The following is a 144,179-nucleotide window of genomic DNA, read 5'->3' on the forward strand; positions in this document are numbered from 1 at the left end:
GTTGATCCCCCCCCACCTCCACCGACTGCCCGTTGCCGCTAACCCAGCCACACTCACCATATTGGTCAGTGCTGTTGGAGACACATCGCCGCAGGGTGACATCCAGGATGAGGGGAGAGGGACAGGAACAGTAATACGAACCCACTGTGTTAACACAAACACCGTTATCACACGCCGTTTCATCCTCACACTCATCATTATCTGTCAGAGAGAGAGAGAGATAAACCGTGAACACTGGACAACATTCCTTTTGGTAAAACAACTGAACTAAAATAAACGGATTGAGGGACAAAGTGGGAGGGGCAGCCTCAGAAAGCTGCTCAAATCAAACGGGAAGGAAATGTGAAAGATTACAATGTGAAGGAGGAGCTGGATAATGAACCCAGGCCCTGTGACACTCACTGAGTACAGAAAGCAAATGTTAGACAACCTCAACCTGGAACATAGAGACAGAGTGGATAGGAGCAGGGAGAGGCCATTCAGCCCTTCGAGCCTGCTCCACCATCACAACAATTCACTACATCGCTGATCATCCAACTCAATAGCCCAATCCTGCTTTCTCCCCATAACCTTTGATCCCATTTGCCCCAAGTGCTATATCCAGCTGCCTCTTGAATACATTCAATGTTTTGGCATCAACTACTTCCTGTGGTAATGAATTCCACAGGCTCACCAGGTGAAGAAATGTCTCCTCATCTCCGTCCTAAATGATCTACCCTGAATCCCCAGACTGTGACCCCTGGTTCTGGACTCCCCGCACCATCAGGAACATCCTCCCTGCATCTACCCTGTCCAGTCCTGTTAGAATTTTATAAATCTCTACGAGATCCCCCCTCATTCATCTGAACTCCAGTGAAAACAATCCTAACCCAGTCAATCTCTCCTCATACATCAGTCCCACCATCCCCGGAATCAGCCTGGTAAACCCTCACTGCTCTCCCTCGAGAGCAAGAACATCCTTCCTCAGAAAAGGAGACCAAAACTCCAACCCCTTCGCCAGTTCAGTAATGTGGATAAGTGAGATATGGGACAACACATGGGACAGCAGCATCTAGTCCAGTTATTACCAGCACACAGGCCCATAGTAATTCTCACTGTCCAACAATCTGGGAAGAATGATTCCGGAATCATCTCTGGAAGCTTTGCCTGGCTCGGCAATGCAAAGGAGGAGAATGCAGATTGCAACAAGCAGTTTTAGCAGCCCACACCCCCTGGAAGCCCATCTGACCAAAAACAGGCCTCAACTGGACACCGTAGGGGCCTTGAGGGGCTCCAGGCCAATGCAGGATGCTGCAGCTGACTCACTCAGTAACTCCTTCACTCCAAAATTCTCCCTTGAATTCCCGCACTCCCAGTACAGCTAATCAGCCATGATCATAGAATTGTAGAAACCCGACAGTGCAGAAGGTGGTCATTCAGCCCACCAAATAGTGTACGGTGGCACAATGGTTAACACTGCTGTCTCACAGCGCCAGGGACCTGGGTTCGATTCTGGCCTCAGGTCATTGTCTGTGCGGAGTCTGCACGCTCTCCCCATGTTTGTGTGGGTTTCCTCCCACACTCCAGGGATGTGCGAGTTAGGTGTGTTGGCCATGGTAAATTGTCCCTTTGTGTTAGGGGAAATTAGCAAGGTAAATATGTGGAGTTATTGGGTTGAATTGTGGTCAGTGCAGGCTTGATGGGCCGAATAGCCTCCTTCTGCATTGCAGTGATTCTGAGAGTCTGCACAGACCACAATCCCACCCGGACCCTAACCCCATAACCCCACATATTTACTCCACTAATCTCTAAGCTGCACATCCCAGGGCACTAAGGAACAATTTAGCACAGCCAATCCACCAAACCTGCACGTCTTTGGAGTGTTGGGGGAAATCGGAGCACCCGGAGGAAACCCACATAGATACGGGGAGAACGTGCAGACTCCACAGAGACAGTGACCTGAGCCAGGAATCGAACCCGGGTCCCTGGAGCTCTGAGGCTGCAGTGCTAACCCACCGTGCCATCAGTGATCTGATTGAATGATGAAGTAGGCTAGAAGGACTGAGTGGCCTACCCCTGCTCCTTCCAACCCTCACATTCACTCCCAGACTGAATGTCTGACGGACACACTGTATTCAAATCCAGGATTAGATTGGAGAGGGGAAAAAAGGGAAGTGGGGGGAGAGAACAAGAACAAGCTTGGTAAAAATGTGACTTGAATTATAGTTTTGCATTCAGGATTAGAACATAGAACATAGAACACTACAGCACAAACAGGCCCTTCGGCCCACGAGTTGCACCGATCACATCAACACCTATCTATAACCCCCAATCCCATAAAACCCCATATACTCATCCAGAAGTCTTTTAAAAGACCCCAGCGAGTTCACCTCCACCACCACTGACGGCAGCCGATTCCATTCACTCACCACCCTCTGAGTGAAAAACTTACCCCTAACATCACTTCTGTACTTTCCTCCCCGCACCTTAAACCTGTGTCCTCTCGTGGCGACCATTTCAACCCGGGGAAATAGCCTCTGAGAATCCACCCTATCTATTCCTCTCAACATTTTATAAACCTCTATCAGGTCGCCTCTCAACCTTCGTCTCTCCAGGGAAAAGAGTCCCAGTTCCCTCAACCTAACTTCATAAGGCATGCCTCCCAGTCCAGGCAACATCCTTGTAAATCTCCTCTGTACCCTTTCAATAGCTTCTACATCTTTCCTATAGTGAGGCGACCAGAACTGCGCACAGTACTCCAAATGAGGCCTGACAAGGGTCTTATAAAGTTGCAGCATTACCTCCCGACTCCTAAACTCAATCCCTCGATTAATGAAGGCCAGTACACCATACGCCTTCTTGACCACCTCTTCCACCTGCGAGGCCGATTTAAGAGTCCTGTGGACCCGGACCCCAAGATCCTTCTGCTCTTCAACACTACCAAGACTCCTGCCCTTGATAGTGTACTCGTTCATCCCGTTGGTTCTGCCAAAATGGACGACTACGCATTTATCCGCGTTGAAGTCCATCTGCCACTTCTCCGCCCAGTCCTGCATCCTATTTATGTCCTGCTGCAACTTTTGCCATCCTTCCAGACCATCCACAACACCACCGACCTTCGTGTCATCAGCGAACTTACTTACCCATCCTTCCACTTCGTCATCCAGGTCATTTATGAAAATGACAAACAGCAAGGGTCCTAGAACAGATCCCTGGGGCACTCCACTGGTGACTGACCTCCATTCAGAAAAAGACCCATCCACAACCACTCTCTGCCTTCTGCAGGCAAGCCAGTTCTTGATCCACAAGGCCAAAGGCCCTTGGATCCCATGCCCTCTCACCTTCTCAAGAAGTCTTGCATGGGGGACCTTATCAAACGCCTTGCTGAAGTCCATGTACACCACGTCCACGGCACTTCCTTCGTCAATGTGTTAATAATAACCATCCTCATAAGGCCAGGTTAGGAATGAGACTCCAGCTTAACAACGTCTAAACACACTCAGCGATGCTGGCCACTCTGAATCTCACTCTCCCACAGCCTGGCTCTCTCCGTCACTGCCCCAACACTCACCCAGAGCCCACTCTCACTCACCCGGCTTGGCCCACTCACCGATACACTCCAGGCGGATGGAGTGGTAATAATAACCAGCTGGACAATAACAGGAATAGCCAGGGACAGTGTTCACACAGACACCGTTCTTACACACTTCAGATCCAAACAGTGAACATTCATCAGCATCTGTAAGGAAAAATAATCACATAAAGACACATGTCCCTGATTACATCAAAACTGCATCTTTTTATTCAGCAGGGTAAGGATCACTCACTGTGTAACTGTACAGAGTCACTGTTTATTCAGCAGGGTAAGGATCACTCACTGTGTAACTGTACAGAGTCACTGTTTATTCAGCAGGGTAAGGATCACTCACTGTGTAACTGTACAGAGTCACTGTTTATTCAGCAGGGTAAGGATCACTCACTGTGTAACTGTACAGAGTCACCGTTTATTCAGCGGGGTAAGGATCGCTCACTGTGTAACTGTACAGAGTCACTGTTTATTCAGCAGGGTAAGGGTCGCTCACTGTGTAACTGTACAGAGTCACTGTTTATTCAGCAGGCTAAGGATCACTCACTGTGTAACTGTACAGAGTCACTGTTTATTCAGGGTAAGGATCACTCACTGTGTAACTGTACAGAGTCACTGTTTATTCAGGGTAAGGATCGCTCACTGTGTAACTGTACAGAGTCACTGTTTATTCAGCAGGGTATGGATCGCTCACTGTGTAACTGTACAGAGTCACTGTTTATTCAGGGTAAGGATCACTCACTGTGTAACTGTACAGAGTCACTGTTTATTCAGCAGGGTAAGGGTCGCTCACTGTGTAACTGTACAGAGTCACTGTTTATTCAGCAGGGTAAGGATTGCTCACTGTGTAACTGTACAGAGTCACTGTTTATTCAGGGTAAGGATCACTCACTGTGTAACTGTACAGAGTCACTGTTTATTCAGCAGGGTAAGGATCACTCACTGTGTAACTGTACAGAGTCACTGTTTATTCAGGGTAAGGATCACTCACTGTGTAACTGTACAGAGTCACTGTTTATTCAGCAGGGTAAGGATCATTCACTGTGTAACTGTACAGAGTCACTGTTTATTCAGGGTAAGGAACGCTCACTGTGTAACTGTACAGAGTCACTGTTTATTCAGCAGGGTAAGGATCGCTCACTGTGTAACTGTACAGAGTCACTGTTTATTCAGGGTAAGGATCGCTCACTGTGTAACTGTACAGAGATACTGTTTATTCTGGGACAGAATCTCTGGTTTTAGAGCTGCAGAGAATCAGCTCGATCAGATTTCTGCTGCATTGCTGCCATCCTGTGGTCAGAACCAGGTGTTGCAAATGTGAAACTTTATTGTGACTGATTTCTGCTTGGATATCCTTCCTTTGGGTGGAGAGAGAGAAAGAGAGAGCAGCAGATGACAAGAAAGCCGTTTTGTCCAAGGGAATTGAGAGCAATGTAATTGCAGTTATTGGATACAACATTCATCCAAGGCTGGATGAAAAGGGAAGGTCTGATAGTTCTCAAACATCTGTTTTGAGGAGATGTTGAGGATGGACAGATGAAGGAATGACACAGGGACTGGACTTCACTGGAAGCTTGAGGCCTTACTGCTGGAGACTGAACCACATGTGCAGCTCTTTGACCACAGAATTTCTGAAATAACAAACTCACCTTTATAATTCCTTCCAAATGATGACTGTGGGATGGAAAGGAATCCTTGTCCTTGGGGACACAAAGACTGATAATCATCTGGAATAGAGACAGAAACATTCAGTTCCAATGGACACTGAGCAGTGGGACAATAACTCAGGATGCTAGCTGAATCATTGGGATTCTCTGTTCCACTCGCTATCCCAATCTCTTATCCTCATTTTCCTGGACCGTTCCGATGAAGCTCAACTTATTCCCAAGGTACAACCACTTGATCTGACCCTTTATCAGCTCCCAGACTCAGTACTGAGTTTAACAAGTTTCAGAGCCTGGCCTTTGCCCCCATTTTGATGTTTATTTATTAGTGTCACAAGTAGACACTTAGGGTGGCATGGTGCCACAGTGGTTGGCACTGTTGCCTCACAGCACCAGGGACCTGGGTTTGATTCTGGCCTTGGGTCACTGTCTGTGTGGAGTTTGCATGTTCTCTCTGTGTCTGCGTGGGTTTCCTGGGGGTGCTCCGGTTTCCTCCCACATTCTGAAAGATGTGCTGGTTAGGCTGCACTGACCTGACTGGGCGCTGGAACGTGGCCTCTAGGGGAATTTCACAGTGACTTCATTGCTGTGTTAATGCAAACCTTACTTGTGATTAATAAATAAACATTCCTTTCCTTTCCCTTTACATCTATGTTCTATTAATGGTGGCACAGTGGGTTAGCATTGCTGCCTCACAGCTCCAGGGACCAGGGTTCGATTCCTGGCTCGCATCTCTGTCTGTGTGGAGCCGGCACATTCTCCCTGTGGGTTTCCTTCGGGTGTTCTGATTTCCTCCCACAGTCCAAAGATGTGGGGGTTAGGTGCATTGGCCATGCTGTATTGCCCCTTTAATGTCCTGGGATGCATAGGTTAGAAGAATTAGTGGGGTAAATATATGTGGGGTTATGGGGATAGGGCCTCAATGGGATTCTGGTTGGTGCAGACGTGACGGGCTGAATGGCCTCCTACTGCACTGAAGGAATTCTATTGTTCATTGCAATAAAGTTACTGTGAAAATCCCCTAATTGCTACACTCCGGCGCCTGTTCGGGTACACTGAGGGAGGATTTAGCACGGCCAATCCAATGCTCCTTCAGGGGTGGTTACTGTTGGTGATGTTTTTCTGTAGCCAATCAGAAACATCTTTCATTTCTCCACTGACCCCATTACCATCAGCCATCTTGTTATTGAATCTTTCCAGAGCTCCATCCTATCACACAGCTTCTCTCCTCCCCCTTCCCCTTTCCTCTTCTGTACTTGCTGGTTCCAGTGACAGAGTGACAGCCTGAAACATTGGCTCTATTCCCTCTCCAGACGCTGCCAGACCTGCTGAAATTTTCCAGCATTTCCTGTTTTTATTTCAGATTTCCAGCACCTGCAGGATTTTACTTTTGTTAGTTAAGGCGCCACCCACAGGCAAACAGAGTTACTGCAGAACAGAAACAAAGTTCTGGAAAGATCTGGAAGGTCTGGCGACTCAAACAGTCAAAGTTTCAGGTTGATGACTTTCTGTCTGAGGATATTAGGGATCTTTGTTCACCCACTGAGATAAAGTCTCATGACCTGTTATCTGGGGTGAAGAGGGGTCTCCGGGGTGGGTGGGTCTCCGGGGTCGGGGGGGGGGGTGGTGGGTGAGGGTTTGAGCAAACTAGCTCAGTATTCTCCGGAGAATGGAAGAATGAGGGGTGATCTGACTGGAAGCTGCAGAAGACTGAGGGGGTTTGACAGGGCAGACACTGAGAGATTGTCCCTGAGGCTCCGGGAATCTAAAACTGAGGGGAAAAATCTCAGGACAAGGGGCTGATTCTTTAGGACTGAGCTGAGGAGAAACTTCTTCACTCAATCTTTGTGAATCTATTGAACTCTCTCCCCCCAAGAGAGACATGTTCAACGATGGGGTGTCCATGTTCAAGGCTGAGACAGACATCTCTGAAGGAATGGAGGGAGATGGAGTTACGGGGAAAGATTAAAGCTGCTATTGGCTGGCGGAGCAGGCCATGGGGATCCGAGTCCTTATGTTAATATTGTTAACTATCTCACACCTTTCAGAAGAGCTCTTTACAAAGAAATGCTAACTTTAACTTTCCTGATAAACTTTCTTTGTTTTAAACAAACCCCTTCTGTAGAATAAAAGAGCGGATTTCATTTGTCAAAAAATTGTAATGAAGGATTCTAATAATTGGGAATGTGTTCTGGTGAGTAGATAATTAAAATCATTTTTGAAATGGAATTGGTTATTGAGACTGTGATACGTGGATTAGTTTAGCAACCCTGTAAACATACTTACCCAAGAGAAGGGCTTAGAATTTCAGGAGATAAAGCACAGAGTGTAAAAATTCAAAAGAGGTGAGGGTGAATTTCACGCTTACATTTTAATAGGATGAGCCTGTTTAAGAGATATTCAGTGAGACCCCTCAGGCAAGTAGTTCAGATCAGATAAAATGGAAAGAAAGAGTTGTGTATTAGTGACAGGCTTCATCTTCTCGCTGAAACAGAGCTCAGCTGCTCCAAGATCATAGCCACACACAGCAGGAAGCTGTGCTCACGCCAATCAGGCCAATGGATGGTGAATCCTGTCTGAATCATCGCTTGTTTTGATTCAAAGCCAGAAACAATCCCAAAAAGAGATCGAGGTGCCAAGTGCAGTAACCATTGCTGAATTTTGCTGATGGTTTTAATAAGAACTTCACAAATAGGAGCAGGAGTAGGCCATCTGGCCCCTCGAGCCTGCCCCGCCATTCAACAAGATTTTGGCTGATTTGATAGTGGTTCAGTTCCACTTTCCAGCTTTCTCCCCATAACCCTTAATTCCCTTATTGGTCAAAAATCTGTGACTCAAACACATTTAACAAGGTAGCCTCCACTGCTCCAACGGGCAGAGAATTCACTACCCTCTGGGTGAAGAATTTCCTCCTCAACTCTGTTCTAAATTGACTCCCCGTTATTTTGAGGCTGTGCCCTCTAGTTCTTGTTTCCTTTCTAAGTGGAAATAATCTCTTTGCTTCTACCCTGTCTAGCCCCTTCATTATCTCATATGTCTCTATAAGATCTCCCCTCAGTCTTCTAAACTCCAACGAGTACAGGTCCAGTCTACTCAGACTCTCCTCATAAGCTAACCCCCTCATCTCCAGAATCAACCTGGTGAACCTTCTCTGCACTCCCTCCAAAGCCAATATATCCTTTCTCAAATGAGGGGACCAAAACTGCACACAGTACTCTAGGTGTGGCCTCGCCAGTGCCCTGTACAGTTGCAGCAAGACCTCCCTGTTTTTATACTGAATCCCCCTCGCTATAAAGGCCAATATTCCATTTGCCTTCTTGATCACCTGCTGCACCTGCAGACTGGGTTTTTGTGATTCATGTACAAGGACCCCCAGGTCCCTCTCTGCACCGTAGCATGTTGTGATTTTTCACTATTTAAATAATAGTTAATTTTACTATTATTCCTTCCAAAGTGGATAACCTCACACTTGCCAATGTTATACTCCATCTGCCAGATCCTTGCCCACTCACTCAGCCTATCCAGATCCCTCTGCAGACTTCCCGCGTCCTCCACACAATCTGCTTTCCCACTCAACTTCGTGTCATCCATAAGTTTTATAATTAAAAGAAAGCAAATCATTTTAAAAGGTTTTAAAACCTATGGGATGTTGTTTGGGGAGGTTTGAAACTGGGTTGATTTATTGATACTATTTTTAGTTGCCTTTCTTGTGTGTTTTACTGTTCAATAAATATTCACTTTGTTTAATTATTCAAACAAGACACAGACCTTCCTCATCAGTCTTCCCATCTTTCCTCACATTATATCAAATTGCAAAAGAATGCAGTTAGGAATTGACATTCCCAGTTTTCCTGTTGGGATCTGGAACACCGTAGCATTTAACATCAGCTGGGTTCTTAAACATCTGCTCTTGTTTGATAGGCTCTAAACCGGGAAGTGACAAAACGGGTTCATTCGAGTTTTCTCTTACCTGAGCCAGACACGGGGCATTGGTAGATTTTGCACTCTTTTCCCCAGCCTTCTCCAACAGTACAACAACACTCCTGCCGTGTGACATTCCGTGCCAGAATGTTCTCACACAGTTGAACATCATTTAGATTGTAGTAACACTCGTTCTCCTCCCTGCCGGATTCTCCCAGAAACACTGGCCCTGCTAAAAAAAGACAGCACGTCAACAATAACTAACAGCAACTCACCCTTTAGCCTGAGGGTAGTCACTGACTCTGTCCCATCCACACATACACAGAGATACACATCAACATGGCCAGTCACTTTGCCGTTTATCCTCCACACATGGAAATAACTCAAATCATATTAACTTTCTCTGCTCTCTATCCTTCCATCCATCCTTTCATTATCCACCCAGCCAAAGTGCAAAGATGTGCGGGTTAGATGGAACGGCCACGCTAAATTTCCCCTTAGTGTCAGAGAACTGGAAGGGTGAATGCGTGGGATTAAGGGGCTGGGACTGAGTGAGATAGTTGTCAGCGTGGGCTTGATGGACTGAATGGCCTCCTTCTGCACTATAGGGATTCTATTACAGAATCTTAAAATGCTGTCAGAGGCCATTTGGCCCATCAAGTCCACACCGACCACAATTACACTCAGGCCCTATCCCCGTATCCCCATGCATTTACCCTAGCTAGTCCCTCTGATGGGGAGGTATTACCGCTAGAATATTAATCCAGAAACTCAGCTAATATAATGGGAGCTCGGGTTCGAATCCCACCACGGCAGATGACGGAATTTGAACTCAATCAAAAAAAAGTCTGGAATTAAGAATCTACTGATGTCAATGAAATCAGTGTCAATTGTCGGAGAAACCCATCTGGTTCACTAATGTCCTTAGGACATCTATCCTATCCATGGGGAAGGAAATCTGCCGTCCTTACCCGGTCTGGCCTACGTGTGAATCCAGAGCCACAGCAATGTGGTTGACCCTCAACTGCCCTCCAAGGGCAACTAGGGATGGGCAATAAATGCTGGCCAGCCAGCGATGCCTGTCCCCCACAAATGAATTTTAAAAAACCCACACATCTTTGGACTGTGGGAGGAAACCCATGAAGACACGGAGAGAATATGCAGATTCCACACAGACAGTGACCCAATCTGGGAATTGAACCTGGGTCCCTGGCACTGTGAGACAGCAGTGCTAACCACTGTGCCACCATTACATGGTGATGTAATCCTCAATGTTCAAATCATCTCAAATCACACCCCCTCCTCCCCATTTCTAATAGAAGATTTAGAACATAGAACACGGTGCAGTTTCTACGACGCACACATCCGTCCAGCATTCCTGAGGGAGTGCGACACTATTCTGGGGAGATATAGAGGGGAAGGGGAAGCAGGGGAATCAACAGGCAGTAAATGTACCGTGGACAACTCTCCGATTGCACCGGCCCGTCCGTGGTTCAAACTCTTCGTTTTCATTTGGGCAAAGACAGAAGAATGAGCCGCCAACATTCTCACAGATGGCGGAGCCACAGACACCCTCGATCACCTCACACTCATTCACATCTGAAAAGAAAACATTTTAGGAGTTTGGTGAACTTGGAGCAGCCACATGGAACACACCATCATGTAAGTTCATAAGATATAGGTGTCGAATTAGGCCATTCGGCCCATCGAGTCCGCTCTGCCATTTCATCATGGCGGATATGATCCTCATCCCCATAACCCTTCAACCCATTCCCAATTAAAAATCTAACTCCTCCTTAAATTTACTCACTGTCCCAGCACTTACTGCACTTTGGGGGAGTGAATTCCAGAGATTCACAACCCTTTGGGAGAAGTAGTTTCTCCTCAACTCTGTTTTAAATTTGCTGCCCCTTATCCTCAGACCGTGACCTCTCATCCCAGAATGTCCCACAAGAGGAAGTATCTGCTCCACGTCTACTTTATCCAGATCTTTTATCATCTTGTATACCTCAATTTGATCTCCCCTCATTCTTCTAAATTCCAGCAAGTATCGGCCTAAACTGTTCAATCTCTCTTCATACAACAACCCCCTCGTCTCTGGAATCAATCGAGTGAACCTCCTCTGAACTGCCTCCAATGTCACTACATCTTTTCTCAAATAAGGGGATCAAAACTATGCAGAATACTCCAGGTGCGGCCTCACCAATGCCTTGTATAGATGCAACAACACTTCCTTTCTTTTATATTCTATTCCTTTAGCTATCAATGGCAATATTCCATTCACTTTCTTTATTATCTGCTGTACTGCATGATAGTTTTCTGTGATTCATGAACGAGGACACCCAGATCCCTCTGCACCAGAACACCCCAAAGTCTCTCCCCATTTAGATAATAAATCGCCTTCCCATTTTTCTGGCGGAAATACACAACCTCACACTTATCGACGTTAAACTCCATCTGCCACATTTTGGCCCACTCTCCTAACCTATCTATAACCATTTGTAAGGTTCTTCTTTCCTCATTGCAACGTACTGTCCTGCCTATTTTTGTGTCAGCTGCAGATTTGGCTACAGGGCCTTCGCTCCCTGTATCCAAGTCATTAATATAGACTGGAAATAGCCAGGGCCCAAGGACCGAGCCCTGTAGTTCCCCACTAGTTACTTCTTACCATCCAGAAAAAAACCCAATTATCCTGACTCTCTGTCTCCTGTCCATCAGCCAGTCACCTATCCAAGCTAATAAATTACCCCTAATCCCATATGATCTAACCTTGTGAATTAACCTTTTGTGCGGCACCTTATCAAACTCCTTCCAGAGTCCAGATATACGACATCTACAGGATCCCCATTATCCACTTTGCTTGTTAAATTCTCAAAGAACTCTAGCAAATTAGTCAAACATGATTTGCCTTTCATAAAACCATGCCGACTCTGATGGATAGCATTTTAGTCACATGCTGAACTTGTCCTCTGGGTCTTTACGCAAAAAACATCTGACTTACTTCAGTTTCAGTTTAATAATCCTCAGAAAATCCTGTGAGGAAATACATTGCGTGGAAAAATAGAAACTAAAGCAGGAGAACTGTCCGTCGCTGCAGCGCTGCCCCGCCTCCTCCGTCGCCACCCTGCCCCCTCCCTTGCCGCCCCACCCCAATGCGCATTGTCAGATCCATGTGACTTACCCACACACAATGAGCCAGCAGACACCATCTGGTAACCTTGGTCACAGAGACATCGGAAGGATCCTGCCATGTTCTGACAGTATGCATTCGGTCCACAAATCGTAGCATTAACACATTCATCGATATCTGTGAGGGAGGCAGAGAGCAGGAAGGGGCCATTCAGGCTCTGATACAGAGATCACACTCACCAGGTTACACTCGCGCTGCCATAGCGACATTCACAACCGGCCAGAACTACAGTGTGCACCATCACACACACATCATCCCGTTCACACCCTCACACTCAACACCGTCACTCCCCGCGTCACTCTCAGCATCGTAGAATCTACAGTGCAGGAGGCGGCCACTTGGCCCATCGAGCCTGCACCGACAACAATGCCACCCAGATCCTATCCTATCCTATCCCAGTAACCCCACATATTTACCTAGCTAGTCCCCCTGACGCTAAGGGGCAAGTTAGCTTGGCCAATCAACCTAACCTGCATATCTTTGGACTGTGGGAGAAACTAGAGCACCCAGAGGAAACCCACGCAGACATGGGGAGAACATGCAGATTCCAGACAGTGACCTGAGGCTGGGATTGAACTCAGGTCCCTGGCGCTGTGAGGCAGCTGTGCTAACCAGTGTGTCACCATGCCTCCACCATGTCACGTCAGTCTCAATCAGAAAGTGGAAGCTATCAGCCCTAATTCAGGGCTGTGAAGCCAGTGACATCCGGAGGGAAGGGGGGTCGGGACTTGCCTCCAATGGGTGTGGAGGCCCCTCAGACATTGTAAAGAGGATCTGAATGTTCAGATATTCCATACGGAGGGACAACAGGAACTTTGATCATTGACTGAGATCCAGGCCTCAGACACATGGGTTAAACTGACCCTACACTGGGACACTGGGACAGTGGGAATGATGTTTGGTTTATTTTACCCCAGAACTCATGAGCAAAACTCATCTACTCTCCACTCACTCTCCCCCTCTCCCCTCCTCACCCTGCCCCTCCTCACCCTGCCCCTCCTCACCCTGCCCCTCCTCACCCCATGCCATTCTCCACATCTGTTCTTTTCTCCTCATCAATTCCTCTATTCTTCACTCTCCACAGCCTCCTCATGTCGGGGGCAGCACGGTGACACAGTGCTTAGCACCGCTGTCTCACAGCGCCAGGGACCTGGGTTTGATTCCTTGGGTCACTGTCTGTGCAGAATTTGCACGTTCTCCCCGTGTCTGCGTGGGTTTCCTCCGGTTTCCTCCCACAGCCTGAAGGATGTGCAGGTTAGGGTGCATTGACCTGAACAGGTGCCAGAGTGTGGTAACTAGAGGAATTTCACAGCAACTTCATTGCAGTGTTAATGTAAGCCTCACTTGTGACTAATTAAAAAGAACTTTATCGTCACCTCTGCACATTCCTCCAATTGCTACAAACTGTCTTGCTGCTTTGCTGTGTTGCAGGCTGCATTCTCCACACACTGCCTGGACGGCTCCTGTTGTGAATAATGCAGCAGCATCCGTTACAGCTGCAGGAATCCATGCAGATGGAGCCGGGGTTTCCCCTGTGAGTTTATCACAGAGTCCCCTTCCCCCTCACCCTCCCCTTCCCCGCCCCCCCCTCACCCTCCCCCTTCCCCCTCACCAGCATTCGTCTCTTCCACTCAATCCACAATGCCCAGTTTTCTCAGTTAGTTTACAACCCGGGGTGATGGACACAGTCTAAATAGAACAACTGGAGGAAAAGGGCCCCAGTTAGTAAAAGTTTAAATGGAAACTCTGCCCCTTAAATGAAAAACTCCAGCAGTTACAGAACTCTTGAGATGAGAATCGGGAATCAGCTGAACTTTGATCCTCATGAATGAGAAGATCATCCCACAGGGTACCCAATAGACTCTGCAAGTATTGAATTATCAAAGTCAGTGGGTTAGGAATGACCAGAGACACTAAATTAAACTTGAATACAGCAGGCGAGCTCCCAAACCTGGCATCACGCCCTGACATCATCACACTGGCAGCACGGCTATTATTCAATCTGTGGTCATTAAAACTGCTCTTCATTTTCTCCAATAAAACCCCCTGTCCCAGTCAGTGCTGACAATAAGGTCAGTTAATCTCCTACTCCGTAATCTACGGACTGCAGAGAAACCCCAACAGGATATTCCCGCAGCCGAGGATTGGGAATTGTAGAACAGGCGGAACCTGGTGGCTGGGCAGAGAGACATCGTTAACATCCCGAGGGATTTGAACAACTCACCAATACAATCCTGAGCAGGACTGAGCTGGAAGCCTGCAGTACAATCGGTGATACACTGGAATGATCCGGCAGTATTCTCACAACGCTTGCTGCCACAGATGGTCGGATATTCGACACACTCATCAACATCTGTTTACCAAGAAAACCACACACACAGCCCGTAAATCCAAAATCCATTCTGTGTGGAGTCAGTGTTGGACTTTCACTGCCCGGGTTTATCACTCAGGTCAGGATGGAGTGGGACACGAGCTTTAATCAGAGCCTAATGCCTGGTTCATACCAAATCCAACTGCCAGTGCCTAACGGATCCAGTCACGTGAGATCCAGTCTCTAATGGTTTGGGAATGGGTTGTGGGGGATCCAGTGGTGCGGGATCCCATGAGGATGGGTCCAAGTGCATTGAGATCAAGTGAGATTGAAATGTAGTGGGATCTACTGAAGATGGAGCCAGTAAGAATAGATCTAGTGAGAGTGGATTCAGCAAGGTAGTGATCCAGTGTGATCCAGTGGAATCTAGTTAGACTGAATCCAGTGAAAATCGACTGAGTGAAGAAGAGTTTTAGTGAGCATGGGATCCAGTGACTCAAGAACTATATTGAGAGCATTTATAGGAGAGTAAACAGGACCATTAGCAAAGGGCTGCTCTGATAAGGCACAGCGAGGGGGGGAAGGGTCACGGTGAGAGGGGGGGAAGGGTCACAGCGAGTGGGGGGGGAAGGGTCACAGCGAGTGGGGGGGGAAGGGTCACAGCGAGTGGGGGGGAAGGGTCACAGCGAGGGGGGGCAGGGGTCACAGCGAGGGGGGGCAGGGGTCACAGCGAGGGGGGGCAGGGGTCACAGCGAGGGGGGGCAGGGGTCACAGCGAGGGGGGGCAGGGGTCACAGCGAGGGGGGGCAGGGGTGACAGCGAGGGGGGGCAGGGGTGACAGCGAGGGGGGGCAGGGGTGACAGCGAGGGGGGGCAGGGGTGACAGCGAGGGGGGGCAGGGGTGACAGCGAGGGGGGGCAGGGGTGACAGCGAGGGGGGGCAGGGGTGACAGCGAGGGGGGGCAGGGGTGACAGCGAGGGGGGGCAGGGGTGACAGCGAGGGGGGGCAGGGGTGACAGCGAGGGGGGGCAGGGGTGACAGCGAGGGGGGGCAGGGGTGACAGCGAGGGGGGCAGGGGTGACAGCGAGGGGGGGCAGGGGTGACAGCGAGGGGGGGCAGGGGTGACAGCGAGGGGGGCAGGGGTGACAGCGAGGGGGGGCAGGGGTCACAGCGAGGGGGGCAGGGGTCACAGCGAGGGGGGGCAGGGGTCACAGCGAGGGGGGGCAGGGGTCACAGCGAGGGGGGGCAGGGGTCACAGCGAGGGGGGGCAGGGGTCACAGCGAGGGGGGGCAGGGGTCACAGCGAGGGGGGGCAGGGGTCACAGCGAGGGGGGGCAGGGGTCACAGCGAGGGGGGGCAGGGGTCACAGCGAGGGGGGGCAGGGGTCACAGCGAGGGGGGGCAGGGGTCACAGCGAGGGGGGGCAGGGGTCACAGCGAGGGGGGGCAGGGGTCACAGCGAGGGGGGGCAGGGGTCACAGCGAGGGGGGGCAGGGGTCACAGCGAGGGGGGGCAGGGGTCACAGCGAGGGGGGCAGGGGTCACAGCGAGGGGGGGCAGGGGTCACAGCGAGGGGGGGCAGGGGTCACAGCGAGGGGGGGCAGGGGTCACAGCGAGGGGGGGCAGGGGTCACAGCGAGGGGGGGCAGGGGTCACAGCGAGGGGGGGCAGGGGTCACAGCGAGGGGGGGCAGGGGTCACAGCGAGGGGGGGCAGGGGTCACAGCGAGGGGGGGCAGGGGTCACAGCGAGGGGGGGCAGGGGTCACAGCGAGGGGGGGCAGGGGTCACAGCGAGGGGGGGCAGGGGTCACAGCGAGGGGGGGCAGGGGTCACAGCGAGGGGGGGCAGGGGTCACAGCGAGGGGGGGCAGGGGTCACAGCGAGGGGGGGCAGGGGTCACAGCGAGGGGGGGCAGGGGTCACAGCGAGGGGGGGCAGGGGTCACAGCGAGGGGGGGCAGGGGTCACAGCGAGGGGGGGCAGGGGTCACAGCGAGGGGGGGCAGGGGTCACAGCGAGGGGGGGCAGGGGTCACAGCGAGGGGGGGCAGGGGTCACAGCGAGGGGGGGCAGGGGTCACAGCGAGGGGGGGCAGGGGTCACAGCGAGGGGGGGCAGGGGTCACAGCGAGGGGGGGCAGGGGTCACAGCGAGGGGGGGCAGGGGTCACAGCGAGGGGGGGCAGGGGTCACAGCGAGGGGGGGCAGGGGTCACAGCGAGGGGGGGCAGGGGTCACAGCGAGGGGGGGCAGGGGTCACAGCGAGGGGGGCAGGGGTCACAGCGAGGGGGGGCAGGGGTCACAGCGAGGGGGGGCAGGGGTCACAGCGAGGGGGGCAGGGGTCACAGCGAGGGGGGGCAGGGGTCACAGCGAGGGGGGGCAGGGGTCACAGCGAGGGGGGGCAGGGGTCACAGCGAGGGGGGGCAGGGGTCACAGCGAGGGGGGCAGGGGTCACAGCGAGGGGGGGCAGGGGTCACAGCGAGGGGGGGCAGGGGTCACAGCGAGGGGGGGCAGGGGTCACAGTGAGGGGGGGCAGGGGTCACAGCGAGGGGGGGCAGGGGTCACAGTGAGGGGGGGCAAGGGTCACAGTGAGGGGGGGCAAGGGTCACAGTGAGGGGGGGCAAGGGTCACAGTGAGGGGGGGCAAGGGTCACAGTGAGGGGGGGCAAGGGTCACAGTGAGGGGAGGCAGGGGTCACAGTGAGGGGGGGCAGGGGTCACAGTGAGAGGCACTTACCGAAACATTGGGATCGATCATCATCGACTCGGAATCCAGGCTCACACGAACACTCAAACGACCCGACTGTATTGGTGCAGCGACCCCGATCACAGATACCCCGCCTGGTGCATTCGTCAACATCTGAGAGAGAGAGACAGACAGACAGAGTGAAACAGACAGAGAGAGAGAGACACAGACAGACAGAGTGAAACAGACAGAGAGAGAGAGACACAGACAGACAGAGTGAAACAGACAGAGAGAGAGAGAGAGAGACAGACAGAGTGAAACAGACAGAGAGAGAGACAGACAGAGTGAAACAGACAGAGAGAGAGACACATACACACAGAAAAAGAGTGAGACAGAGAAACAGAAAGAGATAAACAAAAAGAGAGAGGCAGAGAGAGAGAGAGAACGACAGAGAGGAAACAGAGAGTGTGAGAAAAAAGACGGAGACAAACAGAGAGAGAGAAAGTAACAGCAAGAGAAAGAGAGAGAGAGGAAAAAATAGAGGGAGAAAAGGAGAGAATTATACACAGGGTTGAGAGAGAGACAGAGATAGATAGGTAGGAGGGAGAAAGAAAAGATAGAGAGAAAAGGAAAGAGTGAAAGAGAGGCGAGGAAAGGATAAAAAGAGAAAGATAGGGAGAGAAAGAGCAAGAAAGGGTGAAATGGAGAGATGGAAAAGGAGAAAGGCAGCAAGACAGAGAGTGGGAGATAGGAAGACAGGGAGGAAGAGAGATAAAATGATGATTTTTTTCACACTGCGATCCACAGTTTTCCTTTTGTAAATCCAGGCACCCAGGCCAAGGGTCAGGAGTCAAAGTGCAGGAACCCAGCAAGGGTGAAGCTCAGTTGAATAGTGAGTGTGGAGGGAGTGTGGGAAGTGTGAGACAGAGGGGGAGAGCATTGAGTGGAAGAGTGTAGAATAGGTTGGATGGTGGGATAGAGAAAGATGTTGGATGGAGAGAGAGTATAAGAGGAGGTGGGAGAGCAGAAGGAGCGATAGAGTGAGGGGTGAATATAAAACAAATTCACATTAAGGTATCAATACTGCACATTGCAGGAAATCTTACCAAGACAGGTGGAGAGATCGGGTGAAGTGGTGAATCCTTCAGCGCACAGACAGGTGTAGGACCCCACACTGTTCAAACACTCCCCATACGGAGCACAAAAATCTCCTTCAAAACATTCGTTGATATCTGAAAAGGTGTGAATAAAATCTGAGTCCTGTAAACTCGTGCATTTAATCTCAGTGGAAAAGCTGATAGAAATGATCATTTCTAATCAAATTCACAGTCAATTGCTGATTAATTAAGGAGAGGCAGTGTGAATCTGTGAAGGGCAATTTATCTAACTAATTTGCAAGGGTTTCCAGTGAGGTAACAGAAAGGGTTAATGAGGGTAGCGTTGTTCCTGGATTCCTAAAAGACATTTGAGAAAGTGCCACATAACAGGTTCGTTAGCAAACTGGAGCTCAGAGACAATGCAGCATGAATACCAAAATTGGCTGTGGGACATGAATGAATGGTGATACAAACATGGAAACATAGAAGACAGGAGCAGGAGGAGGCCATTCGGCCCTTCGAGCCTGCTCCCCCATTCATCACCATCATGTCTGATCATCCAACTCAATAGCCCAATCCTGCTTTCTCCCCATAACCTTTGATCCCATTCGCCCCAAGTGCTGTATCCAGCCGCCTCTTGAATACATTCAATGTTTTGGCATCAACTACTTCCTGTGGGAATGAATTCCACAGGCTCACTGGGTGAAGAAATGTCTCCTCATCTCCGTCCTAATGATCTACCCTGAATCCCCAGACTGTGACCCCTGGTTCTGGACTCCCCCACCATCGGGAACATCCTCCCTGCATCGACCCTGTCCAGTCCTGTTAGAATTTTATAAATCTCTACGAGATCCCCCCTCATTCATCTGAACTCCAGTGAAAACAATCCTAACCCAGTCAATCTCTCCTCATACATCAGTCCCACCATCCCCGGAATCAGCCTGGTAAACCTTCACTGCTCTCCCTCGAGAGCAAGAACATCCTTCCTCAGAAAAGGGTGGTGAACAGTTGTTATCTGGACGAGGAAAGGTTATATATCCCAGGGGTCAGTGTTAGGGCCCTTATTTTCCTTGATGTGTATTGGTGATCTAGGCTTGGGTTTCCTGGGGATAACTTCACAATCTGAGAATGGCGCAAAACTGCTCTGTGAACAAGTGTTAAACTTCAAGAGGACATTGCCAGGTTGGTGAAACAGGTGGACAAGTGGCAAGTGAAGTTTAATACTGAGAAGTGCGGTGATTCATTTTGATGCTCAGTTTTATAGAACCTTAGTGAGGCCACACTTGGAATATAGTGTTCAATTCTGGTCACCACACTACCAGAAGGATGTAGAGGCTTTGGAGAGGGAACAGAAAAGATTTACCAGGATGTTGCCTGGTATGGAGGGCATTAGCTATGAGGAGAAGTTGGAGAAACTTGAATTTTTTCTCACTGGAATGATGGAGGTTGAGGGGCGACCTGATAGAAGTCTACAAGATTATGGGGGGCATGGACAGAGCGGATAATTAGAAGCTTTTTCCCAGGGTGGAAGAATCAATTACTAGGGGGGCACAGGTTTAAGGTGTGAGAGGGAAGGTTTAAAGAAGATGTATGAGGCAGATTTTTACACAGAGGGTGGTGGGTGCCTAGAACTTGTAGTGGAAGCGGATACGGTAGTGAGTTTTAAGGGGCGTAGTGATAAATCCATGAATAGGATGGGAATAGAGGGATATGGTCCCTGGAAGGGTAGGGGCTTTTAGTTCAGTCGGGCAGCATGGTCGGTGCAGGCTTGGAGGGCCGAAGGGCCTGTTCCTGTGCTGGAATTTTCTTTGTTCTTTGATAGGACAAAAGCAGAAAGACAATTTAAACTAAAGGAGGCAGTTTCAGAAGGGGACCTGGTGTACACACACAAATATGTGCCACTTACCATCCTGACTTGGAAATACATCGCTGTTCCTTCACTGTCGCTGGGTCAAAGTCCTGGAATTCCCCCCTAACAGCACTGCGGGTGTACCTACACCTCAAGGACTGCACCGATTCAAGAGGCAGCTCACTATCACCTTCCCCAGGGCATCTCGCGGTGGGCAATAAATACTGGCCACATCCCATGAACGAATAAATAAAAGAAACATTCAGGGTGGCAGGAAGATTGAGAAAACGGTTAACAAAATCTAAAGAATTGTGAGCTTCTTAAACAGGGGCAAAGATTGGAAATACAAACAAAATACCAGAAAACTGAATAATGCATCAGTGTGGCCTCAATTAAAATACTGCGGCCAATTCTGCACTCATTGTGGAATTTATATCTCCTATTATTCTGTGCTGACAAAAACTCACAATCACGGAGATGTAATCTCACTGCCTCTCAGACTGATAGACATTAAGGAGCGCTACAGAAGTAGTTTTGAACAGTCACCTTGCAATCCCCCCCTCCCCAGTCTCCACCCCCAGACCTGCCTAAATCAAATACAATCCTTATTTCTTTTTAAAAAACTTGTGTGTGTATATGCGTGCGTACGTGCAGTGTGTGCACATGTGCATGTGTGCGCATACATTTGCATGCATGCATACGTGGGATGTGTGCGCATGTATGTGTGTGCATGTGCACGTGTGCAGGCACATGTGCATGCATGTGGTGTGTGTTCACGTGTGTGTGTGAATGTGTGTAGGTATGTGGGTACACACGTGTGTGTGCGAATGTGTGTAGGTATGTGGGTACACACGTGTGTGTGTGTTTGTGTGTGTGTGTGTATGCGCATGTGTGTATAGTGTAAAGGCAAACCTGCACATCGATTGCCATCAGCACTCAGACGGTATCCAGGGTTACAGACACACTGGTATGAGCCCTCTGTGTTCACACATGTTCCTTTGTCACCACATGTCGTCCCATTCAAACATTCATCAATATCTGTAACAACACAGAAACAAATAGGATGTGATCTGTTATAAAATTATGAAGGGCATAGATAGGGTGAAGAGTGGGAAGCTTTCTCCCAGGTTGGAGGTGACGATCACGAGGGGTCACAGGTTCAAGGTGAGGGGGCAAGGTTCAACACAGATATCAGAGGGACGTATTTTACACAGAGGGTGGTGGGGGCCTGGAGTGCACTGCCAGGTAGGGTGGTGGAGGCGGACACACTGGGATTGTTTAAGACTTATCTGGATAGCCACATGAACAGACTGGGAATGGAGGGATACAAACGAATGGTCTAGTTGGACGCACGAGTGGTACAGGCTTGGAGGGCCGAAGGGTCTGTTCCTGTGCTGTTCTTTATTAAGAACAAAGCTCCACCTTAGTAATTCAAACCAATCGGTTTCTCTCAGGAGGACCAGATCGCGGTGAGAGCCAGATTCCCGGGAGGCCTGTTGGCTAAATAATTTCATGATCGATTATTCACTGTCAATGTCACAGATAATCTTTAGAATAGTTTTGGATATTTTTCCATGATGTATTCATAACTCTTTAAATGAATGTTGGTATAATGGTGTAGAGGGAGCTTTACTCTGTATCTAACCCCGTGCTGTACCTGTCCTGGGAGTGTTTGATGAGGACAGTGTAGAGGGAGCTTTACTCTGTATCTAACCCTGTGCTGTACCTGTCCTGGGAGTGTTTGATGAGGGGACAGTGTAGAGGGAGCTTTACTCTGTATCTAACCCCGTGCTGTACCTGTCCTGGGAGTGTTTGATGGGGGGACAGTGTAGAGGGAGCTTTACTCTGTATCTAACCCCGTGCTGTACCTGTCCTGGGAGTGTTTGATGGGGGACAGTGTAGAGGGAGCTTTACTCTGTATCTAACCCCGTGCTGTACCTGTCCTGGGAGTGTTTGATGGGGGGACAGTGTAGAGGGAGCTTTACTCTGTATCTAACCCCGTGCTGTACCTGTCCTGGGAGTGTTTGATGGGGGACAGTGTAGAGGGAGCTTTACTCTGTATCTAACCCCGTGCTGTACCTGTCCTGGGAGTGTTTGATGGGGGGACAGTGTAGAGGGAGCTTTACTCTGTATCTAACCCCGTGCTGTACCTGTCCTGGGAGTGTTTGATGAGGGGACAGTGTAGAGGGAGCTTTACTCTGTATCTAACCCCGTGCTGTACCTGTCCTGGGAGTGTTTGATGGGGGGACAGTGTAGAGGGAGCTTTACTCTGTATCTAACCCCGTGCTGTACCTGTCCTGGGAGTGTTTGATGTTGTTCCTTCCCTCTCGCCCCCTGGCACAGTCAGTTTTTTGGAGGGTTGTAGCTGAGGCTGGATCTTTGGTTACCTGAACATTTCCGATTCTGGATTTGGTAGCCTTTGGGGCAGGGCAGACATCGAAATGATCCCACAGAGTTCACACACTCTGAGTTTGGGCAGTTGGAAACATCCTGACACTCGTCGATATCTGAAAAGATGCAAAAAAGGCTGAGAAGAAACTGGATTTTGGAAATTCCAAACGGAATCATTGTGAGAATCACTGACAATGCCGCTGGCTCGGAGCTGGGAGCTGAGTACAAGTAGTCCCACTGCATCCACTATCCCTGAATCTCAGCCCAGTGTTTCACTACAACACTGATGTTCCCTCTCTTCTCAGTATTCCCATCAACTGACCATCCCATTCTCTCAAACTTTCCCTCAACTTAAACTCCAGACCCACAAACCGCGACAGTCCCTAAAACTCAGCTTCCTCACATAATCACCATTTCCTGTTGAACATCCTTTCCCTATATTCCTTCCAACCTCCCACACACTGCTCCCATATTCCCGGCTCCGGCACTCTGGGCTCCGGCACTCCGCGCTCCGGGTTCTCTCAGTCGGATGGCAGCGAGTTTCCTGCATGAAAATATCCATTTTTCCGACAATTGTGAAGGACAAGATGACCCCAGTCTAACCTCCAGCCGAAACCCCAGTCTAGATGTCGGGTTAGACGGCCCAGCTGGATTCACTCGGCTGTCACACTCTCTGTTGTCTAGCAGACATTCTGTGGCCCCAGTTTTTCAGATGTTAAAGTTCTCTGGTGTGACAGAGATTCCAGTATCTCCCGGATAAATTAGTGATTTACCAACACAATCCGTCCGGTGAGAATTTGCGGAAAATCCTCTGGAACAGGCACAGTGGAAACTGCCGACTGAATTCACACACCGACCATTGGAGCATGGCGGGGGTCTCAGTTCACACTCATCAGTATCTATGACAGACACAAAATCTATTAGATACCCATCCAAAATCAAACTGTCCAATATTCCCAAACCCCAGCCCGTCCGATATTCCCAAACCCCAAACTGTCCAAAATTCCCAAATCCCCAAACTGTTCGATATTCCCAAATCTCCAAACTGCCTGATATTCTCAATTCCCCAAATTACCCAATATTCCTAAATCCACAAACTGTCTGATATTCCCAAATCATTGTTTCCAGAGGGGCGGTAGAAGTGGTGATTCACTGAAGAGAGTTTGTCGCTAAGAGGGATTTTTACCTGACTTTTTTGGAGTTTTTTTTCTAAGCCAGGAGTGTAAAACCGGAAGTAGGTCCCTCTAAAGTGAAAATATTCCCAACATCCCATCCTTTCCGGACCTCTTTCCCCTCATTGTCCCCCTCCTTACTGACACCCCCACCCCTCCCCTCCTGATCCCACACCCTCGCTGACGTCCCACCCTGCCCCCCACTCCCCTACATGCTGGGTGCCGGGCCTTCTGGGTAACTTGTCCTCAGCACCACTCCAGCCTCACAGCAACGGGATCGTAATCATTTCCAGCAGGCCTCTATCTCCGTGACAACAGCACCGGCCCTCCCTCAGCTTTGTGGATCTGAGTTCCGGTTCACTCACCAACACAGCGTGTGCGCTGGGCGTTGAGCTGGAAGCCTGTGTTACACGCACAGGTATAACCCTGCAGCCGGATCACACAGCGACCTGGACCGCATATCTGCGGCACTCGATGGCAGATATGAACCTCAGGAACTGCAGATACAACAGAACACAGCAACAGTTAGAACCATCAGAGAGAGAAAACAGGAGAATACACAGGCGGAGGATTAAAGCCTGCAAGATGGAGAGAGTGTGTGAGACAGAGACACATCCCATTTAAACACCTCATCAAGGAGCAGGTGGGAGAACCCTGAAGGGAAACGGAAACCCGGCGCGCGCGCAGAAACGGAAACCCGGCGCGCGCGCAGAAACGGAAACCCGGCGCGCGCGCAGAAACGGAAACCCGGCGCGCGCGCAGAAACGGAAACCCGGCGCGCGCGCAGAAACGGAAACCCGGCGCGCGCGCAGAAACGGAAATCCGGCATGTGTAGAGTCAATGTCTGTAAAATCAGAGGCCTTTTATTTTTAGTGTTTAATTTCCTGATCTGAATCTATCCCCTTATTTAGGAGTCATGAATTTGACAACTGGATCCTAGACTTCTTAACCCACAGGCTGCAGTCAGTAAGGATGGGCAACAACATCTACATAAGAAATAGGAGCAGGAGTAGGCCATCTAGCCCTTCGAGCCTGCCCCGCCATTCAATAAGATCATGGCTGATCTGTCGTGGCTCAGTTCCACTTTCCCGCCCTCTCCCCATAACCCTTAATCCCCTCTCTTATCAAGAACCCATCAACCCGCTTCTTAAAAATACCCTCCACAATCATCCTCAACACCGGTGCCTCACAAGGCTGTGTTCTCAGCCCTGTAATATATACTCCTTATACACCTGCGACTGTGCGGCCAAATTCCCCCCAACTCAATTTTCAAGTTTGTTGACAACACCACTATTGTGGGTCGGATCTCAAACAATGACGAGGCAGAGTACAGGAATGAGATAGAGAATCGGGTGAATTGGTGCAGTGACAATAATCTCTCCCTCAACGTTAACAAAACAAAGGGGACTGACATCGACATCAGGAAGCGCAGTGGAGGACATGTCCCTGTCTACATCAATGGAAAGGAAGTGGAAATGGTCGGGAGCTTCAGGTTTCAAGGTGCCCAGATCACCAACAACCTGTCCTGGTCCCTCCACATGGATTCTATAGTTAAGAAAGCTCATCATCGTCACTATTATTTCAGAAGACTAAGGAAATCTGCATGTCCGCTATGACTTTCACCAACTTTTACAGGCGCACCATAGAAATATTCTTTCTGGTTGTATCACAGCTTGGTATGGGCTCCTGCTCTGACCATGACTGCAAGAAACTACATAGAACATTACAGCGCAGTACAGGCCCTTCGGCCCTCGATGTTGTGCTGACCAATGGAACCAATCTAATGACCCTCTAACCTAAACTATTCCAATCTTATCCATATGCCTATCCACTGACCATTTGAACACCCTTAAAGTTGGCGAGTCCACAACTGCTGCAGGCAGGGCATTCCACGCCCTTACTACCCTCTGAGTAAAGAACCTACCTCTGACATCCATCCTATATTTATCACCCCTCAATTTAAAGCTATTTCCCCTCGTGTTAGCCATCACCATCCGAGGTAAAAGGCTCTCACTGTCCACCCTATCTAACCCTCTGATCATCTTGTAGGCCTCAATTAGGTCACTTCTTAACCACCTTCTCTGTAACAAAAACAACCTCAAGTCCCTCAGCCTTTCCTCTTAAGGCCTTCCCACCATACCAGGCAACATCCTGGTAAACCTCCTCTGCACCCTTTCCAATGCTTCCACATCCTTCTGTACGCAATACTCCAAGTGCGGCCGCACCAGAGTTTTGTACAGTTGCAACATGATCTCACGGCTCCGAATTCAGTCCCTCTACCAATAAAAGCTAACACATCGTATGCCTTCTTAACAACCTTATCAGCCTGGGTGCCAACTTTCAGGGATCTATGCACATGTACACCGGGATATCTCTGCTCGTCGACACTGCTAAGAGTCCTTCCATTAGCCCTATATTCTGTACTCCTGTTATTCTTACCAATGTGAATCACCTCACACTTTTCCGTATTAAACTCCATTTGCCACCTCTCAGCCCAGCTCTGCAGCTTATCTATGTCCCTCTGCAAACTGTAACATCCATCCTCATTGTCTACAACTCCTCCAACTTTAGTGTCATCAGCAAATTTACTAACCCATCCTTCTACACCCTCATCTAGGTCATTTATAAAAATGACAAACAGCAGTGACCCCAAAACAGATCCCTGAGGTACACCACTAGTAACTGAACTCCAGGTTGAATATTTACCATCTACCACCACCCTCTGTCTTCTATCAGCTAGCCAATTCCTGATCCAAACTGCGAAATCACCCTCAATCCCATGCATCCGTCGTGAATTGTCATGAATGTAGCCCAATCCATCACCAGCCCCCCATCCACTGACTCTGTCTACACTTCCCACTGCCTTGGAAAAGCAGCCAGTATAATTAAGGATCTCACGTACGCTGGACATTCTCTCGTCCACCTTCCCTCGGGGTAAAAAATTCAAAAGCCTGAGGTCATGTACCTCAAGAACAGCTTCTTCCCTGCTGCCATCAGACTTTTGAATGGATTAACCTGACATTAAGTTGATCTTTCTCTACACCCTAGCTATGACTGTAACAATACATTCTGCACTCTCTCATTTTCTTCTCTATGAATGGTATGTTTTGTCTGTATAGTGCGTAAGAAACAATAATTTTCACTGTGTGTTAATATATATGACAATAATAAATCAAATCCAATCCGGTACAAGCTGCTTCCAGGAGAGGAGAGAATTAGTGATGAGTGGAAAGGTGTACCTGGGCGGAGAGTCCTGGGAGCGGCTGTGGAAGTCGGGGTTGTCCTGACTGAAGTTGTTGTCTCCTTCAATCTCGGAGCTTTCCCAGAAACCAGAGAAATCAGAGCATTATATTCCGGTCTCAAGCACGCCCGATACATTCCCAACCTCCCCCCGAGCATGCCCCACCCTCCCTCACTCTCCTTTCCACTCCCTCCATCCAATCCCCTCCCTCAATCACCCTCCCGCTCCCTCCAACCCCTTCCCCCCTCCTTCTCCTCCCTCCCCCCGATTCCATCCCCCCCACTCCATCCTCCTCCCTCCCCCTGGATCCAACCCGTTCTTCAATCACTGCCCCCTCCTTCCAACACCTCCCTCGCTCCGTGCCCCTCCCTCCATCACCCTCTATTCCTGTCCTCTCCATCCTCCTCCCCCTCCCTCTCCATAGCTCCATCCCTCTCCCTCAATCCAACACCCTCCCCCTACTTCTCCCTCACTCCCTCCCTTCCTCCCTTCCCTCTAACCCTCCAACCCTCTCCCTCTGTTCCCCTTCCTCCACCCTCCTCCCTCTATCCTCTCCATCCTTCTCCCCAGCATTCTCTCTGTCCATTCCCCTCACTCCACTCCCAAATCCTTCCCCTCCCTCCCTCGCCCCTCCCTCACTCCCCCCTTCCCCTCTCCGTCCCTCAGGCTCAGTCTCTCTGAGGTTCTGGACATACCCTCTGTATACTGAATGCGAGGTGCCGGAGTGCTGGTGCGAAATCCTCGGTTAACATTGGTGATCCCTCGGCCCCTCTCCCCCGTTATCCGGTTGTTGTAACGGAGATCCGACCGGATGTAATGGTAACCAGATCCAGCAGGGCATATCTCCCGGAATCCCTCTGAGGAGACAGTGTGAAATTCAGAATCTTTAAGCAGTCACTACACCGTGCAGAGGCAAACCTGGGAAACTGTGATAATGCATTCGCCACTGAGTGAGGGTAAACTGAGAGAGGAAAGAAAAGCACTCAGGAGGAGGATGACCTGAGTGGGCCTGGAGGGCTGGAGTGCATCTGCTTCAATGCGAGGAGCGTAACGGGTAAGACAGACGAACTTCGGGCCTTAATGGTTGCGTGGAACTTGGATGTGTCGCAGTGACGATAGCTGAATATTCCGGGGTACAAGTGTTTTAGGCGAGACAGAGGAGGGGCTAAAAGAGGTGGGGGAGTAGCAGTACTGGTTAGGGGGCATATTACAGCGGTACAGAGGGGGGACAATTTAGAGGGGTGATGTAATGAGTCACTGTGGGTGGAGCTCAGAAACAGGAAGGTTGTGATCACTACGCTGGGGGTGTACTACAGGCCTCCCAACAGTCCACGGGAAGTTGAGGAACGGATACGTAAGGAGATCCTGGACAGGAGCAGAAAACATAGGGTTGTTATAGTGGGAGACTTTAATTTCCCTGGTATAGACTGGAAATCGCTTAGAGCTGGGGTTCTGGACAGTGAGGAATTTATAAAATGCGTACAGGGAGGTTCTTTGAAACAATATGTTGATAGTCCAATTAGAGAGGGGGGCTATACTGGACCTAGTTCTGGGGAATGAGCCTGGTCAGGTCATCAAAGTTTCAGTGAGGGAGCATGCGGCAAATAGTGACCACAATACTGTCATCTTTCGGATAGTAATGGGCAAGGATGAGTGCTATCCTATGGATAGGGTGCTGAATTAGGAAAAGGCTAACTATAGCCGGGTTAGGTAGGAATTGGTGGCTGTTGATTGGGAGAGGCTGTTCGAGGGTAAATCCACATCTGGCATGTGGAAGTCTTTTAAGGAGCAGTTAATGGGGCTGCAGGACAGGCATGTGCCTATAAAAAGGAAGGATAGGAAAGGTAGGATTTGAGAGCCATGGATAACCAGGGAAATTGTGGGTCTAATCAAAAAGTAAAAAACAGGCATATGTAAGGTCCGGGCAACTAAAAACAGATGGAGCACTGGAGGAATACAGAGAGAGTAGAAAGGAACTCAAACAGGGAATTAGAAAGGCAAAAAGGGGTCACGAAATATGCTTGGCAAACAGGCTTAAGGAGAATCCTAAGGCATTTTATACACACATTAGGAACAAGAAGATTGTCAGGGCAGGGATTGGATCCCTCAGGGACAAAGGAGGGGAATTATGCTTAGAACCCAAGCAAGTAGGTGAGATCCTAAATGAATACTTTGCATCAGTATTCACAAAGGAGAGGGACATGTTGACTGGGAGTGTCTCAGAGAGATGTGTTGACCCGTTAGAAAAAATCTCAATTACAAGGGAGGAAGTGTAAGGTTTTTTTAAGGAAACACTAAGACAGACAAATCCCCAGGGCCTGATGGCATCTATCCTAGACTGCTCAGGGAGACAAGAGATGAAATTGCTGGGCCTCTAACAGAAATCTTTGTCTCTTCACTGGACACAGGTGAGGTCCCAGAGGGTTGGAGGATAGCAAATGTAGGACCGTTATTTCAGAAGGGAAGCAAGGATAACCCAGGTAATTATAGGCCAGTGAGCTTGACGTCCGTAGTAGGGAAATTGTTGGAGAAGATTCTTAGAGTTAGGATATATGCACATTTAGAACGGAACCATCTCATTAGCGATAAACAGCATGGTTTTGTAAGAGGGAGATCATACCTCACAAACTTGGTTGAGTTTTTTGAGGAGGTGAAAAAAACCATTGATGGGGGAAGGGCCGTGAATGTCGTCTATCTGGATTTTAGTAAAGCATTTGACAAGGTCTCTCATGGCAGGCTGGTGCAAAAGGTTAAATCTCACAGGATAAAAGGGGAGCTAGCTAGATGGGTGGAGAACTGGCTTGGCCATAGAAGACAGAGGGTAGCAGTGGAGGGGTCTTTTTCCGGTTGGAGGTCTGTAACTAGTGGTGTTCCGTAGGGTTCTGTACTGGGACCTCTGCTGTTTGTGATATATATAAATGATTTGGAAGAATATGTAGCTGGGGTGGTCAGTAAGTTTGCGGACAACACAAAGATTGCTGGAGTTGCAGATAGTGATGAACATTGTCAGAGAATATAGCAGGGTATAGATAGGCTGGAAAATTGGGCGGAGAAATGGCAGATGGAATTTAATCCAGATAAATGTGAAGTGATGCATTTCGGTAGATCTAATGTAGGGGGAGATATACAATAAATGGCAGAACCATCAGGAGTATAGACACACAGAGGGACCTGGGTGTGCAAGTCCACAGATCCTTGAAGGTGGCTGCACAGGTGGAGAAGGTGGTGAAGAAGGCATATGGCATGCTTGCCTTTATTGGACGGGGCATAGAGTATAAAAGTTGATGGATGATGTTGCAGCTGTATAGAACATTGGTTAGGCCACATTTGGAACACTGCAGTTCTGTTCTGGTCACCACACTACCAGAAGGATGTGGAGGCTTTGGAGAGAGTACAGAGAAGGTTTCCCAGGATGTTGCCTGGTACTTAGCTATGGGGAGAGATTGGGTAAACTGGGGTTGGAAAGATGGAGGATGAGGGGAGACCTAATAGAGGTGTATAAAATTATGAAGGGTGTAGATAGGATGAAGAGTGGGAAGCTTTTTCCCAGGTTGGAGGTGATGATCACAAGGAGTCACAGGTTCAAGGCGAGGGGAGCAAGGTTTAACACAGATATCAGGGGGACTTATTTTACACAGAGGGTGATGGGGGCCTGGAATGCGCTGCCAAGTAGGGTGGTGGAGGCGGACACGCTGGGATCGTTTAAGACTTACCTGGATAGTCACATGAACAGACAGGGAACGGAGGGATACAAATGAATGGTCTAGTTGGGCGCATGAACAATGCAGCATAGGAACAGGCTCTTTAGCCTATCAAGCCTGTGCCGATCATGATGCCTACTTAAACTAAAACTGTATGCACTTAGAGTCCATATCCTTCCATTCCCATCCTATTCATGTATTTTTCTAGTTGCCCCTTAAATGCTGCTATCGTACCTGCTCCCCCGGGCAGTGTATTCCAGATATTCATCACCCTCTGTGAAAAACTTGCCTTACTCATCTCCTTTAAGAGTATAGGGATAGGGATGTTTTGCTGTAATTGTACACGGTGTTGGTGAGGCCACATCTGGAGTATTGTGTACAGTTTTGGTCTCCTTATCTGAGGAAGGATGTCCTTGCTATAGAGGGAGCACAGCGAAGGTTTACCAGGCTGATTCCTGGGATGGCAGGTCTGTCATATGAGGAGAGACTGAGTCAGTTAGGATTATATTCACTGGAGTTTAGAAGAGTGAGAGGGGATCTCATAGAAACTTATAAAATTCTAACAGGGTTAAACAGGGTAGGTTTATTTGATAGTAAACCCACAAGCTTTCAGGGTTCGTATATGCTGTGTGTGAGACCAGAACTCTCCAGCTACCTAACGAAGGGGCAAACCCTGAAAGCTTGTGATGTTTACTACCAAATAAACCTGTTGGACTTTAACCTGGTGTTGTGAGACTCCTTACTGTATTTGCCTCGCTGCCAGGGTGTCGGCTCAAACATAAACAGGAGAAATTGTAAATTTGGAATCAACAAATTTAATTTTTTTGATTGTTCTCAGAAATGTGAGGATGATAAAACTGCAGTGTAACTTTATCACTCAGGGAAGGGAGTTCTGTCCAGCCCCACTGACCAGCCAGTGCGGAACCCTTAAGCTAACCGTCACCATTGAGCTCACTCAGTCCCGGGGATCTCTTTGGGGTCCAAGTCCTCGAGGCAAGAAGGATTGGTGCTATGGAGCAGCAGCCAGAGTGAGAGAGGTTCACCAACCTCACACCAGCTCCCTCGGCCCGAAGGTAACAATGGACTATTTCTATTTTCAAACCCTGCCCTAACTCTCTCTCTCTCTGAGATCAGGAAATGAAAGTCCCTGAAACCGCGGAATGTTTTCACTCTCCCAGGCGTTCCCTTAGCCGCTGCCTCTCCAGTTATTCACCCTAACGGCACAAACAGGGTCAATTCAGTTCATATTCCGAGGGAGACCTCAGTATTGCACAGAATGCACTCACTAAATACATTCATCACAGCTCCCCCCTCCCCCTCACTCCAACTCTTCTCTCCCTCATCTTCTCTGCTCCTCCCTTACCCCCAATCCCCTTTAATTATCTTCTTTCCCCCCTCTCTGCCTTCCTTCCACTCTTCTTCACCCAGTTATCCTCCCCTTTACTCACCTCTTCTCCAATATCACCTCCCTCTCCTCTCTCCATTACCCCTTCCCTCGCTCCCTTCCCCATTTTCCCCTCCCTCTCTTCTTTCCCCCTCTCTCTTCCTCTCTCCCTGCTCCATTTCACTCTTCTTCTGTCCCCTCCCTCTGTCCCCTCTCCCTCCATCTCTCCCCTCCCATTTCACCCTCCCTCTATCCCCTCTCCCCTCCCCATTTCCCCCTCCCTCTATCCTTTTGCGCTCGCTCTTCTTTCCTCTTCAGACCACACTTTTTCCCTTTGTCTCTCTCTCTCTGTCTATCCAACACTCCTTCCTATTCCCACTCCTTCCCTCTATCTCCTGTCCTCCCTCCTCTCTCCTTCCCACCGCCCTGGTGTTGGATGGAGTTGCCTGGGTTTTGATGAGTACCTGTGAAGGGAGCTGGACATTTTTGGCAGTCTGTCCCCCAGGCTTTCCCCACCCGGCTGCAGCAGCAGATCTGTTTGGTGATGTTTTGGACCACGGGCAGCGAGCAGGTTCCACCTCTCCAAATCCGGTAGCAGAGTCCTTTGGTTAACGATATCACTTGCTGTGCTGAAAGATTGGAACCACAGCATGTTTCTCAGTAAAAGCAATGGAACTACAAACCGCCCCCAGCTTTCAGGCTATGGAGGTACGTGGGGAATGTCCTCGGACTGATACCATCCCCACAACAAGCTGGCTGCACGCTGATCCATCAACTCTGGCTGATTTCCATTTTCCTCTATCACACTGCTAGCCCCTGAGGGACAGAATGGACTCAGGGATCCTTCCCTCAATCACCAAGATTGGAAACATTGAAAATGGTCCCATTCAAACCAGTGAAGAGAACACTGACACTCGATCAGTCTGAACACATCAACGCAACGCAGGAAACAGGAGCGAGAGTGGCCATCAGCCCCTTCATGCCTGTTCCACCATTCCATATGATCCCGGCTGAACAACGGGAATAACAGAGCAACAACAATTCTTCCTGCTTCACATTACACAACCGGCAAAAACAAATGACCGCAACCGCAACCCCACCCACCCCTCCACCCACACAGCCTCCCCCCTTCCCAGGTATCACACAATCATAATCTCTCTCTCTCTCTCTCTCTCTCACACACACACACACACACTTCTCCGACAGACAAAGAAATTGCAGCATGCTGCTGTGCAGAGGGACCTGGGTGTCCTTGTGCATGATCACAAGAAGTTGGTTTGTAGGTGCAGCAGGTAATTAAATTTTGTCCTTCATTACTCAAGGGATGGAGTTTAAGAACAGCGAGGTTATGTTGCAGCTGTATAAGGCGCTGGTGAGGCCACACCTGGAGTACTGTGTACAGTTTTGGTCTCCTTACTTGGGAAAGGCATTGGCACTGGAGGGGGTGTGGAGGAGATTCACTAGGTTGATTCGGAGTTGAGAGGGTTGGCTTGAGGAGAGACTGAGTAGACTGGGGTTATACTCATTGGAATTCAGAAGAATGAGGGGAGATCTTATAGAAACATATAAGATGATGAAGGGAATAGATAAGATAGAAGCAGGGAAGTTGTTTCCACTGGCGGGTGAAACTAGAACTAGGGGGTATGGCTTCAAAATAAGGGGGAGCAGAGTTAGGACTGAGTTGAGGAGGAACTTCTTCACACAAAGGGTTGTGAATCTGTGGAATTCCCTGCCCAGTTGAGGCTCCCTCATTGAATGTTTTTAAGGCAAGGATAGATACATTTTTGAACAGTAAAGGAATTAAGGGTTATGGTGAGCAGGTGGGTAAGTGGAGCTGAGTCCATGAAAAGATCAGCCACGATCTTATTGAATGGTGGAGCAGGCTCGAGGGGCCAGGTGGCCGACTCCTGCTCCTAGTTCCTATGTTCTGATGATATCAAATCATTTTTTCAGCTTTCTCCTATCTTTCTGTTTTTATGCAACTTGGAGATTGGGAAACTGTGGAGTGACTGAGGCCCCGGAAGATTTAGTTAAGAATTAAAAAATCATAACAGCTTTAGACAGTCCATGATGACGTGCTTCAACATAAACAGTCACAGAAATTGTTGGGGGATCTTGTTTACTTGGAGCGTGGAATGGTTTAACACAGTGAATTCAAGACAAAGAATACCTGCTTTAAGGGAAAACATTTAAGAGAAAATAAGATAAACATTTAAAAAGCTGTCAGACAGGGCTATGGAGAGTGAGTGGGGCAGTGGGGTTAGTTTGGGATTGATACAGGGCTATGGGGAGAGAGCGGAGACAGTGGGATTAGTTTGGGGATTGATACAGGGCTATGGGGAGAGAGCGGGGCAGTGGGATTAGTTTGGGACTGATACAGGGCTATGGGGAGAGAGCGGGGCAGTGGGATTAGTTTGGGGATTGATACAGGGCTATGGGGAGAGAGCGAGGCAGTGGGATTAGTTTTGGGACTGATACAGGGCTATGGGGAGAGAGCGGGGCAGTGGGATTAGTTTGGGATTGATACAAGGCTATGGGGAGAGAGCGAGGCAGTGGGATTAGTTTTGGGATTGATACAGGGCTATGGGGAGAGAGCGGGGCACTGGGATTAGTTTGGGGATTGATACGGGGCTATGGGGAGAGAGCGAGGCAGTGGGATTAGTTTGGGGATTGATACAGGGCTATGGGGAGAGGGCGAGGCAGTGGGATTAGTTTGGGATTGATACAGGGCTATGGGGAGAGAGCAGGACACTGGGATTAGTTTGGGATTGATACAGGGCTATGGGGAGAGAGCGGGGGCAGTGGGATTAGTTTTGGGATTGGTACAGGGCTATGAGGAGAGAGCGGGACAGTGGGATTAGTTTTGGGACTGATACAGGGCTATGGGGAGAGAGCGGGACAGTGGGATTAGTTTTGGGACTGATACAGGGCTATGGGGAGAGAGTGGGGGCAGTGGGATTAGTTTGGGGATTGATACAGGGCTATGGGGAGAGAGCGGGGCAGTGGGATTAGTTTTGGGACTGATACAGGGCTATGGGGAGAGAGCAGGGGCAGTGGGATTAGTTTGGGATTGATACAGGGCTATGGGGAGAGAGCGGGACAGTGGGATTAGTTTTGGGACTGATACAGGGCTATGGGGAGAGAGTGGGGGCAGTGGGATTAGTTTGGGGATTGATACAGGGCTATGGGGAGAGAGTGGGGCAGTGAGATTAGTTTGGGATTGATACCAGGCTATGGGGAGAGAGCGGGGGGCAGTGGGATTAGTTTTGGGATTGATACAGGGCTATGAGGAGAGAGCGGGGCAGTGGGATTAGTTTGGGATTGATACCAGGCTATGGGGAGAGAGCGGGGGGCAGTGGGATTAGTTTTGGGATTGATACAGGGCTATGAGGAGAGAGCGGGGCAGTGGGATTAGTTTGGGGATTGATACAGGGCTATGGGGAGAGAGCGGGGGCAGTGGGATTAGTTTGGGATTGACACCAGGCTATGGGGAGAGAGCGGGGTTATCTAGTTATTTCCTCTGAGTGACCTCATGGATCATTTGGCCTCCTTCTGGAATAAAAGCAGAAAATGCTGGACAAACTCAGCAGGTCTGGCAGCGTCTGTGGAGAGAGAGAGAGTTATGTTAGGAGTCTCTGTGACTCTTCCTCAGAAATCTCAACATCTTCTGTTACCATGTGACCTTAAATTCCTGATGATGTTGACAGTCTATTTGCATATTTTCATTGCATTGCTGGGTGCCGTGTCTTTTTATCTCTTTCTGGAACGATATATGTGAAGCTGGAAGTGTATATAATCTTTAACCTTCTCTCTGCTGCTAACGCTCTGGGGGCTGGGACAGCCACTGCCTCATCTCTGTGTTACAAACAGGGTCACCTCGCTGGGATTTGGGGTGATTTGTTGAGGGGGCTGGGCAGGTTTGCTGACTGTGCACGCAGTTAACGATTCTGCCTGAGTTGCTGCAGGTTAGATCACTTACAGATGCAGCGGTTCTTCGAGGTGTCCTGTACAAAACCTCGGCTGCACACACAGCTGTAGCTGCCTCTCACATTCAAGCACTTGCCGTTCTGACAGATCCCCGGCAGGGAGCACTCGTTGATATCTGGAACAAGCAGAGTAAGAGACTTCTTGACCATACTGGTCGTAAAGTTAAGGTCTGCGTTGGGGACGGCACTGGGTCAAAAGCTTCTTTCTAGTTTCATGTTTTATGAGCTCTACAACGCTGACAGTCGTGATCTCTGGGTGATGATTCCCTGCTAAATTTTCACGCCTGGATTATTTTTATAGGAGAATTCATTTTTTGGGAAAGGCTGACAGCGAGGTGGCGTCTGGTTTATCGATTTATGCATTTAATATGTTTCACCTACAATCCCCATCTACCAGTTAATATAAGAAGAAACATCCTTGCCAGTAACGGTGTCTATCAAACTCCCCTGTAGTGGGAAAAGTATCTAACAACAGCGGGGTTACTCACGTTTACTGGGATGTGGGTAAATTGGCAATTACGGCCTATTCCCAGACACCCCCCGAGGATCGTGGGCTTTCTTAGACATAGAGGTATCCGGCACAGAGAAAGGCCCTTCGGCCCATTGCATCTGGCCTGGTCAAAGACAAACCACCCAACTATTTCAATTCCATTTCTCAGTACTTGGTCCATATGCCTTTTTAAAAAGTTTTATTAGTATCACAAGTAGGCTTACATTAACCCTGCAATGAAGTTATTGTGGAAATCCTCCAGTTGTCATACTCCTGCGTCTATTCGGCTACACTGGGGGAGAATTTAGCATGGCGAATGCATCTAACCATCTTTCGGACTGTGGGAGGAAACAAGAGTACCCAGAGGAAACCCACGTAGACACGGGGAGAACGTGCAGAATCCATACAGACAGTGACCCAAGCCAGGAATCGAACTCAGATCCCTGGTGCTGTGAGGCAGCAGTTTAACCCACTATGCTAACCATTGTGCTGCCTTGGCATTGCAAGTTCTCACCTAAATACTTCTTCGATGTTATGAGGATCTCTGCCTCCATCACTCTTTCAGGCAGTGAGTTCCAGACTCCCTCCATCCTCTGGGTGGGACGTTTTCCTCACATCTCCTCGAAATCTCCTGCTCCTTATCTCAAACCTGTGTCCCCTGCTCATTCATCCTTCCACCAATGGGAAACGTTTCTTCCTGTCTATCTATGTCCCTCATAATTTTATACATCTCAATCACATCCCCATCAGTTTCCTTTGCTCTGAATCCAGTCTATCCAATCTCTCTTTATAACTCAAACACTCTAGCCCAGGGAACACCCCGGTAAATCTCCACTGTGCCCTTTCCAGTGCTATCGCATCCCCACTGTAACGTGGATTCCAGAACTACACACAATACTCTAGCTGTGGCCTAACCAATGTTTGATACAATCCCAGCATATCCAACCTACTCTGAAACTCCAGGTAAAAACAGGGTAAGTATACTGAATGCCTTCTTAACCACTTGATCTGCCTGTCCTGCTACCTTAAGGGACTGGTGTACATGCTTACCAAGGTTCCTCTGATCCTCAGAGCTTCCCAGGGTCCCTTGCCCTGCTGAGTGCAGGAATGGCGGCTGAGGTGGGGAACCCCTGTGAACAGTACTTTCTGTCCACACCTCAGGGGACTGAGAAGCAATGATGGCGTGGGGATTTGCTGGTTTAGAGAAGCAGCTAGTTGAATCTCACTAACACCACAAGAATGGTCAGTGCGTGTGAAATCGGGTCTGTTTAATCGGGAATAGTACTTCATGAAAAGATAACAACATTCCTTCTTCAAAATCAGACCAGGTTTCCTGTTTGAGACATCACCTTGATATCAAACATTTCTTAAAGATAGAATACGTCAAGGTTGGAATGTGATCTGTTCATTCCAGGGTTAAGATTAATCAGGAGGAATGTGTAGAATGCTTGGCAGGGGGAGGGAGCAGAATGCATTAACGCAGACAGAGCTCAGACCAAGCGTTTCCCCCCTGTGACTCTGCCAGCCCAGAGAGGGGGATTGACATTTTCGGAATACCAAGGCACCAATCCCAGGTCCCAGTTAATCCAAACCTTCCTAAATCAGCTTAATGACTAAAACAGCATTTCATTTGATTCAACTCCCCAGTCTCTCATCGGAAGGAGGGGGTATAACTGGAATCCACTTTGCACTAATCAATTGCGGAAAGAGGTTCTGAATCTTTTCCCTCATCTCCACCAACAGGGTGCAGCATGAATGGATAACGTACTGACACAGCTTTCAGGCAATCCACAGAAACTCCCACACTGACCCAGAGAGACAAACACAGCAGCAACGGACCCGGCACTGACCCAGAGAGACAAACACAGCAGCAATGGACCCGGCACTGACCCAGAGACACAAACACAGCAGCAACGGACCCGGCACTGACCCAGAGAGAGAAACACAGCAGCAACGGACCCGGCACTGACCCAGAGACACAAACACAGCAGCAACGGACCCAGAACCGACCCAGAGAGAGAAACACAGCAGCAATGGACCCAGAACTGACCCAGAGAGAGAAACACAGCAGCAACGGACCCAGAACTGACCCAGAGAGAGAAACACAGCAGCAACGGACCCGGCACTGACCCAGAGAGAGAAACACAGCAGCAACGGACCCGGAACCGACCCAGAGAGAGAAACACAGCAGCAACGGACCCGGAACCGACCCAGAGAGAGAAACACAGCAGCAATGGACCCAGAACTGACCCAGAGAGAGAAACACAGCAGCAACGGACCCGGAACCGACCCAGAGAGAGAAACACAGCAGCAACGGACCCGACACTGACCCAGAGAGAGAAACACAGCAGCAACGGACCCGACACTGACCCAGAGAGGGAAACACAGCAGCAACGGACCCGGAACCGACCCAGAGAGAGAAACACAGCAGCAATGGACCCAGAACTGACCCAGAGAGAGAAACACAGCAGCAACGGACCCGGAACCGACCCAGAGAGAGAAACACAGCAGCAACGGACCCGACACTGACCCAGAGAGAGAAACACAGCAGCAACGGACCCGGCACTGACCCAGAGAGAGAAACACAGCAGCAACGGACCCGGCACTGACCCAGAGAGAGAAACACAGCAGCAACGGACCCGGCACTGACCCAGAGAGGGAAACACAGCAGCAACGGACCCGACACTGACCCAGAGAGAGAAACACAGCAGCAACGGACCCGACACTGACCCAGAGAGAGAAACACAGCAGCAACGGACCCGGCACTGACCCAGAGAGGGAAAGACAGCAGCAACGGACCCAGAACTGACCCAGAGAGAGAAACACAGCAGCAACGGACCCGGCACTGACCCAGAGAGACAAACACAGCAGCAACGGACCCGACACTGACCCAGAGAGACAAACACAGCAGCAACGGACCCGACACTGACCCAGAGAGACAAACACAGCAGCAACGGACCCGACACTGACCCAGAGAGACAAACACAGCAGCAACGGACCCGGCACTGACCCAGAGAGAGAAACACAGCAGCAACGGACCCGGCACTGACCCAGAGAGAGAAACACAGCAGCAACGGACCCGGCACTGACCCAGAGAGACAAACACAGCAGCAACGGACCCGGCACTGACCCAGAGAGAGAAACACAGCAGCAACGGACCCGGCACCGACCCAGAGAGGGAAACACAGCAGCAACGGACCCGGCACTGACCCAGAGAGAGAAACACAGCAGCAACGGACCCGGCACTGACCCAGAGAGACAAACACAGCAGCAACGGACCCGGCACTGACCCAGAGAGAGAAACACAGCAGCAACGGACCCGGCACCGACCCAGAGAGGGAAACACAGCAGCAACGGACCCGGCACTGACCCAGAGACAGAAACACAGCAGCAACGGACCCGGCACCGACCCAGAGAGAGAAACACAGCAGCAACGGACCCAGAACTGACCCAGAGAGGGAAACACAGCAGCAACGGACCCAGAACTGACCCAGAGAGAGAAACACAGCAGCAACGGACCCGGCACCGACCCAGAGAGAGAAACACAGCAGCAACGGACCCGGCACCGACCCAGAGAGAGAAACACAGCAGCAACGGACCCGGCACTGACCCAGAGACACAAACACAGCAGCAACGGACCCGACACTGACCCAGAGAGGGAAACACAGCAGCAACGGACCCAGAACTGACCCAGAGAGACAAACACAGCAGCAACGGACCCGACACTGACCCAGAGAGAGAAACACAGCAGCAACGGACCCAGAACTGACCCAGAGAGACAAACACAGCAGCAACGGACCCGGCACTGACCCAGAGAGAGAAACACAGCAGCAACGGACCCGGCACCGACCCAGAGAGAGAAACACAGCAGCAACGGACCCAGAACTGACCCAGAGAGGGAAACACAGCAGCAACGGACCCAGAACTGACCCAGAGAGAGAAACACAGCAGCAACGGACCCGGCACTGACCCAGAGAGAGAAACACAGCAGCAACGGACCCAGAGAGAGAAACACAGCAGCAATGGACCCAGAACTGACCCAGAGAGACAAACACAGCAGCAACGGACCCGGCACTGACCCAGAGAGAGAAACACAGCAGCAACGGACCCAGAACTGACCCAGAGAGACAAACACAGCAGCAACGGACCCGGCACTGACCCAGAGAGAGAAACACAGCAGCAACGGACCCGGCACCGACCCAGAGAGAGAAACACAGCAGCAACGGACCCAGAACTGACCCAGAGAGAGAAACACAGCAGCAACGGACCCGGCACTGACCCAGAGAGACAAACACAGCAGCAACGGACCCGACACTGACCCAGAGAGACAAACACAGCAGCAACGGACCCGGCACTGACCCAGAGAGAGAAACACAGCAGCAACGGACCCGGCACTGACCCAGAGAGACAAACACAGCAGCAACGGACCCAGAACTGACCCAGAGAGAGAAACACAGCAGCAACGGACCCGGCACCGACCCAGAGAGAGAAACACAGCAGCAACGGACCCGGCACTGACCCAGAGAGACAAACACAGCAGCAACGGACCCGGCACTGACCCAGAGAGAGAAACACAGCAGCAACGGACCCGGCACTGACCCAGAGAGAGAAACACAGCAGCAACGGACCCGGCACCGACCCAGAGAGGGAAACACAGCAGCAACGGACCCGACACTGACCCAGAGAGAGAAACACAGCAGCAACGGACCCGGCACTGACCCAGAGAGAGAAACACAGCAGCAACGGACCCGGCACTGACCCAGAGAGAGAAACACAGCAGCAACGGACCCGGCACTGACCCAGAGAGAGAAACACAGCAGCAACGGACCCGGCACCGACCCAGAGAGAGAAACACAGCAGCAACGGACCCAGAACTGACCCAGAGAGGGAAACACAGCAGCAACGGACCCAGAACTGACCCAGAGAGAGAAACACAGCAGCAACGGACCCGACACTGACCCAGAGAGAGAAACACAGCAGCAACGGACCCGGCACCGACCCAGAGAGAGAAACACAGCAGCAACGGACCCGGCACTGACCCAGAGACAGAAACACAGCAGCAACGGACCCGGCACCGACCCAGAGAGAGAAACACAGCAGCAACGGACCCAGAACTGACCCAGAGAGGGAAACACAGCAGCAACGGACCCAGAACTGACCCAGAGAGACAAACACAGCAGCAACGGACCCGGCACTGACCCAGAGAGAGAAACACAGCAGCAACGGACCCGGCACCGACCCAGAGAGAGAAACACAGCAGCAACGGACCCAGAACTGACCCAGAGAGGGAAACACAGCAGCAACGGACCCAGAACTGACCCAGAGAGAGAAACACAGCAGCAACGGACCCGGCACCGACCCAGAGAGAGAAACACAGCAGCAACGGACCCGACACTGACCCAGAGAGACAAACACAGCAGCAACGGACCCAGAACTGACCCAGAGAGAGAAACACAGCAGCAACGGACCCGGCACCAACCCAGAGAGAGAAACACAGCAGCAACGGACCCGGCACCGACCCAGAGAGAGAAACACAGCAGCAACGGACCCAGAACTGACCCAGAGAGGGAAACACAGCAGCAACGGACCCAGAACTGACCCAGAGAGGGAAACACAGCAGCAACGGACCCGGCACTGACCCAGAGAGAGAAACACAGCAGCAACGGACCCAGAACTGACCCAGAGAGGGAAACACAGCAGCAACGGACCCAGAACTGACCCAGAGAGGGAAACACAGCAGCAACGGACCCGACACTGACCCAGAGAGAGAAACACAGCAGCAACGGACCCGACACTGACCCAGAGAGAGAAACACAGCAGCAACGGACCCGACACTGACCCAGAGAGAGAAACACAGCAGCAACGGACCCGGCACTGACCCAGAGAGGGAAACACAGCAGCAACGGACCCGGCACTGACCCAGAGAGAGAAACACAGCAGCAACGGACCCGACACTGACCCAGAGAGGGAAACACAGCAGCAACGGACCCAGAACTGACCCAGAGAGAGAAACACAGCAGCAACGGACCCGGCACTGACCCAGAGAGAGAAACACAGCAGCAACGGACCCAGAACTGACCCAGAGAGAGAAACACAGCAGCAACAGACCCGGCACTGACCCAGAGAGAGAAACACAGCAGCAACGGACCCGGCACTGACCCAGAGAGAGAAACACAGCAGCAACGGACCCAGAACTGACCCAGAGAGGGAAACACAGCAGCAACGGACCCAGAACTGACCCAGAGAGGGAAACACAGCAGCAACGGACCCGACACTGACCCAGAGAGAGAAACACAGCAGCAACGGACCCGACACTGACCCAGAGAGAGAAACACAGCAGCAACGGACCCGACACTGACCCAGAGAGAGAAACACAGCAGCAACGGACCCGACACTGACCCAGAGAGAGAAACACAGCAGCAACGGACCCAGAACTGACCCAGAGAGGGAAACACAGCAGCAACGGACCCGACACTGACCCAGAGAGAGAAACACAGCAGCAACGGACCCGGCACTGACCCAGAGAGAGAAACACAGCAGCAACGGACCCGGCACCGACCCAGAGAGGGAAACACAGCAGCAACGGACCCAGAACTGACCCAGAGAGAGAAACACAGCAGCAACGGACCCGGCACTGACCCAGAGAGGGAAACACAGCAGCAACGGACCCGGCACTGACCCAGAGACAGAAACACAGCAGCAACGGACCCGACACTGACCCAGAGAGAGAAACACAGCAGCAACGGACCCGACACTGACCCAGAGACAGAAACACAGCAGCAACGGACCCGGCACTGACCCAGAGAGGGAAACACAGCAGCAACGGACCCGGCACTGACCCAGAGAGAGAAACACAGCAGCAACGGACCCGGCACTGACCCAGAGACAGAAACACAGCAGCAACGGACCCGGCACTGACCCAGAGAGGGAAACACAGCAGCAACGGACCCGGCACTGACCCAGAGAGACAAACACAGCAGCAACGGACCCGGCACTGACCCAGAGACACAAACACAGCAGCAACGGACCCGACACTGACCCAGAGAGAGAAACACAGCAGCAACGGACCCGGCACTGACCCAGAGAGAGAAACACAGCAGCAACGGACCCGACACTGACCCAGAGAGACAAACACAGCAGCAACGGACCCGGCACTGACCCAGAGAGAGAAACACAGCAGCAACGGACCCGGAACCGACCCAGAGAGAGAAACACAGCAGCAACGGACCCGGAACCGACCCAGAGAGAGAAACACAGCAGCAACGGACCCAGAACCGACCCAGAGAGAGAAACACAGCAGCAATGGACCCAGAACTGACCCAGAGAGAGAAACACAGCAGCAACGGACCCGGAACCGACCCAGAGAGAGAAACACAGCAGCAACGGACCCGGAACCGACCCAGAGAGAGAAACACAGCAGCAATGGACCCAGAACTGACCCAGAGAGAGAAACACAGCAGCAACGGACCCGACACTGACCCAGAGAGACAAACACAGCAGCAACGGACCCGACACTGACCCAGAGAGGGAAACACAGCAGCAACGGACCCCGAACGGACCCAGAGAGGGAAACACAGCAGCAACGGACCCGGCACTGACCCAGAGAGGGAAACACAGCAGCAACGGACCCGGAACCGACCCAGAGAGAGAAACACAGCAGCAACGGACCCGACACTGACCCAGAGAGAGAAACACAGCAGCAACGGACCCGACACTGACCCAGAGAGGGAAACACAGCAGCAACGGACCCGGAACCGACCCAGAGAGAGAAACACAGCAGCAATGGACCCAGAACTGACCCAGAGAGAGAAACACAGCAGCAACGGACCCGGAACCGACCCAGAGAGAGAAACACAGCAGCAACGGACCCGGAACTGACCCAGAGAGAGAAACACAGCAGCAACGGACCCGGCACTGACCCAGAGAGAGAAACACAGCAGCAACGGACCCGGCACTGACCCAGAGAGAGAAACACAGCAGCAACGGACCCGGCACTGACCCAGAGAGGGAAAGACAGCAGCAACGGACCCAGAACTGACCCAGAGAGAGAAACACAGCAGCAACGGACCCAGAACTGACCCAGAGAGAGAAACACAGCAGCAACGGACCCGGCACTGACCCAGAGAGACAAACACAGCAGCAACGGACCCGACACTGACCCAGAGAGAGAAACACAGCAGCAACGGACCCGGCACTGACCCAGAGAGAGAAACACAGCAGCAACGGACCCGACACTGACCCAGAGAGACAAACACAGCAGCAACGGACCCGACACTGACCCAGAGAGACAAACACAGCAGCAACGGACCCGGCACTGACCCAGAGAGAGAAACACAGCAGCAACGGACCCGGCACTGACCCAGAGAGAGAAACACAGCAGCAACGGACCCGGCACTGACCCAGAGAGAGAAACACAGCAGCAACGGACCCGGCACTGACCCAGAGAGAGAAACACAGCAGCAACAGACCCGGCACTGACCCAGAGAGACAAACACAGCAGCAACGGACCCGGCACTGACCCAGAGAGAGAAACACAGCAGCAACGGACCCGGCACTGACCCAGAGAGAGAAACACAGCAGCAACGGACCCGGCACTGACCCAGAGAGACAAACACAGCAGCAACGGACCCGACACTGACCCAGAGAGAGAAACACAGCAGCAACAGACCCGGCACTGACCCAGAGAGGGAAACACAGCAGCAACGGACCCGGCACTGACCCAGAGAGAGAAACACAGCAGCAACGGACCCGGCACTGACCCAGAGAGAGAAACACAGCAGCAACGGACCCGACACTGACCCAGAGAGACAAACACAGCAGCAACGGACCCGGCACTGACCCAGAGAGAGAAACACAGCAGCAACGGACCCGGCACTGACCCAGAGAGAGAAACACAGCAGCAACGGACCCGGCACTGACCCAGAGAGAGAAACACAGCAGCAACGGACCCGGCACTGACCCAGAGAGAGAAACACAGCAGCAACAGACCCGGCACTGACCCAGAGAGACAAACACAGCAGCAACGGACCCGGCACTGACCCAGAGAGAGAAACACAGCAGCAACGGACCCGGCACTGACCCAGAGAGAGAAACACAGCAGCAACGGACCCGGCACCGACCCAGAGAGGGAAACACAGCAGCAACGGACCCGGCACTGACCCAGAGAGGGAAACACAGCAGCAACGGACCCGGCACTGACCCAGAGAGAGAAACACAGCAGCAACGGACCCGGCACCGACCCAGAGAGAGAAACACAGCAGCAACGGACCCAGAACTGACCCAGAGAGGGAAACACAGCAGCAACGGACCCAGAACTGACCCAGAGAGAGAAACACAGCAGCAACGGACCCGGCACCGACCCAGAGAGAGAAACACAGCAGCAACGGACCCGGCACCGACCCAGAGAGAGAAACACAGCAGCAACGGACCCAGAACTGACCCAGAGAGACAAACACAGCAGCAACGGACCCGACACTGACCCAGAGAGAGAAACACAGCAGCAACGGACCCGATACTGACCCAGAGAGACAAACACAGCAGCAACGGACCCGACACTGACCCAGAGAGAGAAACACAGCAGCAACGGACCCAGAACTGACCCAGAGAGGGAAACACAGCAGCAACGGACCCAGAACTGACCCAGAGAGAGAAACACAGCAGCAACGGACCCGGCACCGACCCAGAGAGAGAAACACAGCAGCAACGGACCCGACACTGACCCAGAGAGACAAACACAGCAGCAACGGACCCAGAACTGACCCAGAGAGGGAAACACAGCAGCAACGGACCCGGCACCGACCCAGAGAGAGAAACACAGCAGCAACGGACCCGGCACTGACCCAGAGAGAGAAACACAGCAGCAACGGACCCAGAACTGACCCAGAGAGGGAAACACAGCAGCAACGGACCCAGAACTGACCCAGAGAGGGAAACACAGCAGCAACGGACCCGACACTGACCCAGAGAGAGAAACACAGCAGCAACGGACCCGACACTGACCCAGAGAGAGAAACACAGCAGCAACGGACCCGACACTGACCCAGAGAGAGAAACACAGCAGCAACGGACCCAGAACTGACCCAGAGAGGGAAACACAGCAGCAACGGACCCGACACTGACCCAGAGAGAGAAACACAGCAGCAACGGACCCGGCACTGACCCAGAGAGGGAAACACAGCAGCAACGGACCCGACACTGACCCAGAGAGAGAAACACAGCAGCAACGGACCCAGAACTGACCCAGAGAGAGAAACACAGCAGCAACAGACCCGGCACTGACCCAGAGAGAGAAACACAGCAGCAACAGACCCGGCACTGACCCAGAGAGAGAAACACAGCAGCAACGGACCCGGCACCGACCCAGAGAGAGAAACACAGCAGCAACGGACCCAGAACTGACCCAGAGAGGGAAACACAGCAGCAACGGACCCGACACTGACCCAGAGAGAGAAACACAGCAGCAACGGACCCGACACTGACCCAGAGAGAGAAACACAGCAGCAACGGACCCGACACTGACCCAGAGAGAGAAACACAGCAGCAACGGACCCGGCACTGACCCAGAGAGAGAAACACAGCAGCAACGGACCCAGAACTGACCCAGAGAGGGAAACACAGCAGCAACGGACCCAGAACTGACCCAGAGAGGGAAACACAGCAGCAACGGACCCGACACTGACCCAGAGAGAGAAACACAGCAGCAACGGACCCGACACTGACCCAGAGAGAGAAACACAGCAGCAACGGACCCGACACTGACCCAGAGAGAGAAACACAGCAGCAACGGACCCGGCACTGACCCAGAGAGAGAAACACAGCAGCAACGGACCCGGCACCGACCCAGAGAGGGAAACACAGCAGCAACGGACCCAGAACTGACCCAGAGAGAGAAACACAGCAGCAACGGACCCGGCACTGACCCAGAGAGGGAAACACAGCAGCAACGGACCCGGCACCGACCCAGAGAGGGAAACACAGCAGCAACGGACCCAGAACTGACCCAGAGAGAGAAACACAGCAGCAACGGACCCGGCACTGACCCAGAGAGACAAACACAGCAGCAACGGACCCGACACTGACCCAGAGAGACAAACACAGCAGCAACGGACCCGACACTGACCCAGAGAGACAAACACAGCAGCAACGGACCCGACACTGACCCAGAGAGACAAACACAGCAGCAACGGACCCGGCACTGACCCAGAGAGAGAAACACAGCAGCAACGGACCCGGCACTGACCCAGAGAGAGAAACACAGCAGCAACGGACCCGGCACTGACCCAGAGAGACAAACACAGCAGCAACGGACCCGGCACTGACCCAGAGAGAGAAACACAGCAGCAACGGACCCGGCACCGACCCAGAGAGGGAAACACAGCAGCAACGGACCCGGCACTGACCCAGAGAGAGAAACACAGCAGCAACGGACCCGGCACCGACCCAGAGAGAGAAACACAGCAGCAACGGACCCAGAACTGACCCAGAGAGGGAAACACAGCAGCAACGGACCCAGAACTGACCCAGAGAGAGAAACACAGCAGCAACGGACCCGGCACCGACCCAGAGAGAGAAACACAGCAGCAACGGACCCGGCACCGACCCAGAGAGAGAAACACAGCAGCAACGGACCCGGCACTGACCCAGAGACACAAACACAGCAGCAACGGACCCGACACTGACCCAGAGAGGGAAACACAGCAGCAACGGACCCAGAACTGACCCAGAGAGACAAACACAGCAGCAACGGACCCGACACTGACCCAGAGAGAGAAACACAGCAGCAACGGACCCAGAACTGACCCAGAGAGACAAACACAGCAGCAACGGACCCGGCACTGACCCAGAGAGAGAAACACAGCAGCAACGGACCCGGCACCGACCCAGAGAGAGAAACACAGCAGCAACGGACCCGGCACCGACCCAGAGAGAGAAACACAGCAGCAACGGACCCAGAACTGACCCAGAGAGGGAAACACAGCAGCAACGGACCCAGAACTGACCCAGAGAGAGAAACACAGCAGCAACGGACCCGGCACTGACCCAGAGAGAGAAACACAGCAGCAACGGACCCAGAGAGAGAAACACAGCAGCAACGGACCCAGAACTGACCCAGAGAGACAAACACAGCAGCAACGGACCCGGCACTGACCCAGAGAGAGAAACACAGCAGCAACGGACCCGACACTGACCCAGAGAGACAAACACAGCAGCAACGGACCCGGCACTGACCCAGAGAGAGAAACACAGCAGCAACGGACCCGGCACTGACCCAGAGAGACAAACACAGCAGCAACGGACCCAGAACTGACCCAGAGAGAGAAACACAGCAGCAACGGACCCGGCACCGACCCAGAGAGAGAAACACAGCAGCAACGGACCCGGCACTGACCCAGAGAGACAAACACAGCAGCAACGGACCCGGCACTGACCCAGAGAGAGAAACACAGCAGCAACGGACCCGGCACTGACCCAGAGAGAGAAACACAGCAGCAACGGACCCGGCACCGACCCAGAGAGGGAAACACAGCAGCAACGGACCCGACACTGACCCAGAGAGAGAAACACAGCAGCAACGGACCCGGCACTGACCCAGAGAGAGAAACACAGCAGCAACGGACCCGGCACTGACCCAGAGAGAGAAACACAGCAGCAACGGACCCGGCACTGACCCAGAGAGAGAAACACAGCAGCAACGGACCCGGCACCGACCCAGAGAGAGAAACACAGCAGCAACGGACCCAGAACTGACCCAGAGAGGGAAACACAGCAGCAACGGACCCAGAACTGACCCAGAGAGAGAAACACAGCAGCAACGGACCCGACACTGACCCAGAGAGAGAAACACAGCAGCAACGGACCCGGCACCGACCCAGAGAGAGAAACACAGCAGCAACGGACCCGGCACTGACCCAGAGACAGAAACACAGCAGCAACGGACCCGGCACCGACCCAGAGAGAGAAACACAGCAGCAACGGACCCAGAACTGACCCAGAGAGGGAAACACAGCAGCAACGGACCCAGAACTGACCCAGAGAGACAAACACAGCAGCAACGGACCCGGCACTGACCCAGAGAGAGAAACACAGCAGCAACGGACCCGGCACCGACCCAGAGAGAGAAACACAGCAGCAACGGACCCAGAACTGACCCAGAGAGGGAAACACAGCAGCAACGGACCCAGAACTGACCCAGAGAGAGAAACACAGCAGCAACGGACCCGGCACCGACCCAGAGAGAGAAACACAGCAGCAACGGACCCGACACTGACCCAGAGAGACAAACACAGCAGCAACGGACCCAGAACTGACCCAGAGAGGGAAACACAGCAGCAACGGACCCGGCACCAACCCAGAGAGAGAAACACAGCAGCAACGGACCCGGCACCGACCCAGAGAGAGAAACACAGCAGCAACGGACCCAGAACTGACCCAGAGAGGGAAACACAGCAGCAACGGACCCAGAACTGACCCAGAGAGGGAAACACAGCAGCAACGGACCCGGCACTGACCCAGAGAGAGAAACACAGCAGCAACGGACCCAGAACTGACCCAGAGAGGGAAACACAGCAGCAACGGACCCAGAACTGACCCAGAGAGGGAAACACAGCAGCAACGGACCCGACACTGACCCAGAGAGAGAAACACAGCAGCAACGGACCCGACACTGACCCAGAGAGAGAAACACAGCAGCAACGGACCCGACACTGACCCAGAGAGAGAAACACAGCAGCAACGGACCCGGCACTGACCCAGAGAGGGAAACACAGCAGCAACGGACCCGGCACTGACCCAGAGAGAGAAACACAGCAGCAACGGACCCGACACTGACCCAGAGAGGGAAACACAGCAGCAACGGACCCAGAACTGACCCAGAGAGAGAAACACAGCAGCAACGGACCCGGCACTGACCCAGAGAGAGAAACACAGCAGCAACGGACCCAGAACTGACCCAGAGAGAGAAACACAGCAGCAACAGACCCGGCACTGACCCAGAGAGAGAAACACAGCAGCAACGGACCCGGCACTGACCCAGAGAGAGAAACACAGCAGCAACGGACCCAGAACTGACCCAGAGAGGGAAACACAGCAGCAACGGACCCAGAACTGACCCAGAGAGGGAAACACAGCAGCAACGGACCCGACACTGACCCAGAGAGAGAAACACAGCAGCAACGGACCCGACACTGACCCAGAGAGAGAAACACAGCAGCAACGGACCCGACACTGACCCAGAGAGAGAAACACAGCAGCAACGGACCCGACACTGACCCAGAGAGAGAAACACAGCAGCAACGGACCCAGAACTGACCCAGAGAGGGAAACACAGCAGCAACGGACCCGACACTGACCCAGAGAGAGAAACACAGCAGCAACGGACCCGGCACCGACCCAGAGAGGGAAACACAGCAGCAACGGACCCAGAACTGACCCAGAGAGAGAAACACAGCAGCAACGGACCCGGCACTGACCCAGAGAGGGAAACACAGCAGCAACGGACCCGGCACTGACCCAGAGACAGAAACACAGCAGCAACGGACCCGACACTGACCCAGAGAGAGAAACACAGCAGCAACGGACCCGACACTGACCCAGAGACAGAAACACAGCAGCAACGGACCCGGCACTGACCCAGAGAGGGAAACACAGCAGCAACGGACCCGGCACTGACCCAGAGAGAGAAACACAGCAGCAACGGACCCGGCACTGACCCAGAGACAGAAACACAGCAGCAACGGACCCGGCACTGACCCAGAGAGGGAAACACAGCAGCAACGGACCCGGCACTGACCCAGAGAGACAAACACAGCAGCAACGGACCCGGCACTGACCCAGAGACACAAACACAGCAGCAACGGACCCGACACTGACCCAGAGAGAGAAACACAGCAGCAACGGACCCGGCACTGACCCAGAGAGAGAAACACAGCAGCAACGGACCCGACACTGACCCAGAGAGACAAACACAGCAGCAACGGACCCGGCACCGACCCAGAGAGAGAAACACAGCAGCAACGGACCCAGAACCGACCCAGAGAGAGAAACACAGCAGCAATGGACCCAGAACTGACCCAGAGAGAGAAACACAGCAGCAACGGACCCGGAACCGACCCAGAGAGAGAAACACAGCAGCAATGGACCCAGAACTGACCCAGAGAGAGAAACACAGCAGCAACGGACCCGACACTGACCCAGAGAGACAAACACAGCAGCAACGGACCCGACACTGACCCAGAGAGGGAAACACAGCAGCAACGGACCCCGAACGGACCCAGAGAGGGAAACACAGCAGCAACGGACCCGGCACTGACCCAGAGAGGGAAACACAGCAGCAACGGACCCGGAACCGACCCAGAGAGAGAAACACAGCAGCAACGGACCCGACACTGACCCAGAGGGAGAAACACAGCAGCAACGGACCCGACACTGACCCAGAGAGGGAAACACAGCAGCAACGGACCCGGAACCGACCCAGAGAGAGAAACACAGCAGCAATGGACCCAGAACTGACCCAGAGAGAGAAACACAGCAGCAACGGACCCGGAACCGACCCAGAGAGAGAAACACAGCAGCAACGGACCCGGAACTGACCCAGAGAGAGAAACACAGCAGCAACGGACCCGGCACTGACCCAGAGAGAGAAACACAGCAGCAACGGACCCGGCACTGACCCAGAGAGAGAAACACAGCAGCAACGGACCCGGCACTGACCCAGAGAGGGAAAGACAGCAGCAACGGACCCAGAACTGACCCAGAGAGAGAAACACAGCAGCAACGGACCCAGAACTGACCCAGAGAGAGAAACACAGCAGCAACGGACCCGGCACTGACCCAGAGAGACAAACACAGCAGCAACGGACCCGACACTGACCCAGAGAGAGAAACACAGCAGCAACGGACCCGGCACTGACCCAGAGAGAGAAACACAGCAGCAACGGACCCGACACTGACCCAGAGAGACAAACACAGCAGCAACGGACCCGACACTGACCCAGAGAGACAAACACAGCAGCAACGGACCCGGCACTGACCCAGAGAGAGAAACACAGCAGCAACGGACCCGGCACTGACCCAGAGAGAGAAACACAGCAGCAACAGACCCGGCACTGACCCAGAGAGACAAACACAGCAGCAACGGACCCGGCACTGACCCAGAGAGAGAAACACAGCAGCAACGGACCCGGCACCGACCCAGAGAGGGAAACACAGCAGCAACGGACCCGGCACTGACCCAGAGAGGGAAACACAGCAGCAACGGACCCGGCACTGACCCAGAGAGAGAAACACAGCAGCAACGGACCCGGCACCGACCCAGAGAGAGAAACACAGCAGCAACGGACCCAGAACTGACCCAGAGAGGGAAACACAGCAGCAACGGACCCAGAACTGACCCAGAGAGAGAAACACAGCAGCAACGGACCCGGCACCGACCCAGAGAGAGAAACACAGCAGCAACGGACCCGGCACCGACCCAGAGAGAGAAACACAGCAGCAACGGACCCAGAACTGACCCAGAGAGACAAACACAGCAGCAACGGACCCGACACTGACCCAGAGAGAGAAACACAGCAGCAACGGACCCGATACTGACCCAGAGAGACAAACACAGCAGCAACGGACCCGACACTGACCCAGAGAGAGAAACACAGCAGCAACGGACCCAGAACTGACCCAGAGAGGGAAACACAGCAGCAACGGACCCAGAACTGACCCAGAGAGAGAAACACAGCAGCAACGGACCCGGCACCGACCCAGAGAGAGAAACACAGCAGCAACGGACCCGACACTGACCCAGAGAGACAAACACAGCAGCAACGGACCCAGAACTGACCCAGAGAGGGAAACACAGCAGCAACGGACCCGGCACCGACCCAGAGAGAGAAACACAGCAGCAACGGACCCGGCACTGACCCAGAGAGAGAAACACAGCAGCAACGGACCCAGAACTGACCCAGAGAGGGAAACACAGCAGCAACGGACCCAGAACTGACCCAGAGAGGGAAACACAGCAGCAACGGACCCGACACTGACCCAGAGAGAGAAACACAGCAGCAACGGACCCGACACTGACCCAGAGAGAGAAACACAGCAGCAACGGACCCGACACTGACCCAGAGAGAGAAACACAGCAGCAACGGACCCAGAACTGACCCAGAGAGAGAAACACAGCAGCAACGGACCCAGAACTGACCCAGAGAGGGAAACACAGCAGCAACGGACCCGACACTGACCCAGAGAGAGAAACACAGCAGCAACGGACCCGGCACTGACCCAGAGAGGGAAACACAGCAGCAACGGACCCGACACTGACCCAGAGAGAGAAACACAGCAGCAACGGACCCAGAACTGACCCAGAGAGAGAAACACAGCAGCAACAGACCCGGCACTGACCCAGAGAGAGAAACACAGCAGCAACAGACCCGGCACTGACCCAGAGAGAGAAACACAGCAGCAACGGACCCGGCACTGACCCAGAGAGAGAAACACAGCAGCAACGGACCCAGAACTGACCCAGAGAGGGAAACACAGCAGCAACGGACCCAGAACTGACCCAGAGAGGGAAACACAGCAGCAACGGACCCGACACTGACCCAGAGAGAGAAACACAGCAGCAACGGACCCGACACTGACCCAGAGAGAGAAACACAGCAGCAACGGACCCGACACTGACCCAGAGAGAGAAACACAGCAGCAACGGACCCGGCACTGACCCAGAGAGAGAAACACAGCAGCAACGGACCCGGCACCGACCCAGAGAGGGAAACACAGCAGCAACGGACCCAGAACTGACCCAGAGAGAGAAACACAGCAGCAACGGACCCGGCACTGACCCAGAGAGGGAAACACAGCAGCAACGGACCCGGCACCGACCCAGAGAGGGAAACACAGCAGCAACGGACCCAGAACTGACCCAGAGAGAGAAACACAGCAGCAACGGACCCGGCACTGACCCAGAGAGAGAAACACAGCAGCAACGGACCCGGCACCGACCCAGAGAGGGAAACACAGCAGCAACGGACCCAGAACTGACCCAGAGAGAGAAACACAGCAGCAACGGACCCGGCACTGACCCAGAGAGGGAAACACAGCAGCAACGGACCCGGCACTGACCCAGAGAGAGAAACACAGCAGCAACGGACCCGACACTGACCCAGAGACAGAAACACAGCAGCAACGGACCCGGCACTGACCCAGAGAGGGAAACACAGCAGCAACGGACCCGGCACTGACCCAGAGAGAGAAACACAGCAGCAACGGACCCGGCACTGACCCAGAGACAGAAACACAGCAGCAACGGACCCGGCACTGACCCAGAGAGGGAAACACAGCAGCAACGGACCCGGCACTGACCCAGAGAGACAAACACAGCAGCAACGGACCCGGCACTGACCCAGAGACACAAACACAGCAGCAACGGACCCGACACTGACCCAGAGAGAGAAACACAGCAGCAACGGACCCGGCACTGACCCAGAGAGAGAAACACAGCAGCAACGGACCCGGCACTGACCCAGAGAGAGAAACACAGCAGCAACGGACCCGACACTGACCCAGAGAGACAAACACAGCAGCAACGGACCCGGCACCGACCCAGAGAGAGAAACACAGCAGCAACGGACCTGGCACCGACCCAGAGAGAGAAACACAGCAGCAACGGACCCGGCACTGACCCAGAGAGAGAAACACAGCAGCAACGGACCCGACACTGACCCAGAGAGAGAAACACAGCAGCAACGGACCCGGCACTGACCCAGAGAGAGAAACACAGCAGCAACGGACCCGACACTGACCCAGAGAGACAAACACAGCAGCAACGGACCCGGCACCGACCCAGAGAGAGAAACACAGCAGCAACGGACCTGGCACTGACCCAGAGAGACAAACACAGCAGCAACGGACCCGGCACTGACCCAGAGAGAGAAACACAGCAGCAACGGACCCAGAACCGACCCAGAGAGAGAAACACAGCAGCAATGGACCCAGAACTGACCCAGAGAGAGAAACACAGCAGCAACGGACCCGGAACCGACCCAGAGAGAGAAACACAGCAGCAACGGACCCGGAACCGACCCAGAGAGAGAAACACAGCAGCAATGGACCCAGAACTGACCCAGAGAGAGAAACACAGCAGCAACGGACCCGACACTGACCCAGAGAGACAAACACAGCAGCAACGGACCCGGCACTGACCCAGAGAGGGAAACACAGCAGCAACGGACCCGGAACCGACCCAGAGAGAGAAACACAGCAGCAACGGACCCGACACTGACCCAGAGAGAGAAACACAGCAGCAACGGACCCGACACTGACCCAGAGAGGGAAACACAGCAGCAACGGACCCGGAACCGACCCAGAGAGAGAAACACAGCAGCAATGGACCCAGAACTGACCCAGAGAGAGAAACACAGCAGCAACGGACCCGGAACCGACCCAGAGAGAGAAACACAGCAGCAACGGACCCGGAACTGACCCAGAGAGAGAAACACAGCAGCAACGGACCCGGCACTGACCCAGAGAGAGAAACACAGCAGCAACGGACCCGGCACTGACCCAGAGAGAGAAACACAGCAGCAACGGACCCAGAACTGACCCAGAGAGAGAAACACAGCAGCAACGGACCCGGCACTGACCCAGAGAGGGAAAGACAGCAGCAACGGACCCAGAACTGACCCAGAGAGAGAAACACAGCAGCAACGGACCCAGAACTGACCCAGAGAGAGAAACACAGCAGCAACGGACCCGGCACTGACCCAGAGAGACAAACACAGCAGCAACGGACCCGACACTGACCCAGAGAGAGAAACACAGCAGCAACGGACCCGGCACTGACCCAGAGAGACAAACACAGCAGCAACGGACCCGACACTGACCCAGAGAGACAAACACAGCAGCAACGGACCCGACACTGACCCAGAGAGACAAACACAGCAGCAACGGACCCGGCACTGACCCAGAGAGAGAAACACAGCAGCAACGGACCCGGCACTGACCCAGAGAGAGAAACACAGCAGCAACAGACCCGGCACTGACCCAGAGAGACAAACACAGCAGCAACGGACCCGGCACTGACCCAGAGAGAGAAACACAGCAGCAACGGACCCGGCACTGACCCAGAGAGAGAAACACAGCAGCAACGGACCCGGCACCGACCCAGAGAGGGAAACACAGCAGCGACGGACCCGGCACTGACCCAGAGAGGGAAACACAGCAGCAACGGACCCGGCACTGACCCAGAGAGAGAAACACAGCAGCAACGGACCCGGCACCGACCCAGAGAGAGAAACACAGCAGCAACGGACCCAGAACTGACCCAGAGAGGGAAACACAGCAGCAACGGACCCAGAACTGACCCAGAGAGAGAAACACAGCAGCAACGGACCCGGCACCGACCCAGAGAGAGAAACACAGCAGCAACGGACCCGACACTGACCCAGAGAGGGAAACACAGCAGCAACGGACCCAGAACTGACCCAGAGAGAGAAACACAGCAGCAACGGACCCAGAACTGACCCAGAGAGACAAACACAGCAGCAACGGACCCGACACTGACCCAGAGAGAGAAACACAGCAGCAACGGACCCGATACTGACCCAGAGAGACAAACACAGCAGCAACGGACCCGACACTGACCCAGAGAGAGAAACACAGCAGCAACGGACCCAGAACTGACCCAGAGAGGGAAACACAGCAGCAACGGACCCAGAACTGACCCAGAGAGAGAAACACAGCAGCAACGGACCCGGCACCGACCCAGAGAGAGAAACACAGCAGCAACGGACCCGACACTGACCCAGAGAGACAAACACAGCAGCAACGGACCCAGAACTGACCCAGAGAGGGAAACACAGCAGCAACGGACCCGGCACCGACCCAGAGAGAGAAACACAGCAGCAACGGACCCGGCACCGACCCAGAGAGAGAAACACAGCAGCAACGGACCCAGAACTGACCCAGAGAGGGAAACACAGCAGCAACGGACCCGGCACTGACCCAGAGAGGGAAACACAGCAGCAACGGACCCAGAACTGACCCAGAGAGGGAAACACAGCAGCAACGGACCCGGCACTGACCCAGAGAGACAAACACAGCAGCAACGGACCCGGCACTGACCCAGAGAGAGAAACACAGCAGCAACGGACCCAGAACTGACCCAGAGAGGGAAACACAGCAGCAACGGACCCAGAACTGACCCAGAGAGGGAAACACAGCAGCAACGGACCCGACACTGACCCAGAGAGAGAAACACAGCAGCAACGGACCCGACACTGACCCAGAGAGAGAAACACAGCAGCAACGGACCCGACACTGACCCAGAGAGAGAAACACAGCAGCAACGGACCCGGCACCGACCCAGAGAGGGAAACACAGCAGCAACGGACCCAGAACTGACCCAGAGAGAGAAACACAGCAGCAACGGACCCGGCACTGACCCAGAGAGGGAAACACAGCAGCAACGGACCCGACACTGACCCAGAGAGAGAAACACAGCAGCAACGGACCCAGAACTGACCCAGAGAGAGAAACACAGCAGCAACAGACCCGGCACTGACCCAGAGAGAGAAACACAGCAGCAACGGACCCGGCACTGACCCAGAGAGAGAAACACAGCAGCAACGGACCCAGAACTGACCCAGAGAGGGAAACACAGCAGCAACGGACCCGACACTGACCCAGAGAGAGAAACACAGCAGCAACGGACCCGGCACTGACCCAGAGAGAGAAACACAGCAGCAACGGACCCGGCACTGACCCAGAGAGAGAAACACAGCAGCAACGGACCCGACACTGACCCAGAGACAGAAACACAGCAGCAACGGACCCGGCACTGACCCAGAGAGGGAAACACAGCAGCAACGGACCCGGCACTGACCCAGAGAGAGAAACACAGCAGCAACGGACCCGGCACTGACCCAGAGACAGAAACACAGCAGCAACGGACCCGGCACTGACCCAGAGAGGGAAACACAGCAGCAACGGACCCGGCACTGACCCAGAGACACAAACACAGCAGCAACGGACCCGACACTGACCCAGAGAGAGAAACACAGCAGCAACGGACCCGGCACTGACCCAGAGAGAGAAACACAGCAGCAACGGACCCGACACTGACCCAGAGAGAGAAACACAGCAGCAACGGACCCAGAACTGACCCAGAGAGGGAAACACAGCAGCAACGGACCCAGAACTGACCCAGAGAGAGAAACACAGCAGCAACGGACCCGGCACCGACCCAGAGAGAGAAACACAGCAGCAACGGACCCGACACTGACCCAGAGAGACAAACACAGCAGCAACGGACCCAGAACTGACCCAGAGAGGGAAACACAGCAGCAACGGACCCGGCACCGACCCAGAGAGAGAAACACAGCAGCAACGGACCCGGCACCGACCCAGAGAGAGAAACACAGCAGCAACGGACCCAGAACTGACCCAGAGAGAGAAACACAGCAGCAACGGACCCGGCACTGACCCAGAGAGGGAAACACAGCAGCAACGGACCCAGAACTGACCCAGAGAGGGAAACACAGCAGCAACGGACCCGGCACTGACCCAGAGAGACAAACACAGCAGCAACGGACCCGGCACTGACCCAGAGAGAGAAACACAGCAGCAACGGACCCAGAACTGACCCAGAGAGGGAAACACAGCAGCAACGGACCCAGAACTGACCCAGAGAGGGAAACACAGCAGCAACGGACCCGACACTGACCCAGAGAGAGAAACACAGCAGCAACGGACCCGACACTGACCCAGAGAGAGAAACACAGCAGCAACGGACCCGACACTGACCCAGAGACACAAACACAGCAGCAACGGACCCGGCACTGACCCAGAGAGAGAAACACAGCAGCAACGGACCCGGCACCGACCCAGAGAGGGAAACACAGCAGCAACGGACCCAGAACTGACCCAGAGAGAGAAACACAGCAGCAACGGACCCGGCACTGACCCAGAGAGGGAAACACAGCAGCAACGGACCCGACACTGACCCAGAGAGAGAAACACAGCAGCAACGGACCCAGAACTGACCCAGAGAGAGAAACACAGCAGCAACAGACCCGGCACTGACCCAGAGAGAGAAACACAGCAGCAACGGACCCGGCACTGACCCAGAGAGAGAAACACAGCAGCAACGGACCCAGAACTGACCCAGAGAGGGAAACACAGCAGCAACGGACCCAGAACTGACCCAGAGAGGGAAACACAGCAGCAACGGACCCGACACTGACCCAGAGAGAGAAACACAGCAGCAACGGACCCGACACTGACCCAGAGAGAGAAACACAGCAGCAACGGACCCGACACTGACCCAGAGAGAGAAACACAGCAGCAACGGACCCGGCACTGACCCAGAGAGAGAAACACAGCAGCAACGGACCCGGCACCGACCCAGAGAGGGAAACACAGCAGCAACGGACCCAGAACTGACCCAGAGAGAGAAACACAGCAGCAACGGACCCGGCACTGACCCAGAGAGGGAAACACAGCAGCAACGGACCCGGCACTGACCCAGAGAGAGAAACACAGCAGCAACAGACCCGACACTGACCCAGAGACAGAAACACAGCAGCAACGGACCCGGCACTGACCCAGAGAGGGAAACACAGCAGCAACGGACCCGGCACTGACCCAGAGACAGAAACACAGCAGCAACGGACCCGGCACTGACCCAGAGAGGGAAACACAGCAGCAACGGACCCGGCACTGACCCAGAGACACAAACACAGCAGCAACGGACCCGGCACTGACCCAGAGACACAAACACAGCAGCAACGGACCCGACACTGACCCAGAGAGAGAAACACAGCAGCAACGGACCCGGCACTGACCCAGAGAGAGAAACACAGCAGCAACGGACCCGACACTGACCCAGAGAGACAAACACAGCAGCAACGGACCCGGCACCGACCCAGAGAGAGAAACACAGCAGCAACGGACCTGGCACCGACCCAGAGAGAGAAACACAGCAGCAACGGACCCGGCACTGACCCAGAGAGAGAAACACAGCAGCAACGGACCCGGCACTGACCCAGAGAGAGAAACACAGCAGCAACGGACCCCGAACGGACCCAGAGAGGGAAATACAGCAGCAACGGACCCGGCACTGACCCAGAGAGGGAAACACAGCAGCAACGGACCCGGCACTGACCCAGAGAGGGAAACACAGCAGCAACGGACCCGGCACTGACCCAGAGAGAGAAACACAGCAGCAACGGACCCGACACTGACCCAGAGAGACAAACACAGCAGCAACGGACCCGATACTGACCCAGAGAGGGAAACACAGCAGCAACGGACCTGGCACTGACCCAGAGAGACAAACACAGCAGCAACGGACCCGGCACTGACCCAGAGAGAGAAACACAGCAGCAACGGACCCCGAACGGACCCAGAGAGGGAAATACAGCAGCAACGGACCCGGCACTGACCCAGAGAGACAAACACAGCAGCAACGGACCCGGCACTGACCCAGAGAGGGAAACACAGCAGCAACGGACCTGGCACTGACCCAGAGAGAGAAACACAGCAGCAACGGACCCCGAACGGACCCAGAGAGGGAAATACAGCAGCAACGGACCCGGCACTGACCCAGAGAGGGAAACACAGCAGCAACGGACCCGGCACTGACCCAGAGAGGGAAACACAGCAGCAACGGACCTGGCACTGACCCAGAGAGAGAAACACAGCAGCAACGGACCCCGAACGGACCCAGAGAGGGAAATACAGCAGCAACGGACCCGGCACTGACCCAGAGAGGGAAACACAGCAGCAACGGACCCGGCACTGACCCAGAGAGGGAAACACAGCAGCAACGGACCTGGCACTGACCCAGAGAGAGAAACACAGCAGCAACGGACCCGACACTGACCCAGAGAGAGAAACACAGCAGCAACGGACCCCGAACGGACCCAGAGAGGGAAACACAGCAGCAACGGACCCGGCACTGACCCAGAGAGGGAAACACAGCAGCAACGGACCCGACACTGACCCAGAGAGAGAAACACAGCAGCAACGGACCCGGCACTGACCCAGAGAGAGAAACACAGCAGCAACGGACCCGGCACTGACCCAGAGAGAGAAACACAGCAGCAACGGACCCGGCACTGACCCAGAGAGAGAAACACAGCAGCAACGGACCCGGCACTGACCCAGAGAGAGAATCACAGCAGCAACGGACCCGACACTGACCCAGAGAGAGAAACACAGCAGCAACGGACCCGGCACTGACCCAGAGAGAGAAACACAGCAGCAACGGACCCGACACTGACCCAGAGAGAGAAACACAGCAGCAACGGACCCGGCACTGACCCAGAGACACAAACACAGCAGCAACGGACCCGACACTGACCCAGAGAGAGAAACACAGCAGCAACGGACCCGGCACTGACCCAGAGACACAAACACAGCAGCAACGGACCCGACACTGACCCAGAGAGAGAAACACAGCAGCAACGGACCCGGCACTGACCCAGAGACACAAACACAGCAGCAACGGACCCGGCACTGACCCAGAGAGGGAAACACAGCAGCAACGGACCCGGCACTGACCCAGAGACACAAACACAGCAGCAATGGACCCGGCACTGACCCAGAGAGACAAACACAGCAGCAACGGACCCGGCACTGACCCAGAGAGGGAAACACAGCAGCAACGGACCCGGCACTGACCCAGAGACACAAACACAGCAGCAACGGACCCGGCACTGACCCAGAGAGAGAAACACAGCAGCAACGGACCCGGAACTGACCCAGAGAGGGAAACACAGCAGCAACGGACCCGGAACTGACCCAGAGAGGGAAACACAGCAGCAACGGACCCGGCACTGACCCAGAGACACAAACACAGCAGCAACGGACCCGGCACTGACCCAGAGAGGGAAACACAGCAGCAACGGACCCGGCACTGACCCAGAGACACAAACACAGCAGCAACGGACCCGGCACTGACCCAGAGAGGGAAACACAGCAGCAACGGACCCGGCACTGACCCAGAGAGGGAAACACAGCAGCAACGGACCCGACACTGACCCAGAGAGACAAACACAGCAGCAACGGACCCGGCACTGACCCAGAGAGACAAACACAGCAGCAATGGACCCGACACCGACCCAGAGAGAGAAACACAGCAGCAACGGACCCGACACTGACCCAGAGAGACAAACACAGCAGCAACGGACCCGGCACTGACCCAGAGAGAGAAACACAGCAGCAACGGACCCGGAACTGACCCAGAGAGGGAAACACAGCAGCAACGGACCCGGCACTGACCCAGAGAGAGAAACACAGCAGCAACGGACCCGACACTGACCCAGAGAGACAAACACAGCAGCAACGGACCCGGCACTGACCCAGAGAGAGAAACACAGCAGCAACGGACCCGGCACTGACCCAGAGAGACAAACACAGCAGCAACGGACCCGGCACTGACCCAGAGAGAGAAACACAGCAGCAACGGACCCGACACTGACCCAGAGAGAGAAACACAGCAGCAACGGACCCGACACTGACCCAGAGAGACAAACACAGCAGCAACGGACCCGGCACTGACCCAGAGAGAGAAACACAGCAGCAACGGACCCGACACTGACCCAGAGAGAGAAACACAGCAGCAACGGACCCGACACTGACCCAGAGAGACAAACACAGCAGCAACGGACCCGGCACTGACCCAGAGAGAGAAACACAGCAGCAACGGACCCGGCACTGACCCAGAGAGAGAAACACAGCAGCAACGGACCCGGCACTGACCCAGAGAGAGAAACACAGCAGCAACGGACCCGGCACTGACCCAGAGAGAGAAACACAGCAGCAACGGACCCGGCACTGACCCAGAGAGACAAACACAGCAGCAACGGACCCGGCACTGACCCAGAGAGAGAAACACAGCAGCAACGGACCCGGCGCTGACCCAGAGAGAGAAACACAGCAGCAACGGACCCGGCACTGACCCAGAGACACAAACACAGCAGCAACGGACCCGGCACTGACCCAGAGAGGGAAACACAGCAGCAACGGACCCGGAACTGACCCAGAGAGGGAAACACAGCAGCAACGGACCCGGAACTGACCCAGAGAGGGAAACACAGCAGCAACGGACCCGGAACTGACCCAGAGAGACAAACACAGCAGCAACGGACCCGGCACTGACCCAGAGAGACAAACACAGCAGCAACGGACCCGGCACTGACCCAGAGAGGGAAACACAGCAGCAACGGACCCGGAACTGACCCAGAGAGGGAAACACAGCAGCAACGGACCCGGAACTGACCCAGAGAGGGAAACACAGCAGCAACGGACCCGGAACTGACCCAGAGAGACAAACACAGCAGCAACGGACCCGGCACTGACCCAGAGAGACAAACACAGCAGCAACGGACCCGGCACTGACCCAGAGAGACAAACACAGCAGCAACGGACCCGGCACTGACCCAGAGAGACAAACACAGCAGCAACGGACCCGGCACTGACCCAGAGAGGGAAACACAGCAGCAACGGACCCGACACTGACCCAGAGAGACAAACACAGCAGCAACGGACCCGGCACTGACCCAGAGAGAGAAACACAGCAGCAACGGACCCGACACTGACCCAGAGAGACAAACACAGCAGCAACGGACCCGGCACTGACCCAGAGAGAGAAACACAGCAGCAACGGACCCGGAACTGACCCAGAGAGGGAAACACAGCAGCAACAGACCCGGAACTGACCCAGAGAGGGAAACACAGCAGCAACGGACCCGGCACTGACCCAGAGACACAAACACAGCAGCAACGGACCCGGCACTGACCCAGAGAGAGAAACACAGCAGCAACGGACCCGGCACTGACCCAGAGAGAGAAACACAGCAGCAACGGACCCGACACTGACCCAGAGAGGGAAACACAGCAGCAACGGACCCGGCACTGACCCAGAGAGACAAACACAGCAGCAACGGACCCGGCACTGACCCAGAGAGAGAAACACAGCAGCAACGGACCCGGCACTGACCCAGAGAGAGAAACACAGCAGCAACGGACCCGGCACTGACCCAGAGAGAGAAACACAGCAGCAACGGACCCGACACTGACCCAGAGAGAGAAACACAGCAGCAACGGACCCGACACTGACCCAGAGAGAGAAACACAGCAGCAACGGACCCGGCACTGACCCAGAGAGAGAAACACAGCAGCAACGGACCCGACACTGACCCAGAGACACAAACACAGCAGCAACGGACCCGGCACTGACCCAGAGAGAGAAACACAGCAGCAACGGACCCGACACTGACCCAGAGAGAGAAACACAGCAGCAACGGACCCGGCACTGACCCAGAGAGAGAAACACAGCAGCAACGGACCCGGCACTGACCCAGAGAGAGAAACACAGCAGCAACGGACCCGGCACTGACCCAGAGAGACAAACACAGCAGCAACGGACCCGGCACTGACCCAGAGAGACAAACACAGCAGCAACGGACCCGACACTGACCCAGAGAGACAAACACAGCAGCAACGGACCCGGCACTGACCCAGAGAGAGAAACACAGCAGCAACGGACCCGGCACCGACCCAGAGAGGGAAACACAGCAGCAACGGACCCGGCACCGACCCAGAGAGGGAAACACAGCAGCAACGGACCCGGCACTGACCCAGAGAGGGAAACACAGCAGCAACGGACCCGGCACTGACCCAGAGAGGGAAACACAGCAGCAACGGACCCGACACTGACCCAGAGAGGGAAACACAGCAGCAACGGACCCGACACTGACCCAGAGAGGGAAACACAGCAGCAACGGACCCGGCACTGACCCAGAGAGGGAAACACAGCAGCAACGGACCCGGCACTGACCCAGAGAGGGAAACACAGCAGCAACGGACCCGACACTGACCCAGAGAGGGAAACACAGCAGCAACGGACCCGGCACTGACCCAGAGAGAGAAACACAGCAGCAACGGACCCGGCACTGACCCAGAGAGACAAACACAGCAGCAACGGACCCGGCACTGACCCAGAGACACAAACACAGCAGCAACGGACCCGGCACTGACCCAGAGAGAGAAACACAGCAGCAACGGACCCGATACTGACCCAGAGAGGGAAACACAGCAGCAACGGACCCGGCACTGACCCAGAGAGGGAAACACAGCAGCAACGGACCCGACACTGACCCAGAGACACAAACACAGCAGCAACGGACCCGATACTGACCCAGAGAGAGAAACACAGCAGCAACGGACCCGGCACTGACCCAGAGAGAGAAACACAGCAGCAACGGACCCGATACTGACCCAGAGAGACAAACACAGCAGCAACGGACCCGACACTGACCCAGAGAGACAAACACAGCAGCAACGGACCCGGCACTGACCCAGAGAGAGAAACACAGCAGCAATGGACCCGGCACTGACCCAGAGACACAAACACAGCAGCAACGGACCCGGCACTGACCCAGAGAGAGAAACACAGCAGCAACGGACCCGATACTGACCCAGAGAGGGAAACACAGCAGCAACGGACCCGGCACTGACCCAGAGAGAGAAACACAGCAGCAACGGACCCGACACTGACCCAGAGACACAAACACAGCAGCAACGGACCCGATACTGACCCAGAGAGGGAAACACAGCAGCAACGGACCCGATACTGACCCAGAGACACAAACACAGCAGCAACGGACCCGACACTGACCCAGAGAGAGAAACACAGCAGCAACGGACCCGATCAAATCATCGCCTGTGAATCTCGGCTTCTCACTGAATCACCCACCAAGCAAACTATTCTTCATGTCTGAACCCCCGATAGCGAGCGTGCGCAGTGCCCCCCGATAGCGAGCGTGCGCAGTGCCCCCCGATAGCGAGCGTGCGCAGTGCCCCCCGATAGCGAGCGTGCGCAGTGCCCCCCGATAGCGAGCGTGCGCAGTGCCCCCCGATAGCGAGCGTGCGCAGTGCCCCCCGATAGCGAGCGTGCGCAGTGCCCCCCGATAGCGAGCGTGCGCAGTGCCCCCCGATAGCGAGCGTGCGCAGTGCCCCCCGATAGCGAGCGTGCGCAGTGCCCCCCGATAGCGAGCGTGCGCAGTGCCCCCCGATAGCGAGCGTGCGCAGTGCCCCCCGATAGCGAGCGTGCGCAGTGCCCCCCGATAGCGAGCGTGCGCAGTGCCCCCCGATAGCGAGCCTGCGCAGTGCCCCCCGATAGCGAGCCTGCGCAGTGCCCCCCGATAGCGAGCCTGCGCAGTGCCCCCCGATAGCGAGCGTGCGCAGTGCCCCCCGATAGCGAGCGTGCGCAGTGCCCCCCGATAGCGAGCGTGCGCAGTGCCCCCCGATAGCGAGCGTGCGCAGTGCCCCCCGATAGCGAGCGTGCGCAGTGCCCCCCGATAGCGAGCGTGCGCAGTGCCCCCCGATAGCGAGTGTGCGCAGTCCCTTGACGGTGAATGTTTAAATGTGCGCACTACGACAGGGTGTTTCTGGGTAACACACGAGCCACAGCACGGGAAGCGGGTGAATTGCTTCTTCCCAATGTTTGGGGTTCATTATCAGCGATTTGTACCCAGCCAAGTGAGGGTGAGGAAAGGGCAAAGGGGGAGCAGTGGCACTCGGGTGTGTGAGGGGTGGGGTACAGCGGGGTTGTGTATTTGGTTCATTTACCTTGACACTGTCCATCAGCCGTTCTCTCAAATCCATGTGGGCAGTCATTTCCTGTGGAACAAATAACACGATCAGCAAAACCCCGAGAAAAATCAGGAAACAGCTGGGTGAAAATCAGCAACTGAGTGTCTGAATGATTGGAGCAAGGCAGAAGCACCACCACTGTGTCTGGACAAGGCACCTGGAAATCAAACAGAGCCTCTGGGTGAGGGTGGGGGAACTCAAAATCCCAGAGACAACTCACCTCACCGCCCCCAGTATTGCAATTGTCCCAGACACAGCGTCACACTCCTGAGCTGACAGGTCAGGGATACAATGGGCCGTGTCTCGTGGGAATCCCTTGCAAACTAATTATTGGCTGGAATGTGACGGGGGATATCATCCATCCCTGTACCATCATCACCCTGAGCTGTCCTAGTGAATGAGGAGGGGGGGAATCTTACAGAAACATATAAGATTGTGAAGGGATACAGAAGATAGAAGCCGGGAAGTTGTTTCCACTGGAAGGTGAAACTAGAACTTGGGGGCATAGCCTCAAAATAAGGGGGAGCAGATTTAGGAGGAACTTCTTCCTCCAAAGGGCACAACCTCAGGCTAAAGGGACGATCCTTTAAAACAGAGATGAGGAGGAATTTCTTCAGCCAGAGAGTGGGGAATCTGTGGAACTCTTTGCCGCAGAAGACTGTGGAGGCCGGGTCATTGAATGTCTTTAAGACAGAGATAGATAGGTTCCTGATTAATAGGGATCGGGGGTTATGGGGAAAAGGCAGGAGAATGGGGATGAGAAAAATATCAGCCATGGTTGAATGGCAGAGCAGACTCGATGGGCCGAGTGGCCTAGTTCTGCTCCTTTGTCTTATGGTTGTGAATCTGTGGAGTTCCCTGCCCAGTGAAGCAGTTGAGGCTCCCTCATTGAATGTTTTTAAGGCAAGGAAAAATAAATTTTTGAACAGTAAAGGAATTAAGGGTTATGGTGAGCGGGCGGGTAAGTGGAGCTGAGTCCACGAAAAGATCAGCTATGATCTTATTGAATGGCGGAACAGGCTCGAGGAGCCAGATGGCCGACTCCTGCTCCTAGTTCTTATGTTTTCATTCCAGAAGGTGGAAGCTGCGTAAACGTCCACCAGAGCCGGGTACTGGAACACGGTGAACAGGCACCTGCAAGCAACAATCTGATTTTGATTTGACTTATTATCGTCACATGTATTGGGATACAGCGAAAAGTATAGTTTCTTGCGCCCTGTACCGACAAAGCATACCGTTCATAGAGAAGGAAAGGAGAGGCTACAGAATGTAGTGTTACTGTCATAGCTAGGGTATAGAGAAAGATCAGTATAGTGCGAGTTCTGATCATGCACAGAGCACCTCACACATGAGAATAATTAGTAAGGGAGATCCTGGTGATTTGTGGAGTTTACTCTGGCCCAGCTGCTGGCCGTAACTGTACATATTTTAAGTTACTCCTTATTAAAGAGGGAGCTGTGATGCTGAGTAGGCGGTTTCAGGTTCAATTTATAGGTTCACTTTGTAGACTCGGCTACAGAGAAAGGAAAACCAAAATCATTTGCACAGGAGGCCATTCAGCCCCTCAAGCTGGCTTCTACCTCCATCCCAAATGCCGCTGTCCAAGGTTAGGGTGGATTTCCCTAATCAAAGCCTCTGCTGTGAACATGGTGGCACGCACTGTGAGGGGCAGCTATTGGGAAACATCACCCCCTCACATTACATTGTTTACCTGCACAATGCACTCATCCTAAAGGGTTCAATTTTGAGTAATTTGTGGAGGTACGGAGATGCCACATGATTGGAGGGTGGCTCATGTTGTTCCGTTGTTTAAAAAAGGTTCCAAAAGAAATCCGGGAAATTATAGGCCGGTAAGTTTGACGTCGGTGGTGGGCAAGTTATTAGAAGGTGGGATAAGGGATAGGATCTACAAATATTTGGACATTGGGACTTATTAGGGAGAGTCAACATGGCTGTGTGTGTGGTAGGTCATGTTTGACCAATCTATTAGAGTTTTTGGGGAAGGTTATCAGGGAAGTGGATGAAGGGAAGGTGGTGGATGTTGTCTATCTGGATTTCAGCAAGGCCTTTGATAAGGTCCCTTATGGGAGGTTAGTTAGGAAGGTTCAGTCACTAGGTATACATGGGGAGGTAGTAAATTGGATTAGACACTGGCTCAATGGAAGAAGCCAGAGAGTGGCTGTGGAGGATTGCTTCTCTGAGTAGAGGCCTGTGACTGGTGGTGTGCCACAGGGATTGGTGTTGGGTCCATCGTTGTTTGTCATCTATATCAATGATCTGGATGATAATGTGGTAAATTGGATCAGCAAATTTGCTGATACAAAGATTGGAGGTGTAGTGGACAGTGAGGAAGGTTTTCAAAGCTTGCAGAGGGATTTGGACCAACTAGAAAAATGGGCTGAAAAATGGCAGATGGAATTTAATGCAGACAAGTGTGAGGTATTACACTTTGGAAGGACAAACCAAAGTAGAACGTACAGGGTAAATGGTAGGACACTGAAGAGTGCAGTTGAACAGAGGGATCTGGGAATACAGATACAGAATTCCCTAAAAGTGACATCACAGGTGGATAGGGTCGTAAAGAGTGCTTTTGGTACATTGGCCTTTATAAATATGAGTATCGAGTATAAAAGTTGGAGTGTTATGGTGAGGTTATATAAGGCATTGGTGAGGCTGAATTTAGAGTATTGTGTGCAGTTTTGGTCACCTAATTACAGGAAGGATGTAAATAAGGTTGAAAGAGTGCAGAGAAGGTTCACAAGGATGTTCCCGGGACTTGAGAAACTGAGTTACAGAGAGAGATTGAATAGGTTAGGACTTTATTCCCTGGAGTGTAGAAGAATGAGGGGAGATTTGATAGAGGTATATAAGATTTTGATGGGTTTAGATAGAGTGAATGCAAGCAGGCTTTTTCCTCTGAGGCTCAAGGAGAAAAAAAACCAGAGGGCATGGGTTAAGGGTGAAAGGAGGAAAGTTTAAAGGGAATATTAGGGAGGGTTTCTTCACACAGAGAGTGGTGGGAGTGTGGAATGAGCTGTCAGATAATTTGGTAAATGCAGGGTCACTTTTAACATTTAAGAAAAACTTGGACAGGTACGTGGATGAGAGGGGTGTGGAGGGATATGGTCCAAATGCAGGTCAGTGGGACTAGGCAAAAAAGTGTTCGGCACAGACAAGATGGGCCAAAAGGTCTGTTTTTGAGATGTAATTTTCTATGGTTCTGTGGTTCTAATTTTCCAGTGGGAAGGAGACAACACTTGAAAATTAAGTTTTCCCGTTATTCACAGCTTGCCCATTACATACACAGCTTGCCTGTTAAACACACAGTTTGCCTGCCAATTTGACCATTACACACACAGTTTTCCCGTTACACAATTTTCCCATTACATACAGTTTGCCCATTACACGTGCAGTTTGCTTGTTACACAGTTTTCCCATTACACACCCAGTTTGCCTGCCAATTTGCCCATTACACATACAGTTTGCCCGTTACACACACAGCTTTTGAAAAGATTTCAGCGGATTGAATGGATTTGATATGGACATTACGGTAGGTTTAACCAGCCAGACACAGGATTATTTCCATGGAGTCCCATTATTGAAGAGATTTGTTGCTTGTTAACTTGTCTTCCCACAACAAGAAAGGAATGTCTGACAGTGAGCAGACTGTGACCCCCAACCCTCCATCAATAACCAGCCTCACCCCGTGCTGGAACCTAGACTGAGGGAGGGTTAGCTCTGGACAGCTTCCTCCAACACCATCCAACAATAAGTCTTCATACCTGACCTCAAAGCCTTACAGGATATTTGAACGTGGCAGCATCATCATTGCATTTGGAGTTTAATCTGACAGTTAAAAACCATTCCTTAGCGGCAGGAACATAAGAACCAGGAGCAGGTGTAGGCCATCTGGTCCCTCGAGCCTGCTCCACCATTCAATAAGATCATGGCTGATCTTTTTGTGGACTCAGCTCCACTTACCCGCCACTCACCATCACCCTTAATTCCTTTACTGTTCAAAAACCTATCTATCCTTGTCTTAAAAACATTCAATGAGGGAGCCTCAACTGGGCAGGGAATTCCACAGATTTGTGTGAAGAAGTTCCTCCTCAACTCAGTCCTAAATCTGTTCCCCCTTATTTTGAGGTCATGCCCCCTAGTTCTAGTTACACCCGCCAGTGGAAACAACTTCCCTGCTTCTATCTTATCTATTCCCTCATCATCTTATATGTTTCTATAAGATCTCCCCTCATCCTTCTGAATTCCAGTGAGTATAGCCCCAGTCTACTCAGTCTCTCCTCATAAGCCAACCCTCTCAACTCCAGAATCAACCTAGTGAATCTCCTCTGCACCCCCTCCAGTGCCAGTATATCCTTTCTCAAGTAAGGAGACCAAAACTGTACACAGTATTCCAGGTGTGGCCTCACCAGCACCTTATACAGCGCAATATAACCTCGCTGTTTTTAAACTCCATCCCTCTACAATGAAGGACAAAATTCCATTTGCTTCTTAATTACCTGCTGCACCTGCAAACCAACTCCTTGAGATTCCTGCACAAGGACACCCAGATCCCTCTGCATTAGATGGGCCACAGGAGCTGACACATAATGAAGAGAGGAGGCCACTCAGCCCCTTGAATCTATCCCATCAGCCAATTAGATCATGGCTGACTTGCATCTTTAATCCATTTCACAATCTTGATTCCATAACCCTCAATATCCCCAGCCCATAAAAACCCAATTCCACTCCAGTACCGGAAGCTTCTGTTGATTCCTGCTTTCCACAACCAGATTTCCACTCTCATTTGTACGAAAAAGCCTTTGTGAAATATCAGGTCATCAAACCAGCCCCCAACTTCTGAATGAATTCTTCACCCCCACCCTCTAACCGACCCCACTCCTCAATCAACTGCCCTCTGATTAATCTCCCCCTCCCCACAGCAGATCTCCCTGGGTCAATCACCCTCTCCAACCACCTCACCTGGTTGGCAATCCCACATCCCCAATTGAACCAGCTTTTGGGCCCACTGCCACTTTATCAGCCACTGTGGTCATCGCTGGCCCATTCACCTCCCCCCTGCCTCACTCCATCTTCCTGTCCCCCCCTCAATCAGGCTGCGACTCCCAGTGTGATCCAGTGACACTCTGTCATAGAGTCATAGAGGTTTACAGCATGGAAACAGGCCATTCGGCCCACCTTGTCCATGCTGCCCTCTTTTTTTAAGCCCTGAGGCTAATCCCAATTGCCCACATTTGGCCCATATCCCTCTATACCCATCGTACCCATGTAATTGTCTAAATGCTTTTTAAAAGACAAAATTGTACCCGCCTCTACTATTACCTCTGGCAGCTTGTTCCAGACACTCATCACCCTCTGTGTGAAAAAAATTGCTCCTCTGGACACTTTTGTATCTCTCCCCTCTCACTTTAAACTGATGCCGTCTAGTTTTAGACTCCCCTACAGTTGGGAAAAGATATTGACTATCCAGCTGATATAAACCCCTCATTATTTTATAGACCTCTACAAGATCACCCCCCAGCCTTCTCCAGGGAAGACTCCAAAGAAAAAGATCCCAGTCTATTCAGCCTCTCCTTATCAAACCATCAAGTCCCGGTAGCATCCTAGCAAATCTTTTCTGCACTCTTTCTAATTTAATAATATCCTTTCTATAATAGGATGACCAGAACTGTACTCAGTATTCCAAGTGTGGCCTTGCCAATGTCCTACTGCTCCAAAGAATGTGGGGGGGGGGAACTCAATTTGCAGGAATGCCCTCCCCCCACGAATATCTAACCGACAAAGCACTGTGGACTTGCACATTAGTGAAAATTTTGCCTCATCTTCAAATCTGACTCTACAATATCACTGAATGATAGGCAGTTGCGTTGTGGTATTGTCACTGGGCTAGTAACCCAGGGATCCGGGTTCGAATCCTGCCACAGCACATGGTGAAATTTGAATTCAATAAAAATCTGCAATCAAAAGTTTAAAAATGACAATGAAATGATTGCCATAAAAACCTATCTGGTTCACTATGTCCTTCAGGGAGGGAAATCTGCTGTCCTTACCCTAGTCTGGCCTTTTTGTGACTCCAGAGCTGCAACAATGTGGTAGACTCTTAAATGCCCTCAGGGATGGGCAATAAATGCCCCCAGCCAGCAATGCCTAAGACCCATGGATGGATGTTTTAAGATCGGGGGTATGAGTGGATGCTGTGTTTGTCTTTACGTGAACCTACTACACAGCACCAGGCACTGAAACTGACGGTATTAAAGAGGCACACCAACTCTGCAACAATGTCAGCATCTCGTTTGAAATGAAACAAATTAAATGCAGAGTTGAGGAAATATTGGAGAAATATGTAGTCTTTCATCCAAAGGACGAGGTTATTAAATCCAGTGTTTAAGCTGTTAATAAAATCCTGACACCCCTCACCACAACTACAGAAACTATTAATTTCTCTGTGCTTTACAAGCCTGTGATCAGATTTCTGTGTTTGTGTAAAACTCTTGTTCAGCACCTGTCAGTAAACTTTATATCCTGTCAGAGTGTAACTCATAAAAAAACCATCACAAATCTACAACTTTCTTACACTTACTCTGCTGAATAAACAGTGACTCTGTACAGTTACACAGTGAGTGACCCTTACCCTGAATAAACAGTGACTCTGTACAGTTACACAGTGAGTGATCCTTACCCTGCTGAATAAACAGTGACTCTGTACAGTTACACAGTGAGCGATCCTTACCCTGCTGAATAAACAGTGACTCTGTACAGTTACACAGTGAGTGACCCTCACCCTGCTAAATAAACAGCGACTCTGTACAGTTACACAGTGAGTGACCCTTACCCTGCTGAATAAACAGTGACTCTGTACAGTTACACAGTGAGTGATCCTTACCCTGAATAAACAGTGACTCTGTACAGTTACACAGTGAGTGATCCTTACCCTGCTAAATAAACAGTGACTCTGTACAGTTACACAGTGAGTGATCCTTACCCTGCTGAATAAACAGTGACTCTGTACAGTTACACAGTGAGCGATCCTTACCCTGCTGAATAAACAGCGACTCTGTACAGTTACACAGTGAGTGATCCTTACCCTGCTGAATAAACAGCGACTCTGTACAGTTACACAGTGAGTGATCCTTACCCTGCTGAATAAACAGTGACTCTGTACAGTTACACAGTGAGTGATCCTTACCCTGCTGAATAAACAGTGACTCTGTACAGTTACACAGTGAGTGATCCTCACCCTGCTGAATAAACAGCGACTCTGTACAGTTACACAGTGAGTGATCCTTACCCTGCTGAATAAACAGTGACTCTGTACAGTTACACAGTGAGTGACCCTTACCCTACTGAATAAACGGTGACTCTGTACAGTTACACAGTGAGTGACCCTTACCCTGCTGAATAAACAGTGACTCTGTACAGTTACACAGTGAACGATTCTTACCCTGAATAAACAGCGACTCTGTACAGTTACACAGTGAGAGATCCTTACCCTGAATAAACAGCGACTCTGTACAGTTACACAGTGAGTGACCCTTACCCTGCTGAATAAACAGTGACTCTAAGTACTCAAATGCACTGACCCACATCCACACTCACTCACACACACACTGATATTCTTCTAAGTGTGACTGGGTATTGATGGGAAGTGAGAATTTCAGCTGAGGTGATATTGTTCCCTCGCTGAGTGATGTTGACTCTGCATTCCTACTTTGATCTGGATATCAGCTGAGCATGGGATGGTTAAGCACCACATCAGGCAAGCAATCAGTTCATAAACTGATCTATTATGTTGGCCACTATATCAACTCAGTGTTACGACAGAGAGATTAATCCCGTTTGCCTCACATAGTAACCTGCTATAATTATTTGGGAAGATGTTATCTGATTTTAATGAACATTTAGAGGTTCGTAAAGCTTCATAAAGGCCTGACACTCATTTTAAGTGAATAATAACCAGGAACTTTTACTAAACAAGTGACACATTAATTAAGGTATGGTTCAACTGAAATGCTGTTTGAATAATCCAAGGAACAAAATAGTTATAAGAGAATTTTAGTCACTTTCAAAGAAAATATACAATCAGGTCTGATAGCATTTGGAAGTATTGGAGTTCTTCAGTAGTTGTCTGCTATCTATATTTGATTTGGTAGTTTTCGCTGGTTAGATGGTGATTTATCTAAAGGGCTGTCTGAAGCAGACTGCTCCAGTTGGTCTAACTTCCCCTAACTGCTTCAGGTGTTCAGGCCCTGCTTCTGGTTCAACTCCGGGCTCAATCCCTGGTGGGACTGAACCCAAGGCAGTTCAATAGGCCGCACGGTAGTATGAGTGGCACAGTGGTTAGCATTGCTGCCTCACAGTGCCAGGGACCTGGGTTCGATTCCCAGCTTGGGTCACTGTCTGTGCGGAGTCTGCATGGGTTTTCTCCGGTGTTCCGGTTTCCCCTCTCATTCTGAAAGACGTGTTGGTTAGGGTGCATCGGCCATGTTAAATTCTCCCTGAGCGTACCTGAACGGGTGCCGGAGTGTGGCGATGAGGGGATTTTCACAGTAATTTCATTGCAGTGTTAATGGATGCCTACTTGTGACAGTAATAAATAACCTTTACTTTTCCTTTTTATAATCCCAATGGCCTATTAACATTCCTGTACTTAGATGGACCTGAGATTTTGACAACAGCAAATTCAAATCTGATAGGTTCCCTTTAGCTGAGTATTTTCTTTAAACTCATAGGCTAACAAAATGCAAAAACTTGCAGAGCCGGTTACCAAGGCAACCCTGATGCTTGCTGCTCAAAACAAATGTAACTGAGTGTCTGCGCGCACTCTGCGCTTTAACGCGCCCTGCGCGCACTCTGTTTTTAAAGAGACCACACATGGTTTTCTTTCACAATTCTTTTATACCTTTACAAACTCAGCTTCACAACAATAGTTTGAAGTCAGTGCCTAAAGATGGTGGAAGTGAGTCGTACCTGGAGTCACGGGGCACTCGATACATTCAGTCACTCCCCAGCCCACTCCACCTCCTCTGCAGCATCTTTCCACCGTACGGAGTCCAGCCAGCGGCAAGGAACACTGGAATGGGAAAAGAGAAAGAACTCCCAGTGGATGAGGCAGGAACGCAAGAAAGAAATTAAAAATAGAAGGTGCTGACAGTGTGCAGCAGGTCTGATGGGCCAGCTCACATTTCAGATCGATGACTTTTCACCAGGAGAATTTACTAAACTTTTTACATTGATTCACTCAGAAAGCTTCAACCCATTTCTCTGTCATTTCACTGGTGTGAAGGGCAGAGGCTGTAACAAGATCAGCAAATACGGCAGCGAGACCTGATTCCAGACACGAGGTGAACAAAGGAACGTACTTGTACTGGTTCAGGGAGGAATGTTGGCTCCGGGTCTTTCTGTTCCAGATTGAGGCCAAATTCCCCAGACCGACAGCTCTTGGTTTAACATCTCCTTTAGGAGAAAGGTTAACTGTTGCCACCCAGTGGATAATTCACCGTCAGTCACTGCACTGAGGCAGCGATGGAGACCAGAGGGTTTAAAATGGGTCTGTGGAATGGGTGGAATTTAATGCCTTCCTCACCAAAGGTTTGGTGACGGTGGGGTGGGGGCATTTAACTGGGCGGAAGGGTGCTGGGTGCCTCTAGCTGATTCAGTCTGGGCAGGGTGGCTTCCCAGCCATCATCTCAGGCCCGTAAGTGGGTAATAAAACAGTGATGGGGTACGATGCCATTCAGAGAAAACCAAAGCTATTCGGGGTTGCTTACTTGTGGGAACATTCCCGACATTTGAACAGTGATGATATTTTCTCAACTCCTGTGTGGCCAACATTCCAGGGTAGGACAATAAAAACAGTCGGAATTGTGGCAGGATCGACATTAACGACTGGGAGGACTTTCCTAAAAATCATTCAAAATAACAAACAACCTGTTCATCGACTTCTTCAAGCTTCAAGTCCCAAATTCTTAATGACAAAAGAGAAAGGGAACCAAATCTGGAACTCCAGATCCCATGGCAAGGACTGCAGCAAATCAAGGAGGTATTAGGGGTAAATAGGGATGGGTAATGAATGTTGGCCTAGCCAGTGACACCCACATCCCCTGCTTTGTGGTCCATCCTGCTCCAGGTGCCCGTAAAACTCTGGATCGAGAATCAGTCTGTCAAAAGACATTGAATCAATAACAGAAACTTGGGATTCAGAGTAAACATTGTTCTCAAATGGAGTGACAGCCAATAATGACTCTGACTGCAAAGCATTATGGGTTTCTGGGCATGTGAAAGATGCTATATAAATGCAAACCTTCCTTCCTTTATAGCCCTGGTATTTAGTCCAATATTTATTGTAAAATATCTCTACGTCAGAACCCTGCCCCAAGACTGTCTCTTACCTTCGGCACTCTGTCTGTTTTGCCCACCCAGGGACTGAAGATCTTATTTATTGGAAATATCTCCAAGTGCTGAAGTTTATTTGTTAGTGTCACAGGTGGGGTTACACTAACACTGCGATGAAGCTACTGTGAAAATTCCCCCGGTCGCCACACTCTGGCACCTGTTCGGATACACTGAGGGAGAATTTAGTATGGCTAATCCACCCTAACCAGCATGTCTTTCAGACTGTGGGAGGAAAGCGGAGCATCCAGAAGAAACCCACACAGACATGGGGAGAACATGTAAACTCTGCACAGACAGTGACCCAAGCCCGGAATCAAAGCGGGGTCCCTGGCGCTGTGAGGCAGCAGTGCTAACCACTGCCACCGTACTGCCCCACCTTCACCACCAATTCATTGAGATTGTTGTTATGTTTTGCACACAGCAAGATCCCAACAAAGAGTAATCAGGTGAATGGGCAGTTAATCTGTGATGTATGATGTTGATTGAGTGAGGAATGTTAACGAGGGAGATTGCACTGTGTCTCTCTCAACACAACAAGGAGGTCCTTTGTACCTGCCTGAATGCGACAACAATCTCGGCTCTCAATCGACAAATGGGACAGTTGACAACGTAACACCTCAAACACAATATTATTCCTGTCTCAGAGTTAGGGAGCCAATGTGCATCGGGCAAACTCTTAATCCATCTCCTTGCTTGCTCCAAAAAAACAATTCAAATTCAAACTGAATCCAATTCATGGTCACAAACTAGATCCAAGCTGACAAGAAAAGCCATTGCATCTGATTCCAGACTTGATCCTGAACTTGATCTTAGCCAAAAGGCTGAGAAGTGATCCCTTGATACTGCACTGTGGGACCAGCTTAGAGCAGAGATTAACATTTCTACGCACAACACATGACGCTGGTCCATGCTGACACCACACTCTGATTTCCTACCTGGCCATTGGTGATTTCTGTGAAGCAATAGCCAAAGGCAGACTCTGTATCCAATCGGGGAGTAGCTGTGAGAGGTCCCCGTCGCTCTGGCTGTGTCCTCTGCGGGGGTGGTTGGTTGGTGTCCAGTTGGGCGGAATTGGTGTGCGTTTCTTCACCCACCTGGGTCACCTGATGAACCTTGATGGAAACTTCAGGAGGGTGATGGACTCGGAGATTAACGATGGAGGGAATCTGCTGACCTGCTGGAATTACCACAGTGTTTACAGTTAGAGATCATCGGCCAATGGGGATGTGGAGCCACAGGTTACCATCCAATGGGGAACTGGAGCTAAAAATTGCCTTCAATGTGGGAGGGAAGAGGCATTTCTCCCTCAACCAATGGGTTCTGAGGACAATTTCAGCACTCTTATTGGGATCAGTTAGATCAAGACACGTTATGGAACCACCTGTGGCAATGACCCACACCAGCGCAGACACCCACCATGTAACTGTGCACTCAACTGGCCATCTACAATTGTCCTCATGATTAGAAACATTGTTCTTTTCCCAACAGGCGAGAGACACAAGGGAATTTGTTAAAGCTTTCTCTACACACAAGCCCTTCTGGATTCAAGACTTTAACAGAAAGATGAAACACTTAAATAAGTGTAATTTCCATTTTTGTAGCACCTTTAATGTAAAGAAACGTTCCAAGGCACTTCACAGAAATGTAATCTGAGAAAACCCAACCCTGAGGCAAGGAAGGAGATACTGAGGATAGATATATACTAATATATACTCTTGATCAAGAGCTGAATTGAAAGAAGAGAGTCAAAAAGAGGAGTAGGAAATGGAGAGATTTACAAAGGTGAATTGCAGAGCTTCGGGCTAATGCAGGGCTGAACTAAATGGTCAAATGCACAAGAGGCAAGAGGAATGTGGGTAGGGCTTTGCAAGGCTGGAAGAGGTTAGCGAGATACAGGGAGTGTGGGGCCTTGAAGAAATATAATCTCCAATTATTTATGAGGGCTGTTACTGTTTTTAGTGGAGCATAAAACCATTTCAGTCTGTTTCTAACAACCTACTTGCAAAGCATTTTCAAATATGTACAACGCTATCACAATTCCCCCGTCACATCAGCTGTGAGCTGAAACAATGGTTCCCATTGTGACCTGGTGAAAATTAAATACTCTGGGACAAGATTAACATTCTGACTGGCCAAACATTAAAAACATTAAAACATCAATAAATTGGTTTATTAAATGGTTCTTGTTCAAAGTTATTGTGCCTGGAATCAAGTCATTGTGAGCTCACTTTGAGGAACTTCATTAAGTGCCTGGCAATCTCTCTCTGGCCAGTTAATCACAGTAACTAAACTGTTTAAAATGATCAGTTCAGACCCTTCCTTTGAGTCCCACTTTCTATAACGTGTGCTCGTTACATCAATAAGCTTTTTACTAAATATATACATCCTTTTCTTTCAACAAATTTTAACTAACTGAATGAACCTCTAGGTAATCATGGAGAGCAAGTCTGTTCCCTTGGGCAATTGTAGTCCACACTTTGTCACCCCCCCGCCCTCTTCAGTGCAGTCAAGGCGAGGCGATGACCTATTGGTATTACTGCTCGACTATTCATCCAGAAACTCAGCTAATGTTCTGCGGACCCAGGTTCGAATCCCGCCACGGCAGATGGTGGAATTTGAATTCAATAAAAAATATCAGGAATTAAGAATCTACTGATGATCATGTAACCATTGTCGGAAAAACCCATCCGGTTCGCTAATATTCTTTAGGGAAGGAAATCTGCCGTCCTTACCCGGTCTGGCCTACATGTGACTCCAGAGCCACAGCAATGTGGTTGACTCTCAACTGCCCTCCAAGGGCAACTAGGGATGGGCAATAAATGCTGGCTGACCAGTGATGCCCAGGTTCCACGAATGATGAAAAGAACTTCTCACAGAACTCATCTAAATCTCCACCGACCACAGAACATTCTAGGCTTGTTCTAGACTATAGCCTTTCAAAAATTCACCCAAGTGCAAAACTTCCCAGAGGTTGATTGAATACGCTGTAATTAAACTGAATCTCAAACCAACCTCTTCCATTGAAATGAAACTACTTTCATTCGATTCCAATAGCAGAAAAATCCCCCAGCTCGCTTCAACATGACGTCTCTCGCTGGGGTACAATTCCAATTCAACTGGGAGGCCTCACCCAGGTTCACATGCTGGATGTGTGAGCTCAGGAGGTGAGTGTTGGCAGGCAGTGCGCATGCGGAGGCCTCACAGACTATCCTTAGTCACAAACTCGCTCCAGAACTCAATGGATTATCATAGAGTCATAGAGGTTTATAGCACGGAAACAGGCCCTTCGGCCCAACTTGTCCATGCTGCCCTTTCTTGTAACCCCTAAGCTAATCCCAATTGCCTGCATTTTGCCCATATCTCTCTATACTCATCTTACCCATGTAACTGTCCAAACTCTTTTTAAAAGACAAAATTGTACCCGCCTCTACCACTACCTCTGGCAGTTTGTTCCAGACACTCACCACCCTCTGTGTGAAAAAATTGCTGCCCTGAACCCTTTTGTATTTCTCCCCTCTCACCTTAAACCTATGCCCTCTGGTTTCAGACTCTCCTTTGGGAGAAGATGTTGACTATCTAGCTGATCATTATTTTATAAACCTCTATAAGATCACCCCTCAGCCTCCTAGGTTCCAGGGAAAATAGTCCCAGTCTATCCAGCCTTTCCTTAAAGCTCAAACCATCAAGTCCTGGAAGCATCCTAGTAAATCTTTTCTGCACTCTTTCTAGTTTAATAATATCCTTTCTATATTAGGGTGACCAGAACTGTGCACAGTATTCCAAGTGTGTCCTTACCAATGTCTTGTACAACTTCAACAAGACGTCCCAACTCCTGTATTCAATGTTCTGACCAATGAAACCAAGCATGCTGAATGCCTTCTTCACCATTCTGTCCACCTATGACTCCACTTTCAAGGAGCTATGAACCTGTACCACTAGACCTCTGTTCTATAACTCTCCCCAACACTCTTCCATTAACTGAGTAAGTCCTGCCCTGGTTCAATCGACCAAAATGCATCACCTCACATTTGTCTAAATTAAACTCCATCTGCCATTTGTCAGCCTACTGGCCCAAATGATCAAGATCCCATTGCAATTGGAGATAACTTTCTTCACTGTCTACTATGCCACCAATATTGATGTCATCTGCAAAATTATTAACCATTACTAAAAACCATGTGGTAAAAATTACTAAACCACTAATATAAATGACAAATAACAGTGGACCCAGCACAGATCCCTGAGGCACACCACTGGTCACAACCTCCAGTTTGAAAAACAACTCTCTACAACCACCCTCTGTCATCAAGCCAATTTTGTATCCATTTGGCTACCTCACTCTGGATCCAGTGAGATTTAATCTTGTGCAACAACCTACCATGCGGTACCTTGTCAAAGGCCTTGCTAAAGTCCATTTAAACAACATCAACTGCACTGCCCTCGTCTACCTTCTTGGTTACCCCTTCAAAAAATTTGATCAAATTTGTGAGATATGATTTTCCACTCACAAAGCCATGCTGACTGTCCCTAATCAGTCCTTGTGTCTCTAAATACCTTCTGACAACCTACCTACTACAGATGTGGGGCTCACTGGTCTGTAGTTTCCAGGCTTTCCCCTGCAGCCCTTTTTAAACAAAGGCACATTTGCCACTCTCCAATCTTCAGGCACCTCACCTGTGACTATCGATGATTCAAATACCTCTGCTAGGGGACCCACAATTTCCTCCTAGCCTCCCACAATGTCCTGGGATACACTTCATCAGGTCTTGGGGATTTATCTACCTTGATGAGCTTTAAGGCTTCCAGCACCTCCTTCTCTGTAATATGTACACTCCTTAAGACATCGCTATTTATTTCCCCCAGTTCCCTAACATCCATGCTTTTCTTCACAGTGAGATTATGATAGGAGTTGGAACCCTGGCTGATATTTCTCCAGGGACCATAAGGTGGTCAGCTTAGTTAAGATTAAACACAAATGCCGGAATTTTACCGTCTCACCCTCTGAGGCTCGTAAGATCCCGCCCAAGGCCAAGTGAAAATGCCGTTCTGTGAACTGCGCCCACCCGCATTCCAGGGCAGAGGTGGCAGTAAAATTCCGGCCAGAATGATGAAAGTTTATTTATTATTGTCACAAGGAAGCTTACATTAACGCTGCAATGAAGTTACTGTGAAAATCCCATAGTCGCCACACTCTGGGGCCTGTTCGGATACACTGAGGGAGAATTTATGCATGGCCAATGCACCCTAACCAGCACAGCTCTCGGACCGTGGGAGGGAACTGGAGCACCCGGAGGAAACCCACGCAGGGAGAATGTGCCAACTCTGCATAGATAGTGACCCAAGCCGGGAATCGAACCCTGGTCCCTGGCGCTGTGAGGCAGTGGCACTAACCACTGTGTCACTGTGACACCCAGGAAATAACCAACAATATAGAATCATAGAAACCCTACAGTACAGAAAGAGGCCATTTGGCCCATTGAGTCTGCATCGATCACAGTCCCACCCAGGCCTCACTCCCATATCCCTATATATTTTACCCACTAATCCCTCTAACTTACATATCTCAGGACACTAAGGGGCAAGTTTAGCACGGTCAATCAACCTAACCCGCACATTTTGGACTGTGGGAGAAAACCAGAGCGCCCGGAGAAACCCATGGAGACATGAGGAGAATGTGCAAACTCCACACAGTGACCCAAGCCGGGAATCAAACCCAGGTCCCTGGAGCTGTGAAGCAGCAGTGCTAACCACTGTTCTACCGTGCCGCTCCCCACTGTACACTATATTAACTATTCTTTCAACATGCCCTTCTGTCTTCAATCACTTATCTACATTTACACTGAGGTCTATCTGTTCCTGCACCTCCATTGGAGTTTCTCGCTTTATTTTATCTGTCTCAATAGTCTTCCTGCCAAAATGCATTATAAGAACATAAGAACTAGGAGCAGGAGTCGGCCATCTGGCCCCTCGAGCCTGCTCCACCATTCAATAAGATCATGGCTGATCTTTTCGTGGACTCAGCTCCACTCACCCGCCCGCTCACCATAACCCTTAATTCCTTTACTGTTCAAAAATCTATCTATCCTTGCCTTAAAAACATTCAACAAGATAGCTTCAACTGCTTCACTGGGCAGGGAATTCTACAGATTCACCATTCTTTGTGTGAAGAAGTTCCTCCTCAACTCAGTCCTAAATCTGCTTCCCCGTTATTTTGAGGCCATGCCCCCTAGTTCTAGTTTCACCCGCCAGTGGAAACAATTTCCCTGCTTCTATCTTATCTATTCCCTTCATCATCTTATATGTTTCTATAAGATCTCCCCTCATTCTTCTGAATTCCAATAAGTATAGCACAGTTTACTCAATCTCTCCTCATAAGCCAACCCTCTCAACTCTGGAATCAACCTAGTGAATCTCCTCTGCACCCCCTCCAGTGCCAGTATATCCTTTCTCAAGTAAGGATACCAAAACTGTACACAGTATTCCAGGTGTGGCCTCACCAGCACCTTATACAGCTACAACATAACCTCACTGTTTTTAAACTCCATCCCTCTAGCAATAGAACGTAGAACATTACGAAATCAATCTAAAGCCCATCTAACCTACACTATTCCAATATCATCCATATGTTTATCCAATGACCATTTAAATGCCCTTAATGTTAGTGAGTCCACTACTGTTGTAGCCAGGGCATTCCACACCCTTACTACCCTCTGAGTAAAGAATCTACCTCGAACACCTGTCCTATATCTATCACCCCTCAATTTAAAGCTATGCCCCCTCGTGCTAGCCATCACCAACCGAGGAAAAAGCTTCTCACTGTCCACCCTATCCAATCCTCTGATCATCTTGTATGTCTCTATTAAGTCGTCTCTTAACCTTCTTCTTTCTAACAAAAACAATCTCAAGTCCCTCAGCCTTTCCTCATAAGACCTTCCCACCATACCAGGCAACATCCTGGTAAACCTCCTCCGCAGTCTTTCCAATGCTTCCGCATCCTTCTTATAATGCGGCAACCAGAACTGTACACAATATTCCAAGTGCGGCCGCACCAGAGTTTTGTACAGTTGCAACATGACCTCATGGCTCCGAAATTCAATCCCTCTACCAATAAAAGCTAACACACCGTATGCCTTCTTAACAACCTTATCAACCTGGGTGCCAACTTTCAGGGATCTACGCACATGTACACTGACATCTCTCTGCTCGTCAACACTACCAAGTATCTCATTAGCCTAGTACTCTGTATTCCTGTTACTCCTTCCAAAGTGAAAATCCTCACACTTTTCCATATTAAACTCCATTTGCCACCTCTCAGCCCAGCTCTGCAGCTTATCTATGTCCCTCTAACCTGCAACATCCTTACGCACTGTCCACAACTCCATTGACTTTAGTGTCATCAATAATTATAAAATAATTGAATTGCTGCGTGATCTGGCATTCTGTGGATTATTGTGACGCTGTACCAATTTCATTCTCTAACTTCATTCTATTCCCTTACAATTATTTTGCTATTTAATATTTTTCCTCTTTGTAATTTCCTCTTGGAACCTGTGACTTATTCAGTTTCCATTGCCATTCATGGTCACAAGTTCCCAGTCAGGAATATATTTACTGCATATCTCTAACCTTCACTCTCTCCTGCTCAAGGCAGCCACACCTCTTTATTTGGATATCACCAAACTTGGATGACTTTCTCTACATGGTCGTACCTAAATTTTGAACAAGGTCCCTGATATTTCCAACTCAGGAGCCATCGACTTTCTCCCAATTTTTGTTGTTCAGTCGCTGGGCCACTGAATCCCTTTAAAACACAGGCCTTAAAACAATGCTCCAGCACGGCACTTTATCACACATCATTTGACAAAGAACAAAGAACAACACAGCATGGGAAACAGGCCCTTCAGCCCAATGAGCCCGCGCCGCCATCTTAATAAAGCATTCTCCTACACCTACTCTGACCCGCGTGTACGCGTAAGGTACCCCCATTGGAAACCAGGTTCAGGGGAGAATAATTTAGGGACAATTTGTTACACCAATCAGCCTAAGAGCACATCTTTGGGTGTGGGAGGAAACTGGAGCACCCAAGGAAACTCATGCATCCACAGGGAGAATGCGCAAACTCCCACAGACACTGGCCCAAATCCATGTATCTGCACAGCTAGCAGTGATAGTCACTGAGCTGTTGTGGTGCCCATCTGCTGGTCCAGGTTTAAGCACACACAAACGACGCGAAGTACTAGGCCACTCTCGAAACATCCAAGAGCAGCCTACGCACGACCCACCGTGTGCATGTCCCTCGTTAGACAACAAGGTGGACCGACGCACCTGCGGAGTAAAAGAGACAAAACTATTGGATTCACATTCATCTTTTGGTCTATTTCTTTGTCAACAATTTAGACAAAGAATTCAATTAAATTAGTCAGGCTTGTCCTGCCTTTTATAAACCTGAGCTGACTCTCGCCAATTGAGCTCCAAATTCACACTAGCACTGTGATAAATGACAGCCTTTCAACAGTTTCTTCATAATCAATAGGAAATGAAAAATAAAACTGAAGTGTTGGAAATTTACAACTCGTTATCTGGACAATAAACCCAGCTTCTGGGAGAATGGACGGTGAATGGGTTTGATACCAAGTATCCCAGACTCTGTCCAGACATTTCAACCCCACCCACACCGAGTCCCATTCCCAAATCCCAGTCTCAGACTCCCACAACTTCCCTCTGATATTAAAATATACAAACAAAAGGGAAATAAACACAATTTGATTTAAAGTCACGGTGATTTTGTCCTGAAATGTTCGGGGCAGTGACCAGGAGATCAATCATTCATTCCGGAAGAATGGGAAAATCTCAGTACCCCAGAAATTCATTCCAAAATAACAAGAATTGTGAATAAACCACAAAAGACAGCTCAGTTCTGAACTAAGCATGTTAAATAAGGATGGCACAGTGATTAGCACTGCCGCCTCACAGCGCCAGAGACCCGAGTTCAATTCCTGGGTCACTGTCTGTACGGAGCCTGCACATTATCACTGTCTCTGCGTGGGTTTCCTCTGGGTGCTCCAGTTTCCTTCCACAGGTTAGGTGCACATGCTAAATTCTCCCTCAATGTACCCAAACAGACACCGGCGACTAGGGGATTTTCACTGTAACTTCATTGCAGTGTTAATGTAAGCCTACTTGTGACACATAAATAAACTCTAAAAAAATTCTAAACTCTATTGTAAAACCAGGGAGGCAGTGGCACAGTCGTATTGTCACTGGATTAGTAATTCAGAGGCCCAGGGTAATGTTCTAGGGACCTAGCTCCAAATTAGATGTTGAAATTTGAATTCAGTAAATATCTGGAATTAAGAATCTACTGATGACCATAAAACCATTGCTGATTGTTGGAAAAACCCATCTGGTTCACTGATGTCCTTTAGGGATAAACATAAGACAAAGGAGCAGAGTTAGGCCATTCAGCCCATCGAGTCTGTTCCACCATTCAATCATGGCTGATACTTTTCTCATCCCCATAACCCCTGATCCCCTTATTGATCAAGAACCTACCTATCTCTGTCTTAAAGTCTGTCTTCTCTGTCTTCTGGTCGCCTCATTACAGGCGGGACGTGGAAGCTATTGAGAGGGTGCAGAGGAGATTTACAAGGATGTTGCCTGGATTGGGTGGATGCCATATGAGGATAGGTTGAGGGAGTTCGGTCTTTTCTCCTTGGAGAGACGAAGGATGAGAGGTGACCTGATAGAGGTGTATTAGATGTTGAGAGGTATAGATAGGGTAGATTCTCAGAGGCTTTTTCCCAGGGCTGAAATGGTCGCTACGAGAGGACACTGATTTAAGGTGCTGGGGAGTAGGTACCGAGGAGATGGCAGGGGTAAGTTTTTTGCTCAGAGGGTGGTGAGTGAGTGGAATCGGCTGCCGTCGGTGGTGGTGGAAGCAAATTCGATAGGGTCTTTGAAGAGACTTCTGGATGAGTACATGGGACTTAATAGGATTGAGGGTTATAGGTAAGCCTAGTAGGTAGCGATGTGATCGGCACAACTTGTGGGCCAAAGGGCCTGTTTGTAGTTTTTCTATGTTCTAAAGACACTCAATGACCCAGTCTCCACAGTCTCTATGGAAATAAGTTCCATAGATTCATTGGGAAATCTGCCATCCTTTCCCGGTCTGGCCTACACGAAACTCCAGAGCCACAGCAATGTGGTTGCCTCTCGTTGACTCTCAGAAATGGCCGAACAAGCCATTTCATTCAAGGGCAATTAGGGATGGACAACAAATGCTGCCAGCGACGCCCACATCCCATGAAAGAATCTTAACAATATATCGGGGTGAGTACAGCAGGGAGAATCAGCTTTGGAGTCAATGAGTCTGACCCACGGAAAGATCCAGAACTTTCAGTGAATTGTTTCAGTTACCAGGAAGTCAGGAGCTTGATCTCGATGTGTTAGATCATCGCACCCTGTATGGAATCTGCTCACGCTGCTTTTACCATCTTCAGGTTCTCCCCGATACACTCACTTTTCAAAATTCTTTCATGGGAAGTGGGTGTCGCTGGCTGGGCCAGCATTTATTGCCCATCCCTAATTGCCCTTGAAAGAAGTAGTTGCTCCCCCACTTCAGAGGGCAGTTGAGAGTCAACTACATTGCTGTGGCTCTGGAGTCTCATGTAGGCCAGACCAGGAAAGGACGGCAGATTTCCTGGTGAACCTGTGGAACTCTTTGCCACAGAGGGCAGTGGAGGCCAGTTCACGGAGTGTCTTTCAGACAGAGATGGATCGGTTCTTGATCAGGTTCAGCCCACCAAGGGAACCTGTGAGCATTGTATTAAAATAGAAACAGTTGAAACAGCAGGGAATGGGATGTTGGTGTGATGGGCATCAGGGCATAGGCAATATTATTTCCAGTCTTATTTTATGCTAGAGTTTGGATCTAACAAATAACAACAAAGGATTGCTGCAGAAAATGAAACAACAGTTTGTGTTGGGAGGAATTCCTCTTACTTTGGTTTGGAATTTGCTGGTTGGACAGAGGGAGAGTGTACACGGTTTCCACCTTCGCGTGGGAATCTGAGCCTGGATCTCCTGTGGGTAAACTGGCGCCAACCTGACTGCCAGCAGATGGAGAGGGGATCTGACAGAACTTTCCAGTGAATCCTGAGGGGCAGAGGCAACGATCCTTTCGTACGCACACACCTCCATTCTGGCATTGAAGCAAACAGAGAACTGGAAGAAAAGAAGCCAAGCATTAGAAACAGGTTAACTCCATCAGGAACAATCCAACCACACTGAGATTATATCCCCCTGGAAGCTGCTGACTCTTTGCTCAACAGAAACTGGTGAATCTCCAGTCCTCCACTCAAGGAGGGAGGGCACGGTGGCACAGTGGTTAGCACGACCGCCTCACAGAGCCAGGGACCCGGGTTCAATTCTGCCCTTGGGTGACTGTCTATGTGGAGTCTGTACATTCTCCCCGTGTCTGCGTGGGTTTCCTCCAGGTGGTCTGGTTTCCTCCCACAGTTCAGAGATGTGCTGGGTTTGGTGGATTGGCCATGCTAAATGTGTGAGGCTATGGAGAGAGGACCGGCTCAGAGAGTCAGTGCAGGCTTAATGGGCTGAATGGCCTGCTCGGGCACGTAGGGATTGTATTGTTCTATGGAAGCCTGTGTTACACACAGGAACAGGAGGAGGTCATTCAGCCCCTCGAGTCTCTTCTGTCATTCAGTGAGATCATGGTGAACTGTGACCTAACTCCATAACTGTTAATAACTTTGGTTAATAAAAACCTATCAATCTCAGATGTAAAATTCACAATTGACCCAGCATCAAGTGTGAGAGTTCAAACTCAAAAATGTCCTGCAGAGATGGAAACATTCTTTAACCTGGCTCCTAAAACACTCGCTCTGTTCTTTTTTAGACTGTGGCCCCCTAGGCCCAGACTCCTCAACCAATGCAAACCCTTTCTCTATCCAGCCCCATCTGTTCCCCATAGTGTGACTGCCACACTCCCAATAACTTGCACCCACCCCCTGCTCAATACCCGGGGGTCTAGCTCTTAGCCACAATGAACACTCAGAGAATTAGGGACAGGTGAAAAGGGCAAACATTATTGCAAATTCATACGCTCAGGAAATACTTTAATCAAAAAACACTTTTGTTCTATTACAGCCTGAACTGGATTAGAAGCAAGGTCTAGGTGGAGGGATGAGAGTGTAGGAACCCCACACAATGCGGAGAACGATGCAGGAGCCAGGCACAGGTGGGGGGTATAGAATTTCTGCAGTTTAAATGAAGGAGACTCTGTCGGAAAGCTGATATTTAACAGATGCTGCAGAGATTATGAGAGGGAACAGTCACACCATGATTTTAAATTCTCTAATACACTCGGACAGATATATATTTAATATGTAGCGAGTGTAAGCTGATAGAAAGCAGGGGAACAGTAAAATGGCAATAACTCAGTCAATCACACACTAAACAATCCCCATTTCCACTGCCAGTAAAACCTCTTGTATTCAGTTCAGGCAGCTTCCAGTCCGGCTCTGGCTTGGGACCCTGAACTCAAAACAACTCCAAACGGCTGAGCAAAGTGGTGCTAAATGGAGAATTATATCAGCAAAGCTACAAGGCACCAGGTGTGAGAAGAGAAAGTCTACAAGATAATTAAAGTAGGAGACAATATCCCAATAGTGGAGTGAGGCAGACTGATAAAGCAGCAAAGAATTCTCCACAACATTCCAACCTGAGGCAATTACACATCATACTGCCACACAACATAACTCCAATCTCAACTCCCAAATGATGGTTCTCCAATTCTGTGCTGTCCCTGTCCTGGGAGTGTTTGATGGGAGGACAGTGTAGAGGGAGCTTTACTCTGTATCTAACCCCGTGCTGTACCTGTCCTGGGAGTGTTTGATGGGGGTACAGTGTAGAGGGAGCTTTACTCTGTATCTAACCCTGTGCTGTACCTGTCCTGGGACTGTTTGATGGGGACAGTGTAGAGGGAACTTTACTCTTAAAAGTTGAAAGTTTATTTATCAGTGTCACAAGTAGGCTTACACTAACACTGCAATGAAGTTACTATGAAGATCCCTTAGCCGCAACTCTCTGGAGCCTGTTCAGGTACACTGAGGGGGAATTTAGCATGGCCAATCCACCTAACCGCACATTTGAATTGTGGGAGGAAATTGGTGGACCCTGAGGGAACCCACACAGAAATGGGGGGAATGTGCAGACTCTGCACACACAGTGACCCAAGCCGGGAATCGTATCTGGGTGCCTGGCGCTGTGAGGCAGAGTGCTAACCACTGTGCCACCGTCACACCCCCATCTCTCTATCTAACCCCGTGCTGTACCTGTCCTGGAGTGTTTGATGGGGACAGAGTAGAGGGAGCTTTACTCTGTATCTAACCCTGTGCTGTACCTATCCTGGGAAAGTTTGATGGGGACAGTATAGAGGGAACGTTACTCTGCATCTAACCCTGTGCTGCACCTGTCCTGGAAGCGTTTGATGGGATGTGGTAGAGATTTGGAATTTCCCATTAGTTTCCAGCTTTGTAATCTTGGTATTGGGTCCAGCAATATTTGAATTCCACAGCACAAAGAACAGGTAACAGCACAGGGTTAGATACACTGCCCCCCATCAAAACCTCCCAGGACAGGTATAGAATGGGGTTAGATAGCGAGTAAAGCTCCCTCTACACTGTCCCCCATCAAACACTCCCAGGACAGGTACAGCACGGGGTTAGATACAGAGTAAAGCTCCCTCTACACTGTCCCCCCATCAAACACTCCCAGGACAGGTACAGCATGGGGTTAGATACAGAGTAAAGCTCCCTCTACACTGTCCCCCATCAAACACTCCCAGGACAGGTACAGCACGGGGTTGGATACAGAGTAAAGCTCCCTCTACACTGTCCCCCCATCAAACACTCCCAGGACTGGTACAGCACGGGGTTAGATACAGAGTAAAGCTCCCTCTACACTGTCCCCCCATCAAACACTCCCAGGACTGGTACAGCACGGGGTTAGATACAGAGTAAAGCTCCCTCTACACTGTCCCCCCATCAAACACTCCCAGGACAGGTACAGCACAGGGTTAGATACAGAGTAAAGCTCCCTCTACACTGTCCCCCATCAAACACTCCCAGGACAGGTACAGCACGGGGTTGGATACAGAGTAAAGCTCCCTCTACACTGTCCCCCCATCAAACACTCCCAGGACTGGTACAGCACGGGGTTAGATACAGAGTAAAGCTCCCTCTACACTGTCCCCCCATCAAACACTCCCAGGACAGGTACAGCACGGGGTTGGATACAGAGTAAAGCTCCCTCTACACTGTCCCCCCATCAAACACTCCCAGGACAGGTACAGCATGGGGTTAGATACAGAGTAAAGCTCCCTCTACACTGTCCCCCATCAAACACTCCCAGGACAGGTACAGCATGGGGTTAGATACAGAGTAAAGCTCCCTCTACACTGTCCCCCATCAAACACTCCCAGGACAGGTACAGCACGGGGTTGGATACAGAGTAAAGCTCCCTCTACACTGTCCCCCCATCAAACACTCCCAGGACAGGTACAGCACGGGGTTAGATACAGAGTAAAGCTCCCTCTACACTGTCCCCCCATCAAACACTCCCAGGACTGGTACAGCACGGGGTTAGATACAGAGTAAAGCTCCCTCTACACTGTCCCCCCATCAAACACTCCCAAGACAGGTACATCACAGGGTTAGATACAGAGTAAAGCTCCCTCTACACTGTCCCCCCATCAAACACTCCCAGGACAGGTACAGCACGGGGTTAGATACAGAGTAAAGCTCCCTCTACACTGTCCCCCCATCAAACACTCCCAGGACTGGTACAGCACGGGGTTAGATACAGAGTAAAGCTCCCTCTACACTGTCCCCCCATCAAACACTCCCAAGACAGGTACATCACAGGGTTAGATACAGAGTAAAGCTCCCTCTACACTGTCCCCCCATCAAACACTCCCAGGACAGGTACAGCACGGGGTTAGATACAGAGTAAAGCTCCCTCTACACTGTCCCCCATCAAACACTCCCAGGACAGGTACAGCACGGGGTTAGATACAGAGTAAAGCTCCCTCTACACTGTCCCCCCATCAAACACTCCACAGCACTATGAAGAAGTGAAAAGCCTCTCAATTCAGTAACTAAATGCATAATAATTACCGTAATTAATGCAGGGATGAAAGTTATAATTATGAAGTTAAGCTTGAAAAGCTGAAGGTTAAGTGAACATCTAATGGAAGGTTTCTGAATGAGAAAGTATTCTCTGAGGGTTCATTGTGAAAGATGATTGTTGAATGGGTGTGAAGGAGAACAGACTGAGCCTTATCACTCCCGGAACAGAGGGCAAGTTCGAATTTTCTTCACGCAGGAAATGCTTATCGAGAATATCGAGCTATCATTCTGAGGAGAATGAAATAAGTGTTTGAAAAGGAAGAACATAAAGGAACAGGGTAATGGAATGTAAAAGAGCTGCAATGTGGCAGCACTGGGCTCAGGACAATGGAGTCTTTCTGTGCTGTAAAGGGAGCAAACTCCTTGATCATCTGCAGTGGTGGGAACTGGAATTTGAGGTCCAAACATTCAGACTACTTGCTGCGTGCTTTAGGACTGAGGCAGTTTGTGAGGCGAGGTTTGGGAGATTGTTTTTGTAAGTGCTTGCTGCCATGAGAACATGAAGTGTTGTAATTTGGGAAGAATGCATTAAATTGTGATTAATTGCAGGAAATGGAATCAGGGCTCAGTGCTGCAAGCAGGCATTTTAAACCCGGGGAATTTTTAAATCATAACCCTGACAAGCCACACATCCTTATAAATGATTATATGATTTGAAAACTAGAATACACGACTCTCTCTCTCAGGTGACTACAACTGCAATGGTTCCTGCAGTATTTCCAAATCTGAACACTGCTATTTCCTTGACATATTGGAGTAGAATTAGACCATTCGGCCCATTGAGTCTGTTCCACCATTCGATCATGGCTGGTATGTTTCTCATTGTCCTGCCTTTTCCCCCGTAACCCTTGATCCCTTTACCAATCCATGACCAATCTATGTCTTTAATATCTGGCCTCCACAGCCTTCTGTGGCAATGAATTCCACAGATTCACCACCCTTTGGCATGTGGCCAAACACAGAAAATGCTGGAAAACCTCAGCAGGTCTCACATCCTCTGTGGAGAGAGAATAGAGGCAATGCTTTGAGTCTGGATGATCCTTTGTCAGGGTTCTCGATTAGAGGGCTTTGAGTGAGAATGTCCCTTGACTAATTCCACAAGCTCCTCGAAAGGTTTGGAGTTGGGGGCATCTGGAGAAGTCAGGCTTCCTTATCAGGCTAAAGGTCAGACCCCACACAATGTCAATAGGATTACCCCCTGCTTCTCTCCCAGCACCCTCCCTGCCCCGATTTCATTAACCTTAAACAATAATACAGGGGCTTGGTGCATTGCACCCACTGCTCCATGTAAGAGATGAATGGGTTTAGTTTCATAAGGAGAGGCTCAGACTGCTGACTGAGTTTGCTGCAGAAAGGCTTTGTCACAAGGTTTGCCCTCTGATTTCTGCAGCAGGAAGGCATTCTGAATGATCTCCAATAGCGTAGCTTGTAATGCCCACCCCCAGTAGAGCGATGAATGAACAGTTTATGAAGATAAGTAACTATGTACAGAGAGTGATGTGAAGACGATGGTACAATACGGCTCCAGATCCCCAACCACCAGATAAACACACGCTTATCTTCAGGATTCACGCACATAGACCCGATCGGCTAAACAGGTCCCCCTCGGAGCTTGCCCCTAAAAGGGCACGTCGCCACAATATTAACACTGATTCTGGGTAGCTGCACTCAGCACAATGTGTTAATACATTCAGGCATCCAGCGGGCCAGATGGCACAGGTGACTAGGGCAGGAAACTGCCAGAGTGAAGCAGCCTAGAGTGAACATCACCCTGTAAACACCCTTTAAACTTCAATGCTTAAAGTTTAATTTTTATTTATTAGTGTCACAAGTAGGCTTGCAATAACACTACAATGAAATTACTGTGAAAATCCCCCAGCTGCCACACTCCAGCGCCTGTTCGGGTACACTGAGGGAGAATACAGCACGGCCAATGCACCCTAACCAGCATCTTCCGGACTGTGGAAGGAAACCGGAGCACCCGGAGGAAACCCACGCAGACACGGGGAGAACTTGCAGACTCCACACAGACAGTGACCCAAGCCAGGAATTGAACCCGGATGCCTGGCACTGTGAGGCAGCTGCACTAAGAACTGTGCCACCATGTGCTTCCAGTGTCAATTCTCCAATACACAACAGCAAAGTCCTCAAGAGTCAGCGAACTGTTTGTTCATTATGACCTCCGACACTGTGAGGCAACACCCCCCCCCCCCACCGTCCCGCGCTCGGGGACAGCGCCCCCGTCCCGCGCTCGGGGATTTGTTTTTCTATTTAACAAGACACGGGCGTCACTGGCTGGGCCAGCATTTATTGTCCATCCCAAGTTGCCCTGGGAAAGGTGGTGATGAGCTGCTTCTCGAACTGCTGCTCTTAGGGAGGGAGATCCAAGATTTTGAGGCAATGACCATGAAGGAACAGTGATATATTTCCAAGTCAGGACGGTGAATGGCTCAGAGTGTAATCTCCGGCCGATGGTGTTCCCAGGTATCTGCTGCCCTTGTCCTTCCCGATAGTGGGATTGGGAGGTGCCACAAAGCCAAATCTGTGTCCCACATCAATATTTAAAATGATGTTTTAAACACATTGCGTTCTGGGTCATGAAAAGCTTCCATTGGTCCATAGATTTTGAAGAACTCAGGGAGCAATAACTCAGCCGTGTAATAACAGAGGCAGATTTCCCAGAGGGACCAGGAGCGGATGGAACAGGAGATGGAAATGTAGCTCAGGGAGTGATTTGACCTTACAAAATGATGGGATATATCCTTTAATATTTCAGCAGCAGGCTCTTAAGGTTCATTGCCTGACACTAACCTGACTGAGTTGAACACTAGCTATTTGTAACAAAAAGAACAACCTTGAAATGAAATACTTTATGTAGAAAATGTTAAAACAAACCAAGGAATGGTGCAGGAACCTCTTGCAAAGAAGCTAATTGATTAAATAAGCTTCCAGACATCAAATAGCCTGGATACACATTTCACAGTTCTTTCCGTCATCTACTTAAAATCACTTGCACGGTGCAGCTTTCGAGACAGACTTTTCCTTTGCTCCCTCCCACCCTAACCCAACCTTTGGGAAAGATTTTGTGACTCTGCATTGCATCAGCACAGTGGTTAGCACTGCTGCCTCACAGTACCAGGGACCTGGGTTCAATTCCAGCCTTGGGTCACTGTCTGTGTGGAGTTTGCACATTCTCCCTGTGTCCGTGTGGGTTTCCTCTGCGTGCTCCAGTTTCCTGACACAGTACAAAGATGTAGTGTCAGGGGGATTAGCAGAGTAAATGCAAGGATTGGGTCTGGGTGGGATTGTTGTTGGTGCAGACTTGATGGGCTGAATGGCCTCCTTCTGCAGTGTGGGGATTTTTTTCTATTACTCAGCAACAAGATTCAGGGTTGGCTCATTCCCAATCCCAGTCTGGGCTAAGTTAAATGGGAAGAAGTGTCAGAATGTGAGAGGGAAACAGCTGATTACTGTCTATGAATAAAGGGTTGACCAAAGACAGGACCAGCCTCAGTCACATGACCTAATGTATTCTGCCTCCAGTTCACAAATAAAAGATTAAGGTGCTCAAAGAGTCCCCATTTGGAGCAAAGGATGCCCCATAGAGAGCATTCTTTCTGGTTGTATCACAGCTTCGTCTGGGCTCCTGCTCTGCCCAAGACCTCAAGGAACTACAAAAAGGTTGTGAATGTAGCCCAATCCATCACACAAACCAGCCTCCCATCCATTGACTCTGTCTACACTTCCCGCTGCCTCAGAAAAGCAGCCAGCATAATCAAGGACCCCACGCACCCCGGACATTCTCTCTTCCACCTTCTTCCATCAGGGAAGAAGTTTGAGGTCATGTACCAATCGTCTCAAGTACAGTTTCTTCCCTGCTGCCGTCAGACTTTTGAACGGACCTACATCACATTAAGTTGATCTTTCTCCACACCCTAACTATGACTGTAACACTGCATTCTGCACTCTCTCCTTTCCTTCTCTATGAACAGTATGTTTTGTCTGTATAACGCACAAGAAACAATACTTTTCACTGCATATTAATACATGCGACAATAATAAATCAAATCCAGTAAAGACTGTGCTTCCAGAAGTGGAGAGAATTAGCAATGAATGGAACATAATCTGCAAAGGAGACCGATTTTTCTAGAAGGACAGTTCCATTGCCAGGCGCGTGAGATAAAATTTGTGATCAGCACAATGTCATGTATCTCTTCCTGTCTGTCACTCCTCCTTCCTATCTCTTTCTCCTGCTGGGTTCTGTCATTTCTGACCTGGTGTGAATCTTCTGGAACAACTACACATTCTCCTAGGGTCTTTTCCCTCTGCTTATTGGCACAGCAAGCTCGAGGGGCCAGATGGCCTACTCCTGCTCCTAGCTCTTATGTTTTTATGTTCTACTGAGTTTCTGACACCCAGCCAATGATTCAAAGGTGGTGAACACACGGTTGCAAGATGACTGCCTCTCCTTTCTGGAGCCAAACACTGGAGTTATGGCAGCATAGTGAGGGCAAAGCTATCTGAGCAAATCACTCCAATCCGCAGTGGCGACACAAGCCAACAACCTGGAGTTTCAGCAACTGTTCTGCTCTCACCAGCCTGACACAGATACCCAATCCTGGATCAATGAGCAGGCTTGAGACAGATACAATAACTCACCTCTCCCCCCAATCCCCATCCCACTCCACCCTACACCCAACTCACCTCTCCCCCCAATCCCCATCCCGCTCCACCCTACACCCAACTCACCTCTCCCCCCAATCCCCATCCCACTCCACCCTACACCCAACTCACCTCTCCCCCCAATCCCCATCCCACTCCACCCTACACCCAACTCACCTCTCCCCCCAATCCTCGTCCCACCCCACCCTACACCCAACTCACCTCTCCCCCCAATCCCCATCCCACTCCACCCTACACCCAACTCACCTCTCCCCCCAATCCCCATCCCACTCCACCCTACACCCAACTCACCTCTCCCCCCAATCCCCATCCCACCCCGCCCTACACCCAACTCACCTCTCCCCCCAATCCCCATCCCACTCCACCCTACACCCAACTCACCTCTCCCCCCAATCCCCGTCCCACCCCGCCCTACACCCAACTCACCTCTCCCCCCAATCCCCATCCCACTCCACCCTACACCCAACTCACCTCTCCCCCCAATCCCCATCCCACTCCACCCTACACCCAACTCACCTCTCCCCCCCATCCCCATCCCACCCCACCCTACACCCAACTCACCTCTCCCCCCAATCCCCGTCCCACTCCACCCTACACCCAACTCACCTCTCCCCCCAATCCCCGTCCCACCCCGCCCTACACCCAACTCACCTCTCCCCCCAATCCCCGTCCCACTCCACCCTACACCCAACTCACCTCTCCCCCCAATCCCCGTCCCACCCCGCCCTACACCCAACTCACCTCTCCCCCCAATCCCCGTCCCACTCCACCCTACACCCAACTCACCTCTCCCCCCAATCCTCGTCCCACCCAACCCTACACCCAACTCACCTCTCCCCCCAATCCCCATCCCACTCCACCCTACACCCAACTCACCTCTCCCCCCAATCCCCATCCCACTCCACCCTACACCCAACTCACCTCTCCCCCCAATCCCCGTCCCACCCCGCCCTACGCCCAACTCACCTCTCCCCCCAATCCCCATCCCACTCCACCCTACACCCAACTCACCTCTCCCCCCAATCCCCATCCCACCCCGCCCTACACCCAACTCACCTCTCCCCCCAATACAAGGCGGGAAAAGTAGGTGGAATTTTAATAACTGAAGGATATAAACTCCCACATTTCATTGACAGGGAGTGCGACATCATCAGGTTAGAGTCCAGCTTAAAGTGACTCACCTGAGGGAGGAGCAGTGCTCTGAAAGCTCGTGATTCCAAATCAACCTGTTGACTTTAATCGGGTGTTGTGAGGTTTCTTACTGAGCCCACCCCAGTCCAACACCGACAACTCCACCTCATCGAGTAGGACCTCAGCAGACTGCTGTAGGTTTGCTGAGCTGAGGGGGCGAGGGGAGGAGGGCTTGCTGAGCTGAGGGAGCGAGGGGAGGAGGGCTTGCTGAGTTGAGGGAGCGAGGGAGGGGGGTTTGCTGAGCTGAGGGAGCGAGGGGAGGGGGGTTTGCTGAGCTGAGGGAGTGAGGGGAGGAGGGCTTGCTGAGCTGAGGGAGCGAGGGGAGGAGGGCTTGCTGAGCTGAGGGAGCGAGGGGAGGAGGGCTTGCTGAGCTGAGGGAGCGAGGGGAGGAGGGCTTGCTGAGCTGAGGGAGCGAGGGGAGGAGGGCTTGCTGAGCTGAGGGAGCGAGGGGAGGAGGGCTTGCTGAGCTGAGGGAGCGAGGGGAGGAGGGCTTGCTGAGCTGAGGAGGGGAATGAGGTTCTTCTTTACTCTTTCTAACGTTCTCACTGTGCAAAAAATTTTTTTTCTCTACAGTAGAGGGAGGAGCTAGCAGCTTGGAGTGAGTGCTTGGGAAGTTGTTAAGGTCTGTTCATTTCCTAAGATTTAAAACATTACAAGAGAACTTGTGTAGAGCTAATAAAATAAAGTGAATGTAAATAATCAAACAAAATAATTAAAATGCATTAAGGATGGAGTTACAGGTATCAGGCATGCAGCATGTATGAGGTCCTGGATAACACTGTGACCTGGGGCAAACTCACCTGCACTAAGGGTATGTGTCTGGAGAAGCTTTGGTTCAGAGTGATTGAGCTGGAGGCTGAGCTGCAGACACTGCGACAAATCAGGGAGGGAGAAAGTTACCTCAACTTTGTACAAGGAGGTGGTCACACCCCTTACAATAGGATCTTCTGCTTTGGAAAGTGGTCGGTGGGGGGGGGGGGGGGGGGAAGGAGGGAGGGGGAAGGAGGGAGGGGGAAGGAGGGAGGGGGAAGGAGGGAGGGAAGTGTGTGACTACAGTCCTCACTCTTACAACTGAAGCTGAAAGAACTCAAACCTGTTAGACAATTACAGAGGTTCACATTCCTGCCCTCTGGGGAAAATTCCTTTAGATTGGAAAAGAGCAAATGTATCTCTTTTATTCAGAAAGCGAGGGTGACAGAAGGCAAGAAACAACAGGCCCATTAGCCTAATATCTGTTCATATTAGTAAGGTAAATATTAGTCAGAACGTTAAAGCAGGGTAGATGAAAAAATTCAAGGCAGAATTCGCATGTTTTGTGAAAGAAAAATCTTATTTAACCAACTTATTGGAGCTCTTTGAAGGAGTCACATGTGCTCTGGATAAAGGGGAACCAGTGGATATGCTGTACTTACATTTCCAGAAAGCTTTGATCAGGTGTCTTTTCCTGGTTGGTAGGATGGAATAAGTGGTGTGTCCCAGGGGTCAGTGCTGGGGCCTTAACTTTATACAATTTATATAAATGGTTTGTTCGAAGGGATTGAAAGCATGGTTGCTAAATTTAGAACATAGGGCCTCAACATTGAGGGTCGAAGGGCCTGTACAGCACAGTACAGGCCCTTCGACCCTCAATGTTGTGCTGAGCTATGTCTAAACCCATGACACAAAGCTAGATAGGAAATGGATTTGTGAAGAGGATGTTAGGAGGTTACAGAGGTTATATGAATGGGCAGTGATCTGGCAAATGGAGTATAATGTAGGCAAATGTGAAATGGTCCAAAAGGGCAGCAAAAATGAAAAGGAAACATTATTTGAATGTTGAGAGTCTGCAGAGCTCTGAAATGCAGAGGGATCTGAGTGACCTAGTGCATGCATCACAAAACAATTAGCTGCAGGGGAACAAGTAATAAGCAACACCAATAGAAAGTTATTGTTTGTTGCATGTGGAACCGAGTACAAGGGTAGAGTTATACTTCAGTTATACAGGGTACTGGTGAGATCACATCTGGCATATCGCATTGGTCTCCTTACTTAAGGAAATATGTATACACATTGGAAGCAGTTCAGAGAAGGTTTCCTGGATTAATACTTGGAATGGCTGAGTTGTCTTATGGAGAAACGTTTGAGAAGTTAGGCTTGTATCTGCTGGAGTTTAGGAGAGTAAAGGTGACTTGATTGAATATATAACATCCTGAGGGGTCTCGGCAGGCTTGATGGGGAGAGGATGTTTCCCTTGTGGAAAAATGTAGAACTAGAAGCCCCACCATAAGAGGTCGTTCATTTTCATAGAACCATAGAAACCCTACAGTGCAGAAAGAGGCCATTTGGCCCATCGAGTCTGCACTGACCACAATCCCACCCAAGCTCTACCCACATATCCCTACATTTAAGACAGAGACGGGGAGAAATGTTTTCTTCCGGAGGGTTGGGGCTCTTTGAGGGATTCTCTTCCTCAGAAAGCAGTGGAAGCACAATCTTTAAATGTTTTAGGGCTGAGCTAGAGAGATCTTTGATAAGCGAGTGGGTGAAAGGTTATTGGGGTCAGCAGGAATGCCGATCGAGAATAGAGTCAGACCAGCTGTGATCCTATTAAATGGTGGAGTGGGCTTGATGGGCAGAGTGGCCTACTCCTGCTCCTGATTCATATGTTTATATTTAAGATAAAACCCTGTCAATCAGCCATGCCTCTATCGATGCAGGTCAAAGGACATCAATTCAATTTGATTCTCCTTCTGGGGAATTGGGCAAGATTCCAGTCTGGGGGGGGGGGGGGGCAGAAATTGGGCGAGGTTCCAGTTTGGAGGGGGGGAATTGGGCGAGGTTCCAGTTTGGGGGGGGGGGGAAATTGGCCGAGATTCTAGCTGGGGGGGGCGGGGGGGGGGGGGAATTGGGCGAGATTCCAGTTTGGGGGGGGGAATTGGGGTGACATTCCAGTTTGGACCAGGAAATTCTGGGATTGAATACTGGGCTGGGATTTTCCAGTCTTTCTGTGATGGTTGTAGCGTGTTATTCACATCTCCGTTGACTTTGGCAGAAGCTGAAGATCCCACCATCGGGAACGCCAGAAAATCCCGTCCCTCTGTTCTAATCTTCCCGTGTCCACATTCCTGTCGGGAACTCTCAATGTAAACTCGGTCACACTGCAATTACTCCTCTTGTCACTGGGAAAAAAATGTCATCGTAGTGTTACACGTTCTCACATATTCCTTCCAACAGCCCCCTCCTCAGCTTGGGTCTGTTTTAGTGAGAGCTGTGGGAACTGAATCAAACCAATGTTTACAGTCATTGACAGCACTGCATTCTCCAGTCATGTCAGACAGAGGTTAGAGAGACTGAAGCTCACTTCTCCACACTGCTTTGCCAACATGCTGCGGAACACAAGTTCCAGGCAGAGAGAGTCTTTCTGACAATACTCATTGTATAAACAATTTCTCTCCCTACGGGCTAATCGCTCCAGTTTGCTGAACGATTGGCCAACTGTGCGTCAGAATCATTCTCGAGGGAAGAGGTTGGAGCCTGGTCAATCCTTCATTACTTTGTTTTTATGAAGTGAAAGCCCCGCACGCCTCTTAAAAGGGTATCACTGCGCCAAGTGTCCACCAGAATGACACTGTGCATCGTGCCACATTCACCTGTACTACACACACCTTACGTTGTAATATTAACCCGACACATGGCTGCATCAAAGCTGCAACCAGCCATCACACAGAGAAATATAAGCTCACTATGGGAACAGCACATCTACACGGAGTTTCGACAGGAGTTGCAGAAAAGAGTTAATACTTAATGGTTTCTTAATAGTCGATTGGGTGGAAAATACTTTGCATGAATCGTACTTCCTTCCCTCGCTCTCCACCCTAAAAGTAACACATCTTTTAAACCAAAAAGCGCAGAGACTATAATGTTAACAAGAGACCAAACAAATGTCCTGTCAAAGATTAGGCACAAAGTGCCTGGTACACACTGTGATCTGACATCAACACCATAAATAAGGGGTAACGGATCCTGGCTCTGATCCCAGGGAGTTTCTATCAAATATGGGCCATCAGAGAAAATAACATTTACTGTTTGGATCTCAACAGTCTGTAAAATGCGTGTTTATATCCATCACCCTGTTTTACTGAGCCTTTGTCTTGCAACACCAGCAGCGAGAAGATTCCCTCCAAACCCACTCAGAAAAACGGCCTTTCTGCAAGTCCTGCAGAAAGTTTTACATTCAGTTCAGCTTCGAAAGGAGTAGTCGGAGTTGAGGGGGGCAGAGAAAGGGACAGGATCTGGAATGGAACAAAAGAGAATACTCCTCAACACAAGCTACAATGGAAACTATTTTTTTCCTCTCATCTGTAAAATAAATCAAATTGTACAGTCCCATCTGCCCAGCCACATGGAGTAAATTATATCGAGAAGTCCATTGAGCTTAGGAAAGCTTCATAAAATTCCCTTTCCCCCCACCCCCCTCCTATCTCAAATAGGTTTTTAGTTACTCACACACTCGGAATCCAGTCTTGGCCGTATCGGAAGGGCTACTGTCACTGTAAACCGTTGTAATATTGCCTTTTTTACAACGATTCTCGCAATGCCCTGCCTCACATTTCAGCTTACAGACCGTAGGTGTGAAGAGAACCTTGATCTTTCCAACCTCCGCAATTTGAGCAAACACTGGTGACATAAACAGGGCGCAGCACCAAAGCACCCTGAGCAACTCGGAATCCATTGGGGGTCCCTGAAGGTTCAGCACCCTGAACAGTCCAAGGAGGAAACTGAAGCTCAAGCTAACGCAAAGAATATCTTAAAATCTCCACAGGGTTTGTGATCCTTTGTATGGGAGTTTAATTGAATGCAGCATATTGAGTATACACTGGGACAGAATCCAAACATGTACTTTATGAGGGGTAACAGACATCGCAAGCTGCAAGTTAACCCAGTAAAGGTCTATCCCTGACACACTGCGTGGCATCAAAACTCAACACAATTACCGACTGACAGACGGCAACCGTTTGTCAATTAAAATCAGGCTTTATTTTGAAAGTCAATCCTGTCTTGTGAGGTGAAAATCAGTCCAACTCCACTTGAAAGGTGCTGGTCCAGAGCCAAAACGCACAACACAGAACCATCAACACAGTGAGAGTGGTAGGGGAGGGAAAGGGGGGAGGGAGGAAGGAGGAAGGGAAAAGGGGGGGGGAGAGAGGAAGGGAAAAGGGGGGAGAGGGGAAGGGAAAAGGGGGGAGAGGGGAAGGGAAAAGGGGGGAGAGGGGAAGGGAAAAGGGGGGAGAGAGAGGAAGGGAAAAGGGGGGAGAGAGAGGAAGGGAAAAGGGGGGAGAGAGGAAGGGAAAAGGGGGGAGAGAGGAAGGGAAAAGGAGGGAGAGAGGAAGGGAAAAGGGGGGAGAGAGAGGAAGGGAAAAGGGGGGGGGAAGAGAGGAAGGGAAAGTGGGGGGAGAGAGGAAGGGAAAAGGGGGGGGGGAAGAGAGGAAGGGAAAAGGGGGGGGGAGAGAGGAAGGGAAAAGGGGGGAGAGAGGAAGGGAAAAGAGGGGAGAGAGGAAGGGAAAAGGGGGGGGGAGAGAGAGAGGGGGAGAGAGAGAGAGAGGAGAAGAGGAGGAGGATGGTGGAGTAAAGTGGGAAGAAAAGAATGGGGAAGAAAGTAGAGGACAGAGAAAGAGAGGAGAAAGGAGATTAGTGGAGTGGAAGTACAGAAGAGAGAGGAGGAGATAGGGGGAGATGTGGATCTGGGTAGGAGATGGAGACTGCATGCCCACCCAAGGTTTGTAAGATCCCCACCTGAGACCAACAGGGAATGCTGTTCTGCGAGCCCCGCCTGCCCCAATTCTGGGGAAGACGAGGCGGTAAAACTCCAGCAAGGACTTCTGATGGGGGGGAGTCACTCTGCGCAAACGCAATGTGAGATGTGTGGTACAAACCAATGTGTGATCAGCTTGGCTGTTTTAGCTTAATGATATTGAATTATTCCCTGACCAACTGATCTCCTATGGTGTTACTCACAGGCTATGGTCTGTTCAGTTTTATTAGAATGGGAACATCACACAGAACACACAGTGACACAATGTCTACTGTTCGATGTGATTCTGTATTTGAGCAGCAATTGCAGAATAATCCTGAGTGTGTTAGTAACTACACTAAGAGCGAGGAGGAGACAGCTATCGGAGCGAGGACCTAGGAGAGGATGAGAAGTTGGGCTAATTGTACAGATTTAGGATGCAAGGATAATCCAGAGCAAGTCTGCCAATGGTCCCACACCCAGAGGCCGTAAACCTTTCACTTGATCACAGAGTTGGCATTCAGACAAGCCTGGCTTGACAATATGAGAAGGAAGTTCATTATTCCTGCAGAGCACCAAATTAAAAATAAAACTCACTCATTCATCATCGTTCTAAGGTAAGGAACCCACGTCTCTGGTGTTTGGCCGAGTCCCTCGCTGCGGAGGCTTTAATCATTCTCCCATCTCGCTGAAATCAATTCAATTTCTGTTTTCTTTTGGCTGACAACAAATTACGGCAGCCATTGGCCACACAAATTATAAAAGCTTTAACAGTAAATCTATCAGGTGAAAATGCTTCCTCAGGATTGGATATAAAAGTTTCTACAGATAGCTAGAGAAAAAGATAAAGAAAAACTAATGTGGGTCTCTTACAACCAGAATTCGTAACGGGGAATAAGGAACTGGCCAAGGGATTAAATCTGTATTTTGTTTCAGTCTTCACAAAGGAAGACATGAATAATGGACTATAAGTTCCGAGAGAAATAAGTTTCAGTGAGGAGCTGAAGGAAATCAGCATTGGTAGAGAAATGGTTTTGGGGAAATTGATGGGATTGAAGGTGGATAAATCCCCAGGTCCTGATAATCTTCATCCCAGAGTACTGAAGGAACTGGCCCTGGAAATAATAGATCCATTGGTAGTTATTTTCCAAAATTCCTTAGACTCTGGAATAGTTCCTACAGATTGGAGGGTAGCAAACGTAAGCTCAATATTCAAAGAGGAAGGCAGAGAGAAAACAGGGAACGATAGACCAGTGAGTCTAACATCGATACTGGGAAAGTTGCTGGAGTCCATTATCAAGGATTTCATAACTCAGCATTTGGAAGGCAGTGGGATAATCAGACACAGTCAGCATGGATTTACAGAAAGGAAATCATACTTGCTAAATCTACTAGAATTTTTTGAGGATGTAACTAGTAGAGTTGACCAAGGAGAACCAGTGGACGTGGTTTATTCAGACTTTCAGAAGGCTTTCAACAAGATCTCACGGACTACTATGTAAAATTAAAGCACGTGGGATTGTAGGTAATGTTTTGAGATGGATAGAAAGCTGGTTAGCAGATAGGAAGCAAAGAGTTGGCATAAATGGGTCTTTTGCTGATTGGCAGTCAGTGACTAGTGGGGTTCCGCAGGGATCTGTGCTTGGACCCCAACTGTTTACATTATACATTAATGATTGTGAAGAGGGAACTGAATAGAACTAAGAACAAAGAAAATTACAGCAAAGGAACAGGCCCTTCGGACCTCCAAGCCTGCACCGACCATGCTGCCCAATTGAATTAAAAACCCCCTACCCTTCCAGGGATCATATCCCTTCTATTCCCATCCTATTCATGTATTTGTCAAGAGTCACTACCATATCTGTTTCTACTATCTCCTCCTGCAGCAAGTTCCAGGCACCCACTGCCCTCTGTGTAAAAAACCTGTTCTGTACATATTATTTATGTATTACATATATATTATCTCCAAAATTGCAGATGACATAAAGTTGGGTTGGAGGGTGAACTGTGAGGAGGATACAGAGATGCTTCAGTGTGATTTGGATAGGCTGAGTGTGTGGGTATCGGCATGGCAGATACAGTATAAGGTGGATAAATGTGAGGTTATCCACTTTGGCAGCAATAATAGGGAGACAGATTATTACTGGAATGGGTGTAAATTCAAGAGTGTAAAATGGGTGGTGAATGTATGGAATTCACTCCCACAGAATGTAGTTTAGGCCAAAATGTTATCTGACTTCAAAGAGAAATTAGATATAGCTCTTGGCGCTAAAGAGATCAAGGGATATTGTGGGGGAATCAGGATATTAAATTTGATGACCAGCCATGATCAAAATGAATGGCGGAGCAGGCTAGAAAGGCCAAATGGCTTCCTCCTGTTTCTAGTTTCTATGGGTGCAGGTACTAATACACTTCCAGTAGCTTCACTTCCATCTTTTTCCCATTTACTTCCCCACCAAGAACACTTGCCGAAACTCTACCATCAGAATTGGCTGGGAGTGTACAATCTCGCCAGAGTGAGGTCATAAAACCCCGCCCGCCAACACTCAAAGCCCGCCCACCAACACTAACAGTTCAGGACAACAACAAACAACAACTTCTTTCCAGCCCAGAAATTGGTTTCAACCCGGACTTCATCCAAACTCAGCCTGGAGTTGACCGCAGTCAATGGCACAAACACACATGCACACAGACAGAGCGACACACACAACACACACATTCACTCAATCCACAGATAGAAAGACAGACACACAGTTTGCGAGGAGAGTGAGTAGAGTAGGTTTGCGTAGGAAGGAATTGGAGGCATTTGTATGGGAGGTGAGGGAAGAGGGAGTGGAGGATTGGTGAAGGTAATTGAGGGGGAGTGGAGGGGAAAGGGAGGAGGAAATGAGACTAGAGGGAGAATGGAGGGCGAGGGGGCGTAGGGGTGGCAGGGGGAGCAGAGGGGGTGGCGGGCGGAGGGAGCGGAGGGCGAGGGGGCATAGGGGTGGCAGGGGGAGCAGAGGGAGCGGAGGGCGAGGGGGCATGGGGTGGCGGGCAGGGGGGAGTCAAGTGGAAGGGCATAGCGAGTTTTCAGGATGGACGTTGAAGGATTCACTATCACTGTCTGCCTCCAGATTGAGCAGAATGCAACAGTGGCATCTGGCCAGCATCTGCGAGGCTGGATTACAAATCAGTTGGCAAAGGCCTGAGCAACTGTTGGCTGCAGTCCGGGTAACGCCACGGTATTTTAGCCCCAAACATACTCACTGGAGTTTGTCTGGGTAATCTCAACCCCAGGGACAGTACAGACTCAGAGTACTCACTCAGATTGCATCTGCTGCACTTTACACTGGCATGCACACTCACACCCACACACCAAGTTCAAATCCAAATAACACATTCAGGCTCACACCTAATCCCCTCTTACTTTCACACCTTCGCATCCATACTGCTACTCACACTCAGAACCTTGTCCAGACCCCAAACACAGAAAGTCACACCCACACCAACTCTAACACTCAGCCATTCCCACAGCAACTCTCACCCACACAGACTTTAAACACCCACGCACACCCACATCAACACATACCCAGTGTAACACCAACACACACACACACACAGCAACTCACACCCACAAACACCCATTCCCACACTAACACTCACCTGCATTAACACAAAAACTAACACCAGCCCAAACTCTCTCTCACACACACACACAAGCGCAGCAACTCACACCCAAACTCACACACACACACCCATAGCCGCGCTAACACTCACCTGCAATAACAGACAAACTAACACCAGCCCAAACTCTCACACACACACACTCACACTATGGTTCATTAAGGATGCAAATCCAGTTAAAAATGCAGAAAATACGCAGCCACTTAAGGTCCAGTGGGAGGATACAGTTCATGGATTTCCCAAAATCTGTTCAAAGATTATTGAATAATAGAATCCTGACAGTGCAGAGGAGGCCATTCAGTCCATTGAGTCTGCACCAACTCTCTGACAGAGTATGTTACCCAGGCTCTCTTCCCCCACCTTATCCATATACATTTAATATGGACAATCCACCCAACTTGCATATCTTTGGACTGAGAGAGGAACCGCAGCACCCGGAGAAAACTCACGCAGACACAGGGAGAATGTGCAAACTCCATTAAGACAGCAACCCAAGCCAGGGATTGAACCTGGGTTCCTGGCACTGTGACGCAGCAATGCTAACCACTTTGCCACCACGCTGCCTACTTCTTAACAGTTTTTGCTGTCAGCTGAACTCAGTGAGGAGCCTCTGGTCTGAAGGGCAAAGATCAAAGACGCACTCCAGAAATTGAAGGAGAAAAGTCTCAATTTACAGCCCCGGTGAGCAAGTCCTGAGATGCCTTGCCCAGCATTCCAAACCAGCTCCACTGGGTGACACACATCGTTCGAATCCCTAACATCAAATTCCAGAAGCATGGACTCTACTCGATACTCAACCGTGGCAGGAGGTTTCCAGGGAATCAATTCCATCAAACACTCCCAGGACAGGTACAGCATGGGGTTAGATACAGAGTAAAGCTCCCTCTACACTGTCCCCCATCAAACACTCCCAGGACAGGTACAGCATGGGGTTAGATACAGAGTAAAGCTCCCTCTACACTGTCCCCCCATCAAACATTCCCAGGACAGGTACAGCACAGGGTTAGATACAGAGTAAAGCTCCCTCTACACTGTCCCCCCATCAAACACTCCCAGGACAGGTACAGCACGGGGTTAGATACAGAGTCAAGCTCCCTCTACACTGTCCCCCCATCAAACACTCCCAGGACAGGTACAGCACGGGGTTAGATACAGAGTAAAGCTCCCTCTACACTGTCCCCCCATCAAACACTCCCAGGACAGGTACAGCACAGGGTTAGATACAGAGTAAAGCTCCCTCTACACTGTCCCCCCATCAAACACTCCCAGGACAGGTACAGCACAGGGTTAGATACAGAGTCAAGCTCCCTCTACACTGTCCCCCCATCAAACACTCCCAGGACAGATACAGCAAGGACTATTTGTTTCCTGTGATATGTGCATCACTGGCACAGGCAACATTTATTGACCATTTCTAATTTCTGGGAAGGTGGTGGTGGTGAGTTTTGAGATAGTGTCGTTACTCCCACTGTGCTCCTTGGAAGAGAGAGTTTGAAAAAGCAACAGTGAAGGAATGGTGGTATAGTTACAGGAAGGCGTGTAGCTTGGGTGAGAACTTGGTGGTGTTCTCGTGTCTGTTGCCCTTGTCTTTGTGGGTGATATTCATGGCGGTCAGATTGGGGCTTTGAAGGATCCATTTCTGAATTGTACGCATTAATATTAATCAGTCACCATGGGAACCGGGTGAGAAATGGTCAGATGACTTTAGAATCTGTCAGGCAGTGGCCCGTCTGGTCGGAAGTGAAGACTCTGCGGTGAGGGAGATTTATTCCCGTCTAAACTGTTAGTCCACCCCCTGCTGCACCAAACCTGACTGTGTGGCTCAGGACAGATCCTCCTCCCACACCCCATCTTACCTCCACCTTTACCTTTCAGATTTGTCTGCTTGCCTCTGGGTTGACTCCGTCCATGTTCCCTGCCATTTGCCTTTGGACCCTTGCTTTTTGGGTTGGGTGTGGCATCAGTTGATGGCGGTGCCTGGCTCTTGGTGACTTTGACAGAGTGCTGGTTGGATAGAGTGAGTTTCCTCAGTAACACTGACTGTGCCTGCTTCACCCTGCAGTGGAAAAGGAACAGGAATTAGTGCAGCAAGCATCAGTGGCACAGAACTCAGGCCACCATTGCTGAAGCCAGGGGAGAGAGCAGGAGAGGGAGCAACAGAGGGGTGAGAGGAAGAGAGGAATAAGGGGGAGAAAGGGAGAGGAGGAGGAGATTCGGGAAGAGGATTTGGACAGAGTTAAGGAAAAGGAAAGGAGGCAGGAGGAGAGGGAGGAGGATGGAGGGAGGAAAGTGGAAAGGTTAGGCACTACAAGGAAAGTCAACAGTCAAAAGCCCAAACCCTATTACTTTATATTTCTTCCTCTGAATTAGACCTCTTTACCATATGTGCACAGTAGCTAGAACTGCTGCCTCACAGTGCCAGGGACCCGGGTTCAGTTCCTGTCTCGGGTCACTGTCTGTGTGGAAATGTTGTCTCTGTGCCTGTGTGGGTTTCCTCTGGGTGCTCCGGTTTCCTCCCACCCCCAAAGATGTACAGTTTAGATGGATTGGCCATGCTAAGTTGCCCCTTATTGTCAGGGGGACTAGCTAGGGTAAATGCATGAGATTATGGGGATAGGGCCCGATTATGGTCGGTGCAGATTTGATGGGCCGAATGGCATCCTTCTGCAATGATTGCCAATAGACACCAGGTCAAAGGAAACAGTTCATTTCCATACGGTTTCCCTCAGTCCCTGTGTCCGAGTGTCAGCTTCCGTACGGAGAGTATAAATATCAATCATTAATAATCACACGTTCCAACGTTTGCACTGCCTGTGGACAGGACAACTCCTTATAGAGTTTACTCTGAATTTTCAGACAGTATTACTCAGGCAGTTCCTGGCTCCGTTTTCCAAATCCACTTGTTCAGCTCCCAGTACAGACAGACTGTCCTGCTGCCAAAGTGAAGGAAGGTAAAATCCAGCATGTTTGGCACCAATTACAGACTGAAACAAACTGGTCAAATACAGACTTAGTGAGGACAAAGAATCAACTCCGTGCTGATGCCAGTCTTCAAACAGCCCACAGCCTGCACATAAAAACATTTCCATGTGAGTAAAACTCCCTCTACACTGTCCCCCATCAAACACTCCCAGGACAGGTACAGCACGGGGTTAGATACAGAGTAAAGCTCCCTCTACACTGTCCCCCATCAAACACTCCCAGGACAGGTACAGCACAGGGTTACGTACAGAGTAAAGCTCCTTCTACCGACTCACTGTGACACTTAATCCCTATCAACCTCTGTAAGGAAGGTTAGATTTGGATTTGTACAGCTACTTGTCACAACTAAATGTACTCACATCACAGAGATTGAATTAGTTTGACGTGTAGAGAGAATTATAGAAAATATCACAGCTTTTCTATATCTGACACAAGAGGAAATCTTCTGTGGAGCACAGAGGAATGGTGACGTTGAGGACTTCCTCGTTCCTCCTTGAATGTTGTCCGAGCAACCTCAATTTCATGTTGAACAGTTAAACTGTCCTTGCTTTATCATTCCGGCTAAAGATCACAATTAAACAGATGAACTGAATACTCATAAGAACATAAGAAATAGGAGCAGGAGTAGGCCATCTAGCCCTTCGAGCCTGCCCCACCATTCAATAAGATCATGGCTGATCTGAAGTGGATCAGTTCCACTTTCCCGCTTTCTCCCTTAATTCCCCTGTCCATCAGAAACCTATCTACTTGCGTCTTAAATATATTCAGCGAGGCAGCCTCCACCACTTCAACGGGCAGCGAATTCCAGAGATTCACCACCCTTTGAGTGAAGAAGTTCCTCCTCAACTCTGATCTAAACTGCTCCCCCCTTATCTTGAGGCTGTGCCCTCTAGTCCTGCTATCCTTTCTAAGTGGGAAGAATCTCTCTACCTCTACCCTATCCATCCCCTTCATTATCTTATACGTCTCTATAAGATCCCCCCTCATCCTTCTAAACTCCAATGAGTACAGACCTAGTCTATATAGTCTCCCTTCATAGTCCAACCCCCTCATCTCCAGTATCAGCCTAGTGAACCTCCTCTGCACTCCCTCCAAGGCCAATACATCCTTGCGCAAGTGCTGCGACCAAAACTGCACACAGTACTCCAGCTGCGGCCTCACCAGTACCCTGTGCAGTTGCAGCAAGACCTCCCTGCTTTTATATTCAATCCCCCTCGCTATAAAGGCCAGCATCCCATTCGCCTTCTTGATCACCTGCTGCACCTGCAGACTGGGTTTTTGCGACTCGTGCACATGGACCCCCAGGTCCCTCTGCACCGTAGCATGCTACAGCTTTTCGCCTTTTAAATAATAATCCCTCCTACTATTATTTCTGCCAAAGTGGATAACATCACACTTGCTAACATTATACTCCATCTGCCAGGTCCTTGCCCACTCGCTCAGCCTATCTAGATCCCTCTGCAGACTTTCCACACCCTCCGCACGATTTGCTTTTCCACTCACCTTCGTGTCATCAGCAAATTTCGTCACCCTACACTCAGCCCCCTCCTCCAGATCATCTATATAAATGGTAAATAGCTGAGGCCCCAGCACCGATCCCTGCCGCACTCCACTAGTCACCAATCGCCAACCAGAATACCACCCACTGATACCAACTCTCTGCTTCCTATTAGACAGCCAATCCTCTATCCACGCTAACACCTTACCCCCAACTCCGTGCACCCTAACCTTCTGCAGCAGCCTTTTATGAGGCACCTTATCAAATGCCTTTTGGAAATCTAAAAACACCACATCCACATAGAACATAGAACATTCACACAGAGCTAACCTTCACCACGGTATCTCAACTAAACAACATCAGAAATCACATTAAATAGTCTTGTGTCCAAATGATCCCAGATTTCTGAGAATGTCCCCCACAATTGAAAGATAGAAAATGTCACCCCACTATTCAAGGAAGGAGAGAGAAAGGCAACAGGGAAATGGAGGTAGCAGGGGCATAGGTTATAATCTTCTCAAATTCCTTTGGAAGGAGATTGGAAAATAGCAAATGTAACAACTTTATTCAAGAAAGAAGGGAGGCACATAGCAGGAAACCATTGACTAGTTAGTCTTTGACAAAGGGTCGTCTGGATTCGAAACATCAGCTCTTTTCTCTCCCTACAGATGCTGCCAGGCCTGCTGAGATTTTCCAGTATTTTCTCTTTTGGTTTCAGATTCCAGCATCCGCAGTAATTTGCTTTCACTTTGACCAGTTAGTCTACCATCTGTCATGGGGATCTTGCTGGAATCCAGTATCAAGAGGATTATGACAAGATACCAAGAAAATCATCATGGAATCCAGGCAGAGTCAGAGTAGCTTTGTGGAAGGGGAATTGTGTTTACCCAATTTATTAGAACATAAAACACTACAGCACAAACAGGCTCTTCGGTCCACAAGTTGCGCCGATCATATCCATACCTACCAGGCCTATCTGTAACTCCCAATCCCATTAAATCCCATGTACTCATCCAAAAGTCTCTTAAAAGACCCCAGCGAGTTCGCCTCCACCACCACCGACTGCAGCCGATTCCACTCACTCACCACCATCAGTGAAAAACTTTCCCCTGATGTCTCCTCTGTACTTGCTCCCCAGCACCTTAAACCTGTGTCCTCTCATAGTGACCATTTCAGCCCTGGGAAATAGCCTCCGAGAATCCACCCTATCTATACCTCTCAGCATTTTATAAACCCCTATCAGGTCACCTCTCAATCTTTGTCTCTCCAGGGAGAAGAGCCCTAGCTCCCTCAACCTATCCTCATAAGGCATGCTTCCCAATCCAGGCAACATCTTGTAAATCTCCTCTGCACCCTCTCAATAGCTTCCACATCCTTCCTGTAATGAGGTGACCAGAACTGCACACAGTACTCCAAGTGAGGTCTGACAAGGGTCTTATAAAGTTGCAGCATTACCTCCCGACTCCTAAACTCAATCCCTCGATTAATGAAGGCCAGTACACCATACGCCTTCTTGAACACATCCTCAACCTGCGAGGCCGATTTAAGAGTCCTATGGACCCGGACCCCAAAGTCCTTCTGCTTCACATCACTGCTAAGAGTTTTCCTCACAAAATTAGAGTTTTTTGAGGAAATAACAAACAAGTTGGATAAAGGGTAACCTGTAGATGTAATGTATTTGGATTTCCAAAACGTATTTGGTAAGGTATCACATCAAAGGTTACTATATATGAACTCATGCTGTAGGGGGTAACACACTCAGGTCAAGTTATGGAATTTTACAGCACAGAAAGAAGCCCTTCAACCATCTTGTCTGCACCGGCCTCAATCACCTATCTGTTCTAATCCCATTTTCCAGCACTTGGTACGTAGCCTTGTATGCTCAGGTGCTCATCTAAATGTTGTGAGGTTCCCACCTCGACCACCCTTTCAGGCAGAGAATTCCAGATTCCCACCACCCTCTGGACAAAAGAGAGAGAGAGAGAGAGTGATAGAATGAGTGAGGGAATGAGACTGAGGCCAAGAGTGAGAGAGATAAAGTGAGAGAGAGCGTCAGGAATTTACAGGTAAAACCTAAAATTGCCATCACGAGAGTCCTGTAAGTTGATTGGTTGGTAAGTATAGGCCTTTCCGGATTCATCACGGAGATGATTGGTGGATGAGAGGTGAGTTATACTGTAGCATTTAGCATCCAGTTTAAGCCTGGTCAGTACAGCTTATCCAGGTGGATTGTGCATCCTGTGGGATATGGGAAGCCATGACAGTGCAAAGTGTTCTCCTAACTACATCTGCAGAAGCCTGAAGCTTTGGGTTGCAGAACTCGAGTGGAGCTGGAGTCATTGTGGTGTTTCCACTAGATATGAAGGTGAAGATTATGTGGACAGAGAGGTGGTAACGCCACAGCTAAGAAACACACAGGCAGAGAGGAAATGTGTGACCACCAGCGTATCTCAGCAAATCAAACAGGTAGTGGGGGAATTCCCCAAAGCTATCTCACTCTCTTTCCCATGTTGAATACTGTGAGTGAAATGGTTCTCTGTGGGGCTGTAGTAAGACCCAAGCTCACAGCATCACGGGGCAGGGGGGAAGAGAGTGGAAGTTTTATAGTGGTCGGGGATTTCATAGTTTGGGGTAGCAGATAACTTCTGTGGCCCTGGATGGATAGTTGCTTCCCTAGTGCCAAGGTCAAGTATACAAGACATTCTTTAGGGGAGCGTGAACAGAGGTCGTAGTTCATGTTGGAACCAATAACGTAGGCAGGAAAAGGGTCAGTATCCCGAAAGCAGATTTCAGGGAGTTAGGAAGGGAATTAAAAAAGGACTTCAAGAGCATTCAGCTTAGGATTACTCTCAGTGTCGCGTGCCAGTGAGCGTAAGAATTGGATGATTGAGCAATTTAACTGCTGGAGAAATGGAGCGAGAGGGAAGATTTCTGCAGCTTTGGGACCAGTTCTGGGGTAGGTGGGACCTGTGTAAGGAGCATGGTTTGCACCTTAACAGGACTGGGACTAATATCCTCACAGAGAGGTTTACTAGTGAGGTTGGGGGTGGGGGGGGAGGGTTTAAACTGGATTGGCTGGGGGATCAGAACTTGAGGGGGACTGAGAGAGGAGAGAAAATCTGGCAAATGGAAAGTCGAGAAACTTTACCCAATCAGCAGGATATCTCAGGGAGAAGCATGGAGGTAAATGGAATACTTGGAGAGTTTGATAGCATTAGAGTAGGCAATAATAAATCATTACATATCAAAATAAGGAGAAAAGTAGAAAAGTGTAAATTGGAGTTAATGTGTATATGTGTGAATGCACAGTGTGGGGTTAATAAGATTGGTGAACTATAGACCTAGGTTAATCAATGGAATTGTGATATTATTGATATAACAGATATTATTGGCTAAAAACAAGGGCAGGAAGGGGTGTTAAATATCCCTCAGATGAAGTTTAATACAGAAAAGTGTGAGGTGATTCAATCTGGAGGAATATGGAGAGACTGTATAAAATAAAAGAGAGAAACTCTAAAAGAGGTGCAGGAACAGAGGGGACATCGGTGTGTACGTACGCAAGTCATTGAAGATGGCAAGGCATGTTGAGGAGCAGTCAATAAAGTATCCAGTATCTCAGGCTTTATTAATAGGGGCATTGAGTACAAGGGTTGGGAGGTCACATTGAACTTGTCTTAGGCACTAGTTAGGCCCCATCTGGGCACCATACTTGAGGAGGAATGTGAAGATATTGGAAAGAGTACAGAGGAGATTGGCGGGAATGATTCCAGGGATAAAGAACTGGAGCTGAGAAAGTGTTTCCCTGATTGGGGAATCTGGAACAAGGGGGTCATAGATTTAGGACAAAGTATTGACCATGTGGGACTGACACAAGGAAAATTCTTGTTGTGATTTTTAAAAATTTCCACATCCAAGAGAGCTATGAGCTCTCAGATTAATTTATTCAAGCTTTAGATCAATACATTTTTGGGTGTTTAAGGGAATTGAGAAACAGGAATAGTGCAGGAGGATTGAGTTGAGGTGGATGATCCGGCGTGAATGGTCAACTCTATTCCCGTGTTTCCATGTTCTTCACAATGTTTATCAGCCGAGTCTTCCTGTGTGTAACCTGGCTGCTTCACAACAGTGTCTGCAGAATGTATAGGCTGTAAAACACCCTGAAAGGTGCTGTCGAAATGGAAATGATTTCTGTTCTGTGCTTTTAGCCTGGGCCAGAAGACAGATCTAGAGAAATAATCTTTATCAGAGAATCCCTATACTACGGAAGGAGACCATTCAGCCCATCAAATCTGCAATGACTCCTACCCTGAAATACACATTCTTATACAGAATTCTCCTCCTCTTCCATCTCCTCTTGTATTGGGTTACGCTGCTGTGAGATTCTCAGGATGCTGTCAAGTATCTGGTTGTGTCTGGGAATGATCTCCACATCCAACAATTAGAGCCACTCTTGTGTTGTTGTCTACAGGATGTTGGCCCTTTCTCACACAGTAAACTTCACAAATGACTGAACAAAAGATCATCGATAAAGTTTTATTTCTGTTTGGTTTAGTCGATTTGATTGAAGGAGAAATATTGTTCAGGAGATTCCTGATCTTCCGGTGACTATTGTCCACGCAGTCACCGATAAATTCCAGCTCTGATTCCACACTCCGAGTCAGAGGCTCTTCCTGTTCCAATTTCAAATCCTCCTCCTCCTCTTCCAGTCCCCTCCGTCTCGCCAACTCCTGCACTTTCTCCTGTCTTGAAATTCCAATCAGCCTTGTTATGCACCTTGTCCAATCTCTGACCCAAAATGGAAACAGTCTGCTGGACTCTACTGAATCCTCCGGCACGTAGGAATCCACGTCAAACAATCCCAGCACCGAGCAGAGTGAAAAAAAATTCCACAACTCCTTCCGCAGAGAATACAAACACAGAGTCCAGAGAACTCAGCCAGAGGCAGAGGGGACTGGGGGAAGAGAAAACAGAGAGGAGGGAGGGAGGGAGGGAGGGCGGAGAGGAGGGAGGGAGGGAGGAAACTATTCTTACTGTTAGTTTATAAAATGTTGAGGAATATTTTGCTTTCAGGGTAAACATCACGAGGTCACTGAGAAAACAACGGAGAATCATCACTCTGGCTTTATTCTGATCCTGATCAGGGTCCGAGTTCACTGAATCTTGATCGGTTTCTGGGTTCACTCTGAGGTCACTCTGAATCCTGATCAGGCTCTGAGTTCACTGCGGGATCACTCTGGGTTTACTGGGGAGTTACTGCGGGGTCACTCTGGGTTTACTGGGGAGTTACTGCGGGATCACTCTGGGTTTACTGGGGAGTTACTGCGGGATCACTCTGGGTTTACTGGGGAGTTACTGCGGGATCACTCTGGGTTTACTGGGGAGTCACTGCGGGGTCACTCTGGGTTTACTGGGGAGTCACTGCGGGATCACTCTGGGTTTACTGGGGAGTCACTGCGGGATCACTCTGGGTTTACTGGGGAGTTACTGCGGGATCACTCTGGGTTTACTGGGGAGTTACTGCGGGATCACTCTGGGTTTACTGGGGAGTTACTGCGGGATCACTCTGGGTTTACTGGGGAGTTACTGCGGGATCACTCTGGGTTTACTGGGGAGTTACTGCGGGATCACTCTGGGTTTACTGGGGAGTTACTGCGGGATCACTCTGGGTTTACTGGGGAGTTACTGCGGGATCACTCTGGGTTTACTGGGGAGTTACTGCGGGATCACTCTGGGTTTACTGGGGAGTTACTGCGGGATCACTCTGGGTTTACTGGGGAGTTACTGCGGGATCACTCTGGGTTTACTGGGGAGTTACTGCGGGATCACTCTGGGTTTACTGGGGAGTTACTGCGGGGTCACTCAATGTTACAATGGGAGTAGCCTTGTTTACACCTGTTGTGCCAAATTACCCCCAGCTGTAGATTTTATTTACACACGTGAACAGTTCATAAACTCCTGGTAAAGTTTAGTCACTTGTCCAGTGCCAGATTCGGAGTAACACACACTGGGTAAAAGGTAACAATTCACTCAACATCTGGCCGTATCAAACTCTTTCCTGCAGATGTTAGCATCAAACAGCTCTGGGTTTGCTCTGCTCCCTGTTCAGGGAGGGTGCAGAATAATTGCTTCACGCTGACTCCAGCATTGAGATCCCGGTACTCACACAGAGAGCAGAGGGACCACCACAGAAACCCCCGGGGAAAGACAGCAGCCACTTCCAACACACTTCAATCCCACTCTGTGTTAATGTCCCACAAACACTGACATCTGTCGCATTTCGTAAAGAGTCGATTCTCACTCACGCTCCCAGCACCCATTGAGAAATCGGCCAGAGACCCACACGCAAGGAAACCTGTCCCTCTAATTCCAATGACTCACCCCCTGACCCTCCCACCCCAATAACCCCCCCCACCCACACCACCACCACAAAAAACCCCCACCCCCCAACATGACAACTCCTCAAACCCCCCCACCCCAAAAACCCCCCTCACAACAACCAACACTCCCCTCACCCACCCCACCACAACACCCCCCCCCCACAAACCCCCTATATCTCAACCCCCCCACCACAACAAACCCCCACCCCCAACATGACAACTCCCCAACCCCCCCCCCCAAAAACCTCCTCTCACCCCCAACAACCAATCCCCCACCTCCCACCCCCTACATGACAAACCCTCCACCCACCACCACCACGACAGCACCCCCCTCACTCCCCACCATGACAACTCCCCCCCCCTCCCCGCCCCCAAGTACGATAACCCCCCACCCCACCAGATGCTCTGAATATCGTTCTGCACAGGGCCCAGGTGACATATTAAAGAGCAGGTCTGTGTAATCGATCTTGACTTGTTTGGAAAGATTAATCACATCAGCGATTGAGGTCGGAAACTTAAAAAGCTGCTATTTGTGGCTGTGGGAGATTGCTGGCCATGTGAGCTGCAGGTGGGTTCAGTCTCTGTCGGCATCGCAGCCAAACATTTAACCCTTCCTTCAGCATCATCCCCGCTCCATCCCTGCGCTCGCTCTGTGACAGTGGCACAGGCGTCACATCCAGAAACTTCCTCACAACCCATCTACAAATCATAGAATCCTACAGTGCAGGAGGCCATTCAGCCCATCGAGCCTGCACCAGCCACAATCCCACCCAGGTCCTGTTCCTGTAACCCCACATATTGACCCGCTAATCCCCTGGCACTGGGTCAATTTATCATGGCCAATCCACCTAACCCGCACATCTTTGGACTGTGGGAATAAACCAGATTAAATCCAAGTTTTAACTTTTTTTTATTTATTAGTGTAACAAGTTGGTTTACACTAACACTGCAATGAAGTGACTGTGAAAATCTCTCACCAGCTGCCCTGGAACTGCCCCCGGTAGCAGGAAATGCCACGAACTCAGCCGCCCAGGTAAAACTATTTGCTCAGATATACTTAAGGATGAAGTACACAGAAGCCGAAGAACACAGCAAGATCCCGTGCAGCGTCATACAGATGGTGGGGGGCCAAGAATCTGTCAACAAGGGGATCAAATCCTACTTTAGCAGAACGGCTGTAATGGGCAGGAGGACCATTGGCTGAAATGATTGTCTTCTGTACATCTTCAATCTCAGGTATTGAACATCTCAGCATGGACAACATTGTCAGGAATCAGACGTCCAGCCTAGTGTTCGAGTTGTGATTCATACTGGAAATTCATTCCTTTTGAAATCATTTCATTCGGATTTTGAGTGAGTTACGAGGAGGCAGGTTTAAGGTGCGAGGGGCAAGGTTTAAAGGAGATGTATGAGGCAAGTTTTTATTTTACACAGAGGGTGGTGGGTGCCTGGAACTTGTTGCCGGGGGAGGTAGTGGAAGCAGATACAATAGTGAGTTTTAAGGAGCGTCTTGACAAATACATGAATAGGATGGGAATAGAGGGATCTGGTCCCTGGAAGGTAGGGGGTTTTAGTTCAGTCAGGCGGCATGGTCGGTGCAGGCTTGGAGGGGCCGAAGGGTCTGTACCTGTGCTGGAATTGTCTTTGTTCTTTGTAATAATAGATGCTCATTTCTGTGCATTGGTGAAAAAACACAATGAGGTCCTACAAGCTAAACTTAGGGAGTTAAGAGTTAAATTAAGTAGTAGGATCGCAAAGATTTGCTACTAGTGCCACGTGCTAGTCATACTGGGATTGTTAGGATAGCCAAGATGAATACGTGGCTTGAGGCTCGGTGCAAGAGGGAGGGATTCAAATTCCTGGGACATTGGAACCGGTTCTGGGGGAAGGTGAGACCAGTACAAATGGGACGGGGCTGCACCTGGGCAGGACTGGAACCAATGTCCTCAGGGAGGGTTTGCTAGTGCTGTTGGGGAGGGTTTAAACTAATGTGGCACGGGGGTGGGAACCAATGCAGGAAGTCAGAGGGTAATAAAGTGGGGACAGAAACCAAAGGCAGTAAAGGGGAAAAGTGGAAGGCAGAGAAAGCAAAGACAAAAATCAAAAAGGGCCAGAGTGCATCATAATTCCAAGGGGACAGTAAATGCCAAGAAACCAAGGCTGAAGGCTCTGTGTCTTATTGCGAAGTGCGTTTGTAATAAGTGGATGCATTAACCGCACAGTCAACCATTAACAGATATGGTGTAATTGGGATCATGGAGACCTGGCTCCAGGGTGACCAGAGATGGGAACTCAACATCCAGGGAGATTCATTATTCAGGAAAGATAAATGGAAAGGAAACCAGAGTGAGGTAGTGTTGTTGTTTAAAGAGGAGATTTATGCAATAGTAGGGAAGGACATTGGACAATGTGGAATCTGTATGGGTGGAGTTACGGAACATCAAAGGACAAAAAGCACTAGTGGGAGTTGTGTTCAGGCCACTAAACAGTCGTAGTGAGGTTAGGGATTAGAGACGAGTGCAGTAAGGGTACAGCAGTTCTCATGGGTAACTTCAATCTGCATATTGATTGGGCTCTCCAAACTGGTAGCAATGTGATGGAGGAGGATTTCCTGGAAATGTATAAAGGATGCATTGAGGAACCAACTAGAGACCAGGCTATCCTAGACTGGGTACTGTGTAAAGAGAGAGGATTAATTAGCAACCTTGTGGTGTGAGATCCTTTAGGGAAGAGTGACCATAATATCAAAGAATTCTTCAACAAGGTGAAGGATAACACAGTTAAATCTGAGACTAGGGTCCTGAACCTGAGGAAAGCTAACTTTGATGGTCTGAGACATGCATTGGCTAGGATAAGATGGCAGAGGATACTTAAGGGGTTGATGGTGGATAGGCAATGGCAGACATTTAAAGAACACATGGACGAACTTCAACAACGGTACATCCCTAACTGTAGTAAGAGTAAAATGGGGAAGGTGGCTCATTCATGGCTAACAAGGGAAATCAGGGATAGTGTTAAAGCCAAAGAGGAGGCAAAAAAAAAGCTGCAAACCTGAGGACTGGGAGAAATTTAAAACCCATGAGGTGGAGATGCCAGTGTTAGACTGGGCTCAGCACGGTAAGAAATCGCACAACACCAGGTTAAAGTCCAACCTGCTGGATTTTAAATTGGTGTTGTGGAACTTCTTACAGAAATTTAAAATCCCGCAGAGGAGGATAAAGGGTTTAATTCGGAAAGGGAAAATAGAATATGAGAGTAAGCTTGCAGAAAACATAAAAACTGACTGTAAAAGCTTCTATAGATACGTGAAGAGACAAAGACTGGTGAAGACAAATGTAGGTCCTCTACAGTTAGAATCAGGTGAATTCACAAAGGGCAGAGGGATGACAAACCAGCTGAACAAATACTCTGGATCAGTCTTCACTAAGGAGGACACAAATAACCTTCCAGAAATACTCGGGGGCACGGGGTTTTGTACGAAAGAGGAACTGAAGGAAATCCTTGTTAGTCGGGAAATTGTACTGGGAAAATTGCTGGGGTTATAACCCAATAAATCCCCAGGGCCTGATGCTCTGCATCCCAGACTGTTCAAGGAAATGGCCCTAGGAATAGTGGACACATTGGTGATCATTTTCCAGCATTTTATAGATGCTGGAAGAGTTCCAGTGGATTGGAGGGCAGCTAATATGTCCCCACATTTCAAAAAAGGAGGGAGAGAGAAAACAGGGAGTTATAGACTGGTTAACCTGACATCGGTGATGGGGAAAATGCCGGAGTCCATTATTAATAACTGAGCATTTGGAAAGAGGTGACAGGATTGGTCCAAGACAGTATGGATTCACTAAAGGAAAATCGTGTTTGAGAAATCTGGAATTTTGAGGATGTGACCAGTAGAGTGGACAAGGGTGAACCAGTGGATGCTGTGTATCTGGATTTCCAAAAGGCTTTTGATAAGGTCCCACACAAGAGATTAGTGAGCAAAATTAAAGCTCGTGGTATTGTGGGTAATGTATTGATGTGGATAGAGAAGTGGTTGGCTGACAGGAAGCAGAGAGTGGGAATAAACGGGTCCTTTTCACAGTGGCAGGCAGTGACTAGTGGGGTACTGTGGGGGTCAGTGTTGGGATCCCAGCTATTCACAATATACATTAATGATTTGTTCAAAGGAATTGAATGCAATATCTCCAAATTTGCAGATGACACTAAGCTGGGTGGCAGTGTGTGCTGTGAGGAGGATGCTAAGAGGCTGAGTGACAAATACTTGGCAAATGCAATATAACGTGGATAAATGTGAGGTTATTCGCTTTGGTGGCAAAAACAGGAAGGAAGATTATTATCTGAATGGTGGCAGTTTAAGAAAAGGGGAAGTGCAACGTGACCTGGGTGTGATGGTGGAACAGTCGCTGAAGGTCAGCATACAGGTACAGCAGGCAGTGAGGGAAGCTAATGGCATGCTGGCCTTCATAGCAAGAGGATTTGGATATAGGAGTAAGGATGTCTTGCTGCCTTGGGGTGAGGCCAGACCTCGAGTATTGTGTGCAGTTTTAGTCTCCTAGTCTGAGGAAGGACATTCTTGCTATTGAGGGAGTGCAGTGAAGGTTCAGACTGATTCCTGGAATAGCAGCACGGATATATGAAGAGAGATTGGATCGACTGGGCTTGACGGGAATTTAGAAGAACGAGGGGGGATCTCATCAAAACATATAAAATCCTGATGGGACTGGACAGGTTCGATGTGGGAAGAATGTTCCCGATGTTGGGGAAGTCCAGAACTAAGGATCACAGTCTAAGAATAAGGGGTAAACCATTCAGGATGGAGATGAGGAAGAACTCCTTCACTCAGAGAGTTGTGAACCTGTGGAATTCTCTCCCACAGAAAGCTGTTGGGGGCAGTTCATTAGATATGTTCAGGAGGGAGCTGGATGTGGCCCTTGTGGCTAAAGGGATCAAGGGGTCTGGACAGAAAGTGGGAGTGCGATACTGAAAGTACATATCAGGCACTGAATGTTGGTGCAGGCTCAATGGGCCGAATGGCCTACTCCTGCCCCTATTTTCTACATTACCCCGACAAGGAATACTTTACTGGAATCCATTTTCCTGACTTGCTGTTTGGAGATTGCTAAATTGTCCTGCTTCCATCAATCCAGAAAGATCAACATAAACCATCCGCTAGAAAGAAACTGCTTTCCATCAGAGGAACCTGCTAATGTAATCTTCCCCAAACTGTTCCAGCCAGGAGCCTCTGAGCTCCCCAGGGTCCAGAAGGAACCTTCCAAAAACATTCTGCTGTGAGACAAAGAACCATCAAACTCCAGGCAATCAGCAACAAACAAACTCAAACCTAACTTATACAAAACTTTTGTACATTTACTATCATTAAAAACTTCTTTCTGACTCGCCCTCTCCCCTCCCGCCCTCGCCCCTCTCCCCTCCCGCCCTCGCCCCTCTCCCCTCCCGCCCTCGCCCCTCTCCCCTCCCGCCCTCGCCCCTCTCCCCTCCCGCCCTCGCCCCTCTCCCCCCCCGCCCTCGCCCCTCTCCCCCCCCGCCCTCGCCCTCTCCCCTCCCGCCCTCGCCCCTCTCCCCCCCGCGCTCGCCCTCTCCCCTCCCGCACTCGCTCTCCCCCCCCGCCCTCGCCCTCTCCCCTCCCGCCCTCGCCCCTCTCCCCACCCTCGCCTCCCGCCCTCGCCCCTCTCCCCTCCCGCCCTCGCCCCTCTCCCCTCCCGCCCTCGCCCCTCTCCCCTCCCGCCCTCGCCCCTCCCCCCTCCCGCCCTCGCCCCTCTCCCCTCCCGCCCTCGCCCCTCTCCCCTCCCACCCTCGCCCCTCTCCCCTCCCACCCTCGCCCCTCTCCCCTCCCGCACTCGCTCTCCCCCCCCGCCCTCGCCCTCTCCCCTCCCGCCCTCGCCCCTCTCCCCACCCTCGCCTCCCGCCCTCGCCCCTCTCCCCTCCCGCCCTCGCCCCTCTCCCCTCCCGCCCCTCTCCCCTCTCCCGTTCACGCCCATACTGGTTTTGGGGAAATTGATGGGATTGAAGGTGGATAAATCTCCAGGTTCTGATAATCTTCATCCCAGAGTACTGAAGGAAGTGGCCCTGGAAATTATAGATCTGTTGGTGGTTATTTTCCAAAATTCTTTGGACTCTGGACTGGTTCCTACAGATTGGAGGGTAGCGAATGTAAGCTCAATATTCAAAAAGGGAGGCAGAGAGAAAACAGGGAACGATAGAGCAGTGAGTCTAACATCGATACTGGGAAAGTTACTGGGATCAGGGATCTGGGAGGAAGAGGGGGATCGGGATACTGAATCAGCCATGATCAAAATGAATGGGGGAGCAGGCTGGAAGGCCTCCTCCTGCCTCTGTTTCAGTCGTGCCTCTCACTCACACTGCAGTGATTTTCCCTTCTTTCTGTTTATTTCAGGTCGAGGCCTTTGATGGGGTTCAAATCCCAAACAATATTCCAGTGAGGAAGCGGCTCAGACTGGATTCTTCCCCATACACGGAGCACAGGCCAGGAAAGGACAGCTTCTGTCAGTGATCCCATGGAGTTGGGAACCTCTGGGTCACATTACTCACCAACAGCAGTGACAATATCTAAACCCATCAGGACGTTGCCCAGCTGTGAAGAACCAGGGTTGTTATTGGTTGTAACTATAGTTAATGTCTCTGCCTGTTGTATCTCCAGTTTCACACTGACTCAACCCGAGAGCCACTTGTGTTGGTCCGTGGATTTAGACATTACGACATTCTCCTGCACGCACCCTGTGAGGAGTAGGCTGATGGTTCTGCCCCCGAGAGCCAGTTCATTAACACCCTCCCTCTCCACCCCTTTTGCTGTTAAGATTCTCTTGGTACTTACGTGAGTGGCTGCCATCGGACTGTCGACTTCCTCCGACCGACGTAGCGAGTGCTGGAAGCTTTCCTCCCTGCCGTTCTCTCCCTCTTTCCCTTATTGCTGACGGGCAAGGCTGGCACGGGTTGAGTTTGGGGTGGGGGTGTCGCGGGGTGGGTCAGGAGCTGAACGTTACTCACTATCTCACACCGCACGCCAGTGAAACCAGGTTTACACACACAGCTGTGCGGCCTTTGACAAAAGCCACCATTCTGGCAGCGTGGAAAGCAGATCGCTGGAACAGAAACAAAACATAGCCAATCAGCTCACCGAGTGAGGAAACCACTAAATCAGAGTAAACTTTAAACTACTGTTTATCTGACACAAAGTGTTAATTATTCACACTCTCATTCAGGCCTCTGCGATTAAACCCAGCCCAGTTTAGTCATAAAGTCCATGTTATCTGGTGTACCCAAAGCGAGAGGACAGTAGCAGACTTGATCCAGACAGTTTACACTCAGCTACCAGCCATCAGGTAGCATGAGGGAGGTCATTCCTGGCAAAGGTGACATAAAATGCCAGCTGTAGCCCTTTAGCCATGAGCTCAGCAGGGAATGTTTGATGGGGACAGTGTAGAGGGATCTTTACTCTGTATCTAACCCTGTGCTGTACCTGTCCTGGGAGTGTTTGATGGGAACAGTAAAAAGTCTGACAACACCAGGTTTTAGTCCAACCTATTTATTTGATAATATATTATCAAATAATATATTATCAAATAATATATTTGATAATATATTATCAAATAAATAGGTTGGACTAAAACCTGGTGTTGTCAGACTTTTTACTGTGTTTACGCCAGTCCAACGCCAGCATACCCACATCAGTGTTTGATGGGGACAGTGTAGAGGGAGCTTTACTCTGTATCTAACCCCGTGCTGTACCTGTCCTGGGAGTGTTTGATGGGGGACAGTATAGAGGGAGCTTTACTCTGTATCTAACCCCGTGCTGTACCTGTCCTGGGAGTGTTTGATGGGGGACAGTGTAGAGGGAGCTTTACTCTGTATCTAACCCCGTGCTGTACCTGTCCTGGGAGTGTTTGACGAGGACAGTGTAGAGGGAGCTTTACTCTGTATCTAACCCCGTGCTGTACCTGTCCTAGGAGTGTCTGATGGGGGACAGTGTAGAGGGAGCTTTACTCTGTATCTAAACATATATTATTTAAATATATCACAAGAACACTAACTTTAATTTATATAGTAGTTTAAACATTATGAAATGTCAGAATTTTTTGCCAGACAGAAATTGACATTGGCTAATTTTATAGATTTTACAAAAAGCAACCTAAGCTTTGTCAAGAAGATGAAGAGACAGAGGTGGGGTGGGGGCACAGGGGTGAGTGCGTGGGGGGAGGTGAGTGCACGGACAGGGTGAGTGCGCCGGGGGGCGGGGGGGGGAGGGGGGGGCAGAGGTGAGTGTGCTGGCGGGAGAGGGGGGGTGTGAGTGTGTGGGCTGAGAGCTGGTTTCAAGGTGGGTTGTTCAGGGAAGGGGATAGAAGGTGGTGAGTGGATGGGCAGGTGGGTTTAGTGAGAGGCTGGGAGCAGTGGGGAGGCAGTTTTGGGAATGAGTTGGGGAAGCGAGAATGGAATTCCAGAGCTTTGAACCGGGGATGGGCTCCTCCTGTTTGTGTGTTTGTGCTGCCACCTGGAGGGTGAGTGTAGCTGCTACACCAGCAGCTGGAGAACGACACAAAGTCAATCCTTCTGTTATTCCCCAGGAATATCTCGGGATAGACAGTGGGTGAGTGGCTGCTGGGGATTTCCCAGGCTACAGGTCAGCAACACTGGGGGAAAAAGGAGGAGTTTGCAGGTCAAATTCAGGGTGTGATCTCCTGATTCTGTTGCAATGTAACCAACAAATTCTCAGGATGGAAATCTGCCATTCTAACCCGGTCTGGCCCACATGTGACTCCAGACCCACAACAATATGGTCGACTCTTAACCGCCCTCTGAACTGACCAAGTGAGATCTTTCAAACTGCTTTAAAAAAATCTAATAAAATACAACAGCGTGGACTGCTAAACATTGTCCTGTAGAAATCACAGTGACTCACTCAGCCCAGCCAATCCTTGCAAAGTCCTCCTCAATAACAACTTGTGTTAAAATTGGGAGCGTTTCCACAGTCTCATCATCAATCTGTCCAATATTACAGAGATTTATATTACTCCAATCAATACTCTGAATGGAGCGGGTAAACCCAAACCCTTCTCTGGCTTGCTCCAAAAACCAAATTCAAACTGAATCCAATTCAAGGTCCCCACAAAAGACACAAACAAGATCCAAGCTGAAAACACGAGACACTGAACCCCATCCTGGGCTCGAACTTGGCCAAAAGGCTGAGAGGCTGAATAGAGTCATACTTACCTTAAATACAATGTAGCAGACACTGCCATCCTTAAATATGTTTATATCCTGTTCCACCATCAGGACAGGCTCACCCCATTACTACACATTGAAGGGGGAATTCTCAATATTGACTCACTCCCTGACGTCTCTTAGAATCAGGTGAAAAATGGACTCGGAAGCCTCCTGCTGGCTTCCATCTACTGCAACATCCCCACAATCCCCTCCCTCCCTTTAGCCCCAAGAGTGATATCTAATTTCTTGAAATCACCCAACTTTTTAGCCTCAACTACTTTCAGTGGGAGTGAATTCCACACATTCCCCACCCTCTGGGTGAAGAAATTTCTCCTCACCTCAGTTCTAAAAGGTTTATCCCTTATCCTCAAACTATGAGCCCTATTCTGGACTCTCCCTGTCATCGGGAACATTCTTTCTGAATCTACCCTGTCTAACCCTGTTAGAATTTTATAAGTTTCTGTGAGATCCCCTCTCACTCTTCTAAACTCCAGTGAATATAATCCTAACTGACTTAGTCTCTCCTCATATGACAGACCTGCCATCCCAGGAATCAGCCTGGTAAACCCTCGCTGTGCTCCCTCTATAGCAAGGACATCCTTCCTCAGATAAGGAGACCAAAACTGCACTCGATACTTCAAGTGTGGCCTCACCAACACCCTGTACAATTACAGCAAAACATCCTTATCCTTGTACTCAAATCCTCTCGCTATGAAGGCCAACATACCATTAGCTTTCTTTACATCAGTGTCAAAGACAAAGATGAAGCATTTGCAACCATTGTCTCAGACTTTCTGGTTGACAATGATCCATCTCAGCATCCTCCAGAGCACTGTGCACAGTTCCAGGTGCCATGCTGTAGGCAGGATGTGAACACGTTGGAGAGAGTTCAGAAGAGGTTCCAGGGAAGAGAAACGTTAATAATGAGGATTGGTCATGAATAGACTGGTGGAGGATTGTTGTTCAGTGCTATACGTACAAACCAGTAATCATTGACTGTCAATTTGGGTTCCACCAGGGTCAGAGCTCCTGAACTTAATGCCATTTGTATTCAAACATGGACAAAAAAGCTGAACTCCAGAGACTGAGTCAGAGTGACTCCCCAACATCAAAGCAGCATTTAACCGAGTGTGGCATAAGGAGCTCGAGTAAAACTGAAGTTTATGGGAATTGGGGGGAAACCTTTCCACTGATTGAAGTTATATCTACACAAAGCAAGTTGGTTGTGGTGATTGGGGGATGATCATCTCAGCTCCAAGACATCACTGTAGGAGTTCCTTAGGAGAGTGTCCGAGGCCCAACCATCTTCAGCTGCTTCATCAATGACCTTCCCTCCATCATAAGGTCAGAAGTGAGGATGTTCGCCGATGATTGCACAATGTTCATCTCCATTCACAACTCCTCAGATACTGAAGCAGCCCAGGTTCAAATGCAGCAAGACCTGGACAATATCCAGACTTGGTCTGAGAACTGGTATTTGTGCCACACAAGTGCCAGGCAATGACCATCACCAATAAAACACAGGCTAATCATTAATATTTGATATTCAATGGCATTATCATCACTGAGTCAATATCATTATTATCAACTTCCTGGGGCTTACCATTGATCAGAAACTGGACTGGATCAGCCCCATAAACACAGTGACTACAAGATCAGGTCAGAGGCTGGGAATCCTGTGGTAAGTAACCCACCTCCTGACTCCCCAGAGCTTGTCCACCATCAACAAGGCACAAGTCAGGAGTGTGATGGAATACTCCCCACTTACCTGGATCGGTGCAGCTCCAACAACACTCAAGAAGCTCCACACCATCCAGGACAAAGCAGCCCTGCTCGATTGGCACCACATCCACCAGCTTCAACATTCACTCTCTCCATCACTGACACACAGTGTGCCCCATCTGCAAGATGCACCACAGCGACTCACCAAAGCTCCTTTAAGATGCATCTTCCAAATCCATGACCTCGATCACCCAGGAGAAAAACGGCAGCAGGCACGTGGAAACATCATCACTTGGAAGTTTCCCTTGAAGTCACACACAACCTATGGAACTATGTCACGATTAAAACCTGAAACTTCCTCACTAACAGCAGCGTGGATGTACCAACAGAGTGAAGCAGTTCAAGTTTTTTTTTCATTCCTGAGACAGGCATTTATTGCCCACCCCTAGTTGTCCTTGAACTGAGTGTCTCACTTGGCTATTTCAGAGGGCAGTTGAGAGTCAACCACATTGCTGTGGCTCTGGAGTCACATGTAGGCCAGACCGGGTAAGGACGGCAGATTTCCTTCCCTAAAGGACATTAGTGACCCAGATGGGTTTTTCTGACAACGGTTTCATGGTCATCAGTAGATTCTTAATTCCAGATTTTTTTTTATTAAATTCAAATTCTGCCAGCTGCTGTGGCGGGATTCGAACCTGGGTCCCCAGAACATGAGCCGAGTTTCTGCATTAATAGTCTGGCGATAATACCACTGGGCCACCGCCTTCCCCTTGGCAGCACAGCGTCAAGGATGGACAATTATCACTGGCCTTGCCAGGGACACCTTCATTCCGCCAAGGGATAAGAAAAATTGTGATTAGTTTCAATCGGAGATTGTTTTCCTGACACTGTATTGGGTAACGAGACCCCTTTAAGATAAAAGCAATTGCAATTTCTCCATTAAACCCACTTGAAAGTTCCGCTGATTCGAGTCAGACTCTCTCTGAAGTTTGTCTTTTCCTGTTGGATATCTTGTTGGGCTGTAAAATGTACCAGGTGTGGCTGTTCGAATACCATCAATCATACTTGCAGCTTGTAAGCACCCACTGACCTGCCTAATGTCGGGACACAGTAGCTAGGCCCAGTTGTAGCATTCAAAATACAAGCGGGGGTGACAACATCTGCTCAAACCCCCAGTGCTGCTGTGTTTCTGTTTCTGATAGAAGGTTACTCTGGCTGCAATTTTCAGAATCAGGCTGAGATTAGTATTTTCGAAATCACATTGAGATCCGATTCCCCATTCTGTGGAAGGACACGAGGGGAGACTCAGCTGAATAATCTCAAGGCTCGGTGGGGGGAGGTTTGAGCGAGTGGGAAGGGACCAGGGGCTGGGGGCAGTGGTGGGTTTGAGGGGTTGGGAAGGGGCGGGTTTGAGGGAGTGGGTAGGGCCAGGGGCTGGGGGCGAGGGGGCGGGACCAGGGGTTTGGAGGGGGGCGGGGTTGGGGGCAGGGGTGGATTTGATGGGGTGGGAAGGGATCAGGGGCAGGAGGGATGGGTTGGAGGGAGTGGGAAGTGGAGGATTTGAGAGAGTGGGAAGGGGCTCGGGGGACCACCCAAGATGTCCCGTCTCCGGCACAGGTGAGCGGATTGTCTCTGTGGTCAGGGCATCTGCTGGAGAGGATCACAGACCCACAGCCAGCTGGAAGGAGATACCAGCAGGAAGGTAGCGAGAAGTTTAAACAGCTGGCCCTCTGCTGAGACTCTGGATCAGACACACGGGCAGATGTGAGATGTCGGGTCACTGTGACCCTCCTGGGAAGGGATGCCAGCGATTCTGAGATCTCTCAGAGACTCCACACACACACACACACACACACAGTTCCTGTTCCCCACAGAGAGCTATGTCGGCACCGAGTGAGTGGATTAAACGTGAGGAGGAGTGTTACACTCAGTTTTCAGACTTTCTGAAGAGAATCATATTGGAAACACCAGGGTTCAGTTCTGGGTGACATCAACAACAAACATTGCATTTAATCCCCAGTGTTTCTTAAGATGCCTACTCATGGAATTCCTACAATGCAGAAGAGGCCATTCGGCCCATCGAGTCTGCACCAAACACAGTCCCACCCAGGCCCTGTCTCCGTAACCCCACGCATTTACTCTAGCTACTCCCTCTCCCCCCCACCAACTCCCCGACACTAAGGAGCAATTCTTCACGGCCAATCAACCTGACCTGCACATCTTCGGACTCACATTGCCTGGACGCCAATCCCTCCCTCCCTTTCCTCGCCCCTGCCACCCCAGGGCGCTGATCACCCCCCTTCGGGGTGCTGACCCCTCACCCCACACCCCGGGGCCGAATGTCATATGTGGTCAGGTTGACTGTCACTAAACAAGACCCAGAAAGTGAGCACAGAAAGAGGATTAAATGTGGTGAGGATAATGGAGATTGATTCACTCCAGTACGGGAGACTCTGAATTAGGGTCAGAATGTAGAGACAGGTGATGCTAATAGAACGGAGAGCGAGCTGCCTACACAAGGCAAAGTCTGTCCTCAAAGGTAGGGGAGTCTAAAACCAGAGGGCGTAGGTTTAAGGTGAGAGGGGAGAGATACAAAAGGGTCCAGAGGGACAATTTTTTTCGCACACAGAGTGGTGAGTGTCTGGAACAAGCTGCCAGAGGTAGCAGTAGAGGAGGATACAATTTTATCTTTTAGAAAGCGGCTACATGGGTACGATGGAGGGATATGGGCCAAATGTGGGCAACTGGGACTAGTTTTGGAGTTTACAAAAAAGGGCGGCATGGACAAGTTGGGCCGAAGGGCCTGTTTCCATGCTGTAAACCTCGCTGAGTCTATAGCTGTCAATCAGATTAACCAATGGTGAGAAATGATGTCCACAAGAGTTGCTGCTGCTACCAGAATCATCCACAATTCACACTTAAACTATTTGGAATCAGGGATCGGGAAGGATTACAGGATGTTGAAAGTGTAGAATAATACAGGAAAACAGGAATAAATTCACAAAATTAACAAATGAACTTCAATATAGGTCAACTTAAGGTGGGAGAAAGAATGAAAGGCCAGATAGTCCTTGGGGAAGCAGCATATAAATAGCGGATGGAGACACTTGGATCACCAGAAGTAGCGAATACCAAATAAGAAGGTCAGAAAAAGCCAACAAGACACTGGGGTTCAGCTCCACAGGAGTGGTACTGGAAAGCAGAGAATTTCTACAAAACCTACTTTGAATCTTTGCTAAGTCCCAGTTGCAGTGGTCGGGTGTACACGGTCTGCCCTCCTTATTACATTAAACAAAAATACACACACAAAAGAAAGGTTGACCAGAGAGGATATAACCAGAATATTGAACAGGCTCTGTCTGTCTCTCTCTCTGCTAAGAGAAGACTGTGGACTGAGATTTGGGATTGTACGGATTCTGGAATGGTTTGACGGGGCAGGTGTAGAGAAGGATGTTCCACTCATGACAGAGAACAGAAATAGGGGCCAATCAGATCAGATAGTCATTAATAAATCCAGTCCAGAACAGGGCAGATATAGGGCTCGCTCCCCATAGGGAGTGGGGAGATTGTGTGGGGCTCGCTCCCCATAGGGAGTGGGGAGATTGTGTGGGGCTCGCTCCCCATAGGGAGTGGGGAGATTGTGTGGGGCTCGCTCCCCACAGGGAGTGGGGAGAATGTGTGGGGCTCGCTCCCCACAGGGAGTGGGGAGAACGTGTGGGGCTTGCAGAAGTAGGCCATTCGGCCCATCGAGCCTGCACCAATAAAAATCCCACCCAGATCTTATCCCTATAACCCTCTCCCGTATTTACACTGCTCATCCTCCTGACACTAAGGGGCAATTTAGCGCGGCCAATCCACCTAACCAAACATCTTTTGGACTGTGGAAGGAAAATGGAGCACCAGGATGAAACCCATACAGACATGGGGAGAATGTGTAAACTCCACACAGTCAGTAACTGGAACTGAATCTGAGTCCCTGGTGAGGTAGCAGCACTAACCACTGTGCAGCCCAGAACAGAATCGAGATATTTAAGGAAAAGCTGGATAAACATGAGGGAGAAAGGAAAAGGAGGATGGGGTGAGCAGAAGGGGATTGGAGGGATATCGTGTGGAGCAGAAAGCCCAGTATGGTGCAAAATGGGCCGAATGGCCTGTTCTGTGCTGTAAAACCGTGTCATTTCTGTACAGCACTGAGTGCAGGAGCTGCCCGTTGAAGTAATAGTTACTGCTCGATGGTTCTTCTCATCGCTTTCACATAAAATGTTTCAGAAAGAGACTTACGCTTTGTGCATTTTCGGGTCTGGGATCCCAATATCCATCCTTTACAGCAGCCACTGCCACAGACATTTAAACTGCAATGAAATACAAGCAGCAGGTTACAAAGCTACACACAGACACAGATGCCCACACCCTCACACGCCCACACATACAGGCAGAAGCAGGGCAGGCTGCAGCGGAGGGTCAGGGAAGGAATGGAGTGGAATTATCGGACAGGGAAATATCTGCGCTCAGGGCACAGAGCAGGGTCCAGCACAGCTCCGATACACTTTCACAGTCAGGCTGCCTTTGACACTTTCCACTGAGCTTCACACATAAAGAACAGACACAAAGCAATGGGACAGCATCACTTCCTGTGTGGGATTGCACCCAGTGGGATCAGGAAGACAGGCTCCCAAATGGAAGGAAATGTCTCTCCAACTCAGACACGACAGCGGGTTGTCAGAAGCTGCGTTTTGGGGCTTTATTCATGAAGGATTAAACTAAACCTGGACAAGGTATCTAACCAGGATGGGGATTGAGGCTAGCGAGAGGGTGGGGAACCCTCTACAGTGGAATGGACAATTTTTTACATCCACAGACACACGCATGCGCACACAGGGGCGTCACAGTGGTTAGCAATGCTGCCTCATAGCACCAGGGACACAGGTCACTGTCTGTGCAGAGTTTGCACATTCTCTCCGTGTCTGCATGGGTTTCCTCCAGGTGCTCCGGTTTCCTCCCACAGTCTGAAAGACATGCTGGTTAGATGCCTTGACCGGAACAGATGCTGGAGTGTGAAAACTAGGGGAATTTCACAGTAACTTCATTGCAGTGTTAATGAAAGCCTTACTTGTGACTAATAAATAGACTTTATACACACTTACACACACAGGTGCACGCACACACAGGGACACGTGTGCGCACAGGTACATGTATGTGCACACACACATACAAAGACGTGCCCACACAGGTACATGCACACCCACACACACATGGCACAACAGTTCAGTGGAGGATACCAAATAGAAGGACAAGTCTCCCCAGCTTGGATTTGACTAGAAGCGAATGGGGGGGTGGGGGTCGCTCTCAGGAGCAGCATTCTGGGTGTCTGTTTGCAAAGGGTTAAACATGAGCTGGACAGGAAGGAACAACAACCAGCCACAAGGTGCATTGTTTCTTTTAAATTGATCTGAACAATACAAACAATTCCCTGCTATAGCACCGTGCTCTGTCCTCAGGAGACAGTTCAGTTTGAAACTTGTACTTCTGATATTATAACTGAGAAGGTTCCAGAGAACAGCAATCGATGCAGAATTTATCAGACTCCTTTAAAGTCAAGCGACACCTGTCAACAACAGAGACACCTGAGAAATCACAAGGATGCTCAGAAAATCCCAGGCGTCACACTCCAGAACTTGTTTCAAGGTCCTGCTGGAATCCAGATGTTGCCAAATCCCTGGAACTCTCCCTCTCCATATAGTGTGACTGCTGTTCAAAGGTTCTAATCAGGCTCCAAGCACTATCTCAGCTGGCCCAGGGATTAAACTGACATTATCAGTGTTATTAAACAGCTCCCTTTGACAATCTGGCAATTGAGCAAACAGCTGGAAATCTGGGATTAGAGAAGATAAATAAACACAAACTCTCCCACTTCTCCCTCACATTCTTTCCTTTGCTGATATGTTGATATGTATTATGTTTTGGTGAGATTCTCCATGCCTCAATTACCTCCTGTTGACCAATAAACATTAATTCCAGACAGGCATTGGCCTAACAGTCTTGCCCCAAACACAGTAACGATGGTAGGAGTACGGTTACACCTTTCCTCTCGGGTCGATTTTAGAAGCAGCTGTTGATATTCCATTTGGAGTAAATCCACTAACCTTAACCCTAACCCAAGCCGAACCCAATCCTAACCCTAACCCAACCCTACCCTTAACCCTAACCCCTCCACAACCCTAATCACGACAAAAAGGGAACATGTCTTCTCTCTGTCTGACCCCAAAAACCTAACCCTAATGTCCCCAACAGTCTGAAACCAGATTAAACTTTACAAAATGTTGAACGGGTAAAGCAGAATTTTGTTGGGGGAGGAGGGAGAGAGGGAAGGAGTGGGGAAGGAGTGAGGTTGTTGAGGGGGGTTATGAACATTTGAAATCACTTGTTTAGACTATAAAGATTCTGTTTGTTAGAGCACACTCCGATTGTGAAATATTGCTAACGTCTACTTCAGAATGGTTCAAATCTGCCAACTCAAAGTTCTTAAGTTAAACAGTTGACCAAATTTTTATAAATTTAAATATAAACCTCAGCTGCTGTCTTGTTTCCATTTCCAGGCACTACATTGTAGGAAGGATAGTAAGACCTTGGAGAGGATGTAGGGGATGCGAGGTTAAATGGTTAGAATCTTCCCAGGAATGAGGGTCTTTAGTTAATGTGGAGAGCCTGGAGAAGCTGTTATTGATCTCCTTGGAGCAGAGAAGGCAAAGGAGAGATATATTGGGGGGGTTCAAAATTGCAACAAATTTGTCGAGGAAGTGTTTCCAGTGTCTGGAGGATTTGTCACAAGGCTGTGTTCAAATGATTTAGAATCAAAGCGAGATACAGCACGGAAACAGGCCCTTCAGCCCAACTCATCCATGCTGACTGGCACACTGCTGATCAGAGGCCTCCAGTCTGAAAAACAACCCTCTACCACCCTCCTCTCCCTCCTATTGGCAAGCCAATTTTATATCCAATTGGCTAGTTCTCCCTGGATCCCATGAGATCTGAAACTGGTGACCAGACTACCATGCCTTGTCGAAGACCTTGCTAAAATCCATGTAGACAATGTCTACTGCACTGCCCTCATCTATTTTCTTAGTCACCCCTTCAAAATACTCTATCACATCTGTAATGACACAATTTCCCAAGCACACAGCCATGTTGACCACCCCTAAATCACTTCTTGCCTTTCTAAATACCTGTAGACATTGTCTCTCAGAATCTCCTCCAACAATTTACCCCACCACTAACATTAGGCACAATAGTCTGTAGTTCCCTTGCTTTTCCCTGCCATCTTCCTTAAATTACAGCGCAACATTTTCCTCCCTCCCATCTTGCAGCACCTCACTGTAGTTGTTGATGATACAAATTTCTCTGCTAGGGGCCCTGCAATATTTTCCCCAGCTTCCCACACTGTCCCGGGATATGCCTCACCAGATCCTTGGGATTTATCTACCTTTGTACTTTTTAAGACCTTGAGCACCTCCTCTTCTCCAATGTGGATACTCTTCAAGACATCACTATTTATTTCCCCGAGTCCCGAGTATCCATGTCTTTCTCCATGGTAAATACTGATGAGGAATATTCATTTAGGATCTCACCATCTCCTGTGACTCCACAACCAGATGACCTCGTTGTTCTTTAAGAGGCTCTATTCTCTCCACAGTTACTCTTTTGCCTTTAATATACTTACAGAATATCTTTGGATGCACTGCTGGAGCTATCTCATTCCCCTTTTTGCATTACTGATTTCCCTTTTAAGCATATGTCTACACTCCCTATACTCCTGGGGCAGCACAGTGATTAGCACTGCTGCCTTAGAGTGTCCCGGCTTCGATTCACTGCCTCTGTGGAGTCTACACTTTCTCCCCATGTCTGCGTGGGTTTCTTCCGAGTGCTTCAGTTTCCTCCCAGAGTCTGAAAGACGTGCTGATTAGGTGCATTGGCCATGCTAAATTCTCCCTCAGTGTACCTGAACAGGCGCCAGAGTGTGGCGACAACGGGATTTTCACAGTAACTTCATTGCGGTGTTAATGTAAGCCTACTTGTGACACTAATAAATAAACACACTTCTATGCCTATACCTGACATATGCTTCCTTTTTATTGACCAGAGCCTCACACTGAGTCATCCAGTGTTCCGTCCTCCTGCCAGCCTCACCCTTCACACTAGCAGGAACATGCTGGCCCTGAACTCTCCTTACCTTGCTTAAGGAAGCCTCCCACTTGCCGGCCTTCCCCAATCAATTTTTGAAAGTTCCTGTCAAAATTAGTCTTGGCCCAATTTGTAAGTTTAACTTGTGGAGCAGAACAAGCCACTTCCAGAACTTTTTTAAAACTAATAGAATTATTGTCAGTGGTCCCAGCAGATTTGGTAAAGAAAGAGGCAGAATAAAGATCCTCTCTTTATGGAGCGAGTTGTAATTTGAAAGGTGCTGCCTGAGGGGGTGGTGGAGGCGGATTCAATAACATTCAGAAGGTAATTGAGTAGATGCTGGACTGTGGAGAGCACAGCCAACTGAGTGAGTCAGAGGGAAAATTTCCATTTCTTCCTAATCTGAACGTGAAGATTTAATTAATCAAAAACTCCCTTGATTCCTCATCTCTCTGTGCCCATCCCAATCCGCTCTCTCCATCCCCAACTCACCTCTCTGTTCTCTTCCCTCTCCCTTCATTCCTCACCTTCCCCACGCCCATCTCTATCTCCATCCCCTCACTCCTCTCAACTTTACCCCTCCCTTTCATTCCTCTCCCATGGCTGAGGCAAAGCTAAGAAACATTAGACAGTTACATGGGTAAGACATGGGCCAAATGCAGGCAATTGGGACGAGCTTAGTGGTTAGAAACTGGGCTGCATGGACAAGTTGGGCCGAAGGGCCTGTTTCCATGCTGTAGGTCTCTATGACTCAATGAGGTGTTAGCTGTAGCTTCATGTTGTACTCCTGTCTCCAATGTCGGAAGCGATGCATTCAATTCCCTCCCCAGGAAGTAGCCACGCAGGTCAAAGTTGATGTTCTGACAGAGTACTGAGGGAGTATTGCAGTGTCACAGATACCATCTTCCAGATGACACCTCAATCTCATGTGGATGTCAAAGATCCCCTGAGACTATTTGAACGGGGTGAGGGGGGAGCGATCCCCATTATCTTTACAGCCAATATTTATCCCTCAACATCATCAAACAGATGATCTGATCATTAGCATAGATTGTGGGATCTTACTGTGCACATTTTTTAGATTACAGAAGTGATTACACTTCTAGAAAAGCATTGGGAAACTCTGGACTGGTGAAAGGCGCTATAGAAATGCCAGTCTTTCTCTTGCCACCTTCCCCATGAAGCCCCAAACCAGCTGAATATCCTGGAAGTGGCACAGTGGCTAGCACTGCTGCCTCACAGCGCCAGAGACCTGGGTTCAATTCCAGCCTTGGGTCTATGTGGATTTCCTCCGGGTGCTCTGGTTTCCTCCCACACCCCAAAGATGTGCAGGTTAGGTGGATTGGCCATCTAAATTACCCCTTAGCATCCAAAGATGAGTAAATTAGGGGAATAGCGAGGTTAATACGTGGAGTTACAGGGATGAGCTAGGACAAGATGCTCTGTCAGAGTCAGTGCGGGCTCAATGGGCCAAATGGCCTCCTTTTGCACTGTAGGAATTCTGTCTCCCCGCCTCCCCCCCCCCCAGGCCCCAGGGAGGCAGTGCCAAGGACTGGCCTTTATCTTAGGGTTTGGGTTGAATCTACTTCAAAAGTCTGCTGTAAAGTGTTTCAAAAGTTTAAAGTGTATTTATTAATGTCAGGAGTAGGCTTACATTCACACAGCAATGATGTTACTGTGAAAATCCCCCAGTTGCCTGTTCGGGTACACTGAGGGAGAATTTAACACGGCCACGCACCTAACCAGCACATCTTTCGGACCGTGGGAGGAAACCGGAGCAACAGGAGGAAACCCACGCAGACACGGGAAGAATGTGCAGACTCCATACAGACAGCGACCCAAGCTGGGAATCGAAGCTGGGGCCCTGGCAATGGGAGGTGGGGTTGAAAAGTGATCATTAGGGGCCTGAAATGTCACTAAATCTGCCCAGAGTGACCCTCAACCTCAATGCAGGCAAAGGTTCCCCCAGAGGAGGGCTCTTGCTGCAAGTGGGAAACAGTTTGCAAATTCCCCACAGGGGAGAAGGGGGCAGAGATTACCCCCCCCCCCCCTTCAAACCTGGGAGTTCCTCAGTAGCAGAAAGAACAGCTTCTCTAAACACCCCCAAGAGGGGAATAAAACAGTGCAGCAGAGGGGGAGAAGTTTGAACTTTGGCAAAGATCTGCCTCCTAGGAATCCTGCAGAGGTTTGACTTTACATTCACCGCGAAACTGCACCATAAATCGTACAAAAATTCCAACCATCAACTGCACAATTCAGAATTATTAGAAAATAAATTCCCCACTTGGAAATGGGCCAGTTTGCAATGATTTCCAATGAAATCCGGTTAAATTACAAGCTGCATTTTCACTCAGACTGTTTGCCCTGAACGAGTTTGGTGGAAGGGGTTACCTGGCTCTCCGCAGTGCCGCTCTCCCCGGAGCCAGGCGCCGGGTCTGCGGGTGGCTGGGCTGCCCGAACCGGGGGAGAAGAGCGAGGAACATCCACAAGCCCAAAGCGGCAGCCTGACACCGCCGCATGCTGCAGCAGCCGGGGTCAGGAGGCAAAGGCAGCCGGCAAGCAACTCACACACTGCGGCTCATGGAGCTGCTCTGCTCCCCGCTGCACTCTCCACTCCCTCTCTATCTCCACTCCCTCTGTATCCCACTCCCTCCACTCCCTCTCTATCTCCACTCCCTCTGTATCCCACTCCCTCCACTCCCTCTGTATCCCACTCCCTCCACTCCCTATCTCCACTCCCTCTGTATCCCACTCCCTCCACTCCCTCTCTATCTCCACTCCCTCTGTATCCCACTCCCTCTATCCCCACTCCCTCTGTATCTCCACTCCCTCCACTCCCTCTGTATCCCCACTCCCTCCACTCCCTCTGTATCCCACTCCCTCTGTATCCCACTCCCTCTGTATCCCTCTGTATCTCACTCCCTCCACTCCCCCCTCACTCAATCCCTCCACTCTCTCACCACTCCATTCTCCCTCTTGCCCCCTCTCTCTATCCCTCTCCCTGTATCTCACTATCTTTGTCACTCCCACTTTCTCTCCGTTTCTTGCTCGCTTCCTTCTCTCTCACACTCTTTCCCTCTCAATCTTTCTCACTCTCTACCTCACTTTCTCTATCACACTACCCCCTCTCTATCACTCTCTCACTTTTTCCCTCCCTATCACACTCCGTCTCTCTCTCTCCTTCTATGCATCTCTCTCTCCCTCTATCTCTCTCGCTATCTCCCTCTCCATCTCTCTACCTCTCTATCTCTGTCTCGAGTTTTTTATGAATGAGTCTCCTGTAACTTTTTGTATTCAGTTCGACCCAATCAGCTGGGCCCTGACAGAAAGCTCTGACAATGCACCAATCAGGAGCCAAAGAAGGTGACTGGGCGGAGTATCAGGGAGAGAGAGAGAAAGTGACAGAATGGAGAGAGAGAGAGAGAGAGAGACAGGCTGGAGAGAGAGAGTGACAGAATGGAGAGAGAGAGAGACAGGCTGGAGAGAGAGAGAAAGTGGCAGAATGAAGAAATGAGAGAGTGACAGGATGGAGAGAAGGTGGCAAAGTGTGAGAGTGGATTGGAGTGGTGTTCTGTTACAGTGCAGTGATATAATGTGAACCAGTCGGTGAGGTTAATGTTTATACTGCGAATATTTATTAAAGTACAAATGTTTTTGTTGCAAGTTGTGTCTCGTTTACACTTTTTACACTGAAGCTTTGGAAGGAAGAATTTGACAAGAAAGTACTCAATGAATGGTGGGACATTAGGAAGTTCTGTGGAACAAAGGGACCTTGGCGTGTTTGTCCGCAGATCTCTGAAAGCAGAAGGACATGTTAGTAGGCTGGTGAAAAACAGCACTTGGGACACTTGCCTTTATCAATCAGGGTATAGATTACTCAAGGAGGAAAGTCGTGTTGGAGTTGTATAGAACTTTAGTGAGGCCACAGCTGGAGTAGTGTGTGCAGTTCTGGTCGCCACATTACAGGAAGGATGTGATTGCACTGGAGAGGATGCAGAGGAGATTCACCAGGATGCTGCCTGGGATGGAGCACTGCAGTTATGAAGAGAGGTTGGATAGACTTGGGATGTTTGTGTTGGAGCAGAGAAGACTGAGGGGTGACCTGATCGAGGGGTACAAGATTCTGAGGGGCACGGACAGAGTGGATAAGGAACAGCTGTTCCCCTTAGTTGAAGGGTCAGTCATGAGGGGGACACAGGTTCAAGGTGAGGGACAGGAGGTTTAGGGGGAATTTGAGGGAAAACGTTTTTACCCAGAGGGTGGTGAGGGTCTGGAATGCGCTGCCTGGGAGGGTTGGGGAGGTGGGATGCCTCACATCCTTTAAAAAGTACCCGGATGAGCACTTGGCACATCATAACATTCAGGGGTGTGGGCCAAGTGCTGGTAAATGGGGTTAGGTGGGAGCTCAGATGTTTCTCACCTGTTGGTGCAGACTCAATGGGCCGAAAGGCCTCATTTGCACTGTACAATTCTTTACCGTTGTGTGTCTGAACCTCTCTGAGCACAATGTTACAAAGAGGAGGCTGATCTCTTCTCCGAGAACTAACACTCATCCACTCAAGGAGAAATACTTCCCTTCCTAGTCTGAGGGGGGATTATCGGCACTTCAACAGCTTTTAGTAGTTAATCAATATATACCCAACACTCTCTGTAAAGCAACGAGTAACAATTTATCTAACTAACAGTGACCAGGTTAACTAAACTTTTAACAAACTGAATAAACCATGATTCTAATGGAATGGTGTTTAGATAATTACAATTCCCACTCATTAACAAAAAACAACAGAATTTTTAGTCACTCTCACAATACAATCAGATTTGTCATCTTCCAGAATCTTTTTTCTTCTTTGCTGAATTCTGTTTTTCTGAGCTAAGTTGAGACTTTATTTTAAGACATTAATGTCACTGTTACACTGAAAGAGAACAGTTACTGCCTGCCTGCAGCTCAGAGCTAGTTTTATATCAAAATTTACACAATCGGATTGGTTTACAGGTTATCAAAACATTAAATTCAAATATGATAGGCTGTTGCTATTCAAATGTCTATTTGAAATTGACTGGTTAAAATATAAAAATAACCTGTCACCTTGGCAACATCACTGCCTCGGCTTGTAATAAAATGTTTCACTCTGTGCTCTCCATGTACTGCATTTTGCACCTGCGTCTCTTTTAACTAAGTATCGCAAAAAAAAACATCTTTAGTTGTTAAATTACAACTTTACAACTCTTTGCATTTCACAAGGTTTTTTTTTACAAACACTAACTTCACAACAAGAAGGACAGGATAGCCCTGGTAAGAGAAGGAATGGATTGTATATTTCAAGGAAAGCTCAGTGATTACGTGACAGATTTGGATGAAGAATGTTGCCCTTCTCAAACTATCAATTATGCCGCTCCCTTTTATGGTCTCAGTATTATCATGTACCTTAAAGAAAGTTTTTTTTAAATCATGCAACTTACCGCTTCAGTGATGTCAATGGGGGTGGAGCTAAGCTGCGGCAGTCAGGTGATAGGAGATTTTTCCTTTGGCCTTTCAGTTTTGTTTTGGGAAGTGTGTTGGAAGCAGTTTAGCAGCAAGCTAAGAAGCAGCCTTTCTCTCCCTGTTCTTCTGTTTGTTTGGTTCTGAAACTAGTATCAGTTAGCTGAAGGAGGGGCTTATTGCCATCTTGCCTTAAACTTGTGCTACCACATAAACCTGTTGGACTTTAGCCTGAGACTACTTACTGTGTCCATCCCAGTCCAACACTGGCATCTCCACATCATGGCTGCCTTAAAGAAGCTGTGCTTTGGGAAACAGATTTGAATACAACCTCTACTGAGTTTCTCCATAAGGGATTTTCAGCATTCAGCCCAGGAGGTGGGATTCCTGTAACAAGTAGGCACTAACCTATGCTGGATTGTGTTTATTTGGAGGGTTTTGTGTATTGGATGTTGGTTTTGGTCAGAACACATTAGAGATACTTCCTAAGGAGTTATACATTAT

At 50.1% G+C, this 144,179-nt stretch overlaps 1 protein-coding gene across 1 annotated transcript; it reads right to left on the bottom strand.

Moving 5' to 3' along the window:
* Positions 1-57: 57 nt before the first annotated feature.
* LOC145339294 (latent-transforming growth factor beta-binding protein 4-like) lies at positions 58-103,564 on the bottom strand (the record flags this gene model as incomplete). Its single annotated transcript, XM_080183717.1, has 22 exons — positions 103,249-103,564; positions 88,685-88,906; positions 78,619-78,857; positions 76,259-76,361; positions 67,250-67,300; positions 36,132-36,254; positions 32,617-32,781; positions 27,763-27,924; positions 27,066-27,143; positions 24,192-24,323; positions 23,428-23,553; positions 22,651-22,770; positions 21,176-21,301; positions 18,424-18,549; positions 17,369-17,491; positions 14,565-14,693; positions 12,332-12,457; positions 10,606-10,749; positions 9,200-9,382; positions 5,215-5,292; positions 3,590-3,718; positions 58-201 (listed from the first exon to the last, which is right to left on the bottom strand). Coding segments are annotated over exons 1-22 (3,055 nt in total), but the record flags the coding sequence as incomplete, so codon positions are not given.
* Positions 103,565-144,179: the final 40,615 nt, after the last annotated feature.

This window comes from Carcharhinus amblyrhynchos, unplaced genomic scaffold (assembly GCF_965287045.1).
Source record: "Carcharhinus amblyrhynchos unplaced genomic scaffold, sCarAmb.v2.hapA scaffold_385, whole genome shotgun sequence".
Taxonomy (NCBI): Eukaryota; Metazoa; Chordata; class Chondrichthyes; order Carcharhiniformes; family Carcharhinidae; genus Carcharhinus; species Carcharhinus amblyrhynchos.